Below are 103,189 nucleotides of genomic sequence, written 5' to 3'. Positions count from 1 at the left end.
GCAATACATATAAACAAAACCATAATACAACAATATGAAATGAAGAACAACAGAACAGTGTAAGCCGCAAATTAAATTGTAACACAAATAAAAAATTTACTACCATCATTTCTATTGACATACAGAATGTGTACACCTCAGTACCAACTGCAGGCATAATAAAATCAACTGATGAGAACTGTTTACATACAAGAAAACATCACAGATAATGTTTGAAAAATATTCAAAACGCTTCAAGAATTCACATTTCAGAATCACTTCCAATATGAAAAGAAATATTCGTTACAAAAATATGCCCTTCCAGTGTGATCCCAAATAACAAGAACATTGTTCAACATGTTTGTAAGCCACATACAGAATGCAGTGTTTGATACAATAATCACAACAAAACGATACAGAATTATTTAGTGGTACAGATTTGACGATGACGTAATCCGTACGTTAGATACTAATGCTAAATACCACTAGAAAAAGATCAATTTCATGCAGCAAAAGAAGTTTACTTAAAGTATCCAATTCAACACTTCTTGAATATAACAGTAAAGAGAAGTGACAATAAGTACCGATCTTGACATTTTCACAAAGCCAACAGCAACAGGCGAAATTATACATATCACATGTAATCACCCATAAAATCACAAAGTAGTAGTTTTCCCATACATGGTACATAGACTTTATAAAATCCAACCCAGCACAAAAAACTATAAAATTAGAAACAATGCAGCACATAACCGAAAACAATAGACATAAAATCCACATAATACAAAAACTGAGCACAAAACAAAACTAAAGAAAACTTAAAATAAACAGAAGACGGAAGCACCACAAAACTGCACAAAAAACATAGATACTACAGTACACACAAACACAAAGAAAAGGAACACCCATGAGATAATGCATTTTAAGACACAAACATAAATCTATACACAGAATAGCAGATTTACAGAAGAAACGAGGATTACACATAACATACAGAATAAAGAATACACTCTAATTAGATTTACAGATACAAATAAGAAATTCAGACAAATACCAAGGAGCTGGTACACTCCATTTAGAACGTCAAGACTGCAGATCAGTGTATCTGTAAAATACAGGCTGAAATTTCAAAACTAGATGTAAAGAACACATCATAATAAGCTTTAAGGATGAAAACAGCCATTGTAGCTTCACTCGACACCTAATAAAGCATCCACATTGACCATGTAACATGGTACAAGATATAAAAATTGTTAGGGTAGACTAAATAATATCTCAGCATATAAAAATCGCACGCACAGACATACAAAACAGAAGAATATCACAAAAAAGTATTTGAAATGCGGTAGGGAGTTGGTGTTGAGTGGAAAGGAACTGAGCCATAAAGAATTTATTAACGTTTCTAAAAACACTAATGAATTTGTTTTTAAAAAGCAAACGTCCAAGAATATTATTGACTGAAAAGACTAAATTTCAACAACCGATTGATGGCAAACACCTCAAAAGGGTAAAAATATAAAATTACACCCTTTTTGTACAGATTATTAAATGAAGTAAAAAAATACATTTACAATACACACGGCAAACATATGATCAAACGATTGTGTCACAAATATTACCCATCTGCTATTGCCAGTAATTATCAAAACGCCATTGTCTTCGAAGTAGCCAAAATGACTGACAAAAGTGGTTCAAATTTATGATGATAGAGGCAGCGGCAGAGGCGACGGCAGTAGCAATAATTCCTCCTTCTCTACTAGCGTAGGACGGCTGTTGCCGCTATCATAGTACTAGGAACCTTCATTAAAAATTTCAGTCATGGTACTCAGGCACCTTTAACCAGATCACATTTAAAAAGATATACAATCACCTATCCTGTAACACAGAAACAACTTGTCAATTATTTAGTAGAAATTAACATACTACAAACGTAGAAATTCTTCATTAGTATTTTTGTTTTGTTTATAAACACAATTTAGTAAACAGCTCGAGCTCGTGATACTAGCCAACAGGTAACTATAGACATACCTCAGAAATAAGGTAGCTAGATTCAGTAATTTTCACTGACTACATATATGCACAACAACGGTCAACCAGGATATGGAGTGACAATAGCCACCACGCGACGCCAAGTGAGGTGCACACTAATCGGATGCTCATCGTGATTTTTCGTAAAATCCAGCACCCATTGACAAACGCTTTCTTAAAGAGCGCCGAGAGAAGGATGTAACAAGGATTACTCGTAGTCGGAAACCCACGGGTATCATCCGGCAGACGCCACCGCGTCCAGTGCTTGCAAAGGTCAGACTGGACTCCAAGCCAACACTAGAATGGACACAAACTGCTTGTATCTTCAATAGCAGAGGACACGCCGAATACTGTGCGCCCTGCCGAAGTAGCTTTTAACGAGCGATGTTCACGGCTGCGAACAACAGTCGTCCCCGCCAAACCTGCAATGAGCAAAGACACACCTGTTGCCAACGGGCCACGCCAGACGCTTGGCCACAACAACACACCGCCTCTCTCGCGCTCTTCGTCGCCCTTGCCACTCTCTCCCCTCTCTCTAGGTCACCGCAGCCCGTAACTGCCTTCTCCTCCGATCTGCCCTCTACCGGCGACAGTCGTGGTCCATGCACTCTTACGGCCAGAGGGATTCCAAATTAGCGGGAATGACGCGAAATTAAGCGCGGCCGCACGGCACAATTCTCCATCCCTTAAGCTTCAATAGTGGGGAGGGAGGGACGGGGGGACCGTCCAGGCGTCCATTGGATTCCGCCCCAGCATCATGGTTACCCTAGACCAGCTTCACTTGGTTTATATGGGTCCTTATAGGTTTCTGAGAAGATGGATCTTGAATCAGAAAACTGACCGGGGAGATATCTCTTACGACCGTATAAGGCCCGACAAATGTAGGAAGCATTTTAGCAGTGGTCTTCTGAGCACCTTTACTTTGTGCCCAGAAATTGTTCAAAAATACAGTACGATCCAACGGTAACGAGACCGGACACCTTCCCCGATTGTAGCAAACAGCCTCCCTTCTATGCGCCAGCTGAATATTTTTCTTAGCAGCCTCCTAATTTTTCCTTAAGTTTTCAGGATCACTATCCTCTCGGAGGAAATCGTTGATCCCCCATAAGTTATAAAGTGCCGAACTATAAAAAAACTTCAACTTGGCAGGAATCGTCTTGTGGGTCTCACGTACAGCGGTATTCAAAGCAAAATTTAGCCACCCAATAGTTTGATCCCATTTGGTCTGTAAGTGCGTGTGAAAGATGGTAAGCAGCGACTTCAAATTCCGGTTCACTCTCTCGGCGACCGATGGCTGGGGTAAGAAGGAATGGTGGTTACGTGAGATATCCCACTACCAAAACAGAAACTTTTAAATTCTTCTGAGACAAATGGCGGCGAATTATTACTTACTTTACTTACTAATACTCTGAGAAGACCAAACGAGGCAAACACCCAACCTAGAAGTTCAGTTGTGGCTCCCGACGTTCTTGACTTTCTCGACATTAACCACAAAAATCCAGAGAAGGCGTCAGCCATGACGAAGAGGTACCTTGTTCCATGCAGTGTGCCCGGCAAGAGTCCAAGATTTTGTCCATGGGGTTTTCCTTCCTGGTCGAAGTTAATTCCCCTTTACACGTATTCTGAGTGGATTTCGCTTTACATAATTCTTGACATCGGCCCACTAATTTTCGAACGGCCCCATTTAAGGCGGGCCAGGTAAGGTATTGCTTTATCTTTATGATAGTCTTGTAAACACCCAAATGGCTTTCACACAAGGACTTATGGAAGTACTGAAACACAGTCAGCACCAACCGCTTGGGGAGACCCGACTTCTCTTTGCCGTCATAATGACTCCTTAAACTCCCTTTGCATCATAAACTCTCTAACGCATCTTCTGTCTACTGTTAATTTTTCTTCGTTGGCAGCAGAGGTGTTGTCACTTGCCTTAAATTAAATCTTATGCCTGATCGAGAAAGTATACAGGGTGTACAGGGTGTAAGTAAATTCCGTTCGCAGATTTTGGGGACACGCTCCTTACACCAAAACGAGAAATGAATGTCTAGTAAACGTGGGCTCTAAAATGCTATAAGCACATTTTCATCTCGGATATTGTGACATACAGGTCTTCTAGCGTAAGCTCTTTGCTTTCCATATTTTGAGAGGAGGTAGTATGGATAACAACAAGAAAAAAATATCCAGTAAACGTGAGTCCTAAAATGCATACTTTTAAGAGGTGCGAGTGCTTGCTGAGCTCCGATACTGTGAAACACATCTCTCCTATTGAACAGGTGCTCATAGCTCTCAAGGTTTGCATTTTAGAGCCAACGTTTATTGGACCTTTTTTGGTCTGTACCACGTTCTCTCAAAATATGGAAGGAGAGAGGTTGCAACAAACGAGATGTGTTTCACATTATTGAAGATGAAGAAGCGTTCATAGCTTTTAAGGTAGGCATTTTACAGCACTTATTTACTAGACATCTCTTTCTTGTTGTGATATAGGCAAACGGTCCTCAGATGCTGTAAAGGAGATTTAATTACACCGTTCAGGAAATGCTGCTCGGTACTATAGTCTTAGAAACATAAAATAAATATAGCTGAAATTAAAAGCAGAATTTCTGTTCTGACACTATTTTTGGAGTTTCATTATCTTCGCCCTTTGTAGTTAAAACAATAATATCCTGTCTAAAAATTTGCTAAGACCTCGTTATATTTCGTCTCTCTCTCTGAGAACATGAAATTATGCTCTTAAATATTCTAGGAAATCATGCTTAGTTTATCGTATTTTGTTTAAAAGGTAGGTCACAGTGCACTGTTTTAGCCAATTTGTTGCGTTTCTTCCAGCCCGCAGCATATGTCAACTCTCAGTATGTCAGCTATGGATATGTATGCTGCTGTGTTCCTACTTATTTATAATTGCAATTGTATTTCATAAACTCTCCTTCGAGTTAGTGCACACGAACCTGCGTTCGCTGTTGTCTACTGTACCACATGTGCGGCACATGGGTGAAGCTGTTAAGTAAATTTTATGGAACTTACAATTTGTTGGAATTGTTCTGTTCGCTGCGAAATACCTTTGCGCCATCATTTAGGAAGGCAGATGTACACTGTGTACGTTTTCCCACGTTGCTGACCAATCTCTGAGTCCATATTTCCGTTCTGCAATTCCCTGACTTATGTTCTGACAGGTAGTTATAGATTTCTTTGACTTTCATAATCCATTTTTCAGGTATTCTCATATGGATAAAAGTCCATTCTCGTATCGATATAACTCCAAGAAAGCACTTCAAATAGTGCAATCCAAGCGGAATATGTCGCACATTTAGTGGTGGACTAATCTACGTAGGAGCGATTTTCTTCAGTGAGTGTGAAGTGAGACTGTCTGGAGCTTATCGCCAATGATCCTATGTACGAAGAACTGACAACGACTGACGAAATTTCCAAGGAACACTAGGATATGTTTTGCTATGTCGCAAGGCATAGGTAGAACTTGAACTTCGTAATTTAGCTTCCATAGTAGGTGAATGTTTGTAGGACTTTTTGCATTCATTTAATTGTTGTATATAATACGAATTAACGCAGCCTCTTATCTGGTGCAGGACACATTTGTAATTGGCAGCAATGATGTGGTGTAACAGTGCTGTGGTGGTACAAGTTTCTACAAAGTCCGACTACTTTCATTTCAGCTTAGCCCACGATGCAGCTTCATGTCGGTGTATTACCCGATTCTCAAAATCGCTGACCTCGTTACGAAGGAAGTGACGTTATCGGCGTACGCTCGAAATGCAATATTTTGTACCGTCATCTGTAGGCCTCTAAAACGATTCGTTACTATGGTGAGAATGGCTCCAATGCGTTTGCGAATAATACCATTGGCAGTGGACACCCTTGCTTTAGGTAGCTGTTGATTTAGATGCTGCTACCAAGCTGGCCATTGATCACTATTGGTGATGCGCTGCTCCGAAACTGTACTATTTCTATGATGCAATGCCGGCCGCGGTGGTCTAGCGGTTCTAGGCGCGCAGTCCGGAACCGCGCGACTGCTACGGTCGCAGGTTCGAATCCTGCCTCGGGCATGGATGTGTGTGATGTCCTTAGGTTAGTTAGGTTTAAGTAGTTCTAAGTTCTAGGGGACTGATGACCACAGATGTTAAGTCCCATAGTGCTCAGAGCCATTTTTATGATGCAATGCGGGAAGCCCATCTTTTGGATTTATGGAACAGAATGATGATTGACCCTGTCCAATATTTTGTCAAGATCCATAGTGACTGAGGCGCACCTTTTGTTGCAAACTTCGGCGACGGCTAAGACGTCTGCTTAAGTCTGAAAAATGGAACTGTCATAACTCACGCTAGTTTGATAACGTCCTATGACGACAATGACTACTTTGTTGTATTCATTGTGTTACGAGGTGCGCTAAGATTTTATAGTCACTTTTAAATAAGATGATTAGTCGCAACTTTTGAAAGGAGATATTGCCCGGGCTTTTAGGGGAGAAACACAACTAACCCTCTTCTTAATTCTTGGGAAATTGTTATATCCAGATTTATAAATTCGTTATAAATTATTACTAGGTTTTCCCTCATTTCACGCCGGAATGTTCGGTATATTTCTACAGGGAGTCCATCATGTCTGGAAGATGTATTTTTGGTGCTTACAAAAACGACAGTTTTCAATTCATCTATGTCGAATTCTTCTGTGAGATATTCTGCATCCTGTGGGGTGTGTCTGCTTGTAAAGTTGGTTGTGATTTCGCTAAGTGCATTCGCATCGAATTCTTCGTTAGTCATCAGGCTAGCCTAGTCTGTGTGAATCGTGTTTCTGATGTCATACTGAATCTTTAGCGACATTCTATTACGTAACTTCACTTCCGTCGATATTTGTCTAGTTTTCGTTTTCCTTCCACGTGTGAGGTGAAAGACAAATGGTTCTTCGCCATGCGTCGAGTTCATAACTCATACTCTGATTTTGATGCCTTCTTAATATTCGAATTTGGCATGGACTTCCATGATTTCAGCGTAATTTTCTGTAACAGTGGAATCAAGTTAATAAAGATCCCTGAAATACAGGAAATAAAATTTCATTGTTCGTTTCTATCTCCTACGACTCTTGTCTAGCGAATAGTCGATCAGCCACCTCGGTATTTTTGGTTTTGCGCTTTTCAGCCACCAGATAAACACTACGTCATACGGGTTACACACCGAAGAGCCAAAGAAACTGCTACAGCTACCTAATATCGTGTAGGGCCCCGCGAGCACGCAGAAGTGCCGCAACACGACGTGGCATGGACTCGACTAGTGTCTGAAGTAGTGCTTAAGGGAACTGATACCATGAATCCTGCAGACCTGTCCATAAATTCGTAAGAGTACGAGTGCCTGGAGATCTCATCTGAACAGTAATGTTGCAAGGCATCCCAGATATGGTCAATAATGTTCATGTCGGGGAAGTTTGATGGCCAGCGGAAGTGTTTAAACCCAGAAGAGTGTTTCTGGAACCTCTCTGTAGTAATTCTGGACGTGTGGGGTGTCGCATTGTCCTGCTGGAATTGCGCAAGTCCGTCGGAATGCAGTTTGGAGATAATAGATGCAAGTGATCAGACAGGATGCGTACGTACGTGTCACCTGTTAGAGTCGTGTCTAGACGCATCAGATGTCCTATAACACTCCAGTTGCACACGCCTCACGCCATTACAGAGCCCCCACTAGCTTGAACAGTCCCCTGTTGATATGCAGTGTCCATGGATTTATGACGCTTGTGTAAATCAAAGTTGCACGTTTATAGGATCTAGAATATCGAAACTTTTTTGTTAAGGCATGAGATACCTGCGAAACTAAATACACTGAAGCGCCGAAGAAACTGGTAGAGGCATGCGTATTTAAATACAGAGACATGTAAACAGGCAGAATACGGCGCTGTGGTCGGCAACGTCTGTTTATGACAAGTGTCTGGCGCAGTTGATAGATCGGTTACTGTTGCTACAATGCTAGGTTATCAACCTAACCTAACATCACCGAGTTTCCGTTTGTAAAACGTGTTGTTTGAGGCCGTTGGAGACACAGATTCTACACACTTGTCTTGCTGATTGTTTTTTGACGTGAGTGATCCGGGCAGTGCGCCGTTATTGTGCTCGCAAGAATCAATTAAAAATAAAGCTTTAACGATCTGTTCAAATTCTATGGCCTTGTTTGATCTTCGACGTTAGTTACACAGTTAAAATCTCCAGTCAAGAATATATCGTCACACCGTTTTAGAAACAGAAACAACCACTAGTCTGAAAAATTCGGGCCCACGGCACCTATTAGTCCAGTGGTGTGTAGGTGGTGGATATTCCCCTTTTATTTTCAAGTCTTTCTACATCTTTCATAATAACGCCTTCTTTAGTAAGGAACGCTGTTCCAAGGTCTGTGCCGATGCCAGAATTCGTAATAACGTTATATCCAGGTACTCGTTCTAGATTTATGTCAGTGACTTCTTGGAGTAGCATAATGGCAATGTCTGTGGTATATAAAAGATCTCGGAAATTATTTAATTTTAATCTTAGTTGTATTTCACTTGGCGATTTCATCATTTGAGAAGAAGTTCGAAACTGCATCTTTGTTCATATTCTGTGTACCTGTGGTCTTATCTTCAGCTTCAACATCTATGTTTCTTTGAATTTGTCTTGAGATTCTGTGGTCTGTTAGGGTTTTCGTCGTTCTTGCATCGACTTTTTTTCTTCTTCTGCTACCTAATTGTGATCAGTTAAATCCTGACGGGTTGCCACTGCATACGAAATGGACAATGCTGCCAGCTCTGTGCTGGCGATGAAAACCTTTCGCCAGCCGAGACTTCCACCTACTTGGGAACAGGTTTCAGGCTGTGGCCGATGTGTCAGAGGAACTACACAAAACAACAACACAGAATCACACATCACACCGCCTCTCACCGATCGTCGTGCAGTTTCCCTGCAACTATGAGGAACTCCACTACATGATCAAAACACAAATCAAGGGGGACAACTCCAAAGCGAAACCAACCGGTGGGGACAAAATCAAGATAACACTACACAGCAATGAAGAAGCGCCATAAAAAGGGCCCTCACTGAAAAATATACCACACTAGACGTTCCCCAACACCAAGACATGAAACAAAAACATTGTTATTAGCGACCTCTCCAGACGGTTCTCTGCCCAGGCAGTCAAAACAGACGTGATTGCATAGGGATTTGTTGTAAAAACTATTGGACCGATGGGCAAAAATGGGACAGAGAGTAAGTGGCCTTTATTTCAAGTCACTCTGCCAGACATACGCCAGAACAGGCGTGAGATCAAGGCTGTTCTGGCAGTCCCTGTCACCACAGAGCCGCTCCACCACAAGAAAAAGATGGTGCAATGCCTCAGGTGTCAGGGACTGGATCACATAACCACCCTTTGCCAGATGCCCGTGCACTGCAGAAAATGCGCCGAACCCTACAACACCAGGACTTGCACAATGAAACACATCGACCAACAGATAAGGTGCATGCTGTGTGGCAAAAGCCACATGGCAGGGCACTAAGGCTGCGAGTCAACAAAAAACACACACGGAAGGTAAAGGGCGCGAAAGCCATCCGCCACACGCGAAAACAAGACACCTCCATCCCATCAAACCATACAGAGAGACAAAATGGGACACACAGACAAAATTTAGGTAAAACCGAGGCCTGACAACCAACTTATACAGAAGTGGTTTCTCCACCAAAAAACCATGGAAACGTCGAGAAATCGACGCAAGCCCAGTTACCACATCACCAGACACACACCCAAGAACGACTCTGGGAAAAACACAACAACGTCTAGGTCCACCAAGACAGGAAGTTCTCGGGAACCCCACACTCAATCCATCCCCTCGGATCAGTTGTTAGGCATTATGGTCCAGACCATGAATCTTGTAATGGAAATGTTGAAGGAACCCAGGGAGGCCCAGAGGCAGAACATTCAGATCCTCTCTGCTCTTCAGGCAACAGTCCAGCAGTCGCTCCCCTCTGTGACTTCCCCAGAAGTGTTAAAACCCCATCATGGGTAGACCACCAAATATCCAAGGCCTAACAATGTGCATCTTTAACGCAGACAGCATTGTTAATCAAGAGGTCGACTTCAGAGAACTCATGAAGGAGTTCTCCATCGACATACACATGATGGGGGAAACCCACCTAAGACTGGGAATAAAAGCGACAGTTCCAAACTATATTAGCTACCATAAAAACAGGCCAACCCAAGGCAGAGGAGTGGCCATATACATAAAAAGAGGGATCCCCACCACCAGGTATTCTTACCAGCTACCAATAAAATCGAAGCAGTGCCGGTGGGAGTAACCACTGCCACCGGACTCCTAACAATCGTTGCAATCTACCGACCCCCACAAGACGAGATAGACGATGAAGACATAGCTGCTCTAGGGCAAATTGAAGGTAAACTCATAATAGGAAGTGACTTCAATGCCAAACACCCAGATTGGGACTCTAGAGTAACCACCAAAGTAGGCGCCAAGCTGCAACAAGTAGCACACAACAGCCACTTCGAAACATGGGGTCCAGTAGAGCCCACACATTTTCAAAAAATTGGAGGTAGGCACGACGTGTTAGACATAGCCCTCACTAGGAGGATCACGGGGTTTGTGGCCGCATGAACAATCAACAGAATGTCCTCCAACCACAGCCCAGTGACTCTAGAGGTCGATGTGGGAGAATGGGCATATTCCCACGGTACCAGACGTCTTACAAACGTTCAGACTGGGAGCCATACCGAGAAACTGTCGCCTCTGATATCGCTCGCACTCCACCACCTACTGCCGTAACAGTAGAATAAGTGCTGCAAGATCTAATAGGTACAATCTTGCAGGCAGTGGAAGATGCCATTGCCCCACAAAGGGACGCCCCCCCCCCCCCCCAACCCTCCACAAGTACGACTCTCAGAACATTTACTAGCCCAAACCCGACACAAGAACAAAGGGTCAAAAGATGGAAGATCACCAGAAATCAGGCCACCAACAGGCTGTTCAATCGTCTACAGAGAGTGCTGAAAGTAGCGCTCAGTGAGCACAGAAACCAGCAATGGCAAAACCGCCTCACAGCCGTCAGAGTAGACGATCACACTCTGTGGCAAGCAACCAAGCAATTCACCAAAATACGCGTTACGACGCCGCCACTGCACGAAGAGTGGGGTCTGGCATACAGCCATGCTAAAAAGGCCAACGCCCTCGCGACACCTTTGAGAAGCAGTTTCAAGCGGCAGTACCCCAGGATGACGAACATGAAGAGGTACTCTGTCGTCAACTGGCTGTTTTCCTCAATGCTGAGGAGGACCCAAAGGACGAACCCCCATTTTTCGCCCCCGAAGACGTGGCAAAAGTAATTAGGTCCCTCCCTACAAACAAGGTGCCAGGACACGACAGCGTCACCAACCAGCTAGTGAAAAACCTTCCGCCCTGGGCTATCAAACACCTCGCGAAAGTCTTCAACTAGATTACTCGTACCCGCGACTTCCCAGCTAACTGGAAACACGCAGAAGTGCTCGCGATACACAAACCTGGGAAAGGCCCTTTATTTCCACAGCACTACAGGCCGATTAGCCTCTTGCCAATTCTCAGCATGATCTGTGAGCGCCTCCTGCCAATACCCACACGAGATCGCATTACCAACGAGCGACTTCTACCAGATTTCCAATTTGGATTCCGCCAGAAGCATTCCGCCCCACAACAGATCATGAGACTGGCGGAAGCAGCCACAGAGGGCTTCAGTCACAGAGGCTACTGCGGGATAGTGCTACTTGATGTAGCCAAAGCCTTCGACTCCGTATGGCATAAAGGGCTATTATACAAGTTATTCACAAAGGAGTTCCCCGGGAGCATAGTCAGTTTACTCCTAAACTATCTCACTTTCACTGTCAAGGTAGAAACAGCCACCTCCACCAAAAGTCGTATTCGTGCTGGGGTGCTACAGGGATTGGGCTTGGGGCCCGTTTTGTACAGTCTGTAAATTGCGGACACTCCCACAGCCCCCTGGTGCACACTTCAGAGTATGCTGACGACACAGACTTTTACACTCGTAATGCGAATAAGGACTTGGTCATTAGTAGGCTACAAAAGGTTTTAGATGACACAGAAACATGGGCCCGTCGCTGGCACATCATCATCAGCTCTGGAAAGTCGCAGACGCGGATCCCCCAACGTCCCCCCCCCCCCCTTTTCACCTACACAGATCCCGACTCCCCTGACGTAGATCCACCAAGTATCTCGGCTTAACTTTGGACTCGAGACTAACGTGGAAACACCACATAGATGAGGCCCACAGGAAGGTCTGTGCCAGAATGTCCACCCTATACCCAGTCCTCAACACAACCAACTCCCTTCCCTGCTCTGTAGGAGTAAATGTCTATCAGACCCTTATACGGCCAGTAATGGAGTATACATGTGCTGTCTGGGGATACGTGGTGAAGCAGCACCTGGACATACTCCAGAGGCTGCAGAACCGCGCCCTCAGGAGGGTACTGCATCTACCCATGAGATTCACCACCTCCGATCTGCACGCCGCTGCCGAAATCCCACTCGTCAAAGAAAGATTCCAAGCTGTAGCAAGGGCTTTCTACGGGAGCTCTTCCAGATCTGGAAATAACCTCACACACTCCCTAGGTCGGTATGACACGACCCGTGATAAGCACAAACACCCTATGACGATCTTCGACGACTAAAGTCGAAGAAAAAAAATCCCAAAATCTTCTAGTCCTAATACCAGTCCTTAATCCTTAAAATGCCCAACATCCCTCCAACCTCAGGCAAGTACAAGACACCTCCAGAACACCAACACAACACACAGAAAGCCAAAAATAGCCAAGAAAATCACACACACACAACATACATTGTGAAATAAAAGCCAATAGGCTACAAAATCCTCCATACACTTCCCCGAGGAGGGGAAAGTAAAACGTGTGTGTGAGAGAGAGAAAAAGACAGAGGGAGAGAGAGCCATCTGTCAGCCAATAGTTAATTTTTTTTATAAATTGCCGATGTGTGAATTAGCATTCAATCAATCTACTACACTAGCTGTGTGGGAACTAATGATATATTGGGAACAGGCAAGAATTCCCACAAAAGAGCTGAGAAACTACAAATCAAAATTAGAAACTTTGTATCAACAATAGAACCAACTTAAAAAAAAATTCTGGACGGACGAACGAAAAGAAACAGTTTTTTTTTTCGAAAACTTGATGACATTTTTCAAACAATACATCCAGAGGCTTTAAAAATCAAGGCTATTGAAGAAGTTGGAAATTATTTCAACAACCAACTGTTGAAAGGACGGTCAGGTTTCATATACGGGAGCGACCGCAGAAGGCCGTCTGGGAAGAGGCGAGAACGAGATCGACGCCAATATGGAATTCATGAGTTAGGTAAGTCATTTACTTACGAATTTATAACACGAATTTGGAAACAAAATAAAAGCAGAATCCACTACTCATTCAAAGCTTGTAATTTATTTCGATAGTTAAACATGCTGACGTTCAGATGTGGCTAATCATTTTTTCTCGGACCAATTTGTCGAATTGGTGACGACAAGTCAAATACTGTTGAATCAAAGTTACTTTGTTTCTTGAAGCCTCCAGGAACATCGACTGAAATACTGTTCCAGAAATCATCGCCACAAGTAAAGAAGAAGATGCCAAACGGTAATGACTCTCAAGCTTTTGATAAATAAAGATTAAGTGTTAGAAAGATAGTTAGCATCAAGAAATCTGCAACGGAAACGTTAGGTCCAGATATTTTGTAGTCAACAGGCGTTCTATTCACAAGTAGCAGGAGAAACTCCCTAAGAAAAATGCTATTGAAATAAAGAATCAAGTTAGGGATAAGAGAACATAGGCTGCTAGCGTCGGGGTGGTAATTCTTATCAACATTAAGACTTAACGTTGCAGTAGAAATACTTTATGTAATTCTTTCAAACTGCGGTACTGAGCATTTCGTTGGTGTACTCGTCTTCCGATATGGACCTGGAAAACAGAGGGCCACTGCTGCACGTCAAACTCGAAATTAGTAGGGGTCTCAGTGCTATTTTAAAGAACTGGATTTTAACTATCAAACTCAGGAAATCCCAGATGTACATGTGTTATGACAAAACACTTTTTAGAGAAAGGCCTCTTGTACTTACCTTACAAGTATCAGATGTGTGATATCATCCCGTAAAGTGCGTTAGAGGAAATGTAGGGCGGTAGAAACACGGGTCTGACTGTAACAGGCTTTCAAAACTTACAATACTCTTCGCCTGTAATAGATCTTAATAACAATGTTAATAACACTCGGGTGAAATCATTGTGTCTCGAATATCTGATTTTGATCGAGGTAGTCTAAGAGGAGAACAACATAGGGAGATGATATATATAGCGTGACTCTAGAAAAATTGAAAACCACTTATGGTATACGTCTCCTCTATATGACACGTTTTGGTTCTTCGATCCTAATTCGTCTTCTGTTTCAAAAACAAAAATAGTCAATACACTGAATCACGAGACCGAGCTATGAAACGGAAGTATTAAAAGGTTTCAAGAAGAAATCAATCGACTAACAGAATTCATCAGCCGTGGGGTAGGGCAGTTTATTTCTAACAAAACAAGACTAATTCTACCACGTTCCATGTGAGCAATGCGTTCCTTAAAAGACATCCCGTACTGCGGCATTAAAATTAAGATTTTGTCGACACTCTACACCTAGTCAGCAAAGTGAAAGTTGTAAATCATCTGGGAGACAGAGGTGCCAGGCTCATGTAGCACTACAATAAATTATTTACCAAAACCAGTCATCATGTGCTTGTGATGGCATCCCAGTATTGCCGTAAGTTTCCAGGCGGATAAAAAGATCGTATGAGAGATCAACGATTTGTTAAGGCAAATTTGATTTGTCCATCACATTTATCTCCCAAATATTGTACGTAGTAACATTGGTGATTGAATTGATAACTTTAGTACAACAAATTTAATGATGAAGTTTAGCATTACTGTTTGATCAGTTACTTAAGTGTAACAGTTCTTATATCAAAATTAATTGACACTGTAATGACCTACGCTCCCGGCTTCGCCGGTAGCACGTGGAGCGATAGGTTCCGACTGTTTCACCTACAAAAAAACTTTTTTTTAAATAGTAGCAACAGCGATATTTTTATAGTCGTGAAATATATTCAGGTTGCACACATTAAGAGTACGAAATTAGAAAGTCTACACCTGAGGGGTAAATAATCACTTTGAATGAATTCCAAGGGTAGGAAATCAGGACGAGGCTTAATCCTAGATTTCGGATTATTTAAAATGTCTGTAAATCCTTTGTATGTTGGCTGTGTAGGTGAACAAGTTACGCTCAGCATGTATTAACAAACTGAGGCAGTGCTACTGCTTCCAATAGACTACATCAGGTCGCTAATAAACTATGAACAGGAGACCAGCCAGGAGAGAAATTTTCATATCGGCACAAACATTTCAGCATTTATAGATGTATTTTTCAGTTCGTTAAACCGGAGAAATGAAGAAGGGATTTGTGTAACTTCAACATATCTCAAAAGGCTAATAAGTCAGACAAATACAATACACAGTGGGAAAGCGTAATACAGCTAGTTTTATAGTTGGTGTGGCAAAAGGATTTCCATTATACTGAAATAATGTACAGTTCGGATATCGAAAAGAAATGACACAGTTTAAAAACAAAGGTATAGAATCAGTTGGTAATGAGCTTTTATATTCAATGCAGTTAAAGACAGTGAGTGTAAAGTAGCTATGCATGAGGAGTAGTATATTTATTTATTTATTTCACTTATTTGGTGACTTTAAAGACACGCGTAAATTTAATTGTGTGGTCTAAATGAAAAAAAAATGTTAACTGATTTCTACTTCCTAGAGTATTACGTGAGAATGAAAATATAACAGTATGCTAATTAGCCTCGGCGTATTGGTTCTTTAAAGAGCATGGACTCAAAAATTTATTGTGGACCCACACAACTCTCGAAGAATACTCCTCTTACCATCATATTCAGGCTGTGGCAGTCGAATCCTGGCTCTCGGCGTAAGCTGAAAAGTAAAATCTGAAAACTAACGTTGCTCTCCGCTGCGGCTCATTGCTGTGAAAAAATGTTTGTTAAATGTTAAATCGGGCGATCTCTGCGCTTCCGCTATGATCTCGCTTTTTAGATCGACGCGTAATTGCGGACGTTGAGGCGGCGGCCGCTGTTATTGTGGAGTTGTAAACGTCTTAAGAAAAATTAAACCAATGCATGGAACATGACACACGGCTCACTGTACATTGAAATGACTCAAATAGAAACTTTCATGTACTATATTAACAAGGTTAACAGCATAAAAGCTTACACTGCTTTCGTGCAGCAAGATGTCTGCCTCTTAACACTAGAAAAACGCTAAGGAAGAGGAAGAGAAGAACAACGCTAAGGAAGAGGAAGAGAAGAACAATCTAGAAGCGTTCTGGTCCCTTATTAACATCATAGAGATTAATACATTTTAAGAATTTACTCCTTGATACTAAGATTAAAATTTAATATTTACAATAAAACATGGATATTTTCCGCCGCCTATGCAGTCGGTGAAACACATAAGGTTCGTGAAAATTTACTTCATCGTATAATATTTCTCGTTCCAAGTTTTTTTGTTTTAAATGTCTTTACGACAGAATCGTAGCTGGGACGGCACAAGTGGATGGAGTGGAAGAGAAGTTATTTGAAGACGAACCAACCCGCAGTTGTTTTCGTAAATATAATGCGATCAGTGGTGGCTAGTTTTAGGAACAGGAGGAAGTTTAATTTGGCAATTACGTCAGATTCCCATTCGATAAGGCCAAAGATCTAGTTTCGGAAATTATAGAGTCCTCGGAGATTTTTTAGCGTAGGTTGTTGTATTAATGCTGAATATCGTAGCTGCTAAATTAGCTTCTCCGAGAGCGTTTCGTGCAGCAAGATGTCTGCTTCTCAATACCAGAAATAAGCGAAGGAAGAGGAAGAGAAGAACAATCTAGGAGCGTTTTTGTCCCTTATTGACATCACAGACATTATTACAGAGTTACTCCTTGATACTACGATTAAAATTTAATATTTACAATTAAACATGGATATTTTCTACCGCCATTGCGGTCGGTGAAACACAGAAGGTTCGTGTACATTTATTTCGTTGTAGAATATTTCTCGTTCCAAGTTTTTGTTTTGTTTTAAATGTCTTTACGACACAATCGTCGCTGGGACGGCACATTGCCCCCCAAAATGTTTGTGGCACATCAATTTTTTTTATTGTGGGGCACGAATATTTCTTTCCGTGCGTCCACGGCACCCGCACACCTTGTAAAGTCATTACGGTTCACACTTTAGTAACAATTTTAACATCTCGTCGAGATTACAAGTTCTTTTAGTTTTAATTTACATTCGTAGTCATTTAGCAAAACATGGACTCACACAGTGTTTAAAGAAGATAAACATTGCATCCACAGGTAATGAAATTATAATGAATAAATCTTCTGTGGCTTGGTTTTGTAAAACGATGTAACTAAATTGCTATACCGTGGTCGTATCTTACTTTGACTTTTTGCAGTTCAGTTTGTGCTCAGAAGCACTCATATATGGGATACTCTAACATTTTGAAAATTCCCAGTGATTGTGACTATTCGCCCCCCCCCCCCCCCCCATTTGGGCAAGGCCTGAGAGAAACCACGGGGGAAAACCTAGGCGGAGCGATAGACTGCCTCATTTTCATCGTTATTGAACTACTACTTACGCAAGATCTCTATAATACAATTGAACGTGTTTGACTTTTGCCATGATCTTGGCGAATGTGAAGCTGTGTATGATAGATCGTTCATTCGTTGCGGAGAAAGCTGATCTGCGTTGCCCGGTGCGCGCAGGCGCAGAATCCGTTGGCGCGCCGGTTGTGGCCGGCTGATGCAGCGCCTCGCCCCCGCCATCTGTCGGCAGCTGGGCAAGTCGGAGTGGAGTGAGGTCCGCCCCCCCCCCCCCGCCTCGCTGACAAGGCTCAGCATAGCAATTCGTCTCCGTCAGTGTACATGAAAAATCACACAGACAACATAACTCTCTCTTCCCGCTATTGACGTTATAACTAGTGGGAAAAGGACGAATCATTAATTTGGCAGGTAGTGTGAAGCTTTCGCCGGTCTTGAAGTCACAAGCTAGCACGTCGTGGCAGAAATGATGACATGTTTTGTATTGACACGTCGTTCACACGTTATATTGTTTTCGTGTACACGTCTCACATTACTTTCGTGAATGACATTTTATTGCACACGTCGCACTCGCAGGCACATTTTAGGGTCCAATGACGAGTACATTACTACGAGGGCAGTTCAATAAGTAATGCAACACATTTTTTTTCTCGGCCAATTTTGGTTGAAAAAACCGGAAATTTCTTGTGGAATATTTTCAAACATTCCTGCTTCGTTTCGTAAAGTTTCATTGACTTCCGACAGGTGGCAGCGCTGTACGGAGCTGTTAAAATGGCGTCTGTAACGGATGTGCGTTGCAAACAACGGGCAGTGATCGAGTTTCTTTTGGCGGAAAACCAGAGCATCTCAGATATTCATAGGCGCTTGCAGAATGTCTACGGTGATCTGGCAGTGGACAAAAGCACGGTGAGTCGTTGGGCAAAGCGTGTGTCATCATCGCCGCAAGGTCAAGCAAGACTGTCTGATCTCCCGCGTGCGGCCCGGCCGTACACAGCTGTGACTCCTGCAATGGCGGAGCATGCGAACACACTCGTTCGAGATGATCGACGGATCACCATCAAACAACTCAGTGCTCAACTTGACATCTCTGTTGGTAGTGCTGTCACAATTGTTCACCAGTTGGGATATTCAAAGGTTTGTTCCCGCTGGGTCCCTCGTTGTCTAACCGAACCCCATAAAGAGCAAAGGAGAACCATCTGTGCGGAATTGCTTGCTCGTCATGTGGCTGAGGGTGACAATTTCTTGTCAAAGATTGTTACAGGCGATGAAACATGGGTTCATCACTTCGAACCTGAAACAAAACGGCAATCAATGGAGTGGCGCCACACCCACTCCCCTGCCAAGAAAAAGTTTAAAGCCATACCCTCAGCCGGTAAAGTCATGGTTACAGTCTTCTGGGACGCTGAAGGGGTTATTCTGTTCGATGTCCTTCCCCATGGTCAAACGATCAACTATGAAGTGTATTGTGCTACTCTTCAGAAATTGAGGAAACGACTTCAGCGTGTTCGTAGGCACAAAAATCTGAACGAACTTCTCCTTCTTCATGACAACGCAAGACCTCACACAAGTCTTCGCACCCGAGAGGAGCTCACAAAACTTCAGTGGACTGTTCTTCCTCATGCACCCTACAGCCCCGATCTCGCACCGTTGGATTTCCATATGTTTGGCCCAATGAAGGACGCAATCCGTGGGAGGCACTACGCGGATGATGAAGAAGTTATTGATCCAGTACGACGTTGGCTCCGACATAGACCAGTGGAATGGTACCGTGCAGGCATACAGGCCCTCATTTCAAGGTGGCGTAAGGCCGTAGCGTTGAATGGAGATTACGTTGAAAAATAGTGTTGTGTAGCTAAAAGATTGGGGAATAACCTGGAGTATTTCAATGCTGAATAAAACAACCCCTGTTTCAGAAAAAAAATGTGTTGCATTACTTATTGAACTGCGCTCGTACATTACTGGCCTTTAAAATTGCTACACCACGAAGATGACGTGCTAAAGACGCGAAATTTAACCTACACGAAAAAGATGCTGTGATATGCAAATGATTAGCTTTTCAGAGCATTCACACAAGGTTAGCGCTGGTGGCGACACCTATAACGTGCTGATATGAGGAAAGTTTCCAACCGATTTCTCATACACAAACAGCAGTTGACCGGCGTTGCCTGGTGAAACGTTGTTGTGATGCCTCGTGTAAGGAGGAGAAATGCGTACCATCACGTTTCCGACTTTGATAAAGGTAGGATTGTAGCCTATCGCGATTGCGGTTTATCATATCGCGACATTACTGCTCGCGTTGGTCGAGATCCATTGACTGTTAGCAGAATATCGAATCGGTGAGTTCTGGAGGGTAATACTGAACGCCGTGCTGGATCCCAACGGCCTCGTATCACTAGCAGTCGACAGGTATCTTATCCGCATGGCTGTAGCGGATCGTGCAGCCACGCCTCGATCCGTGAGTCAACAGAAGGGGACTTTTGCACACAACAACCATCTGCACGAACAGTTCGACGACGTTTGCAGCAGCAAGGACTATTAGCTCGGAGACCATGGCTGCGGTTACCCTTGACGCTGCACCAAAGACAGGAGCGCCTGCGATGGCATACTCAACGACGAACCTAGGTGCACGAAAGGCAAAACGTCATTTTTTCGGATGAATCCAGGTTCTGTTTACAGAATCATGATGGTCGCATCCGTGTTTGGCGACATCGCGGTGAACGCACATTGGAAGCGTGTATTCGTCATCGCCATACTGGCGTACCACCCGGCGTGATGGTATGTGGTGCCATTGGTTACACGTCTCGGTCACCTCTTGTTCGCATTGACGGCACTTTGAACAGTGGACGTTACATTTCAGATGTGTTACGACCCGTGGCTCTACCCTTCATTCGATCCCTGCGAAACCCTACATTTCAGCAGGATAATACATGACCGCATGTTGTAGGTTCTGTGCGGGCCTTTCTGGATACAGAAAATGTTCGACTGCTGCCCTGGCCAGCACATCCTCCAGATCTCTCACCAACTGAAAACGTTTGGTCAATGGCGGCCGAGCAACTGGCTCGTCACGATACGCCAATCACTACTCTTGATGTACTGTGGTATCGTATTGAAGCTGCATGGGCAGCTGTACCTGTACACGCCATGCAAGCTCTGTTTGACTCAATGCCCAGGCGTACCAAGGACTTTGTTACGGCCAGAGGTGGTTGTTCTGGGTACTGATTTCTCAGGATCTATGCACCAAAATTGCGTGAAAATGAAATCACATGTCTGTTCTAGTATAATATATTTGTCCACTGAATACCCGTTTATCATCTGCATTCTTCTTGGTGTAGCAATGGTGTATTTAGCAGGCATCCGTTGCGCCGATGCGTTCGCTGTATTTCTAACAGTCCACGCATAGCAGAACAAATGGGTATTGCTAGTCTAAGTGAAAGTATAGTCTACCTCAAAGACAGTGGCCTTGTGTTCGTTTTGTGTTAAAGTTGCCACACTTTTAAAGAACACACACACAGTTTTTCGAGCACGATATTGTCGTTTTCCGTGTCTTTTCACTATATAACTTTCAATATATGCACTTCACCACCTACAATAAAGACTTTAACTTTTGCAGTTTCACATAGTTCAAGGTTAATTGTCTCGGCTAGCAAATTCAGCACTGACATTTTTAAATTCAAGTCAGACTGTTTTTCACTTCACTCAGGATTCTACAGTTCTTTCCTTTAGAAATTACATATATGTACGGATGCACACGTATTGCCCGAACTCTTACGGGACTCGGTAAGATTGTCTGCCGTGAGTAATGAGTGTAATGGGCAGGGGCACTACGAATGTAGTGTGTGGACATTAAGTTGGGAATGAGGCTCTCACGGGGAGCGTGCAAGGGATAAATCCCTGCAGTCGCACTATCCTCTGTGCCCTCGGTGGCTCAGATGAATATTACAGTTCATAACGCCGGCACAGTAACTCAGCGTGTTCGGTCAGGGAGCTGGTTGGCCTCTGTAATAAAAAACTGAGTGAAAGGCTCAACAAACGAACTTGAACGGATGTCATGTGACGAACGCAACGACCAAACACAACGATCAGCGACGAAAAAAATGAAAAAAAGATGGATAGAGCGTCTACCATGTAAGCAGAAGGTCTTGGGTTCGAGTCCCGGTCGGAGCACACATTTTCAACTGTCCCCGTTGATGTATATCAACATCTGTCGACAGCGTTGGGTCTTGGTTTAAGTATCATTCAGCAAATTCATTATAATATTCTTTTGGCTCACATAAGCCAGCGTCTAAAAGCATAACCTGTAAACTTTCATAAATTACTCGAAAGCTTCGGTAGTACTGGCCGTGGTTTTCTTGCGTGCGTGACATTTGCAATACGGTTCGATTACCCATGTTTACAAGACTTAGTTCTCCGCACTAGAGGTCGATTACTGCGTCCCTCTGGCGTAGGAACTCTATTCCCAGGATGCAAGCAACCATCAACCCTTTAACTAATACGAACGAGCTCTTTATGCTTTCATTTCCTACTCTGAACTCAACTTGCACCTCGTGCCTTCTCACTTGAAACCGTGCGCCGATTGCGCCTATCACTCGGCTATTGCTAACCGGTAAGACAGTTATACTGTTATTTCGACTTACGTGGTTTTACAATTCTAGACTCAGGACGTTCGCCGACCCACCTGTGTCCCCTATCACCTGGATCGGAACGCCGTTCATATCTGCTTGTACTACGGCCTGCATGACATCTTTATCGGTTTGTTGACACTTCTGAATCACTTTCATTAATTCATCCTCAAATTTAACTCTGTTATTGTACCTCAGCATTTTTAGATTTGCATCTTGTGAGTGGCATGTGCCCTCACAACACCTCACAGCCAGCAATGGAGAGCAAATTGTGGCTGATTTTAGTTTGACGCGTCGGTTACAGTGGGTTGACAGTTGCCGGTCACCTCCACTATCTTCACATTACGATTCTGATTATTATTATGATTGTTGGGTCAGTTGTTTTGTCTCCCCTGTGGTGTAGTTTGATAAGGCGTATTGTTTTCATACTGCTGCTGGCTGCTGTGCCCATTGTGGCACCGTATTTGTTTGCCACTGCGCTGGTTTTTCATTGTACTCTCGCCCTGGGTTACGGTTACTCCGCCACTACGAGTTACCGTTACCATTGTATCCCTGGTTCATGCGCCCGTCGTGACGCCTTTTCCTACATTGATTCGTATACCCATTACCATTGTTCGACCATTACCATTAGGTGTTCGGTTAATACTGTTGCAGTCGTTTTCAGCTTTTTGCTTACTACAACCGGCACGATTAAATTTACCTTCGCTTTTCATATCTTCGATAAGCAAATCAACAGAGTCAACAACCTCCATAAACTGTTCAAAGTCATATTCTGGTACATTAATAAAGAACTTTTTTATGTCACTAGGTAATTTCATTTTAATTAGCCTGATTATGTTTCGGTCAGACATTATCTCATCCCAGTATCTAGTCTTATTGATATATTTTAAAAATGCTTGAGGAGTGCTCCCAGTCTTGGACTGAACATCTCAGAACTGTACATCTCCTTCCTTAATCTTTCCTGTATACAATTCGACTAGAACTTTTGTAGAAATGCGTACTAAAACTGCTGCATGGTATGGCATCTCTCGGATGCGTCCGTTGCCCAGAGGGCCGCATCACCTTGTATCAGTGATACAGTGAACTGAATTCTTTGCCTTTCCATTCATCCCCGCGGAAAAACATTTCGGAAACTTTTAATGAGTACCACGGGGTGTACGGTACGCTTTTCGTTGTTGAACCGTTGAAACTGCCTATGTTTAATCACATTACCCTCTTTACGGTACGGTGAATTACCATAGTCCACTTCCATCCTTATATCCGGCGGTGAACGGTAAGGCATTCCGCACTGTGAATTACTGTTGTCAACGGTGGTGCATGCGCGTAATCGCTCTGCACATTGTTTATGTTATTGCTCGTTTCCAAGCCAGGAATCTGACTGGCTACAGGTCTTCGACTGTCAGCTTGCTTTTCCAGTTCGGTTAGTCTCCGAGCGACATCTCTTTGGCAAGTGGGTAGCTCCGCTGGTACACGCGACTCTAGCTGAACTAATTCTGCTTGAATTGCGGCAGCGCTAGCGTCGGTTTTCGCGCTCAGATCCGCTGTCGCTTGTTCAACAGCTGATTTTACGCTTACTTCGATCGCTGATGAGATTTCACGATCCTTTACAGCTAGCCAATCATCAAACACTTTTTCGGCCTTCTTTGCTTGGCGTCTAGATGTTTGTCTACGTTCTGACGTGCCACAAGTTCTACATTTTCGACAAGATTTGCCAAGTTTTGAACTTCGTCTTTAAGGCTAGTGTGAGATACTTGTAAATTTTGCACCTTACTAGTTAATTTCTGGACTAGGTCCGGTATTTCTTTGTATACGCTACGCATTTCCACAAGTTCGGAAAGTATGTTACTCAGTAGTTTCCTAAAAATTTGTTCTCTTTTGTTATGTTTCTGATCGAGTCGTCCAAAAATTCTTCGAAGCGGTCGGCAATAGGTGAATACACCGGTGTTCTACCCATCCTTCCACTTGTCTCGTTCCTCCCCCCCCCCCCCCCCCACGCAGTTCCCTGGCATATGCACTGGGGTTATAGGTAACACTTGTTCATTACTCTGTGGTGCATTATTTGGTATCCACAGAGCCTCGTCCCCGCTTCGTAAAGTATGTTTTGCGATGCGTTGTTTTCTACTTCCATATCTAGCAAATGGTGCTCGTCAGATACAGGTGGCTTTGTCTGACCTACTTTACCAATCATGGATTTAATTTGGGACAACTAAAAGTTCAAACACCAACACAAATGTAAATATATCCCTTCCAAAATAAAACACAGAAATACATACACAAATGCACTCACTACACTGTTAGCACTGCTTACCGCTTTTCCCGAGGATTTTTCACGTGCCTATAGCTTTGATATTTCGCACAACATTTTCAGGACTCGTGCACTTTAAGCCTTTTGTTATACAGGTTTTCTGTTTCAATCCCTTTCGTTTCCTTTCTCAAGAATATCTTCTTTCTTTCGTCTCAGGCAGTTGGTTGTTGTGCATGAAAAAAATTTTTTTACATAGACTTTAAAATCATACATTGGTTATGTAAGTACATAAAAAATCACATACATATACATATATAAATTTTCATGCCCCAAATTGTATTATTGGGCGCCAAATGAAGTGGCTATGCATGAGTAGTAGTATATTTATTGGTGACTTAGAAACTCGCCTAACTTTAATTGTGTGGTCCAAATGAAGAAATTGTTAACTGATTTCTACTTCCTAGAATATTACGCGAGAATGAAAATATAACAGTATGATAATTAGCCTCGGCGTATTGGTCCTTTAAAGAGCATGGACTCAAAAATTTATTGTGGACCCACACAACACTCGAAAACTCCTCTTACCATCATATTCAGGCTGTGTTAGTTGAATTCTGGCTCTGGGCGTAAGCTGAAAAGTAAAATCTTAAAAGTAAGGTTGCTCTCCGCTGCGGCTCATTGCTGTGAAAAAATGTTTATTAAATGTTAAATCGGGCGACCTCTGCGCGTCCGCAATGATTTCACTTTTTAGATCGACGCGTGATGGTGTCCGTTGAAGCGGCGGCCGCTATTATTGTGGAGTTGTAAACGTCTTAAGAAAAATTAAACCATTGCAATGAACATGACACAGGCCTCGCTGTACATTGAAATAACTCGAATAGAAACTTTCACGTATTATATTAACAAGGTTAACAGTATAAAAGCTTACATTGCTTTTGTGCAGCAAGATGTCTTCTTCTTAACACCAGAAACAAGCGAAGGAAGAGGAAGAGAACAACAATCTAGGAGCGTTCTTCCCCCTTATTAACATCATAAGTATTATTACATTTTAAGAGTTTACTCCTTGATACTAAGATTACTATTTAATATTTACAATAAAACATGAATATTTTCCGGCGCCTGTGAAACACATAACGTTTTTGTGCATTTAGTTCGTCATATAATATTTCTCGTTCCAAGTTATTGTTTTGTTTTAAATGATTTTACGATACAATAGTTGCTGGGACGGCACAAGTGGATGGAGTGGAATGGAAGGTAATTGAAGACGAACCAGCGCGCGGTGGTTTTCGTAAATATAATGCGAGTAGTGGTGGCTAGTTTTTGGGACAGGATGAAGTTAAATTGGTCAATTACGTAAGATTCCCTTTCGATAAGGCCAAAGATCTAGTTTTGAAAATTATAGAGGACTCGGAGATGTTTTAGCGTAGGATGTTGTGTTCTTGCTGAATATCGTAGCTGCTAAATTAGTTTCTCCGAGAGCGTTGTGGAAAAATGCTTCCGACAACTAAACCCTAACGCACGTATATGACAAAATTTCTTGAATAATCGGTGTCCACATGCGCAGGATATTACTGAATAAAAACAGCGAATCTTATCAAATGTCCCTACTGCTTTTACTCTCATTTTTAGGAGCAGTAAATACTGCGAAAGGTGTACTATAGCAAAAATCTGTTGAATGCATTCGTCTGCAGTGTATTTCTATCTCATAGACGTAGATGAGGGATCAAAGAATTATAGATATCTTAAAAATACATTCTTTAGCCTACGACGAATAGGGAGTTTGGTAGTTTATACAGATGGCGGCAGCGAGTTCATAACGAATCTAAAACAGACATGTAAAGACTTGCTAAGAGATGACCGAGACGTTATATAAGGTGACGCGATGGCCGGCTACTGCACTAATGATCCGGCAGTTGCAGCGAGAACACTGACTATGCACCTCCTGCTCACACTTGTGTCTGCTTTGCTGGCAGTTACGGCGAGGACGACTACTACCAAACGGGGTGAGTCTACCTGCTAGTGAAGGTCATTTTTCACAGTGAAACGTCTAAAACGGACATTTGATTGACCATAAAGTTATATAGCCACTGTTTTCATTGCCAAGAGTTAATGTGTTTATAATGTCTGCTGTTTTCATCTCCCCCGTATGTAACGGCCTGTTATTGTTTCCTCGTGTCTGCCAACCTCTTCATCTCAGAATGTCATTTACGTTTAACATCTTCAATTACTTACTGTTTATAGTCGTTTGATATTGTGCGATGTTTCAAAGAAACATGAAAAATGTCCTTGTTCACAATGGCTATTTGCAATGGAACTGTTACGAAACAAATGCAATGTGTGAAGAATGAAGACAAAGAAGTAGTTAAAAAGTAATAAATATGACATTATCTATAAAAAGAGTATATATATTGCATCTCTCTTCCACTGTCAAATTTTGCACTCAGTGAAACTCACTGGTAATATTGAGGTTACATTTTAGTATCTTAACACATGTCCTACCTTATCGTTCCTCCTTTTAATTGGTGTTATTTATATATTCCTTTCCATGACGATTCTGCACAGAATTTTTACGTTTCCTATGTGAGGTACACATGTAGTGCTGTGGGGCGATGGTATGGTTGGAAACGACGAACAAGCTTCACACGCCGCAGTTGCTCTATGAAAGCTTTTTATGTTCCAGGATGTTAGGTTGCCATCATCTGATGTTATGGAACTTCTTATAAAAGTGCCATGTTATATTACATGAAGTCAAAGCATAATGTGCGCTCCAGACACACACACATATCTTTATAAAAAACACATCGTTGATAAATTGCTCGTTATTGTGGCAGGCTTGGGAGAGTCGTGTCCGACGCCGATGTGCATGGATACAAGGAGGACACTATCGACTGTGTGCATTTTCTCAACAACGTTATTTTTATCGGGATATGTATACACATGCTATGCCTGTTGTGCTTTGATTTCATATAATATGACATGGCATTTTTATAACACGTTCCGTAAGATCAGATGATGGCAGAATAAGACTATTGAAGCTGGTCATCTTGGAACAATGAAAGTTTCTAGATAGCGATCGCGGCATACTGGACGTGTTCTTCATTTCCAGCCAGTTTCATGCAGTCAGTCAACTTAATCTTCTGTGTCCTTCTGTAAAATTACATCTCTTCGTTACTGGTTTTCCCTCAGTCAGTGCTTCTTGAACATTTTTTTTTCTCCAGGTGTGTACGAGTCTATACAGAACTTCCAAGTAATGGTCTATTTTTTATACCAGTAGATTTACTCTGTCGAAGAATGATATCTTTGCCTGTGTTAGACAGCTTCTTATGTTCTGGAGTAACTCACCACTTAGAAAGTATTGACAAAAGTGAGCAGTAAGAACAATACGTGTTTTTCGCCCATGAACATCATGTTATCTCTTCAACGAACTACGCATTTTCATTGAGCTGTCACAATACGTATATTCGCTAACGAAATTAGTCATAAATAATGGTGTGTATGAGGCGGAACTACGGGCCTCATGGAAAAAGGGTGACCCGGTTGAGTCACGCAATTTGACTCTTAGTCTGATCACAAGGGGTGGCCATAATTGCATGCGTTGATCACGAAGGCTGACGTGAGGATCAATGAACTATGCTTGACGGGATGCATCTGGAACATCTCGGGTGGTTAGAAGTTAGTAGACAGAAATACAATTAAATACTTAGCTTTAATTCAGAATCAGCGATGAACGTCGATCTTGACTTTGTACAATAATATTTCCAAGTGCAGTTATAGACTGAACTGCGAATACTGCTTTACAATTCTGATTGCTTCACACATACAGATCAGTTGGCAATGCATAAACTGTATGTGGGGCCTGGCTAGGTCGTAGCTAATGACTTAGCTGAAGGCTATGCTAACTAGCGTCTCTGCAAGTGAGATCTCTGAAGCTATTACGAGTGAACCATTCCTATTAAAGTCGGTTGTAGAACTGGGAAGTGCGCTAGCTTGTCTCGTAAGACCAGCCGAGTGGCGGCGCTCGGTCTGCTAGCGTCGACAATGGCGACTCGATGTTTACTGACGGACCGCGGCCGATTTGAAGCCTACTACCTAGCCAGTGTGGTGACTTGCGGTGACACCACAAATAATCCATCACAGTGTGAGAAGAACGGCACTAGAGGCGACAAGACCTTCATTACTCATTATATAACATGTCAGCGACTCAAAAAGGAGTTCAATGCGCAGCAAACAAATTTTTTTAATCATCTGCTCAACAACATAAAATGTGTGGTCTAACAGGTAGCAAAGCATGTTTTAAATGTAATCGAAAATTGTGTCTCCTGGACAGCACCTTCCGTTTCACGGACGAACTTCTATTGAAAAACTGGTAGCCAGCAACAAGAAAACACTCATTGGTTTTAAGTGTACTACGTATAAAATATAATATTTTCATTTGTGTTAACATATATACATACCCTGTAAACTTACTCATTCCGCATCATTTGGATAAACACATCGTTCAAACAATACGACTAATAAAAAACCAAGAAGGAGTTGTGAGACATGAACGAAAGTTGGTGGGCATGTTTCTTCATCTGAAAGACTACTTCACTACTATCAACATCTCACTGTGTTTGAACGAGGTCATATAATAGGGCTACGAGAAGCTGGATGCTCCTTCTGCGATATTGCAGAAAAACTTGGCAGGAACGTAGCCATTGGACATGGTTGCTGGCACGGAAGAAAGAAGACGGGGCACTGGATGACCATAAGGCACTACCGAGAGGGAAGACCATCGTATTTGGGGTATGTTTCTGGCACACCATAACTGCATCTGAAACAACGATTTGAGCAGCAGTTGGCACCACAGTGACACAACGAAATATTACAAATCGATTACTTCAAGGAGAACTCCGAGCCAGAAGCCCTGTAGCATACATATCACTGTCACCCAAACATCGCCATTTGAGACTTCGGTGGTGCAAGCTAGAGCTCTTTCGAGGGCAGGGTGGAGACCTGTCGTGTTTCCTTATGAAAGGTGGTTCTGCCTCGGTGCCAGTGATGGCCGGGTAATGTTTCGAAGGAGACCAGCTGCAACCAACCTGTCTGTGTTCTAAACACTTTGGCCTTCACGTGATGGTCTATGGTGCGATTTCGTATGGATGCAGGAGGACTCTCTTGGTTATGCCACACACCATAACTGCAAATTTGTAGTCAGTCTTGTGATTCTACCTGTTGTGCATCTATTCATGAACAGCATTGCAGGGGGTGTTTCCCGACAGGGTAACGCTCGCCCACATGTGCTTCTTGTAATCCAGTATGCTCTACAGTGTCGGCATGTTGCCTTGCCCTGTTCCATCACCAGACCTGGCTTCAGTTGAACACGTATGGGTCATCATCGGACGACAACTCCAGCGTCATCCACGAACAGCATTAACCGTCCCTGTATTGAACGATCAAGTGTAACAGTCATGTAACTCCACCCCACAAACTAACATCTGGCACCAGTACAACACAAGTCATTCACGTTTGCATGCTTGTATTCAACATCCTGGCGATTACACCGGATTTCTGAATTGCGATAGTTTATCTCACGGTTATATTAACCTGTGATCTTGCAACGTAAAACAACTAAATATGTTGCCTAGACAAATATCTTCCGAAATTTCATTGCTCGACGTTAATTTTTTTTTTTTTTTTTTTGATATTGTGATTTTTTCCGTTAGGGTATTTATAAATTATTACATTCTTTTTAAGTTTGAAACTATTTCTCCCTTCTCGTGGATCTTGCATACCAGGTAGAATAGTTTCATGGCTGGAACTTTAAAGAATTTCAGAAAGGCTGAAGGAATGCTGTCTACTCCAGGGGCGCTGTTTCCACTTACATCTTTAAGTGCTCAACCACATTCTTCTCACCGTATCACCCATTTCATCGTCAATTTTATCTTCTATTTCTATAATATTGCCTTCAAATTTATTTCCCTTGTATAACCTTCTACTCCACATTTCACCTCTTTGCTTAGCACTGGCTTCCCATCTGAGCTCTTGGCGTACACACAGCTGCTTCTTTTCTTTCCAAAGGTGTCTTCAACTATTGTATTGCAGCGTCTCCCCTACTACTGCATGGTTCCACAGCTTTGCATTTGCTCTCCATCAATTATTTCTTAACTCTTTTGCACTTTCTATCAATTTAACTTCTCATTTGTCTCATTTGCTGCATTTCCATAATTTGTCCGATCGTTAACTAAAGTCAGTATCTCATGCGATACCCAAGTACGTATTTCTGCCAGGTATTGTCTTTTTCCCTATATAATCTTCTGCTACCTTCACTATCTTATCTCTCAAAGCTAACCATTTCTCGTCTATTGCATTCCTTTCGTGTTTTCCAGTTAAATGTCTAATTCCCTCTCGGAAGCTTTCCACAACCACTCGCTCCCTCTGTATATTCAGGTTACATTTCCTTAATTCCCATAATTTTGCAGGTTATTTAGCTGCAGTTCATATACAATACATTATTGTCTGCGTTCACATCTGTACCTGGAAACGTCATACAGTTTAAAATCTCGTCTCTACATCTCTCCTTTACCATTATATCATAAATCTGAAACTATCTTACATGGTCTTTAAACTTTCATTCCGTTCTTCCAGACTATAGTCTCCAACTACTTTTCTTTCTCTTTCTTTTCTTGTTATCGAACTCCAGTTCCAAGAAATACAACTAAGTTTTAGTCTCCCTTATGTATCTGGATAATTTCTTGTAACTCATCGTATATTCTTTCAGTCTCTTCAACTGCGGAGCTACTTGGCATATAAAGCTGTACTGCTATGGTGGGGCTTCGCGCGTATCTTGTCTATGATAATGCATTCACAGTGGCTTATTCTTATTTCTATTTACTTATTGATTATTAGGACTCTTCTTCCATTACACTTCTTTAATTTTGTATTTGCAACCCAACACTGACTTAGCCAGAATCCGTTTTCTTCCTGTCACCGCACTATATTCAAACTATACATAACTTCAACCTATCCGTTTCCCTTTTTAAACACTCTAACTTATTTACCTAATTAAAGATCTAGCATTTCACACTCCAACCACTAGAATACAAATTTTGTTTTTCTAATGGAAATATGTAACTGTGACGTCCCCGTCCATGAAACCGAATGAGGGACTACTCGTATTTTAACTCCGTAATACTTTAGCGAAAAGGGTTTTACCATCATTGAATTATAAGGTATAGCTGCATGCTCTCGAAAAACCGACGTGTGTAGTTCCCTTCGGTCTGAGCCTTTCGCAGTTCTTACACAGAAAGGCCACGTTGGTTAATATTACAATGCCAGATCTGCAAATCTTGCAGACTGTTGTCCTTGCAACGACTGAAAAATCTGTTGCTCCTCTTCAGGAACCACGGGTTAATATGAGATCTCCTCGGATTCTTCTCCGTTGTGGTTGCATCTCCAGCACATCTGTCGGTGTCTTTGTGACATGCGAACGATGACACATCGTCGAGGTCCAAGGTTCATTCATGGTGGGAGGGGGGGAGGGACCCTTACGTTAAGACCTTCTTAATTTGAGTAATTCTTTGTTGGCCTCTGGCTCTTATTATTACATATTCCATGTTGTCGGTCTTTCTCTATTGCACGTTTCCGTTTTGATGGAGTTTTAAAACAACTTGCACCAGTTTACGTTGTCGGACTGTACAACAACACTGTACTTTGTCTGTTGTTGGATCTTTAGGGGGCAAAACGGATATGGCCGAGCGGTTCTAGGCGCTGCAGTCTAGAACCGCGTGACCGCTACGGTCGCAGGTTCGAGTCCTGCCTCGGGCATGGGTGTGTGTGAAGTCCTTAGGTTAGTTCGGTTTAAGTAGTTCTAAGTTCTAGGGGACTGATGACCTCAGAAGTTAAGTCCCATAGTGCTCAGAGCCATTTGAACCAAAACGGATAAAATCGAGTGTGTCGATAGTATTACGCCTGTCAATGAAAAATAAGCTGTGATGTTTTATTCATTAGGACTCCATAGTCAGGAGTTAATTTGTCATTCAGCATAAAGCATTATTAAAGGTTACCTTGACAAAAATGCTTCGGTACGCCAAATCGCATCATCTACATACATCTTTCATCTTCTGTATTTGATAGACTGTACCTGTTTATCACACATGAAACTCCGTGTCTCATTATATCTCAGAACTCCAGCAGTTACAAATAAAAAGAAACTGACAGACAGTTAATAAGTACAATCCATTTTGTTTTGTACAAGCGAGGTCATTATACGTCATGGAGACGCAGGTGCATATAATCTGACAGGTGAAAGATAAATCTCCTTCCATATACTAATCACGAAGCAAAAATACACGTATATCAAATAACAGCTTAGTTCCCACATGGCGATAACACTGAAACATACAGACAATGAAAAGCACATAATACAGGAGAGGAGAAAGCTGTGGTCATAGGTGACTACCTGATGTTGTGACGATCGCTGCTTGGTCAGTAAAACGCCTGGAAGCTTCACTGCAAGAAGCGTCGAGTCGATGGATGACTCGGCAATAGGGCTCTCTATTTTGTAGACAGTTATCTCTGATACGTGCGTGGTTTAGGGCTTGATCTCTTTAACCTTGATAGCTGTAGGATAGTGTCATTCAGGTCGTCTATGAAGTAATACATCACCCAACTAATAAAGTAAGAAGTGCATTTTAGAGCTCTTACACCTCACGTAAGAGGGACTAATATATGGTGTCAAGGGCCGGCCGCGGTGGCCGAGGGGTTCTAGGCGCTTCAGTCCGGAACCGCATGACTGCTATGGTCGAAGGGTCGAATCCTGCCTCGGGCATGGATGTATATGATGTCCATAGGTTAGTTAGGTTTAAATAGTCCTTAGTTCTAGGGGACCGATGATCACAGATGTTAAGTCCCATAATACTCAGAGCAATTTGAACCATTTTATGGAGCCAGTCTTCTCAGTGGGTATCATATACTATCCTCTCTCTGGACTCAGTAGACCTAAAAGACAGCCAGTTGATTCTTACATTCTTTCTGATATTGTTGAGGGCTGCCCTGCAACACATTCACGTGCATAGAACATTCCGCTGACAACCGAGAAGGAAATCTTTGGAACGTAAAGGCCATTATAACGATTGGCTTAACTAAGACGCGAAATAATTAACGACGGTTATTGTCCGCCAGGGAAGCGATGACGAGATACTGCAAAATGGTTAAAATGGCTCTGAGCATTATGCGACTTAACTTCTGAGGTCATCAGTCGCCTACAACTTAGAACTAATTAAACCTAACTAACCTAAGGACATCACACACATCCATGCCCGAGGCAGGATTCGAACCTGCGACCGTAGTGGTCGCTCGGTTCCAGACTGTAGCACCTAGAACCGCACGGCCACTCCGGCCGGCCGAGATACTGCAGTACCTAGGTATAAAGATACCAGTAGTCCTTGCTCTGTCTTCAGTTGGGAGGAAACATGCATCATCAACAAACGTAATGAGATAATAAATGATCATTTAATGGAAAATATAAATATTAGTAAAAATTACTGAGTAGGATACATCACATTTATATTATCCACTCCATTCAGGAAATTAACGTTCTCAGCTAGAGGCGAAATACGTGGTCATAAGTTGTTTGGTTCGTGCTGTATCTGTGTTAACGTAAACCTTCCGTACCTGGACGAGAAAACTAACACCAGTCTAAATTAATGAACAGGCTGAATATGACAGTGATGAGTAGTCTCCGCAAGTCTTTCCTCATCCTTTGATATGGCCTCATTTCCTATGATCACTAATTCCTTCCTAATCTTCCCGCATCTGGTCTTTTCACACCTTGATTAACTGCCATCAACACTATAAGCAAATAAAATACGCCCAGCTGTCGGCGTTATAGACCATTAGTCATTTACTCCTGGCGCATTTCGGCGTCCTTCACGTACCGTATTGTTTTTCCTGTAACTCATGAATGACAGGAACTAAGGGTATAACGTGATAATATTTTTATTCGCCAACAACATAAGGAAAAATGTGAATTGCTAGAAACTTGTAGTTTCATTCCAGTACAGAAGTAAAATCGGTTTAAATCCTAATGAATGTATGTCGTTAACTGCATAACATACCTTAAAGACACTCCTATCTCTGTAATTTACCATCACCGTTCGTGTGTGGCTTTCTGCACTCTTGAGAATTATCGCTATCGGAATTAAATTTTTACGTGAGTTTCGCCTTTCTCATAGATAAGATAACCAGTACGAAAGCATCCTCTGCTTGCTATGGTTACGTGCACAGCTGCTCATCAAAAGTGGAACATCAGGAAGAATAGTTAATACGCGTACAGTGCGATAGAATCTATGAACACCACTTCGACATCTGTCCATGACAGGCCATTCAGTACCAACCGCCTTGTAATTCTCCGCCAATGGCGTCATTCAGATGTATTGTGGACAGACATGGGGTCAGTACACACAACTTCCGGCCGTTGCCAACTTACCAGAACTCGTAGTTGGTACGCCTCATCAACTAGCTCCGAAGTTTGTATCACGAGGCTTACTGTATCCCGGTACAGACCTCCCACCAAGAAAAAGAAAAAGCCACTGGCAGCTTCGAGAAACGAACCTGTGTCCTCTGCATAGTAATCGGAGAAACTGACCACTCAGCTACAGAAACAGACTTGCAGGAAGTGATTTGAGGTTTACAAGGTGCAAAATTTAGCACACAGAGCTTTCAACTCTGATATCAACAACGGTTCTAATCCAGCTGCACTATGAATGGTACTGAGGACGGATGATAGATACAGCATTCCAAGCTGCTTTAACTCTGTACCATAGTTCATATATGCCGGCCGGAGTGGCCGAGCGGTTAAAGGCGCTACAGTCTGGAACCACGCGACCGCTACGGTCGCAGGTTCGAATCCTGCCTCGGGCATGGGTGTGTGTGATGTCCTTAGGTTAGTTAGGTTTAAGTAGTTCTAAGTTCTAGGGGACTGATGACCACAGCAGTTAAGTCCCATAGTGCTCAGAGCCATTTGAACCATAGTTCATATATAGTGGCTGGAGGGTGATGGTGTGCCAATACCTTGGCAATCCATGAGAAGATGTTTTTCATGGTTGGGAGATCTGTAGCTGGATAGGTCAACAGTGGAAAACGCTCTACATCAATATAGGTCAGGGCAGCACGGGGTACATGAGGTCTTGTGTTATCTTGTTGAAAGATAATGTAATGGAGATCTTGAAAGTTGGGTAGTCTCCCGTCTTGTCTCGTCAAAAATGTAGCGCCTGAGTTCAAAGTACTGGCCGTGCCGACCAGAAGTGATGGTTTTATGTACCCAACGGCAGTGCTGGGCCCTTATTACGATGATGGATGCTATACGGTAATGTACAGTCTACTTGAAGCCTTTATACTCCGCCTCTATAGCAGACTGATGCGGAAGACATGGGTTTGAATACCGATAGAGCCTAGGGCTATTCGCTGTTTGTGCGACTGGTACGGGGTACACCCATCCTCATGATACCTACTGAGGAGCAACCTGACTGAGGTGACATGGCTCCCAGGTCTCATTGCAAAGGATGACTTGGCTGTCGGTGGATATCCCGTCAGCCTGCACATGGGCCTCATGTATTCTTTTTTTCCTACACATGAACGTCGATCGTGTCGCAGCAGGCACAACGATCGTCGTGCTGACAGTCTGTGCTGCTCCTAGACGTCGTTGTACAGTCCATATGTACGTGTTTTGCCGAAAACAGGCCCATACACATTGGTATCGTGTGGCTTACGTTTCTGACGTCGGCCAACAATGTGTCATTTCAGACGTTAGCAGCATGTGAGCACTGAGATCCTGCAAGGCCCTTCTGAAATCATCAAGTCCATATTCGGATGGCAATCGAACTATCATGACACTCGCAAACACCAGTATCGCAGAATGGTAAAACGCGAACTCCACAGACGACGATACTCTCCTTGTAGAATTCCGACTCGGGCTATGGGACGTTTCTCCATTGTATGTACACGAAGCATATCACGACCTTCTCAAAAAGAACCAACATCCAAATGCTCTTCCTGAATGAGAAACACTTTGTGTAATCTTTCCGTGTATTCACAAAGCAGTTGAAGTTTCTTCTATCTATTTACAGCGATTGTGCTGAAGTGTTAGTAATTTGCATATTCAACATAGACTACTGGCCATTAAAATTGCTACACCAAGAAGAAATGCAGATGATAAACGGGTATTCATTGGACAAATATATTATACTAGAATTGACATGTTATTACATTTTTACGCAATTTAGGTGCATAGATCCTGAGAAATCAGTACCCAGAACAACCACCTCTGGCCATAATAACGGCCTTGATACGCATGAGCATTGAGTCAAACAGAGCTTGGATGGCGTGTACAGGTACAACTGCCCATGCAGCTGTACCTCGATACCACAATTCATCAAGAGTAGTGACTGACGTATTGTGACGAGCCAGTTGCTCGGCCACCATTGACCAGACGTTTTCAATTGGTGAGAGATCTGGAGAATGTGTTGGCCAGAGCAGCAGTCGAACATTGTCTGTATCCAGAAAGGCCTGTGCAGAATCTGCAACATGCGGTCGTGCGTTATCCTGCTGAAATGTAGGGTTTTGAAGGGATCGAATGAAGGGTAGAGACACGGGTCGTAACACACATGAAATGTAACCTCCACTGTTCAAAGGGCCGTCAATGCGAACAAGAGGTGACCGAGACGTGTAACCAATGGCACTCCATTCCATCACGCCGGGTGATACGTCAGTATGGCGATGACGAATGCAAGCTTGCAATGTGCGTTCACCGCGATGTCGTTAAACACGGATGTGACCATCATGATGCTGTAAACAGAATCTGTATTCATCCGAAAAAATGACGTTTTGCCATTCGTGCACCCAGATTCGTCGTTGAGTGCACCATCGCAGGCGCTCCTGTCTGTGATGCAGCGTCAAGGGTAACCGCAGCCATGGTCTCCGAGCTGATAGTCCATGCTGCTGCAAACGTCGTCGAACTGTTCGTGGAGATGGTTGTTGTCTTGCAAACGTCCCCATCTGTTGACTCAGGGAACGAGACGTGGCTGCACGATCTGTTACAGCCATGCGGATAAGATGCCTGTCATCTCGACTGCTAGTGATAATAGGCCGTTGGGATCCATCACGGCGTTCCGTATTACCCTCCTGAACCCACCGATTCCATATTCTGCTAAAAGTCATTGGATCTCAACCAACGCGAGCAGCAATGTCGCGACACGATAAACCGCAATTGACCTTTATCAAAGTCGGAAACGTGATGGTACGCATTTCTCCTCCTTACACGAGGCACAACAACGTTTCACCAGGCAACGCCGGTCAACTGTTTGTGTATGAGAAATCGGTTGGAAACTTTCCTCATATCAGCACGTTATAGGTGTCGCCACCAGCGCTAACCTTGTGTGAATGCTCTGAAAAGCTAATCATTTGCATGTCACAGCAATTTCTTCCTGCCAGTTAAATTTCGCGTTTGTAGCACGTCATCTTCGTAGCGTGGCAATTTTAATGGCCAGAAGTGTATATTACTCTTCATATGTTTGCTGCTTACTGTATTTATAGTGTTGCAACTTAAATAATCAGCAGCCTATTTTAGAGCATTATGTACTTTTCTGCTACCTGTCTCAATGGTCTAGACTGAGGTGACAAAAGTCATGGGAACCTTCCTGATATCGTTTTGGACCTTCTTTTGCCGGAGTAGTGAAGCAACTAGACGTGGCGTGGTCTCAACAAGTCGTTGACTCCTGCAGAAATATTGAGTCATGCTCCCTCTACAGCCGTCCATAATTGCAAAGGTATTGCCGATGCAGAATTTTGTGCACGATCTGAACTCTCGATTGTGTCCGATAAATGTCGGCTGGGGTGAATGTAGGGTGATCTGGATGATCAAATCATTCACTCTATTTGTCCAGAACATTCTTCAAACCAATCGCAAACAACTGTGGCCCGAAAATATGTCATCCACAAAAATTCAGTCGTTGTATGGTAACTTGAAATCCCTGAATGGCTGAAAATGATTATCAAGTTGCCGGACATAACAATTTCCAGTCAGTGATCCGTTCAGCTCTATGTTAACACAGCTCACACCTTTATGGAGCCACCACTAGCTAACACAGTGTTTTCTTGACAACTTAGGTCGATGGCCTCGTGGGGTCGATCACACCGAACCCTAACATCAGCTCATATCAACTGAAATCGGAACTTATCTGACGAGGTTACGGTTTTTCAGTCGTCTCGGGCTCAACCGGTATGGTCATGAACCTAGGAGAGGCGCTGCAGGCTGTATCGCGGTGTTAGCAAATGCACTCGCGTTTGTTATTAACGCAAAATTTCCCCTCACTGTCCTAAAAATTAAGTTCATCATACGTCCCACATTCATTTCTGCAGTTATTTCACGCAGTGTTGTTTCTGTGGTAGCATGACATCTTTACGCTAACGCCGCTGCTCACGGTCGTTAAGTGAGAGGTAATGCCTGAAATTTTGTGTTCTTGGCACAGTCTTGACACTATGCGTCCCGGAATACTGAATTCACAAACGATTTCCGAAATGGATTGTCCCATACGTCTAGCCACAGCTACCATTCTGCGTCCAAAGTTCGTTGATTTCCGTTGTGTGGCTATAATCGCTTCGGAAACTTTTTCATGACAACTACCTGTTTACAAATGACAGTTTCACCAATGCACTGCTCTTTTATACCTTGCGTACGCGATATTACCTCCATTCGTATATGTACATATCGCCATCCATGACTTTGACATCGTAGTGTACAGTATTTACGCTCAAATGCTCATTATTTGCATGCCGAAGCAGGAAGCACTCTTCATACTTGTATTGCTTACTGTGTTTATAGTGTTGAAATTTTAATGATCAGCAGACAGTTGTACAGTTTTCTGTAATTTTGTGCTTCCTTTCTGAATTATCTATCTAATTAATGTACAGAAGTATTTCTCCAACGTTTGTCTGGGCGCTTTTGTGGATGAGTGTGTGTGTGTGTGTGTGTGTGTGTGTGAGTGTGTGTGTGTGTGTGTGTGTGTGTGTGAGTGTGTGTGTGTGTGTGTCAGTCTATGTAAGTGTGTACGTATGGAAAAGAGGGGAAAGTGAGATGATAATAGAAAGTGAGGGAGAGAGGAATGAGAAAAGGTAGTAAGATACGTAGACAGGCAGACGGATATATATATATATATATATATATATATATATATATATATATAGAGAGAGAGAGAGAGAGAGAGAGAGAGAGAGAGAGAGAGACAAAGATAGAGAGAGTTATAGAAATTGACAGAGACATAAAGGGAGACTGAATGTAAGAGGAAGTCTATCAGAAAATATAAGAACCGAACGTGAGATGAGGTTGTCATTGGAAGGTGTTATAACTTCATGATTAGCTTTCTCCGCAACACCAGAGTATTTTAAAATCTGTATGTGTGGTTTAGTCAAACTCTCAGCTCATTATGTTCTTCATGAGCGTTATTAAATTGGAACCAAATGATTTTTGTTATATCACTAAAGGAATGTATCTTCGTTTGCAGATTTGTCAGAAATCTGTCGAGCTGTGGTTAAGCCTGTGTCGGGTAAGTACATCTAAAGGTGACAGTGTCTTTTACGTTTGGACATCTTATCTTAGGTTTACTCCGCAATTTACAATAAAATACTCAAACATATGCTTTCTAGCGTTGTTAGCATAACTCATTTGGTTTAGCGTATCGTTTTGTGCCAAGAAAGTACTTACCAACCGTTCGCATTCCAAATACCACACTTTGAGAAAAAGGAGAAAAAGGAGAACAAAGAAGAATGTTTGTCACAAACTAGTTAAGACATTTGTAGTATCTATGTTACACATGATAGTGGGCTGTGCCCAGGCTTATACTTCTTTAACACTAACAGGTAACATTTACGGCAAAAACATGACCTGTTCCTCACGTCGAGAGAGATGGTGCAGTGGTTTCCTTATTGGACTCTCATTCGTGGGGACGACCCTTCAGACTACCTTCCGTCCGTCAGAGTTAATTTTTCTGTCATTTTCCTTGATGCCTTAAGGAAAACCCCACGATGGTTCCTCTGGAAGGGCGCGACCGATTTCCTTCCCCATCGTTCCCTCGTCCGAGCTTCTGCTCCGTTTGTAATGACTTCACTGTAAACGGAACTTTAAACCATATTCTTCCTTCCTTTTGCCTCAAGCAGTTTATCTAGCTCCCGTGCTTCAACAGTTTACATAGATACACTGCTGAAATTTGGTTCTCGGTAACGAATTTTAATTCGTTTCGTTTGGCGGACTTATTATAGCGAACAGTGTTATACACTGAGGCGACAGAAGTCATGAGATACCTTCTAATCTGGTATCGTTCCTCCTTTTGCCCGGCGTAGTGCACCAACTCGAGGCGGCGTGATCTCATAAGTAACTGGAAGTCCCTTATACAAATTCTGAGCCACACTGCTTCAATAGCCTTCCATAATTGTTAAATTCTTACCAGTGCAGGATCTGGTGATTATGTCCCGTTCGGTGGAATCCATGTTGGGCGAGCTGGGTGGCCAAATCATTCTCTAGAATTGTCCAGAATGTTGTTCAAACCAATCACGAACAATTTTGCCCCACTGACACGGCACATTGGTGTCTGGGAACATGAAATCCATGAATGGTTGCAAATGGTCTCCAAGTAGCTGCACGTAACCACAGCCAGCCAATGATCGGTTCAGTTAGACCAGAGGACCCAGTCCATTCCACTCTATTATGGAGCCACCACCAATTTGTAGTGACTTGTTGACAACTTGGAACTATCACGGTATAAGTGTATAGTCCCATTTTTATAATTATAGATTTTATGATTTTGGTTGGGGTGCCTTTAAATATTGTGGGCTAGCATGAGACTTTTAATTAACTTATACCGCGATAACACTCGTACCGTCATCGGCTGCCCCCGAATGACGTACGATATAATATTTTTTAAACACAGCGCGCGACTCACCGCCTTCTAATAAATAGTTTACGTGAGCGCTGCTATTTAGAAAAGAAAATATGCGTATTCTTACGCAAACTGTAATTATTAATATGGGTCTCGGGGGCTACTGGTTATTTATGTACCAAATTACATAAAGATTAACTGAGATATTGCGGAATGTAATGATTTTCAATATTTCTTATTCATTATTTGCAAGGCAAAACTGGAGCGAATATCATCTGCCGTTAGGTGGCCAAAATGAAACATACTGAACTCATTCAGTGCTGCGAATTTTGGTAACTGAAATTAATTTTAACTTCGAAATCAATGAAAGATCAAAATTGAGAATTCTCTTGCATTTACATTTAATATTATGACTTGAAATTTTAATTAAATGATACAATGAGCGTAATGGCCGATTAAATCCTGCTAGTGGAGATGAGCTCCCTGCAGTACGAAGTCCTGTAAGAAATTCGTTAATTATAATTAATGGTTGCGATCATGAGAGGTGACAACTAAGTCAATAATACACGCTTTCTAATAACAATTTCTATTATATTTTTCAAAAATACAGATAACACGTTAACTATCAGACAGCACTGCAATGGCGGCCTGCCGCTAGACGAAACGAAACAGGAGCGATCGTTAAATCAAAGCATTGTCCCTGATCTTCATGGCCTATGTTACACAGAGATTATACCAAAAAAACTGTTTTTTTTAATTACATCGATATTTGTGTTTTGATAATAATAACTTACGTTCTTTACTATTTGTTATACATCACTCACACGTACACAGTCTTAAAATAATTTATAATTCACACGTCTCATAACAAAAACTTCCTTTCCCTTTCTCCAAATGTCCATTTATGTGACGTACCGTCACAGAACCATGACTTCACGGCGTCAGCACCACACTCGAACCCTACCACCAGCTCTTACCAACTGAGATCGGGTCTCTTCTGACCAGGCCCCGGTTTTCCAGTCGCCTAGGGTCCAAGCGATGTGGTCACAAGCCCAAGACAGCAACTACATGCGATGTCGTGCTGTTAGCAAAAGCACTATCATGGGTCGTCTGCTGCCGTAGCCCATTAACGCCTAATTTTTCCCCACTGTCCTAATGGATCCGTTCGGTCTCCGTCCCACATTGATTTCTGCGGTTATTTCCTGCAGTGTTGCTTGCCTGTTAGCACTTGAAACTCTACGCAAACTCCGCCGTTCTCAGTCGGTAACTGAAGCACGTCGGCCACGGCGTTGTCTGTGGTGAGAAGTAATGCCTGGGATGTGGTGTTATCAGTACACTCTTGACACTTGATCAGGGAATAATGAATTCCCTAGCAATTTCCGAAATGGAGTTTCCCAAGTGACTAGCTGCAACTACCATTCCGCATTCAAAGTCTGCTAATTCTGTCATGCGCTCATAATCCCGTCAGAAACCTTTTCACATGAATCAACTGAGAACAAATGACAGCTGCGGTAGGGCACTGCTCTTTTATACCTTGTGTACACTATACTACCAGCATCTGTACTTGTGCATATCGCCTTTGCATGTCTTCTTTCATCTATGTGTGTATACTACACAAGCCACGGTAAACACCATGACGTAAGTCAATATGAAATACTTTCTGCCTTTTTCCACCTCTGAAAGATAAGTATAACATTATCTAAGTTCTCCCATTATTTTGTTTGAAATTGCACACATGATAGATGATTAGAAACTGAGAGCCATGAAAGAAAAAACTAATAGCATAAAATGACTGTTTAACTTTTCTAATAACATAAACACATCAGCCTAATAATGCCATCTGAAGCTCATGGGAAATGTTCTGAACAACTTAATCTTACACTAAGTTCGTGGCAACTGTTCTAAGCTATGCCTGCAAGTCTCAACATCTGCATTACAACATCCACTGAAAGAACTGGTCTACCTGTTGCATCCATGTCAAAATAGGCGTGTAGGCATCTAGTGCCTGTATATATGAATTATTTTTCATTCTCCTTAAATTGTAATAGTGAGTAGTTACAATTAAACTAAAAGTGCTCCGAAAAAATAATAGTTCCACTTTCCGTCACAGAGTGAAAATATGGCAGTCAGAAAGTGAGGTAGGTGCAGGGAAGGGAAGAAACCTTCAAACATGTGATAATGGTGGTTCTGGCACGTTTATTAGGATATGATCACAAATTGTAACATGTGTTCAGTACGGTCTCCCAACTCAGCAACATGCTGCATCCGTAAGGAAGCATGCTCGACGGTTGCTCGCAATACATCCAACGTAATCAGAGCAGTATATTATTGTATGTTATCCTTTAGGTCACAAAGACTCTGGATACGTCCCTGATAGAGACGATCTTTCAGATATCGGCACAACCAGAAGTCACATGGATTTAGTTCTGGGATATGGCAGGCCACACGTCTTGAAATTACCTAGAGACGATGCTGTCATTATCGATGGTTTCTTGAAGCGAATCTTTCATCAGGCAACAGACACGTGGTGTTACCCCATCTAGTATGAAAACAGTGGGGAGAATACGCCTGTCTTCTTGCAAATCTGACATCACGTGTTGCAGAAGGAGGTCCTTATGAAGTGGAGATATCACTGTATACCTAACAGCCAATGAGATGTCAAATGTTCGAAGAAAAACGGCCCGAGAATGAAGGGGCTTTCGAAACCATATCACACAGTCACACAAGCTGAGTGCAGTGAATGTTTCTGCGCAACATGTGGAGGAGTAGGACCCCTACGTGGCAGTTCTTTGCCTACACGGAACTGTGCGATGTAACATGTGTCTTGTCTGTCCAAAGAATGTTTCCCGGCCACATGTCATCCACTTCCATGCCTGCCAAAAACAGAAAATTTGAAATCACGTCGTTGTAGCCTTTCTTCGAACTTCATTTGGTACGCATTCTGAAACTTGTGGAGGTACTAGTATAAAATGCATCTCGAAGTCTTTGGAACTGTGGACCAGGGAAGAGGCAAGTCCCATGACACTGCTCGAGCTCTGGCTGCAGAATTTGACTCTTGTGCTGCACGGTCGGCTATAACTACAGCAACTTCACTAACAACTGCCACAGGAATGGGTCGCGCCCCTCTCCCTGCTGTACCACCTAATCTTCCTACTTCTTCAAATTTCTTGTACGTGCTATTTGGCCCATTTATTGACATGCGGCCTCTTTGCAGCTGTTTCTGCTGCTGATATTCCCGCAATGCAGCTCTGCTATTGCTGCCGTTCTGATAAAATATATTTACCACCAGTGTACAAACCTTCTTTAACCTCCTTAACCTATCACTCTAACATTCACTTCAGAAAAGAAATCAACACAGGTTGCCAAACGACAAACAGCACACTGAAGTGAAAGCAGGAAAATGTCATATTTTGTCTCTGTAGAGCGCCATATTTTCATCTGCGGGCAGGAAGTGGAACAACTATTTTTTCAGCATATATTGTGAGCACACCGATTAATGGACATATCTACGGTGTTTCAGTGTCTTGTGATGTACACAGCTCGCACTGCAGCACTCGGAACACTGTAAGTTTGCTTATGACCACCCAGTACCATGACATGTCCAGTATCCTTGAAAAGTTTTCCACACTGAAATAAAGCTACTATTGCTACTACTACTAGCTCTCCTGTTATTACTGTCTGTGCTCCGAATAATGTGTCCTTATAAATCAAGTGTCCTTCATTCTTTTGAGTCATCTGTCTTCTGACTGATTTTATGTAGCCCGCCATGAATTTCTCTCCTGTGCTATCTTCTTCATCTCAGAGTAGCACTAGCAACCTACGTCCTCAGTTATCTGCTCAATGTATTCCAGTCTGTCTTCTTCTACAATTTTTGCCCTCTAGAACTCCCTCTAGTACCATGGGAGTCAGTCCCTGATGTCTTATCAGGGTCCTATTATCCTGTCCCTTCTCCTTGTAAGTATTTTCCACATTTTGCTTTCCTCTCCGATTTTGCGCAGAACCTCCTCATTCCTTACCTTATCACTCCAACAAATTTGTAACATTCGCCCGTAGCACCACATGTCAGGTGCTTCGATTCTTTTCTGTTGTTTTCCCCCAGCTATGTTTCACTGCCATACAGTGTTGTGCTCCAAACATACATTCTCAGAAATTTCTTCCTCAAATTAAGGCCTATGTTTGATACTAGCAGACTTCTCTTGGCCAGAAATTCCCTTTTTGTCAGTCAGCTTTTGATGTCCTTTCTCGGTCCGTCATTGGTTATTTTGATGCAGAATTCCTTAACTTCATCTGCAGTGTCTCTCTAGAATCGGAGAGGAAAGGAATATGTGGAAAACACTGATAAGGAGAAGGGACAGGATGATAGGACCTCTGCTAAGACATGAGGGAATGACTTCCATGGTACTAGAGGGAGCTGTAGAGGGCAAAAACTGTAGAGGAAGACAGAGATTGGAATACGTCAAGCAAATAATTGAGGACGTAGGTTGTAAGTGCTACTCTGAGATGAAGAGGTTAGCACAGGAAAGGAATTCGTGGCGGGCCGCATCAAACCAGTCAGTAGACTGATGACCAAACAAAAAAGTCGTCTTGGTCCTTCTTGGCGCTGTATTTTGCCATGGTTCACCCATTCCTGTCAACATCGTGCAAGAGTGGCAGTCCTCCTGTTCAGACGTCGAGAGGATCGTCGATTCCTCCAGTCAGTTTCTTTGAACCCAACCGCACGTCCTTTCTTAAATGCTGAGATCTACGTATATTGTTCATGCATCTTCCTGCGAAGCACTGTTGCTGTCCAACTGAGTACAAGGAAAGAATTCGCAAAGAATTTATGCCGCGGAATCAACATGTCTCTTGTTTACTATCCTTGGTAGCTGCTTCGTGAAAGTTTAAAATTTAACATTTTCCATCAATACCTCTATGAATTTAAATTTATGAACAATTTACATAACTTCTTCGTGGTGCCTTTTTTGTTTTAGAACGTAAATCAGGGGCTCCGTCTAGTAGGTGACACTGCTCGATAAGATTGGATTAGGTTATATGTACTTTCGACTGTTGCCTGATGCAGAGACTGCGCTGGTCCGATGCAAGACGTCAAAGACTAATCTGGGAGTATTTATTCTTCCTCTGGAAAGGTGTGTTCTGAAAGGTCACAAACTAGGATGTCGAAACGGTCCCTTATGCTACACCATGTACGAACACAGTGAACCACAGGCTGCGGAATGCCTTGTTGCAGGGTGCTACGACAGCACTAGTGTGACGCCCAGCAGCTGCAGAATGACGTCGTTGGGTGAGCTACATATGACTTGACATATTGTGAGGACCTGCCTGAAGCTCAAGCCACAACACTACTCCATCCCTTGGCAGAGATTTGTCATCGAAATTCCAGCCGAATACTACTGTATGAACATTTGTCGCTCTGATCCTTTCCCACAACACTATTTCCATATCACCCAGCATCTGTTCTTCCTCCTTACACTCTCTGTCATATGGCGTATGGTGACTGCTATAGCAAGAATGCTCCACCAAGGTCACGCGGAACGACAGGCGCACAGCGTGCATAAGTGGATCAATGTTTTTGTTTAAAAAAATCTCCCTGGAGATAAGGAAAGGAGATAAGGAACTTTATTGTCTGTAATAGAACATAGAGTCACCAGTGATCTTTATTTTACAATTATTATTGCCTACTTTGGCCCATACGAAGAGATAGTCGCCTGCATTCAGCTTCTTTCTTCTCGTAGACAGAGTGAACGGCTTGTCTGGCCCCAAGGTCCCATTAGGAACCTTAGCAAGTACTCCTCTCTGCCGATGGTGTCCACCCAAACGATGATCAGGGTTAAGAAAATTCCCAAGGTCGTAATTCCTATTACCATGATAAAGTGGCCGTAAACACGGTAGTATTACTGCATATGTTGACACAATTGATGGCCACTACTGCGCCCACCTTGTGCTACTGATACCTTGTCCACTGACGACATTATCAAGGGAAGCATTGAGGTACGTCGCTTTCCTTCCTGACAAATGAAGTATGCAGTAGGTATAAGCAGGATACGATGAAATCAGAACCGTAATCTCTTAATTGTTAGTGGTAGCTGAAGCGTTGTTCCCGAGTCGTCACGTTGAGTCCTGTTTAGCAGCGTCCAACTGTTCTGTGATTCCAATTGTTCTCGTTCAACTGACCCTCACGGCCCCTACAAGTTGGTGATATCTACGACTTCAGTCTGGAATTTAATTGACTGGAATAGGTCTTTAGTGATGAGTCCCGCTGCGAAACGTGCCCCAATGCCCAGCGGAGACCTGTCTCGAGACGCCCCAGAAAGTGGTGAGATGTCAACCTGAATGTCGTTCGCCATACAGCCCGACAGCCATGAGTGATGGTTTGAGGTGCCATTTCTTTTCATAGCAGGACCTCTTTGGTTGTCATTCGTGGTACCGTTGCAGCACAGCCATACTTCGATGATATTCTAGGCCCCGTTTCGTTGTCCCAGCCTGCTGTGCCCTGCCATGCAACATTTCAGCAATATATTGTTGCCCACCTGCAGATGGCAAGGGTTTCTAGTGCTTGTCTTCATGCTTACGAAACCTTTCTTTGCCCAGCAAGGCACCCGAATCTCGGCCCTCGCCCCCCCCCCCCCCAACATACACAAATACACACAGATGAGAACGTTTGGAGCGTTATGTGCAGGACACACCAACCAACTACTGGTTTTGATGATTTAATGCAACAATTGGACAGAATTTGTCCCGATACCGCTCAGGAGGACAGCCAACAGTCGATGCCAAGCCGAATAATTACTTACATAAGGGACGGAAGTAAACCAGTGCATTACTGACTAACTCAATTTGTGAAGCTCTTTCTCTAGAATAATATAATCCAATTTTCACAATTTTCAAGATTTCTCTCCCATTCAGATTATTCCATCGTGGTGCATCCTTTTTTTATCTCAGGGCATATTTAAAGTCACAGAGCCGCTGATAAAATAAATCTCTTTCACAAATTACTATAGATTAATTGTGGATAGAATTTGTCATACAAAATCAATATACATTTTCTAGGAGTATCAGCAAATACATTTTTGCAGTATAGTGTGCATAGCTATAAAGTGTTATGTTGTCAACTGATCTGCATATTAATTAGGGTAAGACAAATTCCATATTTGGTAGTCGATTTTGGTTTTCACCAATAAAAGACTTTTCTAAAATATGTAGAAAATTTCGATTCTGACATTACCTTTAGGTCCCAAGTAACATTCTACTAATTTCTAATTGGAGCCATCATTTTAATTTCTTTTAATATTCCCACATAACCTTTTTATGACTTTATTGTGCTTTATCCCTTTCATTTATATTATTTTTATGTCATTTTGATGCCTCTTTCTTTAAGTGCATAAGGCCCTCTTAGGAAAATCTAAACAGATTTTCTGTTTCTCTAAAGTGTTTCATTAGGTAGTCACATTATTTTACAAAAAGTGTCCATCTAGCCTCCTGGCTATGGTTAATTCAACATCCTTAGAGTTAACTGAAAATTTTATGGACGAAGGATATAATCAACTTACACTCCAGCAAACAATAAGAAAATTTCTTAAAACGGAATAGGTCATTCAAACCATATATTTGGGCACAATATTTACAATAACTGTTACTAGTTGCTACATATAAATAATAGAAATAATAAACTAATACTAGAACAACAACATTCCTTTAATGAATGTTGCCCTCAATTACCTTCTCTCCTTCTGTACATAATGTTGACTGCAGTGTTGGCTGCCTACTAATGAACATTTACTCCATTCGACTCCAGCAGCCTGTTTCTCAAACCGAATATTGAAATTATGGCCTGTGTGCTCTATGTACCACGTATCACATTCACTACCCAAAACTCTGTAAATACCACAGCCGTCAAATCTGTTACAGTGATTTCTTACAGAGCGTTTCAGTTTTCTCTGAAGGGAAACCCTAATAACAAAACTGATGTTAATGTCTTTATTCCGAATAATCTACACATTTCATCTGATACATGATCCATTTGTGTCATACTGATAAAATCATTATTTCTGTGGCTAATATATTCAAAGGTCCATGTTTAATTTTATTCATTATTGTGTCAACCTTAACAGCACTGTAATCGTTAACTCTTACTATATGTTTCGAGAAAGAAATCTCTTTGTGACCTCATTAGGTTCTAGGGATAGCCTTAATATTCTGTGAATTGAAGTACTGAAAAATGCTAGTTTATTTATATGGATGATCATATTTCACATTAATTACAGCTTCAATTGTAGTAGGGTTTCTGTAAATTCCAAAATAATTCTTTCCTTTCTAACGTGTAACAGTCAAAGAAGGACACTGTTTACTATATTCAATTTTGACAACGATAAATGTAACTTTAGGTGGCCTCCAAATGATCTATTTAGCCTTTTCCGCAGGTGTACAATATTAATGTGTCATAAACATATCTTTTACTGTAGATACTTCTGTTTTTTAGTACCGGATTTTCTGAAAAAAATTTACATTAAGTACGATTAACTAACATATCAGCTACCGCTCAACCTATTTTTGAATGAAAAATAGTTAATTCGTAGTATATTTTCAATGAATTCTACCAGTTTTCTAGCATTCAAGACCACATCAAATTTGCTATAATAACATTTATACTTTCTTGGAGTGGGATTTAGTGTAGAGGTTTATAAAGTTCAGTGATGCAAATGTTACATCATGATGAATATCAACAGTTACAGTAATCTGCGCCAGTTATAACTACTATTGATACTGAAATCTCATTCATATGAGTATAGTGTTTATAAAATGTTATACCGTTTTTAAAATGTTATTCAAGTATTTGTTTAATTTATACGATGGACACTTGATGTTATTATTCACAACAGGATGAATTGGAAAATCCTCTTTATGGAAATTTTGCTTTGTCTTCTGTCACTAACATTGTGATTTTACACATATAGTATATGAATATTTTATAATCAAACAATACTGTTTTGTGTGTATCAGTAACACGTCATCTTCAGAGACCTCTTTCGCTACTGTAGTCATGAGACGTGAGTCGTATGGGCTCAAGTTTTACATCTTGAAAATTTGAGCCACACACTGACCCCTACTGAGAGGCTTTAGAGATAGTCTTGTTCATTTTCCGTCCTGGGTACAGTAAAGAAGTGCTGGCGTAAGCTGTCTCAAACGCCATCTCGACAGTAAGTATTTAGGCTGCCGCCACTGACCAAATGCACTCATTGACTCACTCACACTCTAGTTTGGCATCTATCAGTTAGTAACAGTGCTGGTTCATTTCATGTCTCAGGCTATGACAGTACATAGCGACATGGTTAGTGACTATAGTGAGACTAAAGTCTGTGATAGCAAGATACTGGAATTGTCTGCAAGAAGACTGTTACTGATGACCTTGTACCACAACACATAGACTCTATTCGAAATACGTAAATGTTCATGTAAATAAAGAACCGCATTAATCCACGTGTGCATTTTCCTTGTAGAAAGAGGATACTGGCCACCCATAATAACATCCTCTCCCTTGCTTACTTGCTGTAGAAGACTCTACAGTTGTGACGAGGGTATTGCAGTGGCGACGTGGCTACTACAAAATATGTTTGTCTTCTAATTAGGTCTACAGTACTTCTGGACATTTCAACCACCTACGTTGTGCAGAGAAACATGGCCACCAAAGGTTATCGAAAGTGTCACTTTTACGTGTTCATTACGTGTTCGCTAGATCATGTATTAAGTAACATATTATCAACTCCTTGTTTACCTGGCTCTCGCAACAGTTCTATAATTTCTAGCTAATCACATGAACCAACTGCAGTACCTTTTCATTATCAGAGATGTAGTTGTTTTCTGACCAAGTCTGATAAATCAACTATATTGAAAAGTGAAAGAATCTGGTACACCTACCTTATATCGTGTAGCGCTCGCGCGAGCACGGAGAAGGGCCGCAACACAATCTGGCATGGACTCGACTAATGTCTGAAGTATTCCTGCAGGACTGTTCATAAATCCGTAGGAGTACGAAGGGGTGGAGATCTCTTCTGAACAACAAGTTGCAAGGCATCCAGGTATGAACAATAATGTTCATGTCAGGGGACTTTAGTGGTCAGTGGAAGTGATTAAACTCAGAAGAGTGTTCCTGGAACCACTCTGTAGCATTTGTCGACGTGTGGGGTGTCGCATTGTCTGCTGTAATTGGTCAAGTCCGTTGGAATGCACAATGGATATGAATGGACCCTGGTCATCAGACAGGATGGTTACGTATATGTCACCTGTCAGAGACGTATTTAGACATATCCAACTGCACACGACTCACACCATTACAGAGCCTCCACCAACCTGAACAGTCCGCTGCTGACATGCAGGGTCTGTGGATCCTTGAGGTTGTCTCTATACCCGTACACGTCCATCTGCTACACAGAATTTGAAACGAGACTCCTCCAGCCAGGCAATATGTTTCCAGTCACCACTAGTCCAATGTCGGTGTTGACGGGCCCAGACGAGGCGTAAAGCTTTGTGTCATGCAGTCATAGAGGGTACACGAGTGGACGATGATGTTTCGTTGAATGTTTCGCACGCTGACATTTGTTCATTGTCCAGCATTGAAATCTGCAGCAATTTGCGGAAGGGTTGCACTTCTGTCACTTTGAACGGTTATCTTCAGTCATCGTTGGTTCCGTTCTTGCAGAATCTTTCTCCGGCCGCAGCAATTGTGGAGATTTGATGTTTGACCATATTCCTGATATTCACAGCACACTCGTGAAGTGGTCGTGCGGGATAATCGCCGCTTCGTCGCTATCTCGGAGATGCTGTGTCCGATCGCTTGTGCACCGACTGTAACATTAAGTTCAAACTCACTTAAATCTTGATAACCTGGCGTTGTAGCAGCAGTAACTGATCTAACAACTGCGCCAGACACTTTTTGTCTTGCTTAGGCGTTACCGAGCGTAGCGCCGTATTCTGCCTGTTTTTTATTTCTCTGTATTTTAATATACATGCCGATACCAGTTTCTTTGGAGCTTCAGTGTACTTCTCCATGCTCGTCGTTAATATATGTCTGTCTATTGTTATTATGTATATTTTTTTAATCTCAGTGGTCCTGAAGTCCCTTTCTCTACTGACATTACATTAATAGGATGGAAAAGTTTTTCAAAATAATTACTTATTACTCTCCCAAACTCCATATGATCTTCGTCGCTACAGTTTGTCCATTTATTAATCCGTTCATGCAGCCCTAAATAGCAGACCTTCACTGGAGTGACCATTAGTTTCCTACCGTGAGAATTGTTGAATGATCTTATCTTACAATTTCACTGTATCTGTGTAGATGTCCCTTTGGCTGCAAATTGTTATTATTATTATATGTAACATTATTATTATTATAACTATGGTGTTGTTCTTTCCTCTCATAATCTTCATCATTCTGTCTATCAAGTCTGCGTATCTCAAAAATTGATCCAATGAGTCATCTGGTTAATGCACTAAATCCCATTGAATTTATGCTGGTAATCTTACTTCCAAAGAATATGTTAGCGTGTTCTCTTCAAATGGTTTGTTGAAGTATGAACATTTCTCTGTTTGGTTTTTAGAGAAGTGCTTACCACGTCTATCTCTAGGTTTGGGCCCATTCAGATGGTATTTTTTGTTTCGTTTTTTGTAGCTTGTTCATTCTCCGAGCCACACATGCATAAACAGTCTTTTTTCTAAATCTGCTTGTGAAACATCTCCAGAAATGTTTTGATCAGCCCAAGATAACGCTTCCTGGCTAATTATTTTTTAACAGTTTTAATTTTCACGCTGTCGATGAGACTGGGTACAAAATTCTGCCTAATATGTTGCAAAGAATCAATGCAGTGCAAAGTTTCATCATCTGAAACGTTTTTCACTAGAATACTAGGCAAGAATTAATTAAAAGATTTTCGCTAACTAAATCGCTACGTAACTCTTAATCTTTTGCAGTTAACAGAGAAATATTGTTTTTTCGAGTATATATACCTTTCATTTTAATTAACAAGCTCACTAACTACTTCGAATTCTCCACAATTTACTGTCACCTGTGTTTCAACATATGATACAAATTTTTAAAATGAGAATAAAAATTTTCAGAATCGTCTGTATTTTCTCTCTGTCAATAAATAATTCAGATCTCATTTGTCTAATGTTATTCTTGAGTTCTACATTGCTTAATTTTCTTTCCCCTGCTTTGAATGTAAGTTCGAATTTTTTAGACTTTTCTCAAGATGACTATTATTGGTTGACAACAATTTTGGATATTTTTCAGTGGTTTCATCACTTAATTGTTCCACGAGTTCTAAACATTCTTCCCGTTTTAACATTGACTATTGAGTGGATTAAAATTATTCCTCGCTTTGTTCCTTGCTCTCAATATCTGATAGTCTAATTTTGACAATCATATTTTCTAAGTGACATCATATTTATCTTACTCTTTCCACTGTTTCTTTCTCATGTTTAATTGTAAACACTAATCCTCTCACGTTCAGAAAATATTCACGTTCTTCTACCTCTGACTCTATAATTTTGGTTCCATTTTCACCAACAAAGTTCGCTTTACACAAGCAAATTAAAGAAAGAAAAAGTGATTATAGACGCTGTACCTCTAAATTTGTAATTGTACACTTCACACGTTAGTTCATTATTACTTTCGTAAACTTTCTCAGTACATAAATTTTACCGTTATAGTTTATACTGAATAACTAACCCACACAAAATTTAATATCACTTGATCACTGATACAGCAAATGTCATCATGTAAAAACACTGAGTTCATCTTAAATAATTAATATGAAGTACGAAAAATAGTGTACAACTTAGGTATTTTGGATCTCCTTAAATAAAAATCACCCAGTGAAACCTATTTGTTCACTAGGAGCGGTTTCAATTAGTATTCACGAAATCAATCCTGTTTTAGACGAAAACCAATGTATTTCTTAATAATTCATGTTAATTACTTATTTATGCAAATTAGAGAAGTCAATTGACAAACTTCTAGAGAACGGACTTTTTGTAACAAAAAATTATTCTGTCAAGTCAACCAATCTGTCTGTCATTTTAATAACATGTTAAATTATGTCACTCGATGCAAATTAACAACTTTTCTGCACAAATTATGATAACAGATGTACATGTGACTTGTAAACTATATCTCTTTTTAGTAGTTCTTTGACAATGTTATAAATACGAGCAGCAAGAAGGGTCGAGAGGCAGTCGGAATGTCACTTTGGTACAGTGTGTTAGTGTGTTATTGTTTGAGGTGGATAAACAATGCAAAGAACATGTAAAGGAAGTTGTGTTGTGTCATAAGTCTTTGGTGGACAGTGGAATTAAGATGGCCACCAGAGAAATAAATATTTGAAGTTTACATATTTGTTGGTTTCGTTCATCCTTTATCATCAAAAGCACATAAAACAAAACACGGGACCTCATGTTTTTAACCCTAGACAACCAGATTTAGAGCCAGCATCAACATCGAGACACAGCAGCGATCCAGCAAGCAGCAGTGATTACTACAATGCATTGTAATGGCGCCAACCTAACATCAAGTGCTAACAAGCTCCGTAAATGGGAGTGAAATAGTGCGATTATAGCAATTAGCAATATCTACGACCAGGCGACCATTACAAAAGTAGGGGCTCGTCCGGGATCTTTAAGTGCATCGATGATAATAGTGCAGCGATAAATTTCGTAAGTGCTTAGCATTCCAAAAAAAAGTTTATTTGTGCAGTGTGGCAACAGTGAAAATATGTCAAAAATAAATAAATAAATAAAGTGTGTTTGTGCGACTACCAAAAACCATCATCACACCGCTCGGAGGATTAACGTCTGGATAATGTCAACAGAAGTCATCAATCAAGACCTCAGCTTCAATAAAACCGAATAGAAGTGAAGAAACCAACAGGAACACCGATCACGACATCATAGCATAAAGCCAGGTATTTTGTTGTTGTTGTCATTTAAAATAATTAATAGTTAACATGTCTCTACCTGAGAGTGATGAGATCGTAGGAAATGTAAAAATTGAACCAGGGGATGGTGAACAATTAAACTTAACAGAGTGGCTAGCAGAGTTTGCAACTCAAATAAGCTCGCAACTTAAACAATCCAGTGAAGAAATAAGTGTGAAACTGAAAGAAAACACAGATAGACTGGATAAGTTAAGTTTCAATTTTGATGTATTAAGTACTCATCTCAATGAGAAGTGTGAGGAAATTAAAACTACCCTCAGTAAGGACACTAGAGAACAGGTGATACACTTCAGAAAAGAATTTCAAGTTAAAGTTGAAAGTTTAAATGAAAACATACAAGCTAACACAGACAGCATTGCTGTCATCTACAACAGAGTTGATACTGAAGTTGAAAGATTAGATCAGAGAATAGACAAAACTTCAGAAAACCTTAAACAAGAATACAACCTGTATGCCACTAATGTAGATACAAAAGTAGAAAATATGCACACTGAATGTACACAATTGGAGGACGCATTGATGTTCAAACAAACGATTTACAATCAAAATACAATGTATGGGCACATCCAAGTGAAATGCTTTCCTGGTGAAAATCTGCACCCTATTGACTTTATTCACCAATGTAAGGATATGTTTGTGGTAGGAATGTCAGATAACATAAAAATCAAGTTAGTAAAACGGTTTCTAGAAGGGGAGGCCCTATCCTGGGCAAATGAGAATAATGATTCTTGGAATACTTTTGAAGAGTTTGAAGCTAAATTTATTTGCAAATTTTGGTCACAATCCATACAAGCCAGATTAAAGTCAGAATTTCTAAATGGACCAGTGTATAGAGGGAAAGTAGGGGGAATGCAAAAATTTTGCAGAGATCAATTGAAAAAGCTTACTCACTTGTATAACTCTTTTGATATTATGACACAAATTGATGTTTTAAAAAGAAGGATACCAGAGAGACTGCAGTGGGAATTGGTCCATGGACCAGACGATTCAATGGAAGAGTTCCTGAAATTTGTAGATAGATTAGATAGGGCCTTGGAAAGAGAAAATAACCAAAGTTTTGGCTCTGGCAACAACCAGTATGGGGGGTGGAACAGGAATGTAAATAGAGATTATTATGGGAGGAGAGACTTTGAAAATTCTGGAAATAATGCTCCAAATAGGGGAGATAGGAGATATGAAAATGATTTCAGAAACAATACACAGGAGGGAGGATGGAGGAGAGATAACAGGAATGATAGAAGTAGGTATTGGGGAAGAGAACAAGATAGAAGGGGGTTTGCTGAAACTAGTGAACAAAACGACAACTACAAACGGACAGACCGAGGGAACCAGCCGGGAAACGGTGGACAGTCCCACTAGATGTCCGTAGTTTTGGGGCTAGACAATATTATGATAGCACAACACATAACCGAAACTGCAAAAGGAGAGGATACAATGTAAAAAGTAAGTACCATGAAAACACTGATGTTGTTAGAATGAATAAATTAGAATTTAATAAAAGGTTTTGGGAAACTATGAGTAAAAGTGATACAGTTAATAAAAACAGTGTTCAAGCACAGGTAGTTAGTGAAAGTGCAGAAGTTGAAGGTATTGCAGAGTTCCATAGTTGGGCTGAAAAAGATACTGGTGTTAATATCAAGTCAGAAACACCGCAAATAGAATCTATTTTGGGGGGTTTATTTGATAAGAAGGGGGATGACGAAGTGTTTAATGGAGCCAAAGATTCAATTGCTGAGATTCAGATACATAGGGGGGAAACTGAAGATGGGGTTGTTGCGGAGGAGGAGGAAGAAGTAATAGAGGGACATGTAAATAATGATCCTAAACCAAGTGATGTTGTTGATGAGAGTGTGGAGGAAGAAATAAAAGTATTTGTAGAATTGAAAAGTGATGATGAGGTAAAGGTAAGTGGTGTGACAAACATGGGTCATAATGAGGTTAATGTAAGTGAAATGCAGACTAGGGAGTGTGTATCTGAGGACAAGCTATTGCCTATTGGGAACTATGAAACACTAATCTATGAGAATGGTAATAATAATAATATTAAAGAAAATATAAAGGGATGGAATGTAAATGTGTGTTTTCAAGAGAAAGGGGAAAAGTTTTTAGAAGTTTTGTGGAACAACTATGGAAACTGTATAAACAAAGATGCCTTTTGGAAAGAATTAGCAAAGGTAAGTGCAACCTTGTATCCTACATGGTGGACAAGAATCCGTTGTGGACTTTATAAAAAAGGGGGTGAAAACAGTAGTTTAAGTGACAACACAGTGTTAAAAGGAACAGATGAAAATAATGGTTTATGTTTAAATGTCAATGCTTTGCAAACAGAGAGGGGTGTGTCTAAGTGTAGGAAAGAGACATTAGACTTAGGAACTAAAGAAATTGAAAATGATCTATTGTTTGAAAATACTGAAATAGGCAAAGATGTTGAGCTAGGTTGTCCATATGTTAAAGTAAACATTGACATTGGTCCATTTGAAATAAAAGAAAGCCCACATCCTAATGCGTATAGACTTATCTTTCCCAGATCAAGAAGGTTATTTGGATTAAGAAACATCACTGAATTGAAACCATATGAACATGGTTAAGCACATTTCCCTGTTTGAATACAGTTACTTACCCATTTTCCATAAAGCATGTTATCAGCAAAGTTTTTTACTGGGTGTGTCAAATAGCAACTACCACTCATCCTACAGACCCTGGAGAAGTTCCAGATCTCTGAGAGAATGTTTTTATATTTATATTGTCACTATTGAATATTAAATTTTGAGACATCTTCTTTACTTGCAACAGGCAAGAAGGTAACAAACATTTATTACTTTCCTTTTGTATTGTTGAATATGGGACATACTTGCACCAAATAAAAGACAATGAAAAAATTGTTGTGCAAGACCCATCATTTTGTGACTATTGTGTTCTTAGGCATAAGATTTGTGCACAATTTTCTGCAGTTAATCAGATGTTCACCAAGTTTGATGTTTGTGTTATGTTGTGACCAATTTAAGTGTCCAATTTTAGTATTAATATGTTCTTGTACTGTCTTGACTATGCGTCTCAATGGGAGACAAGTTTTTTAAATATTTCCTTTTTTTGCAAGTGCATATTATATTCATACATGTGACTTCTCTAGTGTTTGTGTTTATATATCATGTCCATACTTATATTTATGTTCTTTGTTTTCATTTCTTTTATGTGGCTCAAAAAGAGCAGACAGTTGCAATATTTTCCTATGGACATATGACCTGTCCATCTATGTAATATATTTATGTTCCTTCTATTATCTTGATTAATCTGTGACTCAATGAGAACTGACTTTGAAATAATTTACATATATTTTTGATATATCTTAAAATCACATGTGATATATTTGTGTCTGTTTTTAATCATTTTCCATGTGGCTCACTGGGAGCAAACGGAACATATTAAAGGCTTTACTGCACCGAAGTATGCGATACCCTCCAAATTCAACCAGTTTAACGAATATTTATGATTATAGAAAAGTTATTGTGTATGTTAACAATGATTGCGTAACATGTCTCCATAAACAGTCAACCCATTAAATTATACTGAATAACTAACCCACACAAAAGTTAATATCACTTGATCACTGATACAGCAAATGTCATCATGTAAAAACACTGAGTTCATCTTAAATAATTAATATGAAGTACGAAAAATAGTGTACAACTTAGGTATTTTGGATTTCCTTAAATAAAAATCACCCAGTGAAACCTATTTGTTCACTAGGAGCGGTTTCACTTAGTATTCACGAAATCAATCCTGTTTTAGACGAAAACCAATGTATTTCTTAATAATTCATGTTAATTACTTATTTATGCAAATTAGAGAAGTCAATTGACAAACTTCTAGAAAACGGACTTTTTGTAACAAAAAATTATTCTGTCAAGTCAACCAATCTGTCTGTCATTTTAATAACATGTTAAATTATGTCACTCGATGCAAATTAACAACTTTTCTGCACAAATTATGATAACAGATGTACATGTGACTTGTAAACTATATCTCTTTTTAGTAGTTCTTTGACAATGTTATAAATACGAGCAGCAAGAAGGGTCGAGAGGCAGTCGGAATGTCACTTTGGTACAGTGTGTTAGTGTGTTATTGTTTGAGGTGGATAAACAATGCAAAGAACATGTAAAGGAAGTTGTGTTGTGTCATAGTCTTTGGTGGACAGTGGAATTAAGATGGCCACCAGAGAAATAAATATTTGAAGTTTACATATTTGTTGGTTTCGTTCATCCTTTATCATCAAAAGCACATAAAACAAAACACGGGACCTCATGTTTTTAACCCTAGACAACCAGATTTAGAGCCAGCATCAACATCGAGACACAGCAGCGATCCAGCAAGCAGCAGTGATTACTACAATGCATTGTAATGGCGCCAACCTAACATCAAGTGCTAACAAGCTCCGTAAATGGGAGTGAAATAGTGCGATTATAGCAATTAGCAATATCTACGACCAGGCGACCATTACAAGTTCCAGCAAAATTCAGTTTTTAAAGGCTGTCTATAAGAAGACAGGAGTGAGGGGTTCTCTGCTGCAGATGGGTGGAGATGCAGGCTATGTTGCAACCAACTTGTCGCTAAACTTTTTGTTAATAATCATAAACTAATGCGCAGTAGCGTGTCTCCAGCACACAAACAGCAGGCGGCTGGTGATGGCCTTTAGACCAAGTGCGCTGACGTGAGCATGCTAAGGCAGACTTTCCTTCGGGATGGGAGTGTAGAGCTTGGTCAGAAAACTACTACATCTCTGATAATGAAAAGGCACTGCAGTTGGTTCATGTGATTAGCTAGAAATTATAGAACTGGTGCGAGAGCCAGGTAAACAAGGAGTTGATAATATGTTACTTAATATATGCTCCAGCGAACACGAAAAAGGCTGCTGGCTGCGTCAGGACGGTGGCTTGAGTTAGCTGTTTACCAGTGAACAGGGATAGGCAGACTCGCCCAGTGGTACTGCTCAATCTGTTCAACACGGACTCCATGGGCTATGGGCCATCGACACCGACCTGGTCGGATCTCGCTACATTTTTCGGACTATGGGACAGCAGTGGTGCGGTGGCTGCCAGAAGTGGAGGTAGTCATTTAGCAGTTGTCGTTCGCATCTCAGAGGTGACGACGGCACCTGGGTCATAAGTGTGGCGTCGACTGGTATAAGCTGAGCACCATTATGTCACTCAGTTATACCATTGATGACGGACTGGTTCTGCAGATTTCAAATACCTCTTTCAGAAGGCAACAAGTATGGAAGAAGCCACGCTTCTGTGCTTCAGTTACAAGTGTCACCATGCAGAAAGAGGCTGACGCAAAAGTCGCCAAACAGAGAAAGCTTGCTGCATTGGCAGGTCGTTGTCCACAGCTGCCGGCAGAGATGGCGGCCTGGTTACGACTCTGAACTGTGGGAAACTTTTATGGCGTCACATTCCCTTCCTCCTTAGACAAATCTGATCCACCGGATTGCTGTTCAGGACTCTTGCTGCAACAGAGACAATGATTTATATATTATTGTTACTACATTTTACATTCTACTGTAAAAATACGGAGGGAATGTTCCTCGTGTAACTTTTCACCACTGTGTGACTTTCCTTCCCTTTTCTGTTTTACACTCTATAAGCTGTCTGACCTTTACTATGTTCAAGCATGAATGTTTTAGGTCCTTTTTTAAACTTCATTACTTTACTTCAGTCACTGAGGTTGAGTCACTGCTGCTGACGTGGCTACTATAGACCTACAAGTTAAAGTTACGTATGGGTGGTATTTGCACAACTCTGCCTGTGAGTTCACAGTACGCGGTTCTTATTATTATCAGAATTATGCAGGTAGCTGATGTGCAAGTTCCAATTCTGAAGAGTCAGTAGCTATGTTCGGTCCTAAGATTCCTCCCAAGATCGAGAATGTTTTCCATCTTTAAGTGACTATTTTGTGTGGCTATCATCTCATCTGGAGAAGCAAGAATGGTCGAGTGTAGTGTGTCACTTAAGTATGTTAGGTTTTGGTTGGGGAGGATCTGGAACAGCAGGTCTGCGGGTAGATTAACGAGTAGTTGGTCTTTAATATTGTGGTTCCGGTGATGGTGGTGGGTAGCAGGAAAGAAAGTCCTAAAATATAGCATGATCTACCGTTTATCTACAACACTTGCCCTTGACGTTCTACTCGTTGTGTGAAATGACCTTGTTCATACCAAGTGCAAATGACTACTAACGGTTTTGATACTGAGGATAGCCAATGTGACTTCGTGTTTTGAAAGAATTCGGCTTCACTTGTAATAAGCTTCCTGGGGCACATGGTCACAGGCTTCTCGGAGCAAATCAGAGTGTACTCGCATAATTCACTGTGTGTATCCGTTTTGTGGGGCACACAGTGAATTGTCCAGTTCAGTACTGCTGTGGAGCGTAGGGTCTGTGACAGTGTTTCGTCTGCCAGTTAGTATATTAATTTTTGCAGATTTTCCAATGCTACTGGAGAGTCTTTACATATTAATGGTATCTGTACCCAAACCATCGACCTGGTCTCTTCTTCTGTACTGGCGACACTGGCCACAGTGGTAAAAGTTCTTCCTCTACTGCCGTTAACAACTCTTGCTGGCAACTCTGCTGGATAATTATATAGCCCTTCTGAAAGGTGTCCCGATGGTAAGAGAAACGGGGTCACATGGGCAGCATGGAGGAGCGCATCCTGCAGTTCTGTAGTCTCCATGGATTTGTTGGCGATCCTTTCAGCAAGACCACATATAAGTATGGTGACAGTCAGCTTTATCCAGATGGCCCCTGAAGATACGCAAGTAGTGGCTTACTGTGTCTGCTGATTTCTAATGGCCAAACAGCCCGAGGAACACCATACGTGTCTCTTGTTTTCATACTCCCCTTCGCCTTCCATTCAATGTTATGAGCTTCAGGCGGCAAGGAGCTAGGTTGGAGCGGTAAGATGCTGGTTCCCAGTCTAATACACAATACGAATTTATCAAACAAACTCCATATCTTGACAAACTACAGAGGTTCGTGATTAAACAGTTTTGTAGGACGCACGACTCACCACCAATAAAAGCTTAACCAAATGTAACTGTACTCCTTACTCTGAGGACATCAAACAAAGATTACTGAAACTTCAGAGATGTACAGTGGCGGCTGATTTAAACTTTACACCAAGACAGGCACTTGATTAAATTCAAATAAGATGAAGTACTACGTCAAATAAATGGAAGAATCGTGAAGTGAAATTAAAGTAGGCTTAGAAAATTTAAAAGGATTCAGAAACACACTCTTGACGGTTGCTTCAAAATTTGCACCAGCCTTGTAGTCAAAGAAATATCATAACATAGTAACCAATAAAAAAACATTTGCTAGTTGAATGAAGTCTAAATGGCTTAATGAAAAATGTGGAGCATCAGCAACAGCTTCTTCAGACCTAACAGCAGACAACAAGCGCTTATTCTCATCTGGATTTTCAGGTAACTTCTCCAAGACAATTCTTCAAAGAATCTGAAATCCATTAAACGCTACAGTGCTCTGTACAAGAGACAATTTTGAGTTACAGTTCAGTACCCAAAATCATGACAAGCCATTCAATTCTAACTGGCGAGTTAACGGCTCAATTTATTATTTAATACAGACACGCGCTTAACATATCAAGCGCTCAAAGAAAATGGTGCCAAGTCTCTACAGTAATTAATCGTGCGCCCAGAACACAACGAAACCATTTGCTGCTTGAGATTCAAATGGTGGACCAAAAAATATACCTTTTGTCACACAAGCTACCACGCTGTGGAACCACTTCGGACGCTCTCTCGGTTTCGTACCACATAAGTAATCAAACAACAACCCATAGGGTGTGGTCTACCGTTGAGCATTTAAAGCAACTTGGACGTATTCTTAACATACAGCACAGTAATTACCGAACTACCTAAAATACAATGGTACACAGGTATAAAAACGAAAGGAACAACTTAACACCAAACTGTCTAACATCTAAGGCTGTTTTTCAAGAGTTTAGGCTGTGCAGGTACATTCTGTTCTACTTCATTCTCGTATTTTGTCTATTCACTCCCATTGCCCCTTTTGGAAGACCTGCTGGTGAACGAGGTAGTGATATTGAACACCCTGAAAAGGACGAATTCTTCCTGCATGTACCACTGTGCTTCAGGTCAGAAGTTGTAGTTTTATCTTAACTGGAGGGATCTTCTCGACTACCTGATAATGTCTTTGGTAATATGAAATGAACGTGTCGGCCCGTAAGGGTTAAATAATATTACATACTGTCATACATGTTACTGAGGCAATTTTACCTCTGTGTTGTGGACGTCCTTCTGTTATTCTACAGACTTTTTATTCATCTTGTTATCCTGGTAGCAACGACCTTACCACAGTGAATGCGCCGGTTCCCGTCAGATCAACGAAGTTAAGCGCTGTCAGGCGTGGCAGGCACTTGGGTGGGTGACCACCCGGGCGCCATGTGCTGTTGCCATTTTTCGTGGCGCATTCAGCCTCATGATGCCAATTGAGGAGCTACTCGGCCGAATAGTAGCAGCTCCAGTAAAAAAAAAAAAAAAAAAAAAACATCGTAACTACCGGCAGAGCGTTGTGGCGACCACACGCCTACCCCCCCCCCCCCCCAAAATCAACGTCCTCACTGAGGATGACATGGCGGTAGGATGGTCCCGATGGACCACTTGTGGCCTGAAGACGGAGTGCTTTTAACCTGGTGTCAGACACGTTTCTAACTTTATGGTATAATTTGAAATGGAGTAGATACACTCCTGGAAATTGAAATAAGAACACCGTGAATTCATTGTCCCAGGAAGAGGAAACTTTATTGACACATTCCTGGGGTCAGATACATCACATGATCACACTGACAGAACCACAGGCACATAGACACAGGCAACAGAGCATGCACAATGTCGGCACTAGTACAGTGTATATCCACCTTTCGCAGCAATGCAGGCTGCTATTCTCCCATGGAGACGATCGTAGAGATGCTGGATGTAGTCCTGTGGAACGGCTTGCCATGCCATTTCCACCTGGCGCCTCAGTTGGACCAGCGTTCGTGCTGGACGTGCAGACCGCGTGAAACGACGCTTCATCCAGTCCCAAACATGCTCAATGGGGGACAGATCCGGAGATCTTGCTGGCCAGGGTAGTTGACTTACACCTTCTAGAGCACGTTGGGTGGCACGGGATACATGCGGACGTGCATTGTCCTGTTGGAACAGCAAGTTCCCTTGCCGGTCTAGGAATGGTAGAACGATGGGTTCGATGACGGTTTGGATGTACCGTGCTCTATTCAGTGTCCCCTCGACGATCACCAGTGGTGTACGGCCAGTGTAGGAGATCGCTCCCCACACCATGATGCCGGGTGTTGGCCCTGTGTGCCTCGGTCGTATGCAGTCCTGATTGTGGCGCTCACCTGCACGGCGCCAAACACGCATACGACCATCATTGGCACCAAGGCAGAAGCGACTCTCATCGCTGAAGACGACACGTCTCCATTCGTCCCTCCATTCACGCCTGTCGCGACACCACTGGAGGCGGGCTGCACGATGTTGGGGCGTGAGCGGAAGACGGCCTAACGGTGTGCGGGACCGTAGCCCAGCTTCATGGAGACGGTTGCGAATGGTCCTCGCCGATACCCCAGGAGCAACAGTGTCCCTAATTTGCTGGGAAGTGGCGGTGCGGTCCCCTACGGCACTGCGTAGGATCCTACGGTCTTGGCGTGCATCCGTGCGTCGCTGCGGTCCGGTCCCAGGTCGACGGGCACGTGCACCTTCCGCCGACCACTGGCGACAACATCGATGTACTGTGGAGACCTCACGCCCCACGTGTTGAGCAATTCGGCGGTACGTCCACCCGGCCTCCCGCATTCCCACATACGCCCTCGCTCAAAGTCCGTCAACTGCACATACGGTTCACGTCCACGCTGTCGCGGCATGCTACCAGTGTTAAAGACTGCGATGGAGCTCCGTATGCCACGGCAAACTGGCTGACACTGACGGCGGCGGTGCACAAATGCTGCGCAGCTAGCGCCATTCGACGGCCAACACCGCGGTTCCTGGTGTGTCCGCTGTGCCGTGCGTGTGATCATTGCTTGTACAGCCCTCTCGCAGTGTCCGGAGCAAGTATGGTGGGTCTGACACACCGGTGTCAATGTGTTCTTTTTTCCATTTCCAGGAGTGTATATTCTCGTGGGGTAGGTACAGATACTTCGAAAGAGGAGGGCATATTTTCGTCAAATGCACGTTATGTAGTGATATGCCCATATGTAAGTGGATCTTCAGTATATGTAGCACTACTACATATGGTAGTAGAGGGTTCCCATCATTGTGGGTACTATTTACAAATTAACTTTGCATTTTTCCTAACATTCGGTCCCATCGCATTTTAAGAATGTGGTGTACTAGTTTGTAACTTCTTAATGTATAATACTCGGCACAGTTTCTTCAATAACTCGGACATAATGTTAATTCCTTGTTTAGTTTTTACACTTTCTCGTGTTTCACATTTCGGTGTCCACTGATTAACCATAGTCTCTACCACTCATTCTGCCTGTTGATTTGGTATGATGATCACGTGCAGAAAATGTGAGAATTGGTCGACTGTAGTCAACACATATCTATTCCCATCTGGCGCTTGGGCAGAGAGACTTAAAATGTCCATACTAATCGTTTGTAATTTATATTGAGACGCTACAGAGCCCCCAATGGGAAGGATAATTATATTTGTAAACTTGCTTCTCGGTGTCAGTTTCTTTTAAGATTTGATATTAGGTACATCTTTGGTACCAGTCTTTGACTACATAGGGAAGGGGGAAGTAAGGGGTATCTCTGGATGCGCACAAACATATGACTGATATCACAGACAAGTCATGGCACAACTGAATCATGTACAGTACAGAACAGTTCATATTTAAGCTTAATGTAGCTACGTCAATAAAAGAAGTGACTCTGTTTTTGGATAAAACTGAAATCAATGCAGACAGTTATTTATATGTATTGACATAAGAAGTTCAGTTCGGCAGTTTCGAATGAAATGGCACCATAATACGTATTATACGTTACAGTAGTTTTTATTAATTTGGTGAAAATAATATGAATGGCGTGAGATTGGAATAAGCTTCCTGGATTCTCTTTTTATCCCCCATCAGAACGTGACCTATGGAGAAACAGGGTAAGGCCATAGACAGGGCCTTTAAGCTCATGCTTTGTTGAAGTATGATTTACAAAGAGTTTTTCATCGAGGGTTGATATTTTTTTGCATATACGTGTACTACTAGTCAGGACTATATAAATAAGCTGTACACAAAATAATGTAATTGATACGTATCACAGACAGTACTGATTGATACAAATTTTATTTGTGTATATACTATTCGTGTGGACATGCATATTTTAAGAATTTTCTGCCATGAGCCTTAGTCAAATAAAATTATTCTTTCTTCTGGAAGGTGGAGCTCCTCGTAAACCAGCTGCGTGTGCGGTTAAACATCTCTATTAAGAAAGGATCCTCGGTGGAAATCTTACGCCCAGTATCTTGAAAATTCCATCCAGGAGCATATTTGTGTTATTGACACTGCCTCTATCCCTACCCACAATCAGCATTTTTCGGCTTAATGTGATTTCTCGTAGTGTCCTTGTTCAGAAATGGTTGGAAAGTTATTAATTTCTTCCACCGTTGACTCCGTAGGACAAGTCTTTCATTTCTAATTTTGTGACCTCTCCTGGGATGATCTTGCCAACTACTTACATTCTGATAACCTGAATCATACTGGTTATCTTGCCAATGTTGACAGAGTGGTGTGACTCAGGCCGACTGCGGTTTGTACCATTATCTCCTTTCTGCGTAATTGTTGTGGAGTGGAATTAATTCTATTCGTGTTAGTGCAGATCGCAACCTGCAGCGATAGTGATGTAACATAGCAGTTTAAATTCGGAATATTGTTTTTGGGAGCGCCACGTATATTTTGAGCGCGAGTCAATGTGTCTTAAAAATACGTAGCGTGACTTAATCTCAATACGCAGGCAGAAAGTTATTTATTATTAATGGAAATTTTATGCTCTCTTTCAATGAATGAAAACGTAATGCAACCTGCAACTAACCCAGCGATAATATAGAGCATTAAAAGATTTCTTTTCTCAGCTAATTAATCTTATGTTACACAGATAGAAAGAATGGTACAAACACTTGCGTATTTTTTGAAATAATTGCAATTGACGGCAATATTACTATTACCTTTAAAAAATTTCACAGTGAAGGAGAGGTACTTTTGAAAGGAAACATGAGATACTTTCAGTTAATAAAGCTTATACAGACAGCTAGTTATACATACAACGATCCATAGCAGAGAGAGAACAAGCGAAAAACAGAGATCAAACGGAGGTGCGCATCATGGCTCTTGTGTATATATACGAGTATTACACTTGAAGTTCCACGCTTTCATGGAACGTATTGAAATATAATTTTCTTTGCGATTAATGTTTGACACAGAATGTTATCAGACTCGACAAAATGACTTATAATATTACAGGCATTATTTTCTCTTTTTACAATTTATTCATATCAGTGGAATAAATCGCGTCATACATTAGATAGGCTTCCAGGTGACGCCACATGTTGCATGCCTCATCTGACAAACTGCTTGCACATCACGATGGAAATTGCGCTAGCCATTTCGACCATCTGTTTTATGTACCATGCCGTCCCTATAATGAAACACATTACTAGTTCCTGGCGTAGCCTCTGCTTGTATAATATTAGTGGAATGCAAAACTAAAATGAATTCCTCCAGGTGAGTTTCTGGGTCATCAATCAGATTTTCCCTTAATTAAATAGGCCACTTAGCTTAAGCATCAGTAAAATGTCTCGGTTTGAGATTGACTTGTCGCAGTACTTGGTTTGATTAACATATTTTTTTCGAACTGTTTCCTGAAATTTCCTTGCTTCAGGTTGTACTGCTTCGGATTAAATACTCCTTCTGAAGTCTCTTCCGAATGTCCCTGGACCAGTATTTTGCAAAGAAATCACGTTAGAAATCTTCGTAACTATTGAAAAATTCTGCTGTTTCAGTGCCCCAAAGATTAGCTAAATCTTGCAAAAACCGAGTAACCAATCATATCATTTGTAATTTGGCCACAAGTATGGCAATATACATCAAAATGATCTTATAAATGCAATAGGGAGTATGCTTCACTTATCAAGTCAAATTATCTGGATTTGCCTACGTTACCCTGGGTTTTCTTTTAACATTGTTCGTGCGATGTGAATCTTAGCTGCTGGCTCATAATCCAAATGTTTTGTTATATTGTAACTTGGGGCAGGCTGCCAGTACTACGCAAGAGTGACTTTGTGCCCTATATCTTTTCTTGGGTGTTTTAATTGATTTCATGTCATTGCAAACTGGCATTTTACCATTCACCAAAACCTGTACCAATGGTTTCTCATCAAATTTTAAACGCCATCGGGATATGATCTATACAGGCCTCTTTTTCAAACGGAAATTCTGTCATGACACTAATCGCTGCCTGTTTAAATTTACTTTGTTTTTATTTTATCTAACTCATGTTGTTCTCTAGCCTTTCCTACCCACGCAAGGGTGTACCCAGGATCTAGTCTGGAGGGAGAGGAGGGGGTTGGCAGTTCATATTAGTCTCAAGGCACACGAGGAGAAGGAACAAAAGGCGGTATTTAATAACTAAAAAAGAAAACCAGTGGAAAATTGCTCTTAATAAATATTGTAAACATAAGAATGCACTTGCATAACAACACAATTTTTTAGTTTAATGTTAATCTTCTTGAATTTGCCGCAGATTTGTCAGTTACTTTCTTTTCTAACATCTCGCAGTTTGCTTTCACGTAACTTCGGTGTATGCTCTTCAGGCACAACCCAGTACGCCTTCCTTCACTCATACAGATTCTGAGCCCAGTCTTTACTCTTCGAAGCGTACAGAAGGATGTCTCCTCAGTCACCGTTGCGCGTGGTATAATGAGCAAATTTCGTAGTGCTTATCTCATACTAAGGAAAAAGGTATTGTTCTCGTTAGCTTCAGGTTTTTTTTTCTCCATACATTGTACCATAGGTTCCGTTCTGCGACAGAGTTATCCAAACCACAATTTTTTTGCAACAGTTCTTGATTTTTATGAAATTCTGTTACACTAGTGTCGCTCATATTCAAGGGATGTAGCTTATTTAGAGCAAACGTTGGAATATTTTGTGGTGAAAATCGAGTATTTAACCATGAAAAGAGTGATTCGATGTATGGTATTACCAGTGAACGTCGCCAGTATTCGCTGTCAGTTTCCGATCGCGGATTGTTTCTAAATTTTTGCTTACAAGCAAAGCATGAAACAGTAATTTCTATTTACAGTTCCTCTGCAGTGCCTTGTGTTTTTCTAAGTACTTTTCTAAGTACTTAGTTTCCTTTCGGTCCCTCATCACGATCATGTTTATAGACTTAGATAGCATCACATTAGCCACTGGTTCCAAAACTGCCGAGTATTTGGCTGTTGTTTGCAAAGTTACGAGGAACACTGGTTTCGTAATGGCTGAATGCAACTGATGCACAAATTTCCTAGTTGCATAATTTCCCTCCGTGGACAATTTTTCTAGAGGTCTCACAACCTCTGGGAAATGTTGAGAAAACAGTCTGATAGATTTACATTTTTCAGACCATCGCGTCTTACACATCCATGATAAACTGGGAGCATATTTTCACTGTGCAGTCGATTTTCTAAAACAGTTTCTAGTGCCGTTTGGAGTGGCAAGGGTATTTCTAATTTCCGCCACTGCATTTGCATCGTTTACCACAAGGTTGAGTTTCTGACTTCAGCAATGAACGTATGCGGCTCGATAATACTGCTTTCTTAAATTCGTTTGCACACCGCTCCCTTTGCCTGACACTGTTGATGGTTCAAATGGTTCAAATGGCTCTAAGCACTATGGGACTTAACATCTGAGGTCATCAGTCCCCTAGACGTAGAACCACTTAAACCTAACTAACCTATGGACATCACACACATCCATGCCCGAGGCATGATTCGAACCTGCGACTGCATCAGCAGCGCGGTTCCGGACTAAAGCGCCTAGAGCCGCTCGGCCACAGCGGCCGGCGCCATTGTTGAACAGCCATCGAAGGCAAATCCTACACGGTCTTCTGCTGGAAGATTATTACTGATAAGGAAAACGTCAATTGCTTCGGCGATTGATGAGGCATTTTGTGGCTTTTGCTCTACAAATTCTTCCCGGATTTTCACTTTGCTTCATCATAGAACCGCAAGCCTACTGATGATTGTTTCTTCCCGGCTATATTTGCTGATTCATCTGTCAATACTGCGTAAAACATCGCTTTTTTAATTGTCAGTGGCTATATTCTCCCTAATAACATCATCATACAGATTTATCAATTCCTTTTGTATTTTAGCCAATGTGTAAACAGCAATGCAATGACAATTTTCCAGATGACACCTTAACTTGTTGTCGTCAGAATCAATTCTTAAGTTCAATAAATCTAATAAAACTCTTTTATCTGCCCTTTTTCCTCAAGGGGGCATATCATGTGTTCCACAAAAAACTATACAAGAAAGAATTGATGACAATATCTGCCTATTTTCACAGATCACATTTTGCTGCACGTTATACATTTGAATGTACCTGTCCAAGAAAATGTTTGCTGCAGCTGAAGCTGTTAAGTGAAGCAGGGCTTTAACATTTTTCCGACAGTCTTCATGCATATTCTTGAATTTTGTCTGCAGCTCGTGCTCTAGTGGCTAGCGTTGTTGCTTCTGGATCACGGGGTACCGGGTTCGATTCCCAGTTGGGTTTGGGATTTTCTCTGCCCGGGGACTGGGTGTTTGTGTTGTCCTCGTCATTTCAGCTTCATCATCATTCGTGACAGTGACTAAATTGGACTGTGAAAAAAATTGGATTGCGTAAAAATTAGAACTTTGTACGGGCGCAGTTGTGCGCCCCACAAACCAAACATCATCATCTTGAGTTTTGTGAATGTCTAATTACTAATGATCCCACAATGCCTCTAACAGTGCCAGTGAGAGAGGAAACAAAACACAGTGCTTGCATAGGGCATCTTTCAGTAGCTTGGAATATACGAGCCACGGTGCGTATTGTTCTAACCCAGTATGATTACATTTTCTTTGCAAATGCCTTGCATCACTTTCAGAGTCATAAATCCTTGAAGTGATCCAAGGATTTAATAAGAGCTTTTTCTTCTTATCTAATTATCCCAATATATCACCCCAGATCATTTTCATTGCAGTCTCTTTTAATTGCAATTTCCGAGTCGTCTTTGAACATATAAGGTACTTGGGATACTGTCTGAGAATTATGGACAGGTACTGCTACAGTTACAGATATTGCTGTTGAACCTGAGTGTTCCTAAGTGTCACCTTTAGGTGTCGATCGTGACACTTCATTTTTGTTATGATCGTCATCGCTTCCACTGCCACTATTTCGACTCCTTTTCCTTTCATGACCAGTAGACACTACAAAATAGAGAAATGTTATTTATTTCCAACTATTTAGCTATACAAAGAAAACAGAGTTAATATGAATGGAAGATAAATAGTTGAATGTAAGGTCCGCCAGTTACGCAAAACACCGTTTTTTCAAAGTTCCTAAAAATGTTTCAGCACCTCTCTGCCATCATCAGTGGGTTTCTGTTTTAATTAATCTTTAATGGGAACATTTTTAATAAATGATTACAAAATTACGGAAATTACGGAAATACCCTCACAGCTAAAAAGTCTACCCCCCCCCCCCACCGTTTCCATGATAAATGAATACACTATACTCTGAAAAGACTCACTATTTTACACATTAAAGGTTGTAAAAGACAACACAAACAGCTAAGAAGAATACAAAACAACACAAACATACATAAAATATAAACAAAATATATATATTATTTCTTCCATCAGTTCCAGACCCGTAAGAAATTGTTATTATAGTTTGTGAACTTGTTAATGTATCTGAGTCATTTGAACTAATACGGTTGATTTTGATAAATTCAGCAGAAAAGAGATAGGATTTGTAATTGAGGCAACAATCAATTTATGTGTGGAACTAATTTCCTGTTGTGATTCTCTCAGTACATTTCAATCACATTTCATTAATTGTTATTTGTTGCAGGATTCAGCATAGGTGTTCCAGTATAAATAGCATCAGTTTCCAAAGAAAGTGTTATAAGCCATCCACCTACTTTTCCTAATATGTGTGTAATAATCTTTTTGAAGATCTGAAAGTGCTAACTTAGTTGCACCGAAACCGGTTGCCTACAATAAAGATTTCTATAGCGATTTCTGCTTAGAAGTTCTTCTTCTCCTAGGGGATCACCACACATCGCCCATTTCAGCTCAACATGAGTAAACTCATAAGAGGACGCGAGCTGCATGAGTCACCGTGGAACTAAATGTGCCTTCGCGATCCCTGTCTGCACCAAAACAATGCGATGGGAGCTTCATATGCAGGGAATTGCAAGGCGTGATGGAATTCCGAAACCATCTGTCAGGGATGCATACCTCCGTAACAACATACCTTGTCTATGGAGCAATGGAGGAAATTAATTTGATCAGATGAGTCGTGATCACACTATTTTAAACCACTGTCCGAGTTTACGTAGGAAGAGTGAAATATGGCGGGTGTTCGGTGACGATTTGGGCAGCAGATTCCTGATTGATATCAGATTCCTGAAACATCGTACAGGATTAATATTTAACCTTTCAGAGACATTTGGAAAATGTTATGAGAGTCAGCTGGTTTTCTACGCCGTATTAGGCATAACACTGCGTCATATTTTTGGTGTTTCCATATTTTTCTCATATCATTTGTGGGCGGGGCTATGGGTAAAAGTTTATTTTGTCTGTTCTTTAATTTTGCACGTTGTTGTCTCGTGCGATTTGTGGATACCACAACATTTTACAAGGGTCCGAAAACTATTAGCTTGAGCTGCGAGAGCGCTATGGATGTATAGTCCTAAAGCGTCGACTGCACACCTAGCAGCGCAGCGCCGCGAGACGGCGTCAAGAAGGCGCTGCCCTATGCACCAATGGAAAGAGCGGGCAGCGCAACACCTCCAGGAAGACAAGTGTTCAGCGTTCCCTGTCAACGCTGATTTAACCAGCCGACCATTGCTGGTCTGCCCGGTTCGGTCGCAGACTTCGAGAGCATCAGTACCGAGTAATAGGTATACTTACCCTACGTTCTGCGAGTAGTAATGGCGTGTTAAGTACATGCATGTAGGAGGCACAGGAAACACAACAATCAAGAGAAGCTAAATTTCTTTTCTATTTAGAAATAAAGTTTTCTGTTAATTAGTAAGTGTTTAGTACAGATTTTTTTCAGTTCTCAACTTCCTCCTTCCTCGTTTGTGTTCTTGCTGACTCCCACAGGAGCTGACACAAAAATGGGGAACGTGTTGTTCAATTATCGTCAGTCCACAGGTTTACAATTCAGCTCGCCGAAAGTGACATCAAAATTATGCAGTGGAGTCAGGAACCACCACAATATACAAGTCTGCTGTCATTTCAGAGATCAGCATATTCTGATAAGAGTTCACACGCACAAGTAATAAGTATGAAAATGTTTTAACTTTGTCCCATCGTTCTCAGCACTCGAAACAGGTCAGAGACTGCTTCTACTCTTTGTTCCCAATCATTGTAAAGTTAACTGGTCGTCTTAAAAGTAGAGAATAATCTCGGACACTTAACTGCAGTGTTTTCTACTATATAGCGGGCAGTACACAAAACAGAACACGGAGAACAAAGCGCGGGATTTCCAGATAAATCGTTAATCCAATGAAATTCGCTTTTACACAGTTTCGCAAGATATGAGCGACATGTCATTCGACCGGAACACAACAATGCCAGTCATCTTCAACGCTATCCGAGGCTTATGAGGCCGCTGTTGCGAGACTAAATCACGGCACATTCTGTAGTGGAGCGTAGCCCGTTTCCGTATGACTGACAACGATCGAATAACCTCCCAGGTGTAGACACCTCGTTCTTTATATATACTCGGTGCTTCCAGCTTTGGCAGCAGGGCCCATCCAGTACCTTTCATGACTACAAAATTGTTTATATCGCTGTTAGCTAAAGACTAACAATGATCCCACGTAAATCCGTAATTTATTTATGTTCGATAAATTCCTTAGCCCAATAATTGTTAAATTTTGAACTCGATAATTTTCAGACTAAACCTAGAATAGATAGGGCCTCTGAACCGTCTCTGTTTTAAATTCTGTAGCTTCATAAAATTACAATTTCACACTTGTTACAGCTTCGTTATTACGTATAATAAATATTGTGCGCAGCCGTGGTTTTGTATCTTAATAACAAAAAGTGGTTTAATCTAACTCGTTTAACAAATTTGAGGTACGATTTTTTTCCTTTTTAATACGAAGGTCACTCCAAAGAAATGCACACTATTTTTTAAAAAAATCTGTCTTTTATTCCACATGTTTGAAAGTTTTACAGTGTGTAGATACATCCTTTAGGAATAATATTTTCATTTCTCCACATAATTTCTATCCCTCTCAACTGCCTTACGCCATCTTGGAACCAGCACCTCTATACCGCCGGCCGGTGTGGCCGAGCGGTTCTAGGCGCTTCAGTCTGGGTCCGCGCGACCGCTACGGTCGCAGGTTCGAATCCTGCCTCGGGCATGGATGTGTGTGATGTCCTTAGATTCATCTACATCTACATCTACATTTATACTCCGCAAGCCACCCAACGGTGTGTGGCGGAGGGCACTTTACGTGCCACTGTCATTACCTCCCTTTCCTGTTCCAGTCGCGTATGGTTCGCGGGAAGAACGACTGTCTGAAAGCCTCCGTGCGCGCTCTAATCTCTCTAATTTTACATTAGTGATCTGTTCGGGAGGTATAAGTAGGGGGAAGCAATATATTCGATACCTCATCCAGAAACGCACCCTCGAAACCTGGCGAGCAAGCTACACCGCGATGCAGAGCGCCTCTCTTGCAGTCTGCCACTTGAGTTTGTTAGGTTTAAGTAGTTCTATGTTCTAGGGGACTGATGACCTCAGATGTTAAGTCCCATAGTGCTCAGAGGCACTTGAATCTGTATACCCGCACGTAAAATTCTGGACCAACCTGTTGGAGCCACTGTTTGGCAGCGTGCACAAGGGAATCATCATCTTCTAACCTTGTTCCACGAAGAGAGTATTTCAGTTTCCCAAGGAAATGATAGTCACATGACTTTATGATAGTCAGCACTGTAAGGCGGGTGTTTCAGTGTTGTCCATCCGAGTTTTGTGATCGCTTCCATGGTTTTTTGGCTGACATGTGGCCGTGCGTTGTCGGGCAACAGCAAAACATCCTGCTTTTGCCGATGTGGTCGAACACGACACAGTCGAGCTTGAAGTTTCTTCAGTGTCGTCACATATGCATCAGAATTTATGGTGGTTCCACTTGGCATGATGTCTACAAGCAAGAGTCCTTCGGAATCGAAAAACACGGTAGCCGTAACTTTTCGAGCAGAAGGTGTGGTTTTGAATTTTTTTTTTCTTGGGTGAATTTTCATGATGCCACTCCATTGATTGCCTCTTCGTCTCTGGTGAAAAATGATGGAGCCATTTTTCATCATCTGTCACAATCCTTCCAAGAAATTCATCTCCACCATTCTCGTACTGTTCCAAAAGTTCACTGCATACCGTTTTTCTTGTTCCTTTGTGAGCCACTGTCAACATCCTGGGAACCCACCTGACACAAACCTTTTTTAACGCCAACACTTTCAGTATTCTGCAAACACTTCCTTCCCCTATCCCAAGGTAGCGTGACAATTCGTTCACTGCGATGGGTATGTCAGCAGTCACCAATTCGTTAACTCCCTGCACATTGTCTGGAGTGTGTGCAATACGAGATCTGCCGCGGCGAGGACAATCCTCAATATTGCCGTGCCCGCTTTCATCACGTAACCTGCTTGCCCACCGACTAACTGTACTGCGATGGACAGCAGCATCTCCATACACCTTTTTCAACCTCTTGTGGATGTTTCCCATTGTCTCGTTTTCACAGCACAGGAATTCTATGACAGAACGTTGTTTCTGACGAACGTCATTTTTTTTCCTTTATTGTATTTCGATTCCCCCCGAAGGGGGCGGGCTGGCAGCAGCTTATTACGCTGCTCTACAGCCTACAGACATTTTTTTAAAAAACGTAAGGAGAAGTTAACAAACAGTAAAAGGAGGCGATAAAACGTGGACTTAAATTGTAAAACAGCTGAAAATTGTGGAAAGTTAAAACATAAAGCAAAGGGTTGGCAAAGAGAATAAAATACACAGAATGCAGACAGGTAACATAGTAGACAGACAATTAAAAAACATGGCGACAGCCTGGTTTCTGTTAGCAAGAGATATAAAATCACACCCAGCGACAGTAGATGGCCGTTCGCAACACTTTGGAAAAGACACATCACTGAACACTCACTGTAAACACTGCACTGAAATGCTGGCACAAAGAGGACACACTATAGCTTAGGGCAGATGGGGGGGGGGGTGTGAACTTGGACAGATGAGGGGGAAAACAAGGAAGGAGGAGAGGAAAAACGAAAGGGGGGGAATCACAGGAGGGAGAGGACTCAAAAGGGGAGAGGGGCAGAGCAGACGAGAGAGGGAATGGGAAAAGGCAGAGGGGGGAAATACAAAAGGACTCGGTGAGGGGAGGGGGGCAGAAGAGGGTAGGTGGGGAAAAAATTGGATGGAAGGGGGCGAGAGGGAGCCCAAGAAAAGAATGGAGGAAAGGAGGGAGGGGTGAGGATCAGAGTTGATAGGAGGGATAAATGGAGGGAGAGAGGGCATCATCCGGGAGGGGGAGTTGATGAACGTCAAGTATAGCAGCCGTCTTGAAGACGTGGGGTGACGAAACCACTCACGGTAACAGGTTGAAATAAGTTTGAAAACAAGTGTTAAGGGTGTACCTACAGACTGTAAGACTTCAATACACGCAGAATGAAAACTGTATTTTTACAAAAATAGTGTACATTTCTTCTAGAGTGTCCCTCGTATTTCAAAAAGTAGGTGAGGTAGCCTCATGAAATCTTTCACCGTAATGCGAACGATCTCAGACTGGTGAAGAGAGCAGAGAATGCTCCAGATATGTATCAGTACGTGAGGTGTTGTTTCAGACAGAGGGCCCCTGCCTCGCGTCGTTAACGGGCGGGACGCAGCGGCCGGCCAGTTCCCCCACCAGGCGCTCGTCGTCCTCGGGCAGCGCTCCGTGTGCGGCGGGTCGCTCATCTCCAAGGCTTCAGTCCTCACCGCCGCGCACTGCACCATCACGTGAGTTGCAACAGCCGCTAGGAGGCGACTTGTATGAGGTTTCCCAAAAGTAACACACGAGTGGCGTTCAGTAAGTAAAGCAGCAATTTTTCTCTGGCAGTTTCTGTTGAAAAAATAAGGAATTTGTTGTGGGACATTGTGGAATACTTCTGCTTCATCCCCTGTAGTTTCATAAAGTTCCGATAGGTGGCGGCGCTATACGTAGCCTTCAAAATGGCGTCTGTAACGAGGTGCATTCCAACAAGACAACCGAGATTCTTTGAGCGGAAAGTCATGGCATTACAGATATTACACTACTGGCCATTAAAATTGCTACACCAAGAAGAAATGCAGCTGATAATTCATTGGACAAATATATTATACTAGAACTGACATTTGATTACATTTTCACGAAATTTGGGTGCATACATCCTGAGAAATCAGTACCCACAACAACCACCTCCGACCTTAATAACGGCCTTGATACGCCTGGGCATTGAGTCAAACAGACCTTGGATGGCGTGTACAGGTACAGCTGCCCATGCAGCTTCAACTCGATACCACAGTTCATCAAGAGTAGTGACTGGCGTATTGTGACGAGCCAGTTCCCTGGCCACCATTGACCAGACTTTTTCAGTTGGTGAGAGATCTGGAGAATGTGCTGGCCAGGGCAGCAGTCGAACATTTTCTGCATCCAGAAAGGCCCGTACAGGACCTGCAACATGCGCGGTAGTGCATTATCCTCTTGAAATTTAGGGTTTCGCACGGATCGAATGAAGGGTAGAGCCACGGGTCGTAACACATCTGAAATGTAACGTCCACTGTTCAAAGTGCCGTCAGTGCGAACAAGAGGTGAGCGAGACGTGTAACCAATAGCACCCCATACCATCACGCAGGTTGATACGCCAGTATGGCGATGACGAATACACGCTGCCAATGTGCGTTCACCGCGATGTCGCCAAACACGGATGCTACCATCATGATGATGTAAACAGAACCTGGATTCATCCGAAAAAATGACGTTTTCCCGTTCGTGCACCCAGGTTCGTCGTTGAGTTCACCATCGCAGACGCTCTTCTCTGTGATGCAGCGTCAAGAGTAACCGCACCCATGGTCTCCGAGCTGATAGTCCATGCTGCTGCAAACGTCGTTGAACTGTTCGTGCAGATGGTTGTTCTCTTGCAAACGTCCCCATCTGTTGACTCAGGGATCGAGACGTGGCTGCACGATTCGTTACAGCCATGTGGATAAGATGCCTGTCATCTCGACTGCTAGTGGTACGGGGCCGTTGCGATCCAGTACGGCACTTTGTATTACCCTCCTGAACCAACCGGTTACATATTCTGCTAACAGTCATTGGATCTCGACCAACGCGAACAGCAATGTCGCGATACGATAAACTACAATCGCGATGGACTACAATCCGACCTTTATCAAAGTCGGAAAACTGATGGTAGCCGTTTCTCCTCCTTGCACGAAGCATCACAACAACGTTTCAAGAGGGAACGCCGGTCAACTGCTGTTTTTGTATGAGAAATCGGTTGGATACCTTCATGTCAGCACGTTGTAGGTGTCGCCACCGGCGCCAACCTTGTGTGAATGCTCTGAAAAGATAATCATTTGCATATCACAGCATCTTCTTCCTGTCGGTTAAATTTCGCGTCTGTAGCACGTCATCTTCGTGCTGTAGCAATTTTAATGGCCAGTAGTGTAGTAGGTACTCGCAGAATGTCTCGGAGACGAGAGAGTGAGCTAAATCGCGGTATCACGTTGGATGAGGCGTTTGTCACCATGACAACGAGGTCACCAAACGCGCCTGATCTTCGCCGTGCCGGACGGCAGCACACGGCTATGTCTCCCGACTCCTGCAATGCTGGAACATGCAGTCACTCTCATTCGAAGTGACTGACGAATCAGAAACGCCTCGCTGTTCAACTGGACGTCTCTGTTGGCAGAGCTGACACACTCGTCCACCAGTTGGAATACTCAAAGGTGTGTACCCGCTAGGTACCTCTTTGCCTAACAGAAGACAATAAAGAGCAATGAAGGTCGATCTGTGCGGAACTCCTTGCGCATTGCGAGGTTGATCGTGATAATTATTTGTCGAACATCGTTTCAAGCAATCAAACATTTGTTCATGCCTTCGAATCAGAAACAAAATTTCAATCCGTGAAGTGGCGCCACACTACCTCTCGTCCAAAGCAAAGGCTTCAAACCCGCGCCCTCGGCCAGTAAATTCTTCTGGGACTCTAAAGCTGCTGCTCTGTTTGATGTCCCCCCTCATAGTGCAATGAAATGAAATGTCGTGTGGCTAGGGCCTCCCGTCGGGTAGACCGTTCGCCTGGTGCAGGTCTTTCGATTTGACGCCACTTCGGCGACCTGCGCGTCGATGGGGATGAAACGATGATGATGAGGACAACACAACACCCAGTCCCTGAGCGCAGAAAATCTCCGACCCAGCCGGGAATCGAACCCGGGCCCTTTGGAGTGACAATCTGTCACGCTGACCACTCAGCTACCGGGGGCGGGCCATAGTGCAATGATCAACCCTCAGGACTCTCAAGATGTCAGAGTGTTCGTCACACAACAGCTCACAAGTCTAAGCACTAAGAGGAGCTCACAAACTTGGTTGAACTGTTCTTCCTCATCCAGCCTACAACCATGATCTCGCACCCACCGACTCGCATCTGTTTGGCACAACGCAGGATGCACTCCCTGAGAAACAGTTCGTACGCCGGCCACGGTGGCCGAGCGGTTCTGGGCGCTACAGTCTGGAACAGCGCGACCGCGACGGTCGCAGGTTCGAATTCTGCCTCAGGCATCGCCGTGTGTAATGTCCTTAGGTTATTTAGGTTTAAGTAGTTCTAAGTTCTAGGGCACTGAAGACCTCAGAAGTTAAGTCCCATAGTGCTCAGAGCGATTTGAACAAAGCAGTACATACAAGATGGGGAGCTTACTGATGACGCAAGACTTTGGCTCTGACATCGACCAGTAGAGTGGTACCATGTGAGCATACACGTCCTCCCGGTAAGGTGACGTAAGGCCGCCGCATGGAAAAATAGGGTTTTTTACTCAGAAGAGAGAGGAATAGTGTTGTGTACTAGACTCCTAAATAAAACCAGCCTGATTTCAGAAAATATGTGTTTCATTACTTACTGAACGTCCCTCGCAGATTTAAGTCTGAATTCGGGTGCCGAAACTCTGTTGTTAAAGTGTATTATGTCTCATATTACAGCTTAGAACAGACACTACTGGCCATTAAAATTGCGATACCACGAAGATGACCTGCTGACGTGCTACAGACGCGAAATTTAACCGACAGAAAGAAGATGTTGTGATATGCAAATGATTAGCTTTTCAGAGCATTCACACAAGGTTGGAGCCGGTGGCGACACCTACAACGTGCTGACATGAGGAAAGTTTCCAACCGATTTCTCATACACAAACAGCAGTTGACCGGCGTTGCCTGGTGAAACGTTGTCGTAATGCCTCGTGTAAGGAGGAGAAATAGCTACCATCACGTTTCCGGATTATAGCCTATCGCGATTGCGTTTTATCGTATCGCGACATTGATGCTCGCGTTGGTCGAGATCCAATGACTGTTAGCAGAATATGGAATCGGTGAGTTCAGGAGGGTAATACGGAACGCCGTGCTGGATCCTAACGGCCTCGTATCACTAGCAGTCGAGGTGACAGGCATCTTATCCGCATGGCTGTAACGGATCGTGCATCCACGTGTCGATCCCTGAGTCAACAGATGGGGACGTTTGCAAGACAACAAACATCTGTAAGAACAGTTCGGCGACGTTTGCAGCAGCATGGACTATCAGCTCGGAGACCATGGCTGCGGTTACTCTTGACGCTGCATCACACACAGGAGCCTTGCGAAGGTGTACTCAACCACTAACCTGGGTGCACGAATGGCAGAACGTCATGTTTTTCGGATGAATCCAGGTTCTGTTTACAGCATCATGATGTTCGCATCTGTGTTTGTCGACATGGCGGTGAATGCAGATTGGAAGCGTGTATTCGTCATTGCCATACTGGCGTATCACCCGGCATGATGGTATGGGGTGCCATTGGTTACACGTCTCGGTCATCTCTTGTTCGCATTGACGGCACTTTGAACAGTTGACGTTACATTTCAAATGTATTACCGCCCGTGGCTCTACCCTTCATTCGATAGCTGCGAAACCCTACATTTCAGCGGTATAATGCACGTCCGCATGTTGCAGGTCCTGTACGTGCCTTTCTGGATGCAGATAATGTTCGACTGCTGCCCTAGCCAGCACATTCTCCAGATCTCTCACGAATTGAAAACGTCTGGTCGATGGTGACTGAGCCTCTGGCTCGTTACAATACGCCAGTTACTACTCTTGATGAACTGTGGTATCGTGTTGAAGCTGTATGGGCAGCTTTACCTGCACACGCCGTCCAAGCTCTGTTTGACTCAATGCCCAGGCGTATCAAGAGGTGGTTGTTCTGGGACAGATTTCTCAGGATGTATGCACCCAAATTGCGTGAAAATGTAATCACATATCAGTTCTAGTATAATATATTTGTCCAATGAATACCCGTTCATCATCTTCATTTCTTCTTGGTGAAGCAATTTTAATGGCCAGTAGTGTAATTGGTTCCAGTAGTTGCAGCTATGTGTTTGATGAGAGTATTGTTTCAATGTTTCCCATCTTTGTCATGGCGACTCGTTACTGTAAAGTAAATTATGAATTAATTCAATACTTCCAGTTCATGACGAATGTAATGAGAGATTTGTTATGGAACATATACACCACAAGAAGTCAGAAGTGCCGCAACACGACGTGGTATGGACTCGACTATTGTCTATAGTAGTGCTGGAGGCAAATGTCACCATTAATCCTGCAACGCTGTCCTTAAATCCGTAAGAGTTCAAGGGGGTGGAGATCTCTTCTGAACAGCATGTTGCAAGGCAACCCCAGATATGCCCAATAAAGTTCATGTGTGGGGAATTTGATGGCCACAGAAGTGTTTAAACTCAGAAGAGTGTTCCTGAAGTCAATCTGTAGTACCACCCCCAGATATGCCCAATAAAGTTCATGTCTGGGGAATTTGGTGGCCAGCGGAAGTGTTTTAACTCAGAAGAGTGTTCCTGGAGCCACTCTGTAGCAATGCTGGATGTGTTGTATGGCACATTGTCCTGATGGAATTGCATTCGCCCCCTGTCAGATGTCTCGGCAATGTATTATGACCTTTTACTCACTGTGATCTATCTGCCATTAGGTATGCTATAGTCAGTCGTGTGGTTCAAGTCGTGTTGCAGGCTACGTTAGTTTTTGACATGTTTGTGAGCCTTATTGTACGCTACTCTCAAGCCTGGGAACGTATCACGATGTTTTACCTTCTTCCAAACGTGTTTACCGTTAATGAGGTGTGTGTACGTACAGATGGAACAGTACCTTTACATTCTCTCTCTTCCACCACTTGCTAGCATTGGAAGCCTAGTACACCACAAGTGAAATGATGTTTACGATATTCTGCTATGCAAATGGACGTAAGCTATGAGTCCATGCCTTCTTCGCTGAGAACGTGCTCTCTGATAATGTGTTCAGCTACCTTTCCCAGCATCTGAGGGACACAGATACCCTTGGACAAGCCTGATTCACGAAGGCATCTCACAGTCCACACTCCTGACACGGAGGAGCGTGTGCTACGTTCAGTGAAAGAAACCCCTTGGACAAGTGTGCGAAAATTAGCAGCGGTGGAAGGCGTGTAGCACTCTCTTATCTGGGGGGTGGGGTACTTCGTTAACACATTAACACTTGCTGTACCCATATCATCTACAGTGCACTCAGGTCCTAAGGCCACAGGATCATCACGGCAGATGGCGGTTCATTCAATGCCTGTAGCAGAAGTTTGCCGAAGATCTACTGTTCACATGCAAGATTTTATTTACCGGTGAAATTCAGGAAACAGGGCACCAACACCGATTTTCAGTCAACATACGTGCAAGCGTACTTAGCGACAGATTAATAGGACCATATGTGCTATTACAATGGTTAACTGGAGCACATTACCTGCACTTTCTCATTTAATGTATATCCTACCTTGCTGGAGGCTGTGCCATTGCAGCAACGAATAGAAATGTGGTTCAGGCGTGATGACGCACCAGCATACTTTCGCCACACTGTGCATGAACATCAGACACAGTAGTTTCAGGACCACTGGATTGGTCAGCGGGCGCCAGGCCTTGGCCTGCTCGCTCCGCAGACCTCAATTCCCTAGACTTTTGGTTGTGGGGACACTTGAAGGAATTGATCCACGCCACGGCAATCAACGATGTGCAGCCACTCCAAGGTCGCATCTTCAGTGAGTGCCAACAGGTACAAAACAACATGGTATACTTCAAAGCGTGGGTCATTCCTCATGCCGGAGGGCAGAGGGGTGCATTGTCATGAATAGGTGTCACGTTGAAGACCTCCTGTAAACATGTGTTTATCACAGAAAGTATGCATTTCCGGACCCACGTTCATTAGATTGGTTCAAATGGCTCTGAGCACTATGGGACTTAACTGATGAGGTCATCAGTCCCCCAGAACTTAGAACTACTTTAACCCAACTAACGTAAGGACGTCACACACGTCCATGCCCAGGGCAGGATTCGAACCTGCGACCGTAGCGATCGCGCGGTTCCAGATTGTAGCGCCTAGAACCGCTCGACCACTCCGGCCGGCTGTTCATTAGACTTTTGGACTTACGTCAGAAAGTATACATTTCTAGACACATGTTTATTGGACACATGTTTCTTATTTCGATGAGTACTACCACCACTCAAAATAATCGACACTTTATAACATAGAGAAATGTGCTCCTGTGTGCCTATTTTGGCCAAGGACTAAGAACATCAACACTGCGCAACATGCGAGTGTTGTAGGTAGCAGATGCCGCCGATTAGAAGGCGAGTAGTGCGAGGTGAAGCGACGGTGTGCGTGGCAGTGCCATCAATGACAGCATCCACATCTATCTCTTTCCGTTTTAACCAGCCGGTATTACGTATCGTGGCTAGTTGGCATAGGGAAAGGAAACTGAGGAGGAACTGCATTATTATGTATGTATGTTTTAACATGTGATTTTTGTGTCCTGGATTTATTCTTAAGGATCGAGTACAAAGAGTCAGGATACAAAACACGAGTACTCAGTTATGTCTCAGTTAATCCAGGCGAATACAGTACAGCTGTATAAAGCTAATCTAACATAGAAATACATGACCAGTAGCTGCATTGGCGTTTCTTAAGTAAAGTTCAGAATGACAGGCACGGTGTATGTGGCAAAGTTCAACTCTTTTGCACAAAGGGTTGCTGGACAGAATGCGTCATATCCGTATCTCTTCGCATAATATCACAGTCCTGTTGTATTGTGCGTTTAACATTTTGACATCAACAATCCCTCCTTCATAAATCACAGACTCAGATTGCCTCACCAAAAAAAGAAAGAAAAAAAACCAGTGGATTAAGGTCTGACTATCTAGCTGGCCACGCTACAAGGCCTCCAGGACCAATCCGTCTGGAAAGGAAGAACAGTCCAGGAGCGTGACACTGTGCCGCTGAAATGAGCGGGGGCTCCGTCATCCATGTGCCACTGGTTCATATGAGAGGCCAAACTAACATCTTCCTAAAATTCCAGTAACATAACATCCAGGGAACGCACATATCGCTCTCCTGTCAGCCTTGGTGGTAGCACATGTACCTCTGTGAGATACCGATCGATAACATTACACCAGATATTGAACAGCGTTGTTGTTGATACCCTCGTACCACCGGGCGTTTTCTTCTGTCCACTCGTCTCGGCTACACAAATTTGCTATGCCGTCCTTCGTGAAACAGGCTTCGTCGGTGGACAGTGGGATAAATTTGCAGAAGTACAGCCTCTGCTGGTAGTCTCGCCGACAGCGTTTGTACCTTTAGCATGGAAATCCCGACCGCAGTGTCGAGAGACCTGGTACTTATTCTTTGGTCCTCTGACCCAGTTTGTCGCAGATTCTCTTCGTCACCCGCACTATACGTCGACCGTCGGCTCCAGCTACTATGTCCTCGAGCCGCTAAACATGCACCATACTGCATCAAGCGCCTCTCCACGGCGTAAAATGTTTTTATAGATCGAACGCGATGGTTAGGAAACCGTCCGGCAAGAACAGCTCTTCCAGCGGCAAGCCAAAAATAAGCCGAAAGTGCGCGTATTCCTCGTACGTGAACTTTTCCACATCGCAAACGTTCATCCATATACATCTTCGTTCAATGATATTTCATTCACCATTGCCAACCCACACAATCCAGGAATTTCCACATCGCAAACTTTCATCCATATACCTCTTCGTTCAATGATGTTTCATTCACCATTGTCAACCCACACAATCAAGAAAATGCATGATCGACGCCAGCGACCCAAGTGCGGCATTATATCCACCACCGCCGTGGTACGCGCCTGCGAGTCACACACGCAGGTCGGCAGAAAAAAGATACGCTTATACACACGAAGCATGTGGCGAAGGCGTACAGACATTCGATTTGCTTATCGATGAATGTTCTGCGGCGATTACACCATGACGACTTCTCTGCAGTTTAATTATCCCAACAGCCGGATTCCATGATTTGTCTAAATTAAAACTATTGTCTCTGTTTATTAAATCATTAGCTAATCTAAACTCTATAGTTTCTCTGAAGACAGAATCCCAAAAGTAAGAGATGGATCTTAGAATCTTCGCGTCACTGTAGTTCATTGATTGCCTTGTATCAATACAATGTTCGGCCACAGTTGATTTGTCTGGCTGTGATAAGCACGGATATCTCAGTTCACCTGAACACAAGACTGAAACCCAAACACAAAGGCTAAATTCAGAATATCAAAGAACAGTTGCTTTCTGTACATTTACTGTAACTAAACGTGACACTGTAAAAATCTGTTTGTACTAAATTAATGCATTCGATTGCAAATTTGCCGATTAAAGTAATGATAAAGACAACGAAGCAGGTGAACACATACATACATCGATGTCAATCGCATTGAAGTGCGGTTGGTGGGAACAGTATTATGACCAGAGCTTGGGATCGCGAAGTACCTGAAGTCAGATTGAGCATAACAATCATAATTGACGATAGGTGACAGCAGCCATGAGAACCCATAGTTGAGCAGTAGGGATAAAGTGCCCACAAAAAACGCGAGTAATCATGTCACGAGGTACGAGTGCGGCGTTAGGAAACAGGTGGAACAGACCAAGGCTGTGCATCACAGAAAGGGAAAATTGTCCATCATAAAATCATGTATTGTCAGAGCTATATTTTTCTGAGAGTGTCTCCACTGGAACAGTCGAGCTAGGCGAAGAACGAGGATGAGAAGGACGGATATACCGATGGTCTGACGTTACTGCAGCATAGACAAGTTAGGAGTGGTTGTGACAAGCGACTTCACAGAGTATACGAACAGCCTGTTGCAACAGATAGGACCTGCATCGAACGACAGCTCCCCTTCTATGGAATAATAACCTACTTTTTTTTCTTAATCTCTTGTTGGATTGACAACGTCTAATCAAGTAAAATCGTTAACTTGTGTTGATGAAGCATAGTTTGTTGAGACCATCTACACAGACTTAGATGATGATGAGATAACGTGCAAAATTTATGCCTTCCGATACACCATCACTCTTTCACTTGTCGGTAAGTGTGACGATGTAATCTGGTCGTTTACTGCTTCAACGTTGTCGCTATATCATTCCTGATGACTGCTCGTCGTGCCTGCGAACTTGGGTCATTAAGTGTCTTGGAGAATATCATGTAAGATTTTGTCAGCAGGTCCAAAACTATTCTTACATTGTGACTTTAGGTCGCGTATGGCACAGAGCATAAATAATATGCCGCACACCATAGCAGTGTTGCGGCAACTTAGAATTGTGAATTCATACGGGTGCAACTGTTTCATTCGTAGCGACAGTGGACTGGAAATATTTGTTCAAAAATGGTTCAAATGGCTCTGGGCACTACGGGACTTAACATCTGAGGTAATCAGTCCCCTAGAACTTAGTCCATGCCCGAGGCAGAATTCGAACCTACGACCGTAGCGGTCGCGTGGTTCGAGACTGAAGCGCCTAGAACCGCTCGGCCACACCGGTCGGCGAAATATTTGTGGTCGCATGAACTTCACGAAGTCTGATAAACGCACTTGTCGCATAAGCGCTGTAACGAATGTAAAGCTACCAAATTGGAGAACAATGAGCCTCAACAACACAAGATGTTCCAGGATTAACGATCATTATTGAGGGATATGACAGGAATGCTCACTGGAAGCAAAATGTCTCAAACGAAGATTTGTCCCATTGCGATAGCTTTCCGTGACAGAAAACATTTAATGTATATTTGTTTTTGGCCTAGAGCCAAACACGTATGTGTCTCCCCCACCCACCGTCTTTGACGTTTTATTCTAGCCCAATCTACCTCGTTGCTTTCAACTTCTTTCCTCGCATTTCTTTCTCCCATTAAACTAGCTCGCTGTATGCATTGTTACACTACAGTTTAGTAAGGATATGGGAGAGTAAAATTTTATAAGTCGGTGATATTCAATCATGTGGCTGTGTCACCAGTCACCAGGTGGGAAACCTAAACGTTTCGGCACATTCCAATCTCTGTCTTCCCTTACAGGTTTTACCCTCTAGTACCATGGAAATCATTCCGTGATGTCTTAACAGATGTCTTATCATCCTGTCTTTTCTTCTTGTCAATGTTTTCCACATATTCCTTTCCTCTCCGATTCTGCGCAGAACCTCCTCATTCCTTACCTTGTCAGTCCAACTAATTCTCAACATTCGTCTGTAGCACCACATCTCAAATGCTTCGACTCTCTTCTGTTCGGGTTCCCACAGCCCATGTTGCACTACCATACGATTCTGTGCTTCAAACGTACATTCTGAGAAATTTCCTCCTCCAATTAAGGTCTATGTTTGATACTGGTAGCCTTCTCTTGGCTAGGAAAGCCCTTTTTGCCGGTGCTCGTCTGCTTGTGATGTCCTCCCTGCTCCGTCCGTCGATCGTTATCTTGCCGCCTAGGTAGCAGAATTCCTTACCTTTATATACTTCTTTACCATCAATACTGATGTTAAGTTTCTCGCTGCTCTCATTTCTGCTATTTCTCATTACTTTTGTCTTTCTTCTATTTATTCTCAAACCATACTGTGTACTCATTAGAATATTCATTCCATTCTGCAGATCCTGTAATTCTTCTTCACTTTCAATCAGGATAACAATGTCATTAGCGAATCGTGTCATTGATATCCTTTGGCCTTGAATTTTAATTTCACTTCTGAACGTTTCTTTTATGTCCATCTTTGCTTCTTCAAAATGTTCAAACGTGTGTGAAATCCTATGGGACTTAACTGCTAAGGTCACCAGTCCCTACGCTTACACACTACTTAACCTAAGTTATCCTAAGGACAAACACACACACCCATGCCCGAGGGAAGAGTCGAACCTCCGCCGCGACCAGCCGCACAGTCCATGACTGCAGCGCCCTAGACCGCTCGTCTAATCCCGCGCGGCTTTGCTTCTTCGATGTAAAGATTGAACAGTAGGGCCGATAGACTACATCCCTGTCTTATACTCTTTTTAATCCGAGCACTTCGTTCTTGGTCGTCCACTGTTATTGTTTCCTCTTGGCACTTCTGCAGTTCTATATTATCCGTCTCTCCCTATAGTCTATCCATATTTTTCTCAGAATTTCGAACATTTGGCACCATTTTACATTGTCGAGTGCTTTTTCAAGGTCGAAAAATCGTAAGAACCTGTCTTAACTTTTCATACTCTTGCTTCCATTGTCGACCGCAACGTCAGAATTGCCTCTCTGGCGCCTTCACCTTTGCAAAGCCAAACTGGTTTTCATGTGACGTATCCTCAATTTTCTTTTCCACCATTTTGTATATTATTCTTGTCAGCAACTTGGAGGATGAATGAGTTGTTAAGCTCTCGCACGTATCAGCACTTGCAGTCTTGTGTGCATGATATTTTTCCGAAATTCAGATGGTATGTTGCCAGTCTCATACACTCTACACAACAACGTGACTAATCGTTTTGTTGCCACTTCCCCCAATGATTTTAACAACTCTAATAGAAGGCTATCCATCCCTTCTGCCTTATTTGATCTTAAATCCTCCAAAGCTCTCTTAAATTCTGATTATAAAATTGGATCTCCTATCTCCTCTAAATCGACTCATGTTTCTTCTTCGATCGCATCAGACAACGCTTCCCTCTCACAGAGGCCTTCAATGAGCTCTTTCCACCTATCGGCTCTCTCCTGTAATGGAAACCTGTTGCAATATTATTCTTACCATCCTTATTTTTGATTTCACCAAAGGTTATTTTGACTTTCCTATATGGTGAGTCCGTCCTTTCTATAACCATTTCTTCTTCGATTTTTTCACGTTTTTTATGTAGCCACGTCTTCTTAGCTTCCCTGCGTTTCCTATTTATTTAATTCATCGGCTTTTTTGTATTTTTGTATTCCTGAATTTCCCTGAACAATTTGCACTTCCTTCTTTCATCGACCAACTGAAATATTTCTTCTCTTAGCCATGATGTCTTCCCAGTTCCCTGCTTTTGAATTAGTTTTGATTCCAACTTCTGTGATTGCTCTTTTTAGAGAATTCTATTCATCTTCAATTGTATTGCCTATTGAGCTATTCCTTATCGTTGTATCTACAGCCTTAGAGAAATTCAAGCGTATCTCGTCATTCCTTAGTACTTCTGTATCCCACTTCTTTGCCCATTGATTCTTACTGATTAATCTCTTAAACTTCAGCCCAATCTTCATCACTACTGCATTGTGATCTGAGTCTATATCTACTCCTGGGTAAGGATTAATATCCAACAACTCATATCGAAACCTCTATCTGACCATGATGTAACCTAACTGAAATCTTCCTGTATCACCCTGCTTTTTCCGAGGTTTGACTAAGCAGTAAATACGCTGTATGAAATTCGTTAAGCCAATGTACAGCAAGTGAAGAGCGCTAACGAGTCGAGAAATCAGAACCGATTTGATCACTTAGGATGACGCCGTAGGGCGCCGTCGACGACATAAATACTCCACCCCATTAGCCTACAGCAATCATCAGGACTATCCATGGCGGCCATGTCGTTCGCAGTTGATTCTCTGGTTATGATAACGTGGTTGAGAGTGTTTTAATGTTGGCCTTACACTTGCTGCCCTACGAGACGATCAGCTATCCGCAGCCATAGGTAACGAAGTCCGCCCCGATAACTAAATGGTCAGCGTGACGAACTGCCGTCCTAAGGGGCCCGGGCTCGATTCCCGGCTGGGTCGGGGATTTTCTCCGCTCAGGGACTGGGTGTTGTGTTGTCTTCATCATCATTTCATCCCCATCCGGCGCGCAGGTCGCCCAATGTGGCGTCGAATGTAATAAGACCTGCACCAAGGCGGCCAGACCTGCCCCGTAAGGGGCCTCCCGGCCAATGACGCCAAACGCTCATTTCCATTTCCAAAGATAACGAAGTTCAGAATCCAGTCCTAAAGTCAGCACAGCAGCCACCAATGACGGGTAGTCCACGGGTACAGAGCAGAAGCTACCCTACAACTCCAGCGTCTCACGAGTGTGATGGCCTCCCATACCGATGGGGCAGTTTCAGCGTTCAGCACATCACTGCATCTGATATCGCGGTCTGCCTGATGGAACAAACCGGACAGTGATCTGTGAGGGAGTGAGTACTCCCCAAAACGGCGTGTTAATTCAACACACAGGTCGCGGTCATCGCCATCTCCAAACAGAATCACCAACGGGGCATGACTACCTTGCCAGAAGGCGGCAGATCGCCCCATCAGGGTGTCATCGACTTCCAATCCGAACTGATGAGCGCCCTCGGCATCCGTGAGTCCGCTATTCGATTCCGCGAATTCCTCTCCAGATTACGCAGCCCCGTTGTCGCATAAGACACGGCAACGACTTGCATTCTGAGTATAAATAGAATAATCTTGAATACTATTTTATTACGTCTAACGACGCATCCTGATATCGCCAGGCAGTGGGCGACCCCTATGGTACAGCTGCACATGCTGTGTTGTGAGTGAAGTATTGTGAGAGGTGGAGAGTGTATCAGTGAAAAGCATCAGTTAACTGTGTCGTGGCAGTACAATTAACTGGCCACCAAGATTCTCATTAGATTTTTGTTTATGCTTTTGGATGAAGTCTGAGATGGGCAAACGAAAGGTGCATATGCTTGATGAACTGTTCGATCGCATCATGGGTATCGCACTATGGATGCTGCTGCCCTTATTAAGAAACGTGCAGAGACACACACGCAAGCAATACATGTTCTCTCAAGAGATAAGAAGCGCAGAAGTTGAGTGTGATATATTAGAACGTTTGTTATTGGCTGCATAGCAGCTGTAATTTAAGTTGTACGTATTAAAAAAAAAAATGTACCTTTAGCCGATGCTTGGGTAGCGGCCTCTGAATTCTCTTTTCTACCATGAGGCAATAGGCAAATAAACCACTTGCTGAACTCGGAATACTATTATAAATTCCCCCAATGCGATTCTTACGCGCTTAATAACATCTGGCTATGCAGTCCTGGCCTCTGAAGAAGAATCGGATTGGGTGAGGTCGCTGGCCTCTTAGAAAATAATTATCCGTTTAAATTGTTAACATAAAGTTAACCCCACCAAAAATTGAGACTTGATGAAAGCAAAGGTTTGGTGTGTCAATATATGTACCCTAAAATACCTGAAAAGTAATTAGATTTATTCTGTTTCAGAATTTACATACACTAAGAAATCGAATTAACGAGGTGATGCCTCTTAAATGTGGACAAATTACGAGTAATATGTCAATAATGAGAAATAAGTATAACACAAATCTACACGTATAAAACCTAACAATGCGGATTGGCACTTCCCCTTAACTGAATGAGAGCACAAGATTCCACGTCACGTTCTTTCCAGCAGAATCTAATCGCAGAACTAAATGCGAGAAAGTGCTGCAATGCTCAGTGGCTCAATGACTACTGTTTAACTTCTGTAAACTGCAAGGCTGATCGCACTACGGCCAGAGTCGAGTATATTGCCTATTCTCCTTTTCAATGACGGGGTCCCTGGCTGGCTGTCCACACAGTGCTGTTATGCAGAAAAGGTGCGATGTCCCCTCAACCACCGCGCCGCACGTACATCGCACAGTCCCCTGACATTATCCGGATTTCCGGATAAGGCACACAACTACCCCGCAATTACTTCGTATCGATGCAAAGTACTGCGCCCTTATTGGACGTATGCTGCAACATGAGTGTCCTATTTCTATCAAATTCTAGTGCGGCTTGCCGCTCCGCTGCTGCAAGTGTCCAATAGCGAAATTTTAACAAAATTTTAATCAATGAACACGTCTCTCGCCCGACTGTGGGCGCGCAGGAAACATTGCTTACGTCACATCAATATATCCTGCTGTCGCCTCTGGGAGACGACGCTCTCCCGAAACACTTTCCAGATGCTTCCTTGCCAAAAGCGTCTATATGGACACATTGAGCTCCTCTGCAAACGATTAAAAAGAAGTAGGAATGGGTGATTTACAGAAGTATAGGGCCAGGAACCGCTGGGGCGCTGTAGGTTGTAATATTTGACCTCCAGGCTAACATGCTGATGGCTTCAAACCACCAGCTCCCTACGAAAATCACGAACGAAACTCAGTCCTCAGTATTGTTTGCACTTAACGCAATGCAGTACATTCTCATTCCTCATCCCACAGCCACCTCTGTTAGAATAGCGCGAATAGCTGTAAATTTGTTCACATCAGTGACGCTGCTGGTCATTACTACCCTAATTACAATCATGCTTTCGCATTCGGGAGGACGACGGCTCAATCCCGCGTCCGGCCATGCTGATTTAGGTTTTCCGTGATTTCCCTAAATCGCTCCAGGCGAATGCCGGGATGGTTCCTTTGAAAGGGCACGGCCGACTTCCTTCTCCGTCCTTCCCTAATCCGATGACACCGATGACCTCGCTGTCTGGTCTCCTTCCCCAAAAAACCCAACCCAACAATCATGCAAAGTGGTGATTGATGAGGACCTTGCACTCCCAGTGCACGCCTCATATAGTCTGCTACCTTGCATGCTTTGTAAAACACCTATTGTAGTGCTTAACTACATGAAAAATATAGCTTCGGGCACAGTTTTCATTTTCTAGCTCACGCATTCGTTTCACTCTCTCATTCACAAGAAAATGAAAACTTACCCAGATCATACACTTTTCTTCTACTATAAACAGCTGTTCATATAGGTAATATTAGCACAGCGCTATGCTTTCAACCACCCAGTTTCAACTACTTTTTGAAAAGAATTAAATTTTATATCTTTATTAAGAATTTTGCATCTCTAATTCTAATTACTTTTACACAACCCTAATATTTTTTTTCCTGTGTAAATGTGAGTTGAGAATAATATCTATTACTAATAAAAACAAATATTCTATAAGAGAACTTATTGTAGTGAAAATTGTTTATAGCTTACTGAAAATTTGTAGTAGTAAATGGAGGAAAATAGAAATGCAAAAATTTTATATTCATCCTACAAGAATAAAATGTATTACTAAGAAACGATAGAAAAATTACATGGCTTTCTAGATGAAGAAACGAAATAGAATGTTTGGGCTTAATTTTACATAAAAATGGTAATATAAAAATTACAGGTTATGATGAGGAAGATGATTCTGTTGTGAATTAAAGGATTATTTTTTAAAGTAGTAGAAACAAATATATACAAAATGTTCTTAAGGCAATAACAAATGTAATTTAAAAGAAAACTATTCGGTTTTCTAGAGTAGAAAGCGAAACTGATAGCAATAAATAATATAAAGACTATTTTCCACAAGAAGAAATTCCTAAAGAACACAACGGAGGTCGAATTTACCGAAGAATAATATAATTTTTATTTGTTGTTTTGTTTGTTTAAGATCTTGAAAGATTAAATTTTTTAATCTCTGAATTTCCAAGATAACTTTCCATAAGAAAAAAAATAAGACTATTCCAAACATGCCCCCCAAAAAATTCAACTTTTTTTAATAAAAATAATGGAGTGGTCATTGGCTATATACACAAAAATTCAACACGTACTTCAGTGGTTGTTACATCGACTGCTAAAAATTAACTTGAAACTAAGCTAAATTAAGTAATGATAAATTAAACTTATTGGAATAGAGATGACATTAATCAGCATCAAAGTGGAGAAAATAGAGTACTGATGCATTTCTCTTATTGGAATATAGAGGAAATTAATCAACTTAAGAATGGAAGTAAATTAATTAAACTTAAAATGGAGAGATAATTATTAAATGTGAAATGAAAATAAAATTAACGAATATTTTTCTGTTGAACAATGATTGATTAAATTCGAAACAACAATAAAAAACCAACCAAATATTAAAAGAACTGTAGACTACACATGAACATCAACAAAAAGATAATCAACATAAATTATAGTGTCTAACATTCATTTAACATTTGGTTAGTTGGTTTACTGTTTCGATTTTAATCAGTCATCATCCAACAGAATAGTTAGTCGATTTAATGATGAGAAAAGGTATATATCCACATGATTACATGGAATCTTGGTCAAAAATTCGAATATACACTATTACCAGCAAAAGAAGAATTCCATAATAAACTTAATGACTGTGAAATAAGTGATGAAGATTATAAATAAGCAAAAACACTTTGGAAAAAATTTAATATTAAATGTCTTGGTCAATATCATAATATATATATCTTAAACTCATGTACTAGTATTGTCTGATGGATTTGAAGATTTTAGAATAACTTTTATAAAAGCATATGATTTCTACACATCTTTGTACTTTACTGCACCAGAGTTATCTTGGGATGTAATGTTGAAAATAACTAAACAACCACTTGATTTATTACGTGATTATGATGAAGTTTAATGATTGAAAAGAGAATAAGAAGAGGAATTTCACATTGTTGTGAAAGATATGTTACAGCAAGCAAAATAATATATGAGAGGCTTTGATAGTGAAAACATATTGAATTGTGGCATATTTAGATGTCAATAATTTATATGGATATGCCATGAGTCAGTATTTATCATATGGTGAATTTGAATAAGATAATCCAGATTCTGTTCATGCTACAACAATAAGTGAAATTTCAGGTTCTGATGAAACTGAATATATTTTTGAAGTAGATTTAGAGCATCCAAAAGAATTATGTAATTAACCATTAGTTCCTGAAAATAAAATCGTCTGTGTAAGTAAACAAAACAAATTGTTCACTACTTTAGAAACCAAAATCAATATGTAGTTCATTATAAAATCTTAAGCAGCATTTATCACTAGGAATGAAATTAACAAAAATACATGGAGTTTTCAAATTTAGGCATTTGGACTGTTTGAGGAATTATTTAGAAATACAGAAATGAGAGCTAAAACCACAAATGATCCAGAGAAAGATTTCTTAATCTGGTCTTTGGCAAACCTATGGAAAACATTAGAAATAGAGTTGATATAAAATTAGTGCAGATGGAGAAAAACGTGATAATTATCAAAGCTAAACTTTAAAGCGAGAATTTTATTTAATGACAATCTTGCTGCTACTCATATGTATAGGACAAAAATGAAATTTGATAAACCTATCTGTGTTGGGATGCATATACTTAATTTATCTAAAGAACTGACACATGATTTTCACAATAGAATAATGATACTGAAATATGTAGAAGATATGGAGTTGTGTTAATAAGATACAGACAGTTATATCTATAATATAAAAAACACAAAATTTTTATTAAGGTACAAAATCGATATTGATAAATTTGTTACTAGTGATTATCGTGAAACTAATGTTTATGGTATTCCACAAGGCAAAAAGAAAGTTGCAAGAAAACTGAAAGATGAATGCAATAGAAAAATAATGGAAGAATTTTATGGTATGAGGGCTAAAATGTATGCTTATAAAGTAGGAAAGTAAATAGAGAAAAATTTTAAGGAGTTAAGAAATGTACTGACAAAAATAGAATAACCTAGAAGAGTATAAAGATAGTTTTTTTAAATAGATAACAGTCAGAAGGATTAATATAATTCAAGGTGAAAACAAAATTCATGCAGTTGAAACAAACAAGAAAGCATTGAGTCCTCATGATGACAAAAGATATATATTGGAAAATATAATAGATACATTACCATATGGTCATTACAAATTTAAAAAGAAACCTAATAAAAATTTTTGTACATTAATGGAGACTCTAAGCAAGAAGCTCAACAATGCAACTGACTCAAAAGAGATTAAAATATTTTGGGAGTTAGCGATAAATGTTTTATATAATGTTACTGGATGTGAATATTTATATACTGTATATGAAGAAAAAATTTGTGTTGTGCTTAATAAAGAGTTTAAGATTATTTTACCAGATAGCTTTTTAAATTAATTTCTGACTGGTATTTTCAGATACTTGAAAATGAAAAGATGAAAATGAAATATGAAAGAACAAAGAAATTTAAAAACAGATATAATGAATTTCAGGGTATTGATTCACAATGTGAAAATTTTGGATTTTTTGGTAATGAATTTATTATTCCAGGGTTCTCAAAGTAGATCCCTGGAAATTCAATATGTAATTCCAGGGTGTATGCTCATACACCCTTTAATAATAAAAGATACATTTTACATTCACCATAATACATTTTATTTATTTTCTTAAGTTCACTTTTATAAAAACAATAGTAAATTTTATTGTATTACATTGACCATTTATAAAAAACATATTAAATTTTATTTTCTTAGGTTTACCTTCTTATGAAAAAAAAATTGTTTTGGAGATTGGTGAACATGATATGACAGAAATTCATTTTTAGCAATTTTTCTAACTAATTGAAATGAAATTTAGTTAGACCTAAAAACCTGATTATAGTAGATCGAAAGTGTAGGTTGTGGGTAAGTTTTCATTTACTAGTGAACAAAAGGGTGAAACGAGTCAGTAGGTAGAAAATGGAAACTGAGACATAAATACACTGGTTTACACATTTACTGGTTTACAAACTGCTGTAGGTGTATGTTTGTGTAAACCTCACAACGTACTGAATAACAAGAAAGAATAACACTGTACATTAGATGTGTTCTATCTCAGAGGTAATTCAGCACAGAAGTCCATATGAAGATTTTCTTCAAATGACCGTTCTTGTCATATCCCTGAATACTGACTATTTCTCTTGGTACACCCATTATATTAAGATTTTATGAGATTTGTTTGCCCTTCATTTGATGGTGCACCAATCTCAACAAGTGTGTTGGGGCCCCAGAAATGAACGACTGCACTAGACATAAGGTTAGGTGAAATTAACAGTTCGAATTTTCATGGAAGGATTTCGAGTATGCTGTATCAACATGTAGGTCTGTGTTAGTTTCCCACTTCCTCGTACAGGCAATGGGTTCCGCAGTACGTTGTTGGTTAGGTTTGGTATTTATTTTCTCTCGATGTAAAACGATGTATTTTGTTGTGATTAGCTTCAAAAGGGTCCAGATCCCATTAATTTCTGGCACTAGACCATTTAGCCTGTTCCAAGTTGCAGCCACGTAAGGTGGAAACAGCACAGTGGTCACCAAATTGTGACTGCATGATCTACCAGCGCGAGGACAGCAACAGGAGCATGGGTATCACAATACGCCAATGTCCAATTGCAGTAAACGAATTCTCACAGAAAAACTATTACAACCCAAGAGAGTTCCGTGTGACGTGACTGGTATGGCTATCTGTCAGTCCAAATAGCTACCCAACACGTTGCAACATTGATAGATGTGTATAAAAGTTTACCTGCCTGTTTGTGTTAGACAGGGTTGCGTCGTCTCAGTGTGTCAATGAAACGAGAGAAAAAGATTAGTCGCTTTACTTTAATATTCTGTCAGATGAACAACTTAAGCTAATTTGCTAGCATTTTTATTTCACGGGGAACTTTCGACTTTCGTGAGAAGCTTTCATGAGAAATTCCTGCAGACAGTGACGACGTGATGAACGTGCTAACCACCAGTCACTGGAGTGTAATGAGGGCTATAGTTATCTGCACTACTTTCGCTGAGATTAACGTATGGCGAAGCACGTGGTGTAAGATGGGCAATACCTTTGGATATTTGAGCACGATGCTATCACAGCCAAGACACTTGGCCGCAGTCTGAGATGAGTTTATTGAAGAACTGAGTAAATTTTCTACTATATTTGGATTTCTCTCTCTTTTGTTCTTTTGGAATGTTATCGCCAGCTCACGACATAGTAGCCATTCACACAATTCTTGTAAGTACGATAGTCATCTATATCTACATCTGTATATTCATAGATACTCCGCAATCCACCATATGGCGCGTGGCAGAAAGTACCCTGGACAACTACTAACCGTTCTCTTGCCTGTTCAATATGCAAGCAGAGCGAGGGAAAGACGACCGTATATATGCGTCCGTACGAGCTCTAATTTCCCGTATCTTATCTTTGTGGTCCTTGCCCTCACTGTATGTTGGCGGCAGTAGAAGCGCTCGACAGTCATCTTCAAAAGCCAATAACCTAAATTTTCTCAGCAGCGTTCCTCGAAAAGAATGTCGGCTTCTCTCGAGGGATTCCCATTCGAGTTCTCGAAGAATCTCCGTAGCTCTTACGTGTTATTCCCACCTACCGGTAACAAATGTAGCGGGCAACCTCTGAATTGTTTCGATGTCTTCGTTTAATCCAACGTGCTACATATCCCAAACACTCCAGCAGTACTCAAGAATAGGTTGTACCAGCGTCCTATATGCGGTCTCCTTTACAAATGAAGAGCACTTTCCTAAAATTCTCCGACTAAACCGAAGTCTTCACATGCTCGTCCCATTTCACATCGCTCTGCAACGTAATGCCCAGATATTTAAATGTCGTGGCTGTGTCAGGTAGGACACGACTAATGCTGTTGTTTTTCCTATTCATCCGCGTTAACTTACATTTTTCCACATTTAGAGCTAGCTGCAATTCATCACCTCCATTAGAAATTGTGTTCAAGTCACCTTATATCCACGTACAGTCAGTCAACTTCGATAGCTTGCCGTACATTAGAGCATCATCAGTAAACAACCGCAGGCGTCTTTTCACCATGTCCGCCAAATCATTTATGTAAATAGAAAAAAAGTGGTCGTACTTCTCTGGAGCACTCCTGAGGATACCTTTCTCTCTGACGATCCGTCGACGGTAACATACTGTGTGCTATTACTCAAAAAGTCTTCAAACGACTCACAAATCCGTGGATCTACTCCACATGTTCGTGCCTCCGTTAGCAGCTCGCAATGGGGCGTCGTTTAGAAATATGGAACCTGTCTGTCGCCATTCATCCATAGTTCGCAGTATATCGTGTGAGAAAAGGGCAAGTTGAGTTTCGCACAAGCTATTCTCTCTAAAAAAAAATGCTGATTCGTGGACATAAGCTTCTTGGTCTCAAGAAAATTTGTTATATTCATACTGAGATGGAATTAGCAGCAAACCGAAGTTAGAGATATTGGTCTGTAAGTTTTACGGGTCTCTTCTTTTACCCTTCTTATAAACAGAAGCCACCTGCGCTTATCTCCAGTTCCTTGGGACTTTGCGATAAATGGATGCTCGGTAAGGGCTAATGCCCTAGAGTATGCTTTGTAAAACCGAACTAGGATTCCATCTGGACCTGGTGACTGTTGTGCATTCAGATCTTTCAGTGATGCTTATTACACATGACATCCATACGAGAGTCTGTCTGATGGTCAAATGATGGTATGTTTGTACGATTTTCCTGCGTGAACGATTTCTTGCACGTGAAATTTATAACTTGGGATTTTGTTTCACTATCTTCAGCTGCCACACCATACTGGTCAACAAGAGACTGGACGAAAGCCTTAAGTCCGCTTAGCGATTTTGAATTTTCTGTCGGCCGGAGTAGCCGAGCGGTTCTAGGCGCTTCAGTCTAGAACCGAACGACCGCTACGGTCGCAGGTTCGAATCCTGCCTCGGGCATGGATATGTGTGATGTCCTTAGGTTAGTTAGGTTTAATTAGTTCTAAGTTCTAGGCGACTGATGACCTCAGAAGTTAAGTCGCATAGTGGTCAGAGCCATTTTGAAGGTCTCGGGTTCTTACAGATATTTTGCTAACAACGGAAACTCCCCAGCGCATCCCCCTCAGATTTAATGGTGAGATGGCGCTATGGACAGCTTGTCAAAAACTGAACGCAGATCAAGCATAAAGACAGGAAGAAAGTGTACTGAACCACGAAAAAAGAAACAAAATGGAACGGTGAAAGGTTAACATGTTTAACATCGACGGAGACAGAAAAGTCACGGCGTGTTGGTTATGCGGTTGCGGTGTTGGACTGGGAAGGGGGAGGTCTGTATTCAACCCTCCCTCGCGACCAATTTTTTTTTTCTTTTTGATGAAATTATGAACTCTCTGGTCACTGACATTTCTGTTCCCTGTATTCAGATTTGTGCTGCGTCGTTGTGTACGTCTGTATGCAAGTTGTAACGACGTGAACTCCAGATGTACGTACCTCCTACTTGTTCCACACAAGTACCTGGAGGATTTGATCACACATTTCCCACCTGGCACTAACAGTGATCCAACACACACACTACTCCGTGTTGCTGTAACTCCCTCAATGTTGCACATCTTGAGGTTGGCCAGTTCACTGTTTCTATTTCGCTTCTGTTCTCCCAGTTCAGTACACTTTCTTCCTGTTTTCATGCTTCATCTGTGTTCAGTTTATGATGGACTATCCACTGAGCGACTTTAACACTAAATCTGGGGAGTTTTGCTTGTAAGGTACGACGATGGTAGCAGTTGTATGTTTCGCGCATAGACCTTTTCACAAAGGCACAAATCTATACTAACCTTTGCTAGTCGTAGTTTTCACCTTCTCTTTTGGACCGAGTGTGAAATAGCCTCTGATTCCTCAGAATTTTCCGAATTTCGTTATTAAACTCTGCTGCGTCTTGTCCATCCTTAATCCACTTACTAGGCACATAATTCTCCAGAGCACTATTTACAATCTGCTTGTGCCGCAATTCCTCTACGTCCGTCCTGTAACTAAGGGATGTCAGTTCACTGTCTAACTGAGATGCAAACAACTCAAATGGTTCAAGTGGCTCTGATGGGACTTAACATCTGGTGTCATTAGTCCCCTAGAACTTAGAAGTACTTAAACCTAACCTAAGGACAGCACACACACCCATGCCCGAGGCAGGATTCGAACTTGCGACCGGAGCCGTCGCACGGTTCGAGACTGAAGTGCCTAGAACCGCTCGGCCACACAGGCCGGCTGCAAACAACTGATTATCTGCTCTTACTAGAAGAAACGATCGCCTACCCTTGTTGACTGATTTATTACCTTTCGTAACCATAGTTGCTGTAACGACATTAAAATCGGTAATCCCCGTTTCTAGACTGACATTATTGATACGGTCCCGCGTATTTGCAGCTACTATGTTTAAGATATTTCCACTGCGTGTGGGCTGCGGAACTAGCTGCTCAGCACAGTTTTCAGAAAACAGATCTAAAGTACCTCGCACGACTCTAGACCTGTACGCGCCGCAATGAATCCATAGTCATTCCAGTCTATACTCGGGACGTTAAAGTCACCTCCAACTAGTAGTGCATGTTCTGTGTATTTACGTGTCACGGACTGTAGACGTTCTTTGGTTTCCTAGTGCTTTCTGCAAAAGCACAATATATCTGTAGACATCAGCAACGTGCACCTAATACAGCTTAACAGGAACTTACGGAGGTTTCAGCTGCTTTTGAATGTTTCTATTACTGGTTATAATTCTGCCATTCGTAAAAATTAGTAGTGTCACAAGTCCTAGCCATGAAACTGGAAATTCGAAATTTACTGTCGCAGGGCTAAAAAGTACACCATCCGCCTGGGAGGCATCCATCAGCGGGAGGACGAGGACACGGCCTGGATCACCGTCTCCACCTGGGCCAAGGCGTACCCGGATTACAACACAAGGAGCAGTTCCGACAACGACGTGTCTATTATCTTCCTGACTGAAGAACCTCCTCTGAGCCGTGAGTAGCCCAGAAGTAACGTCGTTGTTTCAGAGACAAAGAGAGAGTGGCACATCACAGCTGCTGAACGTACGAGGGTGGTTTGATAAGTCTAGTAAATTTCCATGAAGGAACGAAACATTTTTGTTGCGCCTTCATAGTTGGTAAGCTTGATTATCCTCAGGATCGTACGAAGATTCACAACAATTTGCAGCGTACAGTTCATTGTTGACAATTATCTCAATTGGTCATTGTGTCGACTCCGACCGACAACGGAGAAAACCGAGTTTCGTGCTGTAACCATGGACCTTGCCGTTGGTGGGGAAGCTAGCGTGCCTCAGCGATACAGATAGCCGTACCGTCGT

The 103,189-nt window shown here is 41.9% G+C and overlaps 1 protein-coding gene and 1 pseudogene across 1 annotated transcript; both read left to right on the top strand.

Annotated features, from left to right (window-relative positions):
- Window positions 1-26,461: 26,461 nt before the first annotated feature.
- On the top strand, window positions 26,462-102,853 carry LOC126101246 (vitamin K-dependent protein C-like). The gene is made up of 3 exons (XM_049911933.1): window positions 26,462-26,582; window positions 77,644-77,797; window positions 102,676-102,853. The coding sequence occupies exons 1-3, from the start codon at window positions 26,462-26,464 to the stop codon at window positions 102,851-102,853; spliced, it is 453 nt and encodes a 150-aa protein (XP_049767890.1).
- LOC126102499 (5S ribosomal RNA) lies at window positions 63,848-63,964 on the top strand (annotated as a pseudogene).
- Window positions 102,854-103,189: the final 336 nt, after the last annotated feature.

This window comes from Schistocerca cancellata, chromosome 9 (assembly GCF_023864275.1).
Source record: "Schistocerca cancellata isolate TAMUIC-IGC-003103 chromosome 9, iqSchCanc2.1, whole genome shotgun sequence".
In the NCBI taxonomy this organism is placed as follows: domain Eukaryota; kingdom Metazoa; phylum Arthropoda; class Insecta; order Orthoptera; family Acrididae; genus Schistocerca; species Schistocerca cancellata.
Note: the sequence above shows the minus strand (reverse complement) of the source record. Positions and strands in the feature narration are given on the sequence as shown.

Excerpts from the sequence above, each read along its gene's own strand:
- LOC126101246 (XM_049911933.1), top strand. The coding sequence starts at position 26,462 with ATGGCCGGCTACTGCACTAATGATCCGGCAGTTGCAGCGAGAACACTG. Across the intron at positions 26,583-77,643 it reads GACGACTACTACCAAACGGG|ACAGAGGGCCCCTGCCTCGC; the intron begins GTGAGTCTACCT and ends GTGTTGTTTCAG. Across the intron at positions 77,798-102,675 it reads GCCGCGCACTGCACCATCAC|GGCTAAAAAGTACACCATCC; the intron begins GTGAGTTGCAAC and ends TTACTGTCGCAG.